Here is a 119084-nt window from a genome sequence, read left to right on the forward strand (position 1 = left end):
CTCTATGCCGAAGGAGATGTCACGCTGCATTAAGGCAAATGGCGGTCACACCAGCTACTGACTGGTTTTCTGATCCACACCCCTACTTTAGAAATGGTTTATATTTTTGTTTAGTATAGCTTCCTTCGTAGTATGCCCCTCAGGAGTTTTACCACATCTTCAGGATCACGAGATCTGGCTAACTATTTGACTTGGTAAACAATTACCTTCCGCTGCAGTACAATGTTAAAGGCGCAATCTGGGATTGGAGTGGTTCCATTTCACCAGCCCCATCCTTTTACAAACAATGAGGCGGTGAGCCACTGTTGCTGTTTGAATCCCGTATTGCCTCTGTAAGGATGCTGCTACAACCACGTAAAGGAACTTTACTAAACGCATGAGCAGTCATTATTTCCAAAACGTGGTAATTTTATTTACAGTTCAAGTCAGTCACATGCAAAAAAACATTATGAATAAAACAGAATTAGCAAAAGAAATGCATTCATTACTTTGTCTTTCCAAAATGGCAATTAAATATACAAAAATAGAGCTTACAAATACTGTACAGCAAATTTCTTCAAAAATATTCTGCTGCAGAATTCTTAATTTTATAAACAATGTTATATCACAGGGTAGGATGGGTAGACCCCCCCCCAATGAGGATGGGGTAGGGTTCACCCATCAAGGGAAGAAAGTGTGGGCTGGTGGATAAAGTGGGAGGTCGGGGTAAGATGGTGGGGTAGGTTGACCCATTGAGAGAAGGTGGTGGTGGCTATTGGACATAGTGGGAGGTTGGGATAAAGTGGGGTAGGGGCGAGACAGGGGATGTACTTAAAGGGAGAGAAGGGGGGTGCACTACAAGAACTATACACTGAATAAATGCACACCATACACAACATTGAGAGTTTTCAGTGAGGCAGTGACGTGTTAGAGGCCCAAGTGGCCAATTACACAGCTTTGACCTTGAGGCCTGGCCCACAAAATGGCTGCCAACAGCTAGGTATACAAAAGATGGTTGACTCAGGCCGATTACCATTGATTAGAATGTCTACTTAAGGGGATGGCTTTACTGAAGACACCAAGGCGATAGCAGCTTCGTCTGGTCTACTTAGATCATTTGGCTTCCATTGAAACAGAAAGAAATGAGGGAGCAGGATGTCCCACTTCCTCTTCGGTCTCTGGTTATACTTTCTGAGATAAAAGCACCTTATAGAAAGGACACACGATAAGGGGCCCGTTATTACGTAATTTGGTTGCTGTGGTGACAAAGAGCCTCACTCTCCTCTCAGTAATTCATGATATTGAAGCAAGTACATCATAGTCCGTTTAATATTACAGCCCAATGGCCTGGCGTTCTCTGGAACAGTGCTGACGTCCATGGAGATTACAGTAGGGTGACTCATCACTAAATTCATCAACCGTCCAAACTCCCAATGTTTTTCAAATAGATGTACCTTGTGCAGTAATAACTAGTAGACGACAGGTGATTCACTATGAATATGCACATTATTCCTTCCTCTTGCGTAAGGGCCTATAACTGCCTGCTGTTCTGGCACTTGACCGTGGCTACTTTCCAGGACTCGGAGAGAACCAAGAACCATGTTGTCTGGCCCGAGAAGCGTGGGGGAAGGATTAGGGAGTTACACAGGAAGAAATGATGGGGTATAATAGATATAGGTTTCTCTTCTGACCTTCAACTCTCATTTGAAAGAAAACATTACAAAATGGCTGGCATTGTTACAATTCTCGGATGGGCAAATGGCAGTTATAAGTGCGCAGATGCAGTGTTTTCAATGGAAGAATTATCGGTGCACAATCCCTCACAGTAAAAAGTGTTTATGCAGTATGCCTTCCTACCAACACTGCTACTACTCTATGTACAATTACAATGGTAAAATTGGTTGCAGGTGCCATTTCGTCGCATGCTTTCACATGATCGGTGTCTCCCAGTCCTATGTCATATCGCCCTCTAAACCGTCAACTCGGAGACAACCACACGTAGTGGAGGATGAAGCTTCAAGACTGGCTGTGTTTCCTGTTGGCTACGGGTTACAATATAGGAGTCTTAAGGGAATAAGAAAGTGGTGGGGCTTGTTGTCAAAAGATAACTTTGGACCAGTCAAACGTGGGAGTTTTGAGATGGATATCCGAGTTGAAGTCTCTTCGTACAAATTTGTGTGTGTAGCCACACAGCAGAACCAAGACGAGTCAAACGGGTACCGAAGCGGCCCGCACATGCTAGCAACGGGCGGGCTCCTTCAATAAAAAGGTTATGGTTTTTCTCATTCCACATTCAGCCAGACTAGTGTCTCTTCAAACAAATGGCCAAAATAAACACACATCGTAAGTAAAAGCACAAGTAAAAAAAAATATCATAATCGAAATTGTCATCCTCCTCAAATACAATAGATATTATTGGGTGGGGCGGGGGAGACATTGTTTCTGATATTGGCAACAAATGTTCTACTATTCATTTCACCAGCTAGCTACAGTAGGCTAACATTCCTCTCGGTTGTTGTTCGAAAGTGAAGCCAATGGACACAGTCAATTTCGTTGGGTGGTTGATGACTCGGTGGTCTTAACACTTCAAAAATGGAAGACAGTTCATAGAATGACTAGAATTCTAAGGATACCATTCCATTTGTAGGAGACACAAGCACAGTGGTTCTGGAGCTGGGCCTGATGCTCAGCACTGAAAAAGCCAGGTTCCTGAAAAGTTAAACACTTAAGGAGAGAAGAACCAAATCGAACCTGTTTGGACAGACCAGGCTGTCTTATAAATAAAGTTGTATTGAACGGCATTATTATGACCCATCACCTAGATCTAGTCTGTGACCTTTGACACAAGCTGACCCCTGACCTATGGGACACTATCCCCCTCTGTTCCAAACTATCACACAGCACTTTTACTACAGTGATCCCACAAAAGGTGGTGGAACAAAGCACAAGGGTAGAGGGGTTGGTGTGCGTGTGTGTGTGTGTGTGTGTGTGTAGAGGTGAACAAAACACCAGTGTGGAGAGAGCGATTGGGGAAAGCGCTAGAATGAGCCTGCTAAAACAATGCTATTCTCTACGACTGCTGACCAGGGCCTATACCAGCTCAATGACATCTACTGGGAACGTACTTATGTGTGTTGACCGATATGCTGAGTGCTGCCAGAATTTGAACTAGATGCTTAGCCTACATCCCTCATAGCTTAATTAGATCAATGCTAAGCTAAAGCTAAATAGCGTGTAGTAATTACTAAATCACAGAAGCAGCTTTGAATCGTTGACTGAATTGAGAATGAAGTGAATCCTTGGGTGCTCCTGTTACGAAATCAGTAAGGGCTCGCAAACAAGAGATCAGGTTTGTTGCTTAGTTTGCATAGTGTCACAGCTTGATACATTTCACCAAGCCTTTCACGTTCCAAGGCAGTGCTGTGAAGCCCTGTAGCATTCACTACCATCATTCTGTGTTAAACGTTGGAAATGCAATGAACTGAGCAAACTTGTCTGGTTTTATACGTTTATGTATAGCAGTCAAAATGCAACAATGCCTTAGTGCAGGGTTTCTTAAACTATGGGTCGGGACCCAAAGTGGGCTCTGGGCATGTGAGAATATAATCACGCCCTATTTCTTCTTCATTTGAGTTGTTGGAGGACCATTTGGGTCAGGGGAGGATGATCAATTTCTAATTTGGGGCTCAAACTGGAAAAGTTTAAGAACCCCCTGCCTCAGTGGACCAGTATTTGTTCCAGGTTTCATAAAGATTAGCCTATAGAATATATGATTCTAGACATGATCACGTCGGAGACCATATGGAATATAATTCATCTCGTCATTATATGAAGTACTCTTGTTCACTATTTAGTGTGTAGATTGGGATAGTTATTTTAGACTTACATCAGGCTAAACCTCATTCAAACTCAAACCAGAGGACAGCAAGAGAGGGATGTATTTTTAAACATAGAAAACCAACAGAGGAGTCTTCCAACTATGTGTTTTCATAGCGCTCCATTGCCACAAGCTGAATGAGTAATGCTTTGGGAGCGCTGCGGGCTGGGGGGGGGGGGTTCTTATGTAACAAGAACAGAGGCATATGATTGGATGTTAGCTCTAGGGGTGCCATGGGCTCGGGGTGTTGGGTTACTCTTACTTCCCTGGTCGCTCGTCCACAGGAAGTGACTGAGGCCAGGACCCCTCCACAGTTGGGAGTGTGTATCTGGGTAATTCTACTATTTTAATTTGAGTCGACCCTTATAAAAACCTCTTAGTGAAAAAAATCTTTCAATGAAAATACGACCTCTGCATTGTTGCGTTTTAACAATTAGTTCAAACAGAATAGTAACTTTTTTTTTCTGTAATGACAGATGCAGACCGTGAAAGTGGCCACAGAAAAGCCTTGTGGTAAAAAAAAAGTCTGTGTCCCAAATAGTGCACTTTTTAGAGAATAGGGTACCATTTGGGAACGCAGACACTGAGGTGTGCAGTGAGTAAGAAACTGTACAACCTTCATATGCAAGAGAGGACGCAGAGTCGGATGCACCGGTGAATCACATCCTAGTCACAACCTCACATTCGAACCCATTGCTCTCTTAATTCACATTAAGTTGTTTAAACACCAAGTACTGAGGTTGGGGTGACCCTCCCTTCATAAACACACCTCCGATATCTTTTTTTGCATGTGTGAATGAGAGGGAGGATCAGGCCACAGAATTCTGCGGTTCCTTTGAGTCAAATCATTTGGAGGCTACTGTCCCTTTAAGATAGTATTGCCCCCCCCCCCCCCCCAAAAAAATCTTCACTCAACTATAAAATTAACTCATGTGGCTCTGTATGTACACACAAAAAAAGTTAATCGTAATAATAAAATAACCTTGTTGCTACTACAACCTCTTCACAAGCAATTTAAGTTTGAGTAAAATATTTAAAGTGCTTGTAGAAAAAAAATAAAAATACAAGTTTAGTCGTTAAAAAGAAAACGAAACGATGAAGCCATTTTCACATCAACGTGTGGTAGTTGTTGGTTTTTATGTCTCTTATTCGTCACGCGCTGGTGTTCCCAGAAAAGTGCTTTGGTTGTGAAACGGTCAGAATAGTGACCACGGCTGTGTCCACAAGAGAAAAATGTAATTGTCAATAAAAAGAACCGTAATTATATATATATAAAAAAATCATTATGTGAATCCACCAGGCAGAGGCAGAGAGATGAGGAGGAGAGCAGATTCACTTCTTCGTCGCCGTGAGTCCCTGTCCGCATCGTAACACTGTTGTGTTCCTCCATTGTCTGTCCTGTCTTTTAATCATATATAACACCTCGATCGCACCTACAGAGTCATTGCGCAAAATGGTGCACAGCATCATCTGGATATGTGTGCAACAAATTTCAGCATTCCCCTTCTGCTACCATTTCTGTCAAGGCGCCTACGCATACAATTTGATGCAGCATCGAACATATGCAAGGTAAACACAGCGTTCCATTGGAAATTAATGTACTTCTGGTGTACCAAAAATACAATGATGCTGTTGGTGTGATCGAGGCATAAGTGTACCTGTACATGTGTGTGTAGTCGTGTGTGTGTGTGTGTGTGTGTGTGTGTGTGTGAGCACTGCGGATTGCGCTACACCAGATTTTCCACGCCTGGCAGGTGCTGCTGTATGGGCACGGTGACGTCGATGGTGACGCCCGCCTGTTGGGCGAGCTGCAGAACAGGCATGTTGCACAGCGGGCACACCTTCCTCACCTCCAGCCACTTAATGAGGCACCTGCCAGAGAGAGACAGGGGTGGGCGGAGGAAGTAAGGACAGGGAGAGAGAGAGAAACAAGATGGTTAATCTTTAGGGTCATAGAGCAGACGCTCTTATCCAGAGTGAATTTCAGGAGCAATTATGGCTAAGTGCCTTGCTCAAGGGGCACATCGTCAGATTTTTCACCTAGTCGGCTCAGGGAGTCAAACCAGCAACCTTTTAGTTACTAACCCAACTCCCTTAACCCCTAGGCTTAAATCATCACTTGCAAATGTGGGTGACACCAACATCGACTAGACGCGTGTGTTTCTAGTGTTGTCTATCTAAACACTAGCCCTCTCAGTTCAGGTCTGACTGCTGCATCCAGCTGATCTATTGCTGACTGCTCACAAAGAGCTAGCGCTAGAAGACCAGGGGGCTTATTCCACAGGGCAGACTGTTCCGCATAACAGCTCGAAATAGCTCAGTCATTCTCCAATGTGTGTGTTCAGCCCTACTGAATAAGGATGCTCTGTGCTATGCATTGTTAACTGAACAGAGAGTGAGACAGTACAGTAGGTTGATGGGGCCTAGACTAGGGGCGCGTCCCAAATGGCACAGTATACTGTGCACTAAATAGGGAACAGGGTGCAAAAACGTCTGCACTAAATAGGGAATAGAGTGCCATTTGGGACGCTAAACGAGAGCTTTTGCCCATCACTCAGTCAGAAGTGGGTGGGGGCGGCGTGGCGTGTTCGTCGCTACTGAATTATTTACAGTGGGGCTGGCAGTTCTATTTTGGTACACTCTGGTCCCACAGGGGTGGGAAGGGATTCACACATAGGAGTGAAGGGGGAGAGGGACTGTGCCACTGTGCTTCCTTCTCACGGTCACCTACTAGAGGGGTGCATATGACGGGGACCGAGGGAGGCGGGGGTATTTCATAATTCTTCTGCTCTCTAGCACCATCTAGTCCTCAGCACTGTCCCAGAGGGCCACACACAATCAGTGGTGTGTTGACATGCAAGTCAGTGTGTTGTGATTGAGTGGGCCCCGCCCCTGCTCCTGACATGTGGTAAAAACTCGGCCAAGACTCGACGTAAACAGCCCAATATAAATTGTCATGCTGCCGGGGGGGGGTAATCGCCCCCTCTCCTCATCGCATTCACCCCCTCCACTTTCACTGTTATCGTGTGTCGGGTTACTCTACTTGGAGGGGTGGGTACTGTAGATAACGGTGAAGAAATGGTAGTAAGGGGACCATCACTTTTGCAGCCGAATCATAACATGGTTTGACTTGGTGTGAGGAGGGGTCCGGTCCACATTGCCCCTCAACAGAAGTTACTGTTGTTGTGCAACTGGGGCTGAGTGGCCTGGAATCACTGGACTAACCGTGTTGATGATAAGCGCTTTGTGTGAAGAGGTCGTGCACCATTTTGGACCCACTTTGCCCCTCAAGCTCAACAACAGACCAATATTATTGTTATTGCGCGACTGGGCTGAGTACAGTGTGTGGGAATTACACTAGGATGAGTGAGTTGGAATTACAGTTTGGATGGGAAGGGCTCTGTGTACCATTTTGGGTCCAGTTTGACCAACATGCTCATCATCAACAGAACCTATTGTGCAACTGGGTGATCCTTTGGAATCGCAGTTTGGGTGGGAAAGGGGCTCCGTGTACAGGGTGTGGCTATTACACTGGGTCGATGGCGCTCAACAGCACTGTTTAATGTTATTGTGAGGCTGTGAGACTGGGGCTGAGTCTGGAAGACAGCCTAGAATTAGCTGGGCCAGGCCCCATCCACAGGCTCTGTGTACAGTGTGTGGGCATCAGCCAGTCCTCTGGCGCACTTACTTCCTGTGAAAGGCGTGTTTGCACGGGCAAATCCCCAGCTCGTCTTTCTGTTTGAACTCCTCCAAGCACACCGCACATATCTGTTGACACAGACAGAGAGAGAAAGGCAGGGGCGGGGGGGGGGGGGGGGTTAGCAAGGCAGCAAAACAACCACAGCTACTGTAGTTTATTGAGAGATTGAGAGAGAAAGAGAGACTAAGACGGAGAGGGAAAAGCAGGGCGGAAAAACAGAACGTAACCAGCCAACCACTGCTGCTGTCCTGTAGAAAAGGGATGCATCCAAAACGGCCCCTTATTCCCTATATAGTGTACTACCCATAGGGCTTTGGCCAAAAGCAGTGCACTATTTTGGGAATATGGTGCTATTTGGGAAGCAGGCAAGGCCTCGTTATCCTTGTCGAGGACATTTGTCGTTCAGCAGTACAAATATACAAACGGAAACACACAGAGGTTGTAACTTGTCTTTCAGCTTTACAAAAAGACTACATGAATAGAGACTGAGGAAGTGTGTATACTGTGCTTCAGCAACATTCCTTCGCATTCGTTTGAGTTGGGCATCTTATTTCATAGCGAGTTGGGCTGTTCTCCTCTCGCTCACTCAAACAGTACTGCAGACCCTCAAGTTGAGTTGGTTCGAACACAGAGGTCAACTGCTGTACTCCGGTCGTTGGTGCCACCACGGTCGGCTCAACTGAGCAACTAAAAACAAGCATGCTCTGTGGGTAAATAATCACTCATGCGTTGGACTCTAGATGGAAAATCAAAACATGGACTCAAAACTGACCTCCAAAAATGAGGTGACAGAATGACAGAATAGACTTGACCCACTGAAGGGAAGTGCTCATGGGCCTATTTTAAGACTTGTTTTATTTTTTTAGTTAAAACACTTGACAACGACACCATTTCTCAAAATCTACAAAGATATCACAGATGACAGATAGAGGAAGCACACCCAGTCTTTTCCTGGAATGTAACTTCGAGATAGCGGGTTTTGTATGTACCGTTATGGCAACGCATCAAGGATGACAGACCTCAGTATCTCAAACTAAAACATGTCTGGGCATAGCCAGAGGAGGGAGCGTCAACACGCCTTGATATATAATTTGTACACTGCTGGGCCTATACTCATTAATCGTCTCAGAGTGCTGATCTAGGATCAGTTAGTTTGGCCTTTTAAATCATAATGAATAAGACTACATGGACATAGGGACTCTGTACCTGGAGGGTTGTAGAAATTAAACTTACGTAACGTAACACACACACACACACGAGGGGGCATGATGGATTCATCATAGCCGTCTGACTAAATCCAGAAATTACACACTGTACACGCCACCGAGACGCACGCACATCTACTAATAGCCAGCATCATACACATACAGCACACATCCACCAACCAGACGAACGATGATGTTGATTGCGCCCTCAAAGTTATACAAGCCATTAAAAACCAGTTGAAACTAGATCCGGTAGGGGTCTCCTCAGCCCAAACCAGTCTGACCCAGCTGGGTGAGGGTGCCAGCCCAGGCAGCTTGGCAACTAAACTAGCTTTACTGGTCTTAGTTAGGCATATAGCCTAGTTTGGCCAAGCTGAAGCAAATACTAGCTGTGTAGTAAGACAAGAGAACACCACTCATGGAGCGAGAGGGACACTTGACTGGATATTTAAAGTCACTTTTTGTGGAGGGCTGGATTCAATAAATCCTGCTTTAGCAATATTGATGCAGGGATCGTTGTTTACAAAAACTACTGTATGTGCAGTGCACGTCCACAGGCCTTATTCGGAAAACCTGTAAGCATTCAGGAGAAATTAGGCTATGCATCAGTCTCATGGCACCCTATATAGTGCACTACATTTGACTAGAGCCTCATGGACCCTGGTCAAAAGTAGTGCACTGAGGAGGGAATAGGGTGCCATTTGGGACGCAGCCCGTTTGTACAGCAGTGCATGCTCGATTGAACAGCGTGCTGAGAGGCAGTGGTTGGTGTGTGTGTGTGTGTGTGTTGACAATGACTGGGAGCTCGAGAGGCTGAGGTAGTGCGTTTATGGCTGCCTGATGAAGCACCAGCCCTACTGTCACAATTGTTTTCTGTGTGGGCGGCGAGAAGAAGCGTGTGGCTTGTGTGTGTGTCGCGTTCTGTAATGAAGCATTTAACCCAGTATCACAATAGGACTGTGTGGACTGGGAGATCGGAGTGTGTGTGTGTCTGTCTGTGGACACAATGGAGAAGGTACAAGACAACGCTGCTGACAGAGGCAGGATGGAGACCGGCAGACTGGATAGAGCTCATCTACTCACTAGCTTGCCAGTGCTGTGGTACACACACCCCATTCACTGACCTATCGGCACTATTGTGTGTGTGTACATTACTGCCAGTGGTGGTTCCACAACGTTCATGGTGAATCATCCTTGTAACTCCAGCTCTAACCAGACAAAGCTAGTAATGTTGTAGCCCAGACATTGAAATCGGAACATTACCACTGCATCATTAAGTGCGTCACTATATCCAAGGGTACTTTCAATCCATATCAGTACAATGCATGACATCTTGTCTTGGGACAACGGCCCAGGAGGCTCACTACACAGTGACGCAAATTACTAGGTCAAATTCAAGGATGCGTGTAACATTCCCTCAATACAGAAGAACTGCTAGTGCTGTTAGAGTTGGATAGAGGGCACATCTTTGCAAATAGAGGTTTATAGAGGACACGCTTGCCACAAATCCTATGTGCCCATCTTTTTACCTGCGGCCATTTGGCTACAGTATTACGTTGTGGCAGGACCTACTTTGGAGTGCTACACTTCAAGGACAAAAGGCATACTTCTCCCCCCCTTTTAAAAACAGACTAGCTTGGGGCTGCGGATGAAAAGAGGTAACCCGCTAAGGTTTCTCTCTAGTCTGGGGTATAGTTCGAGACAAGACGCCATCCTCTCTGTTGAGCTCCATTGAACACTAAACCCTGGCTCCTTCTCATTCACTCGATCGATGGTGTCCGTTCTTTAATTACGTTGGTACATTTATGGGAGGAGAGGCGTGATGTTCCATACGACCCAAAACTACACGTCTCAGCACCACCACCTCCTCCTGTGTGTGTGTGTGTGTGTGTGTGTGTGTGTGTGTGTGTGTGTGTGTGTGTGTGTGTGTGTGTGTGTGTGTGTGTGTGTGTGTGTGTGTATCTATGCAAGTGAGCGTTAGATCATGTAGATGAGCAGTGCGATACATCTGACAGTTGTGTGCGCGATATGGACCAAAGAGCACATCTCAGCACCAGCTCCTCCTGGGCTCAGTACAGCACACACCCAGGTCACACAGCGTGTGTGAGTGTACGAGGGCATGTAGATGTATTACTATCACTAGAATAAATTGGTGTGCTGCTGTGCTCAACTCTGGAAAGCAGTCTCTTTGGGTGTAGCCAGGGTTACAAGAACAACCTGCACTGAAAATAGTGTAAGGAGCCTGCCTACATACAGTTAAAGTTAGCATAGTGTTATTCCCCCCCCCTCCCAGAGGATCTGAGCCCTAGGGCCATGCCTCAGGACTACCTGGCCTGATGACTCCTGGCTGTCCACAGTCCACCTGGTCCTGCTGCTGCTCCAGTTTCAACTGTTCTGCCTGCGGCTTTGGAACCCTGACTTGTTCACCGGATGTGACACCTTGTCCCAGGACCTGCTGTTTTTGACTCTCTCTCTCCCCTGCACCTGCTGTCTCGACCTCTGAATGACCCTGATGGTCATCTATGAACGTTTGAACAACCTGGCCTTAATGGCCATGTACCATCTCCACCCAGCAGAGGTCGACCGATTAGGATTTTTCAACGTCAATACAGATTATTGGAGGACCAAAAAAAGCCGACACCGATTAAATCGGTCGATTTAAATGTGTATTTATTTATTTGCAATAATGACAATTACAACAATACTGAATTAACACTTTTAGTTTAACTTAATATAATACATCAATTTAGCCTCAAATAAATAATCAAACATGTTCAATTTGGTTTAAATAATGCAAACAAAGTGTTGGAGAAGAAAGTAAAAATGCAATATGTGCCATGTAAGAAATCTAATGTTTAAGTTCCTTGCTCAGAACATGAGAACATATGAAAGCTGGTGGTTCCTTTTAACATGAGTCTTCAATATTCCCAGGTAAAACGTTTTAGGTTGTAGTTAATATAGTAATTATAGGACTCTCTCTATACCATTTGTATTTCATATCCATTTGACTATTGCATGTTCTTATAAGCACTTCAGTATTGCCAGTGTAACAGTATAATTTCCGTCCCTACTCCTCGCTCGTACCTGGGCTCGAAAAAGGGAACACATCGACAACAGCCACCTTCGAAGCATCGTTACCCATCGGTCCACAAAAGCCGTGGCCCTTGCAGAGCAAGGGTAACAACTACTTCAAGGTATCAGAGCGAGTGACGTCGCCGATTGAAACGCTATTAGCACGCACCCCGCTAACTAATCTCAGGAGTTGACAGGCTTGAAGTCATAAACAGCTCAATGCTTGAAGCACATCGAAGAGCTGCTGGCAAATGCACAAAAGTGTTGTTTGAATGAATGCTTACAAGCCTGCAGCTGCCTATCACTACTCAGTCAGACTGGAAATCAAATAGGAAATCATATACTTAATTATAACATAACACAGAAATACGAGCGTTAGATCATTAATATGGTCGAATCCGGGAATTATAATTTTGACAACAAAACAGTTTATTCTTCCAGTGAAATACGGAACCGTTCCATATTTTAATCGAACGGGTGGCATAAATATTCCTGTTACATTGGCAAATTAGTTCGCAACGAGCCAGGCGGCCCAAACTGTTGCATATACCCTGACTCTGCGTGCAATGAACGCAAGATAAGTGGCACAATTTCCCTAGTTTAATATTGCCTGCTAACCTGGATTTCGTTTAATAAAATATACTTCTCTGTATTGATTTTAAGAACGGCATTGATGTTTATGGTTAGGTACATTCGTGTAACGATTGTGCTTTTTCTCGCAAATGTGCTTTTTTTAAATCATCCCCCGTTTGGCGAAGTTGGCTGTCTGTGTTAGGAAGAAATAGTCTTCACACAGTTCGCAACGAGCCAGTCGGCCCAAACTGCTGCATATACCCTGACTCTGTTGCACAGAACGCAAGAGAAGTGACAATTCACCTAGTTAAAATAAATTCATGTTAGCAGGCAATTTTAAGTAAATATGCAGGTTTTAAAATATTTACTTGTGTATTGATTTTAAGAAAGGGGTTGATGTTTATGGTTAGGTACACATTGGTGCAACGACAGTGCTTTTTTTTGCGAATGCGCTTGTTAAATCACCCGTTTGGCGAAGTAGGCTATGATTCATTGATAAATTAACAGGCATCGCATCGATTATATGCAACGCAGGACAAGCTAGATAAACTAGTAATAGCATCAACCATGTGTAGTTAACTAGTGATTATGTTAAGATTGATTGTTTTTTATAAGATACGTTTCATGCTAGCTAGCACCTTACCTTGGCTCCTTGCTGCATTCGCATAACAGGTCGTCAGCCTGCCACGCAGTCTCCTCACAGAGTGCAGTGTAATCGGCCATGATCGGTGTCCCAAAATGCCGATGACTATGAAAACTGTAAATATCGGCCCTAATTAAATCGGCCATTCCGATTAATCGGTCGACCTCTATTCAGGACATAGGGACACTGGAGATAGCAGCAATCACATGACTATTTATGAGACTCCTGATCTCTCGCTCTCTTTATCTCTGTCGCCGAGGGGAAAAAATCCAGACCACTCCAACCACCGGAAAACATTTTTATGAGAAAAAAATGGTCACTCCACTCAAGGAGAGGGGGGCAAGATTGAAGGGGAAAGGGAGAAAGAGCACTTACGATAGACTCAGCATCCACGATGTCAAACTATCGTAAACAAGTTGTCGCTTTTGATACAAGATGTACGGCAGTTATACAGTAATAATAAGTACAAGGATATTTCGTGTCTCTTTTACTTCTGCTTCCAGCTCAGCCCATATCGATAAAGCGTCTCAGTAGGAGTGCTGATCTAGTATCAGGTTTGCCTTTTAGATCATAATGAATACAAATATATGGACAGAGGGAACCTGATCGGTTAACTGAACTGAAATATTGCTTAAATGGTCAGCTGCTCGATTAAGTTCTGGGTCCAAACATGTTAAGAGAAGGGATCAAGAAATGCTAGAACGAGGAGATCCACCTTCTCTCTTTGTAAGTTATGGGCGAAAGTCCCCTCCCATTCCGAAATTCAAAAGACCAACACCTGCAAAAACATGATTTTTTTTCTCCAAATAACCTTTTGCTCGTTATCCTACGCATCCCGTTCAGTCCCGACAGATTCTACAGTACCAGTTGTGTTTGCGTAGATCTGTCCAAGAGAGATTAGAGGGGACCTGATCCTAGCTCAGCACGCATTATGAATACTGACCCTGGCATCTGACCACCCATTGCTCACCTTGGTCCACATCCCAGCTTAAATAAGACTTGCCTTGTTGCTCTTGTAGAACTGAGGAACAACCTGCAGCACAGACTACTGTCCACAAAGCTAGCATTTAAAACAAAGCCAGACGGCCTGTGTCTGATTGAAAAGCAACCGCTCTGCTCAAAATGCCAACGGCCTCATGAAAATGAACGACAGCAAATTCATTTATTCAGTCTGGCTCTACTATTACCGTTCCACCTAAACGTTGCATGGCTTGTGTTCTGTCTGAAGTCTCCCCTAGGTACAGATCTAGTTTCCCCTCCCCAATCCTATACTTAACCATTAGTCGAGAAAATGACCCAAGATCAGAAAAAAACATCTCTCTTGCACTGGTTCAGGCTAGTTTGTGAGATACAATTCCTATTAAACCAAACAATCAAGTTCTCCTTGTACCGTTCTGCGTAGTTCTAATCCCACGTAGCCACTTAAGAAACCCTGTAAAAACCCTCTGGCTTAATGAGCAGTTTTTTAAGTGGATATTGTATGCGAGGTGCATGTGTGTATATCAGAATGTGTACTGGTCAGTGTGTGCGTCCCCAGGCAGGCTAACTATGGGTTAGGGTAAGCAGCTCTACCTTGGGCAGGAAATGGGGTCACCAGAGACCCAGGCTGAGGCGAGTGGGGGTTTTCCATTCTGAGTACAACTGCACTGAGCTAGAGGAGAGATGGGCTGCATCTCATTCCTGACAAGTTGCCCTCCTCCCCTCTACAACTGCACTGAACTAGAGGTGAGGGGCTGTGTTTCATTCCAGATGACCAGTTGACCTCTCTATCCTGAAGAGAGAGCAGCATGGCAAGGAAACTAGGCAAAAGTGAAGGGTCAAAAAAGGGTCGATTTGAACTGTTGAAGCGGAGATATTTCTGGAATGAAACAACCGGGGACAAAGAGCTTTTGAGTTGATGGAGACAATGTGGGGACAGTGAGGGGGCGTAATGAGGACCTGAATGGGGACAGTGGATCACCCCCAGGGGCCCATTCAAAACTACCGTTGAGGGCCACAGTCCCCTGGTCACCACAAATGTCCATTACGAAGCTCATAAAAAGCAGTGCGTGTGCGCGTGTTCAAACTGAAAAACAATCTATAGGCAATTATTGGCAAACAGGGAGCATTGCTGCTCCTACCAAACCATGCCCCTGTAATGGTATTTAATTCAAGCTCCTGATATTATCAGTAGTGCTGTGAACATAGACCTTGTCTGTGTCCCCATAGAGCTCTGAACAAAAGTAGTGCACTATGTAGGCAATAGGGTGCCATTTGTGACGCAAGGCCAGAGTTAGGCTTATCTTATCAAAACGATAGCGGCTGATTAATTCAAAAAGTAGGCCTCTGTTTGCTATGGGAAGGATCGCTGGTGAAAATACTGCAAGACAAACAGAGCTGAGAGCATATTGAAGCGAAAGTCAAAGCCAAAGCTGGCTAATGTCAACACTCATCAGCCACATACAATAGTCCTACATTTTGATTAGCCTTTGTCACAAGGTTTAGGCATAAAATGTTCCTTTAATGTTCTTTGAATGTTAAGAGATTGGCTTCAAATGCTCAATGTTCTTTGAATGGTACATTGCTGTGGCTGTACAGTGCAGCGTCACAGCAACACTATCTGACAGGGTGTTATGCCCATTGGCTGACTACTATCAAGGACACTGTAATACTGAATTGCCACAATATTGAGCTGCTGCGCTTCCTCACACAATATAACCCCCGTCCATCGCAAACAGCCAAGGACACGACGTGATGTACCGTTGTGTGTGTAGACCTGTGTGTATTTACAAGGGTTATGTTCAGCTGGATAAAATTAACGTTTTATTCACAGCTGTTGTAGCCATGCTCTGTGTCAAATGGAGGTGAGATGTATACAGCTGCAAGAGGCGCAATCTATATACTTTTTCCAAAACATTTTCATTTGGACAGGGCCCTTTCAATAAAATGGGTCATTCCCCCGGCCAGCGTTGGTGAGTGTTATTGTTTCTCAGCAATACATAACAATTTGGCTGTCCAAAAATCACACACACACACACTCCCACTTTTAATGACATTGAATGACTAAAAAAATGGCTACATAACTAGAGCTCTGCACGGTGGGAAATTCCTGCCCTGCCGGTGAGCCGGTTGGTTAGCGACGTAGCGTTTTCGCTCCTTACACGCGGGTGCCAGCGCTAGCCTTTTCATTAGCATGAGCGTGCTAAAGGGAGTAGCGGGGGCTAGCGAGAGGCTAGTAGGGCCATGGCTGAGGCTATGAAATGGGATCGGCGGAAAAGGGGCTAACACTGCTAGCTGTACAGCTGGGCTATGACTTCTAACCACATTGTCCGACGCAACAGATGGACTGTAACAAGCTCCAGAGACAGTACAGACATGCATAATGAGAGAGGACAGGATGCACGCACGCGCGCGCACACACACACCGTGCCTCTTCTGACATGGATAACCTAAACATGAGAGACACAACGACAGTCTACTGACTGTCTCGACAGGTCCATTTGGCATAACTGGGTTCCCTCGCTATTTAAACAAAATGTTATTTCATGTATTTTGGGGGATTTAATCAGGTTAGTCTAGCTGAGATATAAATCTATTTTTTCAAGAGAAACCTAAGGGAGGTTGTGGCTATTGAACAACCAGTTCGCTTCAGGCGACATTGATAAATCTGCTTCATCAATATCACACGTTTCTAAATAAATAAGTAGCCTAAATGTATGTCATGGGACCCATATTCAGTAACACTGCAGTTAACAACAAACCAATCAATGTGAATAACAGACCAACGGCGACTTTACAGTTTATCAAGCGCAGCCAGTTCAGACAGGAAACCAGAGTATATGCATCAGCTGACGTCGCACCAATCATATTCCACAAACACTTCCTACCTTAATATGGTGGTATATTTAAGCTGATCAGTTTTACTCACATTCTCTACTGCTGTTGGTTACTCAATCGTTTGCGGTTGCATTGTTGTTGTTCACTGCCTGTAAATATTAGGATCTTAAAAGGTGCACTATGCAAAAATCGCTCCGCCATATCCTGGTTGCAAAAATTCAAAGAGTTTGCCTAATTTCAGTTTGTGTGACAAAACAAGCAAGTATAGTGTAGAGAATCATTGTACCATCTGAATCACTGTGAAATAGATTTCCCATAACCAAAAACATTTATTTTCAGCTGTTTGAAGCTGGTGTACAAAACTGAAAGTGAAAGACGCAAAAACGATACTTAAGAACGGGAAGCATAGAAATAAGCTCACATAGAACATATCTACGGCTTCTTAGATTTGCTTTCAATGAGTGACAGATCTATAACTCCTATTTCCATGTGAATTTGGTCGGGGTCACCCAAAAAGTGACATATTACAGCTTTAACATGATGCACTCTCTGGCAGTGAGATAGGGTTGGTGTTCCCTCGAAGGAGCAGAGCCTAACATATTGCAATCTTTTTCTAAATAATGGTTACACAAATACATGGCATTTCCTGTCTGAAATGTTGCGTTTGAGAGAACTAAAGTTCAGTACAACAACCAAACACAGTTACTGATAGGTTACATTAGGGAAGTACATCAGCTAAGCTTGTCAGTTGTATTACAAAATGTCACTGTCCTGTCCAATAAAAGTTTCAACACTTGGTGCAACGCTAAACAACTCAAAGTGCGTGTAACCATGAGATACATTATCAAGACAATAGAACAAGAAAAAAATGTAAGCGCTTACCTCATGCAAATTTAGCTCTTTGACCTTTTCCTTCTGTATAACCTGAGGGGGGGAAAAAAAAGGCATACAATTAGAACTGGCAACATAAACACTTTTTCTCAAAGAAAACATCCAGAAGTGAATCCAATACAATTATTATTTTTTGTATTAGAAGAATGGTGACGAGAAGTTAAGGTCCTGTGTGGCTCAGGCCCAAGCCCTCAACACTCCAAGGGATTAAAGGCAAAATAATCACGACTTTTTCGTGGTAGGTTAGGAGAATTTACATGGCATGTTAGGAAAAGGGTACGGATTAGCTAGTCACAACAGCCCTGCTGACCAGGCCTGGCTGGCTAAAACCGGCCGTACATTTAAAAAGGGAGAGTCCCCCACTTCCACTGAAAGTAGCCCAAAATAAACCACCATCCGGCTTTGTTGCCTTCTACAGCATGTATATTATGGGTGTATATTATATAATGTGTATATTCAGCAACAGGGGATTTATAGACTACAGTGACATACTGTGAGAAAAATAAACCATGTTCATAGTATTTTGTGTGTGTGTGTAGACGACGGGCCTCTTACTTGTTTGTATGCATACAGCTCCTTGTGCGCCTGGTGCCTTAACCTGCAAGGACAACGCAGAGAAACACAGCATCTCTTCAATTAGTAAAGGAGCCTCTACAACTCGCCAGTTGCACTCACTGTACATTCAGATAGTGACAAGTCAATAGACCCTGAAACAGGAAGTGAGCAACTGCATAGATAGAGAGCATTCAGGGGAGAAAAGCATAGCTGACTTAACAATTTCCATTCAAATCTCCAGCACTGAAATAAAAGCAAGTCAAATTCAACTGTTTATATGCTGTAGAAACCAGTGGTGTAAAGTCCTTAAGTAAAAATACTTTAAAGTACTACTTAAGTAGGTTTTTTTGGAGGTATCTGTACCTTTACTATTTATATTTTTGACAACTTACTTTTACTCCACTACATTCCTCAAGAAAATAGTGTCCTTTTTGCTCCTTACATTTTCCCTGACACCCAAAAGTACTCGTTACAACTCGAATGCTTAGCAGAACAGGGAAATGGTCTAATTCACACACTTATCAAGAGAACATCCCTGGTCATCCTTACTGCCTCTGATCTATCAGACTCACTAAACACAAATACTTTGTAAATTATGTCTGACTTGAAGTGTGCCCCAGCTCTCCGTATATTTAAAAACAGAAAATCGTGCCGCCTGGTTTGCTTAATATAAGGAATTTGAAATGATTTATACGTTTACTTTTGATACTTAAGTAGATTTAAAAACAAATACTTTTACTCAAGTAAGGTGACTTTCACTTTTACTCAAGTATGACAATTGGGTACTTTTTCCACCCCTGGTAGAAACAGACACTGATGACAGTGCTGCAGTTTTGAACTAGTCTGGTCTACTTTGGATTAAAAATGATTTTAGTGCTACAGAACTTTCAGGAAACTGACCCCTGCACAATATCTTGACAATGGCAGACAATGGATTCAATCTTAACCTTCAGGTTTTTATTTTTATTTTAAATCTTTAGTTTTGAAGTCATAAATCAAATCCAGATGAGTTGATGGAAGATAAAAGCTATGGTCATTGTAATAACCACTGAATTGAATCCAGGCCTTTCCCCATTTAGTCTTTATACACACACACACACACAGTAAATTCTGTCTGTCATCATAAGTGGTTCCACTTGGCATTTCAAAATTGCTTTCGAAAAGGATTGGATCTGCTATCTTATGGTCAATAATGGAATGACCCGAGGTCGGGCAGGGCACCTGTTCTGCCCACAGACCCATTTTATTTCATAATATGTGTATCCCAAATGGCACCCTATTCCCCCATGTGCTCTTGTCCAAAGTAGTGCACTATATATTGGGAATAGGGTGTCATTTGGGACGCATCCTATGTGATATCACACCCATCTCACAGCTATGTACCTGTGACATTGAACCCCAATTGCTTTGGCTGCGTCTGACCCTGATGACACTGTTACACATCCCCCACTGACTCCCACCAAACCAAAACATAACTCACTTCCCACCCACAACCTTGTGACGACTGACGCAGCACTGGTCAGCAGCCACGCTGTGGTACAGCTCCTCTGTCACAACTAGGTGGGAATTCCACGCCTTGACACAACTCAATTTAATGTGGGCCTACCCCAGTACTGAATGACGAATGGTCTGGCCTGAACTGGACTGCTTAGACAAAATGTCCGCCAGATCAAGAGACTAATACTTTCTAAAGTGTAAAAAAAATAAAAAATAATAATACCACAACTGACAGCTTGAGGTGGTTATAGCCTAGGATACATCTTCTTTAAACCAATCATCCCTGTTACATTAGTAACTCTTCAGCACCCCCCACGGACGGTTTCTGCCAGCAGAATACGTGGTTTTATCACAGTCATTCGTTTGAACCAACCAGAGCTCCTGACTTTATCGTAGTGGCCTTCGTTACTGCTGACTCGGCTAGATAGGAGAGACTGATGGGTCATTTGTGGGGTAGAAATGGGAGCTTTACTTTACTACGGTACATACAGTGGGGAGAACAAGTATTTGATAACCTGCAAATTGGCAGTGTCTCCTACTTACAAAGCATGTAGAGGTCTATAATTAATTAATTTGCATTTTATTGCATGACATAAGTATTTGATCACCTACCAACCAGTAAGAATTCCGGCTCTCACAGACCTATTAGTTTTTCTTTAAGAAGACCTCCTGTTCCCTACTCATTACCTGTATTAACTGCACCTGTTTGAACTCGTTACCTGTATAAAAGACACCTGTCCACACACAATCAAACAGACTCCAACCTCTCCACAATGGCCAAGACCAGGGAGCTGTGTAAGGAAATCAGGGATAAAATTGTAGACCTGCACAAGGCTGGGATGGGCTACAGGACAATAGGCAAGCAGCTTGGTGAGAAGGCAACAACTGTTGGCGCAATTATTAGAAAATGGAAGAAGTTCAAGATGGTCAATCACCCTCGGTCTGGGGCTCCATGCAAGATCTCACCTCGTGGGGCATCAATGATCATGAGGAAGGTGAGGGACAGCCCAGAACTACACGGCAGGACCTGGTGAATGACCTGAAGAGAGCTGGGACCACAGTCTCAAAGAAAACCATTAGTAACACACTACGCCGTCATGGATTAAAATCCTGCAGCGCACGCAAGGTCCCCCTGCTCAAGCCAGCGCATGTCCAGGCCTGTCTGAGGTTTGCCAATGACCATCTGGATGATCCAGAGGAGGAATGGGAGAAGGTCATGTGGTCTGATGAGAAGAAAATAGAGCTTTTTGGTCTAAACTCCACTCCCCGTGTTTGGAGGAAGAAGAAGGATGAGTACAACCCCAAGAAAACCATCCCAACCGTGAAGCATGGAGGTGGAAACTCATTCTTTGGGGATGCTTTTCTGTAAAGGGGACAGGACGACTGCACCGTATTGAGGGGAGGATGGATGCGGCCATGTATCGCGAGATCTTGGCCAACAACCTCCTTCCCTCAGTAAGAGCATTGAAGATGGGTCGTGGCTGGGTTTTCCAGCATGACAACGACCCGAAACACAGCCAGGGCAACTAAGGAGTGGCTCTGTAAGAAGCATCTCAAGGTCCTGGAGTGGCCTCAGTCTCCAGACCTGAACCCAATAGAAAATCTTTGGAGGGAGCTTGAAGTCCGTATTGCCCAGCGACAGCCCCGAAACCTGAAGGATCTGGAGAAGGTCTGTATGGAGGAGTGGGCCAAAATCCCTGCTGCAGTGTGTGCAAACCTGGTCAAGAACTACAGGAAACGTATGATCTCTGTAATTGAAAACAAAGGTTTCTGTACCAAATATTAAGTTCTGCTTTTCTGATGTATCAAATACTTATGGCATGCAATAAAATGCAAATTAATCACTTAAAAATCATACAATGTGATTTTCTGGATTTTTGTTTTAGATTACAGACCTCTACATGCATTGTAAGTAGGAAAACCTGCAAAATCTGCAGTGTATCAAATACTTGTTCTCCCCACTGTATCTCAATAAAACTAAACAGCTTCCTTTCTTGATCTTCTTCCGTTGACCTTTTATTTTATTTTATTTAACTAGGCAAGTCCGTTAAGATCAAATTCTTATTTACAGTGATGACCTACCCCGGCCAAACCTGGATGCTGCTTGGCCAATTGTGCACCACCCTATGGGACTCCCAATCACGGCCAGATGTGATGCAGCCTGGACCTTCAACAAGCAACGATGGGTGATAGGACTGGATAGGGCTCGGACATTTTTGTTTTCACCTTTAAAGTCCTCTTAGATCAGTGATCAAGGGGATTGAAGACAAGCAAAGGAAACGACTGGGCACATTAACCTTTAGTGGGGCAGCTAAAATGTTAACAAAATGGGAGAGGAGTGTTTAGGTCAACTCAAGAGAGAGGCAGCCAAGCATAGGGAAGGAAGTTCAAGTCCACATTCTTAAGATAAATAACCCTTTGAAAAGTGTGTGTGTGAGAATGGAAAATGACGCCTAGCTGACAAGCACAAAGCAATCTAAATAGATCCACAAATATTATGAAAACAGTGAGTATATACACACACACACACACACACCACCCTGTGAACATTTTTACTATGAACAGTCAATATACGTAGTGCATGAACATCACACAAGCTTGGATATTAACAGACATTTATAAACAAATAACTACTTTGGTAACTCCCGTTCACACATTTTCCCATCACCTGAAGCAAAAAGGAATATCATAGATAACACCAGTGGTCAGTTTTGTATTATCATACACCAGTCAGTCAATTTAGCACAAATCAATGGACAAAAATAAAACATGTTCAATGTAAAACAGAATCGAAAGACAGGAGGAGGGATATACACAGAGCGTACAAAACATTAGGAACACCTGCTCTTTCCATGACAGACTGATCAGGTGAATCCAGGTAAAAGCCATTATCCCTTATGGATGTCACCTGTTAAATCCACTTCAAAACAAGTGTAGATGATGGGGAGGAGACAGGTTAAATAAGGAATTTTAACCCACGAGACAATTGAGACATGGATTGTGTGTGTGTGTGCCAATCAAAAGGTGAATGGGCAAGACAAAAGATGTAAGTGCCTTTGAACAAGTTTTGGTATTAGGTGCCAGGCGCACCGGTTTGAGTGTGTCAAGAACTGCTACACTGCTGGGTTTTTCACGCTCAACAGTTTTCCCGTGTCTATCAAGAATCATCCACTGCCCAAAGGACATCCAGCCAACTTGACACAACTTAAGGAAGCATTGGAGTCAACATGGGCCAGCATCCCTGTGGAACGCTTGACACCTTGTAGTCCATGCCCCAACGAATTGAGGCTGTTCTGAGGGCAAAAGGGGGGGTAACTCAATAGTAGGAAGGTGTTCCTAATGTTTTGTACACTCAGTGTATAAAAAAAGAGGGAGAAAAGAGATAGAGATTGAGATACATAGGTGTTGAAGATTTACCTCCGTTACTAGCAACCTTAACCTCTCGGAGCAGAGCGAGAGGCTGAGGGATCTGTAACACACAGCAGCACAGTTCTAGGAGAGAGACTGACACCTTCTGAAAGAGAGCAGCGGGTAAAGGTGCAGAGACTCCGATTGGGCAAGGGGCAGAGGTCAGAGGTGAGGGGTTGTCAGAGGTGAGGGGCAGGGGGTGATTTGATGAGTGGCCCTGTTAGCATGGTAGTGAGGGGGGGGCGAGATTAAAGTTTCGGTAACATTTAGTACAGGGGCCCACAGAAGGGCCACGTGTTTTTAAGAATATGATCTTTCCATGGACTCCTATATTAAAATAATGTAACTGACTTCTAAAACAGAAATGGGCAAGATAACCACTGCTCTGTGTGTGTGTGTGTGTATATATGTAGTATGCATTTATGTATGCATGTGTATATATGTAGTATGCATTTATGTATGCATGTATGTGTCGCCAGCCACAGGCTTATTTCACGTATGTGTGTGGACTTCGGGACTAACCAGGAAGAGGGAGTCGAGTCTAGCTGTGACGTTCAGCCTCACGTCAAGCTGTCCGAGGTGTGTTTGCTTGGGCCACACCGGGAGAGCGAGCGCTCGCACGTCCGCTCCAGAGCCCGACTGGCCTCATTCCCTTCTCCTTGTCCCGTATTTGTCCAGTTTTAGAGGGTCATCTGTGGACTGGGTGTGAGGAGTAGGGTGAAGTTGACGCAAGATGAGCGTCTATGGGTAGTTTAGCATTTCCCCCACTAATGGTTAAGGTTAGGATTGGGGGAAGCTGATCCTAGATCTGTATCTAGGGTAAACTTCACACTGGAGCCTCGGTGAAGGGGCCTAAAGTTAAGACCGGCTCAGTGTTTCATCCATCTGTCTCTAAAGGAAATGAAACTTGGTCAAGGCTAATCAAACTGTTTGTGTTGTTAAAAGATAAATGGGAAAAGTAGCCTATCCAGTGAGGCCATGTGGTGTGTGTGGTTGGTTGGTTGGTTGGTTGGGTATTGTGATTTAGGGAACTGTGGGGGCCACAGGTGTTAGAAAGGGAGACCGCATCTTTAGAAGCCTTTCAGAGTAAAAACTGCCAACGTCCCAAATGGCAATCCTATTCCCTACACAGTGCATTACTTTTGACCAGGACCCATAGGACTCTGCTCAAAAGTAGTGCACTATATAGGGAATAGGGTGCCATTTGGGACAAAGACACCATCTTACCAAATTAATTGGTAAAATCAGACCACCTTTTTCCCCCTTTTCTTTTTCCTCCCTGAATTTTAACGTGACACTGCATCAATTTCATAGTTTGTCTTGAAACATCTAAACAAAAGCAGAAACACACTTACCATCTCCCCCCCGCTGGGTTAGGTACAGGGCAGGGTGAATTTGGGTTGAGACACGCTGCTTCTCGCTGCTTTAGGTAAGAAATGCTACAGAGTTCCAACGTTATTGGCCAATGACCACCTTGATTAGACCAGAGTGGCTAGAGTGGAGGACCAATAAGATCTCCAGTAAAAAAAAATCTCCAAGCCAGGTCTGGGATCTCAAACGTGCTGAAGGGAAGGGGCCATTGTTTAAGAAGATAATACTAATTTAGTTTGTTCAAGGTTCAGCCATGTCGAGCGCTGGTTAACCACTCAGAGCCCTATAGGCCCTGGTCAAAAGTAATGCATGATATAGTGAATAAGATGACAATTGGAAGCATGCATAAACAGTGCTGGATTTATACCAACATCTATACAGATGCCCTTGGATTTCCATCTAAGAGAAGAGAGCGTGCCTAAGGACTTAACATGAGAGGCACAACACAAGCCTCTTCAAGGTTGGGAGTTGTGGTCGTGATTATACAGCGAAGCAGCTTTGAATAAATGTTTCAGCAGGGGAGAACAAGCCTGGATATCATTTTTCTGGTGGGAGTTTTTTTTCTCCAGTTCAGATGTTCAAGTCAGTGATACCATTCACCAAACTGTGCTGTTGAATCTTTTTTTTAATAAGCCTTTATGAAAAAGGGTTAATTTGAAAAGAACATGATAACACACACCAAAGGAATTGAATTTCGACCCAATATGCCATACAGTTTCATTAAATCCAGACCACCAAGAAAGTAGTTGTTTTGGCCTAATGACAGCAAATAAGATTGACCCATCTTGGATAACATGCATTTACTGAGCTTTTAACAAACTAAAGTGGATTTTGGTTTGTTAAAAGACCGTAGCAGACTGAAATAATTTGACCGCTTGGCTAATAATTGGACTAACACGAGCCTCGCTTCAGTTACTTAAGGCATTCATTAAGCGCAAGACAGACCTGCCGCTTCTCTGTCCATCTGTGCACTCAACTACTTTAAAAACACTGCTGCAGTTCATTAGTGCATTACATATCGCTGGTTGGTTGTAAAGCCTTGGAAGCTTTGCTCGGAGCCGCAAATGTTAGGCTAGGTCATAGTTTGAGTTCAAAACCCTGTTGCCTGAACACATTGGGTAACAGCGCTTACACTTCAGACACAAATCCAGCCGTATTTGCTGCGGACACGATACAAGTCATTTTTTTTATATGCAGCTGATGAACTACCGGATTGCCTGGTACCCCCGCTGAGTGTTGCATGCTCGGAGCCTGAAAATTCATACATTCTAGTCTCATCATAACATCTGATGATAGCAGGCTTGGCAACAGAGTTTGGCAAGTCCTACAACATGAGCGCCTTTGCTCGTTTTAAAGTAGCCTAAATGTTCTTTGTTTCGGCTAACTCTGTGTTTCTACCCGTGCTCAAAGCAGGTCTTCAAAGTAAACTAGTGTGAATGGTGAACAGCCTGTGGCTGCTTCCCAAATTACTCCCAATCTCCTATATAGTGCACTATTTTTGACCCGTGCCAATAGGGCTTAGGTCAAAAGTAGTGTCCTATATAGGGAATCGGGTGCCATTTGGGACATATTGTCACTGACATGGTGGAGAGAAGGATGAAAGATGTTTCCTTCTCTCCCGAGCTGTACCAGCTGTCTGTGTTCCTCTCCTCTCTCATGCTGTTTATCCTTCTGTTCTCATCACACTGGCTTAAAGCAGTATTAAAAGCATCACCCTCTTTGATAGGGGAAATATGTTGTCCCCCCTAGTTCCACAAACTACAGCAGAGAGAGAAATGTGCGCTGCTTGGACAGAAGGACACAAATAATCCCTCTAGTACACCGAGTTCTTGTAAAACAGCATGGCTAGGCTACTCGTGTTTGGGAGAAGGCCTGAACCATGTTCATAGGCAGCCCCTGTGGGGCTCTGGACAAAAGTATTGCACTATGTAGGGAATAGGGTAACATTTGGGACATTTGTTTCTGTAAATAGAGCAGACCATCACATGGTGGGACATACCATCCTGGGAGGCGAAACAGGGGGGGGGGGTCCTTGAGTACGACGCTCGAATGGAATCCAACATAAGACCGGTGCCAAAGTATTGTCAGAGTAATGACACCCGAGCAATGCCTTTTTAGTGTATGACTGTGAATTCACTCGCAGTCTGGACGTATTTAACATCCAACTCAGTGGTATGAAAAAGTGGAATCGAATGGAATCCAACATAAGACCGGTGCCAAAGTATTGTCAGAGTAATGACACCCGAGCAATGCCTTTTTAGTGTATGACTGTGAATTCACTCGCAGTCTGGACGTATTTAACATCCAACTCAGTGGTATGAAAATATCAATAACCAATGTGCTTACAGTGAAAATCTGCATCTCATATTGGATAAACAAAAGTAATTTACTTGACCACTGGGGTTGAGATTAAAAACACTGAGGTCTCATAATTGGATATGCGCCAAGTCATTCGAGGCAATGGATTTAGCCTATGTCAATCAGCTTTGAAGAATCGGCGGTTTATTGCATGAACACTTCAGTGTGCTAGCATTAAAAAAAATGGCTTCTGTAAACGTTGAAGTGAGGCTTTGTTGATGTCAACAACAAAAAAGTTGTGTTGATTTCAATCAAAAAAATAAAAAATAGAATGGGGTCACAAACAAATGTAATAACTCCACACTGTAAGAATCTACACTGTCTGGCACCGGTGGCAAGGAAACGTAAACACAAATCAAGATGTCCAAAGGAGACTATTGAAACTAGGAACTAGCCTACATCAACTAGGACGCAGCAGTGTCGATCATACCTTATCAAGTAGCAGCAGAAGAGAAGGCTGAGGATGAAGACAAAGATGGCGGTCCCAAACACCACAATGTAGATGTTGAGGGGAAGGTTCTGGAACCCAATATTAGGCATCCTGAAACTGTAGTGCTGGAAATCGGAGCTCATGGATATCCTGCAACGAGAGAGAGACGGATTAGGGGGTGTGATGAAGTGATAAGATTGACAGATTGACCGTAGGACTGTATGTGACTATAGGGCTGAGTGTGTGCTGGACAATTTCTCACAGCCAGCAGGAAGCTTTGATATGGCTTCCAGCCTGCCACACAATGACAATAGGTAGGGTGAATTGACAACAATAGGCCACCACGATCATATCAATTTGTTTGTTGCGTAATGTCACATGCAACACATTTGATTCAGTCTGACTCTTACTGGGTGACTGCATAACAGCCAATGGTAACATATTAGCCTAAATTGGGGTTAAGTCAGTGAGCAAATCTGTCCAATAATATAGTTTGAGCATTGTGAGCCTTGTAGTATTGCCAGCTACCCACACAGTGTCCTGGGGACATTGGTCCCCATGAAAACCTGTGACTACCTCTTGTGTCTGTTCCTATGGCTCTAGACTATGGAATATAGGCCTAGACTGTTATTGTAGCTTTAGGCTACCTATGGGATTCATCAACAGGTTTCCCTTTGTTTATGTACTTATTTGTTTACATAGATTTGACATATAGTGGGGCAAAAAAGTATTTAGTCAGCCACCCATTGTGCAAGTTCTCCCACTTAAAAAAGATGAGGCCTGTAATTTTTATCATAGGTACACTTCAACTATGACAGACAAAATGAGAAAAGTATGGTGGAAAATAAGTATTTGGTCACCTACAAACAAGCAAGATTTCTGGCTCGCACAGACCTGTGACAACTTCTTTAAGAGGCTCCTCTGTCCTCCACTCGTTACCTGTATTAATGACACCTGTTTGAACTTGTTATCAGTATAAAAGACACCTGTCCACAACCTCAAACAGTCACACTCCAAACTGCACTATGGCCAAGACCAAAGAGCTGTCAAAGGACACCAGAAACAAAATTGTAGACCAGGGACTCAAATCCTGCAGTGCCAGACGTGTCCCCCTGCTTAAGCTAGTACATGTCCAGGCCCGTCTGAAGTTTGCTAGAGAGCATTTGGATGATCCAGAAGAAGATTGGGAGAATGTCATATGGTCAGATGAAACCAAAATATAACCTTTTGGTAAAAACTCAACTCGTTGTGTTTGGAGGACAAAGAATGCTGAGTTGCATCCAAAGAACACCATACCTACTGTGAAGCATGGGGGTGGAAACATCATGCTTTGGGGCTATTTTTCTGCAAAGGGACCAGGACGACTGATCCGTGTAAAGGAAAGAATGAATGGGGCCATGTATCGTGAGATTGAGTGAAAACCTCCTTCCATCAGCAAGGACATTGAAGATGAAACGTGGCCGGGTCTTTCAGCATGACAATGATCCCAAACACACCGCCCGGGCAACGAAGGAGTGGCTTCGTAAGAAGCATTTCAAGGCCCTGGACTGGCCTAGCCAGTCTCCAGATCTCAACCCCACAGAAAATCTTTGGAGGGAGTTGAAAGTCTGTGTTGCCCAGCAACTGCCCCAAAAAACATCACTGCATGGAGGAATGGGCCAAAATACCAGCAACAGTGTGTGAAAACCTTGAAGACTTACAGAAAACGTTTGACCTCTGTCATTGCCAACAAAGGGTATATAACACAGTATTAAGATAACTTTTGTCATTGACCAAATACTTATTTTCCACCATAATTTGCAAATAAATTCATTGAAAATCCTACAATGTGATTTTCTGGATTTGTTTTCTCATTTTGTCTGTCATAGTTGAAGTGTACCTATGATGAAAATTACAAGCCTCTCATCTTTTTAAGTGGGAGAACTTGCACAATTGGTGGCTGACTAAATACTTTTTTGCCCCACTGAACATATAGCCTACTTTACCCATCTACATAACGTCCTTGACAGAACGCTCAGAAAACTAGACACAAAAAACATGCAGGCCTATAATGGATGTAACAATTACACATTGGTCCTTGGTTCAAATGATTAAGATACACGTGCATCGATCCATGAGAGTCCAGATCGATCCAATTGTGGCATGAATCGGTCAGAAAAATCGATTAAAATGTTACGAATTGCCAGTTCACATTTTTTGTTGTTGCTCATATTCATTTCTTTTTACCTTCCGAAAAAACCTACAGTAGCATATTTTGTGAGAACATGTGTCCGTTTCCTCTCCTTCAGTGTTGAACTAACATGTGACTCCATTGACGGTCATTGAGCTAAAAGTCCTTTTGCCGGCCAAACAACCCAGGCCTATTCCTGATCTTGTACATCTGTGCGGCATCTTCAGCATTCGAATACTTGCAAAATGGCTAGCGCAATATCAGGCTTTATTAGTAAAACAACAACCAATGTAATTTTCTAGGTTATTGTTAATTAACAAATGCACTGTTGAAAATTGTATTTTACCTGAATAAAATTAAGCTACCGGAGACAACTCGCATCTGGCTATACCTGCTGATCGGGGCTTACATTAGATTTTATTGTTCAAGATCATCATTAGCAATAGTTTTGGTAGTTTTGCTTTAAACAATCAGTATATATGGTGATTGTTATAAAGGGTAGGGTAAAGTTGTTAATTTCAGAACAGCACTGCATGTCGCAGCGGGACAAGGAAGATAAGCTCACGCTGTAAAATTGGTCAAAACCACCACTAATTGCACCCACCTAGTGTCCCAGGTCTAAATTAGGCCCTGATTAGAGGGGAACAAATGGAAAAATGCAGTGGGACTGGCTTTGAGGTCCAGAGTTTTTTCCCCCTTTTTTATTTAACTAGGCAAGTCAGTTAAAGAACAAATTCTTATCTACAATGAAGGCCTACACCGGCCAAACCCTCCCCTAATCCGGACAACGCTGGGCCAATAGTGCGCTGCCCTTGTCACGACTTCTACCGGTCACCGGTCTTCTAGCCATCATCGATCTATTTTTCATTTTCCATTGGTTTTGTCTCGTCTTCCCACACACCTGTTTTCAATCCCATCCATTACCTGTTGTGTATTTAACCCTCTGTTTCCCATCATGTCTTTGTCAGAGATTGTTTATTGTCAGTGTAGTGTTTATTTGTATAGGTGCGCGACGGGTCTTCGTTCCCATATTTGTTTATATTCATTTTTCTTAGTGTTATGGAGCATGTTACTTGGACATTTATTAAAAGACTCCATTTTACACTCCGTTTGATCACGATCGGTTGTGATACAGCCCGGGATCGAACCCGGGTCTGTAGTGACGCCTATAGTACTTCGATGCAGTGCCTTAGACCGCTGCGTCACTTGGTCCCTAAGAGTTTGAGTGGTGTAGAGAATCATTGTTCCATCTAAATCGCTAAGAACTATCTTTTCAGTAACCAAAAATATAGCATTTTCAGTTGTTTAAAGCTAGCGTACAAAATCAAAACACGCAAAAAATTACAGGAAGCATAGAAATAGCGCACATACCGATTTGCCGACATACCGACTTGCATTCCATGCGAATGACAGATCTGTAACTCACATTTCTACACTATATGTGGACACCCTTGTTGCTCTAATTTGATAGTGTAGCGGTAGAAGCCCAGTCTCAGCTCAGGTGCTTACATACACCATAGACATATTTTTACATAAACAAGCACACACTTTTTGGGGTCCAACAATTGATTCCCATTCAAAATCCTATTTTCCCTAACCCTAAACTTAACGACAAACCCTAAAATAGTGAGGCCCGGTAGAATGTCCTCCCAGTTTTACATAATTTACTATTCTTGTGTGGAATTTTAGTACTAACAAGTATGTTCAAATATGTCTACACACACACACTACTACTACTATTGAAGAAAATTAAGAGAATACAATTCCTGAGTGAGTATGTGTTTGTGTGGTTTACAACTGAAAATTCCCATTCTCCACAGAGGGAAATGACTGGACATGCCTAAGAATGAAAAGATGAAAAGAGACCAACAAAAGACACAAAAGTTGGGCGGTATACCATTTATACCGTATCCCGTGAATTGAGAAAAATCCTCGGTATGGATATTCCATATTTTTCCATATTTTTAAATACTTATACACATTAAATAAATATCTGCAGTCAAGTTGTGAACTAGAAAATAGACAAAGCAGATCGTGTTCATCAGTTCGCCTGTTAGATCATTTTTCATTGTGAAGCTTACCGATACTAGTTTCACAAAACAGCTGTTTGAGCCCGTCAAGTGTGTATGTTTAAAGACAATCAAAACGGGAGCTTCTTGGGGGGAGTCACTCCTACAGCGCAACTTAAGTGAGATGAACAAGTTACACCTGTATATTTGACAGAAATATATTTATTAACTATTAAGTTAAGTATCTAAGATGTGCCAAATCAACTCACTCCAGCTGGCTTTTACCAACTGGCTAATGTTAGCTAGCAAGATCAAGCTTCTTGGTGACAGCAGCAGAGACTATCCCCTCCTAGATTAAGAACCCTGAGGTCAAATGTTTGTTTTGTGCGTGCTGCAAACTGTGTCTTAGCAGAAAATGTTTGCACGCGCTCGTTAGCGTTTACCTAGCATCCACTATGGGGATTCCTTAGTACTTGTTAGCATTTTGTTAGCATTCTGGTAAACAACGTTTATGGGATTTTTTTATTTTTTTTACATGTCGAAAAGAAAACAGCGCCTCTTGTGCGCACTACTGGTAATACTGCATACCCTGGGATGGCACAGGCACGGTAAGAAGGTAGGAAATCTGGATACCGCCCAACCCTAACACACAGTTTAGAGTTACTCCTCCCTATACAGCCAAGTCAATAGACAAAATAAATCAATCATAAACCCTGCCTTCCACTCACACTGTCTACTTCCAGAAGACACACACTCATTAACCCACACACTCACCCGTGTGGTGCCTTCATAGTGTTGAGCGGAACCCAATCTTTAAATCTATAACTCTGATAACGGCAGCGCTGGGAAGATGAGAAAGCTCAGCCTTTTCCTTTTCCCCTTGCCACACACACCATGAACGGTAGTAATAACACCATCACAATTTAACACCCTCAGTCTCCCTAGCTTAGCCGCCAGGCTGGTACGTGGTCATAAACACTGCTGCCCTCTCAGTTGGGCTCGAATCTGCCCCCTGCTCTGCCAGTATGCAGTGGCTCCACGCCAACCTCTCTATCAAAACAAGGCCACGACTGGAAAGCCCGATTACCGCCACTTAGTGGGGCTCCCAAACACACTGGGTCCACATGGCCCTTTGACATACACATTCCAGAGGCAAAACACACAAAAACTCTGGGGGTAACATGAAACCCATATGTTCACACCAGGGCCTAAACTGTACTTTCTGGTCCACCATCCACTGTGACAGGTAGATAAAAAAAAAAAATACCTCTACCAGCCACTCAGATTTTTTACCAGCTAAAAAAAAAAAGATTCTCCCTAAAATTACACCAACAAAACACAAAAAAAAGATGAACATGCATGTTTCTAAAACAAATGTATTACTAGTAAGAAGTAACGTGGTATATTGTCTAATTTCATTTTTTACCAAAAGATCACAGATGAGACAAAAATGTTCACGAGCCGGGAGGTTAACGTGGAAATGCGACTCAAGAACATGATTGTGCCTAGAGATTGAGTCTGACTAGTAACCGCATTGTCTTCTCTTCCCTAACAGTTGAAACTCAAACATTGAAAAACAACCTAGTTTGTGAACAAACAATGTAAATAGCCAAGAAAAGAACAAAGTATCACTTCAGTAGACTTTAGTTTCAAATTAGACCCATTTAAAAAAAAAGTATATCATTCACTTAGCAGCGCAAGGTGGGATAGGATTCGTAGTTCTTGGACTTTGTGAAATTCATTTACCAGCTATGAAACACAAAAAAGCAGAAATACTTTGAAAACAGCTACTGCAGCTGCACTATTTATATTCACAAATGCAAGTGAAATGCTCGCACTGTGGAGCCCTGACCAGACGGGTGTTCGTTTTAGGCCCTGGTTAAGACACTCCATTCTGTGTATACAGTCCAATGTAAGTGTTAATGGGAGAATTACAGTTCAAGGGCATGTAGAAGACCTAGATTGTGTGTGTATATGTATGGTTAAGTGTGTGTGCGCAAATACAGTGCTTTATCCTGGACTTTTAATCCGCATCTTGTTATGTTACAACCTTATTCTAAAATGTATTAAATTAAAAATGTTCATCATAGATCTACACACAATAGCCCATAATGAAAAATGTGAAAACAGGTTTAGACATTTCCGCAAATGTATAAAAAAATACCTTATTTACATAAGTATTCAGACCCTTTGCTATGAGTCTCAAAATTGAGCTCAGGTGCATCCTGTTTCCATTGATCATCCTTGAAGTTTCTACAACTTGGACTCCATCTGTGGTAAATTCAAATGACTGGACGTGGTTTGGAAAGGCACACACCTGTCTATATAAGGTCCCACAGTTGACAGTGCATGTCAGAGCAAAAACCAAGCCATGAGGTCGAAGGAATTGTCCGTAGAGCTCCGAGACAGGATTGTGTTGAGGGACAGATCTAGGGAAGGGTACTAAAATATCTCTGCAGCATTGATGGTCCCCAAGAACACAGTGGCTTCTGCCATTATTAAAGGGAAGAAGTTCCCTTTAAGGGCCTTGGTCAGGCAGGTGGTCAGGCAGGTGACCAAGAACCTGATGGTCACTCTGACAGAGCTCCAGAGTTCCTCTGTGGAGATTGGAGAACCGTCCAGAAGGACAACCATCTCTGCAACACTCCACCAAGCAGGCCTTTATGGTAGAGTGGCGAGATGGAAGCAAATCTGGAAAAGCACATGATAGACAACTTGGAATTTGCCAAAAGGCAACTAAAGGACTATGAGAAACAAGATAATCTGGTCTGATGAGAACAGATTGAACTATTTGGCCTGAATGCCAAGCGTCATGCTGTGGGGATGTTTTTCAGTGGCAGGGACTGGGAGACTAGTCAGGATTGAGAGAAAGCTGAACAAAGCAAAATACAGAGAGAACCTTGATGAAAACCTTCTCCAGAGCGCTCAGGACCTCAGACTGGGAAGAAGGTTCACCTTCCAACAGGACAATGACCATAAGCACACAGCCAAAACAATGCAGGAGTGGCTTCAGGACTAGTCTCTGAATGTTCTTGAGTGGCCCAGCCAGAGCCTGGACTTGAACCCGACCGAACATCTCTGGAGAGACCTGAAAATAGCTATGCTCCCCATGCAACCTGACAGCTTGAGAGGATCTGCAGAGAAGAATGGGAGAAACTCCCCAAATACAGGTTTACCAAGCTTGTAGCGTCATACCCAAGAAGACTTGAGGCTGTAATCTCTGCCAAAAGCGCTTCAACAAAGTATTGAGTGAAGGGTCTGAATACCTACACAAATATGATATTTCCTTCTTTTCTTTCATAAATGCGCAAAAAAACAACTTTTTTTGCTTTGTAATTATGGGATATTTTGTATAGATTAAGGCTGTAACGTACCAAAAAGGTGGAAAAAGTCAAGGGGTCTGAATTCTTTCCGATTGCACTGTATGTTTGTACATACACTACACGACCAAAAGAATGCTCGTCAAACATCACGGGGATTAATATGGAGTTTGTCCACCCCTTTGCTACTATAACAGCCTCCACTCTTCTGGGAAGGCTTTCCACTATACGTTGGGGACTTGCTTCCATTCAGCCACAATAGCATCAGTGAGGTCAGCACTGATGCTGGGCGATTAGGCCCGCAGTCGGCGTTCAAATTTATGGGGTTGAGGTCAGGGCTCTGTGCAGGCCAGTCAAGTTCTTCCACACCGATCTTGACACACCATTTCTGTATGGACCTCGCTTTGTTACATGCTGAAACAGAAAAGGACCTTCCCCAGCAAAGTTGGAAGCACAGAATCATCTAGAATGCTGTAGCGTTGAAATATTCCTTCACTGGAACTAAGGGGCCTAGCCCAAACCATGAAAACAGCCCCAGACCATTATTCCTCAACTAAACTTTACAGTTGGACGATGTATTTGGGCAGGTGGCGTTCTCCTAGCATCCGCCAAACCAGATTCGTCTGTCGGACTGCCAGATGGACTGCTCCAATGGCAGCGAGCTTTGCGCCATTGGCATTGCGCATGGTGATATTAGGCTTGTGTGTGGCTGCACGGCCATGGAAAACAATTTCATGATGCTCCCGGCGAACAGTTATTGTGCTGACGTTGCTTCCAGTTTGAAACTCGGTGGTGTGTGTTGCAACCGATGACAGACGATTTTTATGCTCTAAGCACTTCAGCACTCGGCGGTCCCGTTCTGTGAGCGTATGTGGCCAGACACTTTGCAGCTGAGCCGTTGTTGCTCCTAGACGTTTCCATTTCACAATAACAGCACTTACAGTTGACTGGGGCAGGTCTAGCAGGGAAGAAATTTGAACTGACTTGTTGGAAAGGTGGTATCCTATTATGGTGCCACATTGAAAGTCACTGAGCTCTTCAGTAAGGCAATTCTACTGGCAATGTTTGTCTATGGAGATTGCATGGCTGTGTGCTCGATGTTGTACACCTGTTAACAGGTGTGGCTGAAATAGCCGAATCCACAAATTTGAAGGGATGTCCACATACTGTACACTATATATACAAAAGTATGCATGTATGTAGTGCATGAAGGGGGGTGTATAGGATTAACCCTTCCCTCACAGAAGGCTCTAAGGACCCACCAGCTGTCTGTGATATTCTGAAGTAGGCTAAGTGCAGTGTTTCACCTAACCTGCAGTCCTCTCACTCTGACAGTTTTCCATGCATCTGCCCTCAAGTGCGGATCCACAGTCTTTATTTTTTACATATAACCCTCAGAGTTTAGGTTAGTATAATTGGTAAGCTGATTATAGATCTACATCTACAGGCTAATTTTTACCTCAATATGACCTCATTCGACGACTCCCTATTCTGGTTTATCTAAACAGCTTCTTGATCGACAGCCGAGGGAGGCATTACTATTGTACTACTAATGAAGGATGCCTAAGGAGGCAGGTTGACAGTTCTGAGATCTGTGAGCAGGCCTACAACAGCAGTACTTCCACCGGGCAGCCTAGTAGACAGGTCTGAGACCTGTGCCTGTTGCTCCATAGTTAAGGGGGGTGTAACTCTTTCACGGCTTAATGTAGGATGCCTGGGGGGGGGGGTCAGGGAGCCTGGCTGGCAGGTCTAAGATCTCTGCCTTGCAGAAATTCTCAGAATTCCTCAGGAGGAGCTGGGAGGATCTACTCCACAAAGGGAGGAACCTAAACAACATGGTTTTTTTTTTCACAATCTTCTACCATCTCCTCCAACGCCCCAAACTGCTTTAGTAGTCTAGTTCTTGGTCTGAGTGCAATGAATGGCCCAAACAAAAAAAAAGATAAGGAACACCTCTTGGCACAGCGCCTCTCGACTTACATAGTGTAGATAGTGTATATTTATTGATATGTAGGCTGTGTGTGCCGCTTAAAAAAATGTTGTTCTGTCCTTGAGATGTTCTTGTCTATTAAATGGTTCTGTACTATGCCATGTTTTGTGTGGACCACAGGAAGAGTAGCTGCTGCTTTTGCAACAGTAACGGGGATCCTAATAAAATACCAAATACCAAATTCTTTGGACAAAGAAGACATTCTATTTCTGTAACAGAGCACATTTAATTTCAGTTTCATAGATACTAGCTTAACCTACAAAATATGCCACAGTCTGAGGACAAGTCACTCTGACTTGATCCAGAAACAAACAAAAAGCCTGACTGCCTTTTATTCTGCATTGGCTAGTTCTGTGGTGGCTCTAGCTGGATCCGGCAGTCTCTCCCTCCAAACAATGTTAAGACGGCCTGAAAAGGACGGTTGAAGTTTTACATGCTCATAACCAATTATGCTATTTTGTTCGTTCTTTTGCGTTGTTTGTAACGTTAACTTATTTTGTACATAATGTTACTGCTACAGTCTCTTAAAATAACTTCTAGACATCAGAACTGGGATTAATCACCACAAACTGGAAGAAGAATTTTCCTTTAACGAGTCCGACGAGAAAGATATACAGCTCTCCCAGGAACAGGCCCAGATCCCCGTCATTTGCGTAAAGACAGAGGAAAAGAGGACACAGATTAGGCTTCTAACATGCAATCATTGGAAAATAAAATTGATGACCTACGATTACGATTATCCTACCAACGGGATTTTCAATGCACCGGCAGAACAGAAAGGCTACGTCTGGAAGACGAGGGGTGGGGTGTGTGTCTTTGTCAATAACAGCTGGTGCTGGTCCAATATTAAAAGAAGTCTCAAGGTATTGCTCGCCTGAGGTAGAGTACCTTAGTACCTTCTATCCTCCTGATTTCTGCTTACAAGCAAAAACTAAAGCAGGAAGTACCAGTGACTCACTCAATGTGGAAGTGGTCAGATGACGCAGATGCTACGCTACAGGACTTTTGCTAGCACAGACTGGAATAATTTCCGGGATTCATTGAATGGCATTGAGGAGTATAGCACTTTGGTCATCGGCTTCATCAATAAGTGCATTGACGACGTCATCCCCAGTGACCGTACATACATATCCCAACCAGAAGCCATGGATTACAGGCAACATCCGCATCGAGCTAAGGTTAGAGCTGCCGCTTTCAAGGAGCGGGACACTAATCCGGACGCCTAGAAGAAATCCCGCTATGCCCTCAGACGAACCATCAAACAAGCAAAGCGTCAATACAGGATTAAGATCGAATCCTACTACACCGGCCCTGACGCTCGTTGGATATGACAGGGTTTGAAAACTATTACGGACTACAAAGGGAAACCCAGACGCGAGCTGCCCAGTGACGTGAGCATACCAGATGAGCTAAATGCCTTTCATGCTCGCTTCGAGGCAAGCAACACTGAAGCATGCACGAGAGCACCAGCAGGTCTGGATGACTGTGTGATCACGCTCTCGGTAGCCGATGTCAGCAAGACCTTTAAACTGGACGTGTACTCAAAGCATGCGAGGACTAACTGGCAAGTGTCTTCACTGACATTTTCAACCTCTCTCTGAGTCTAATACCTACATGTTTAAAGCAGACCACAATAGTCACTGTGCCCAAGGAATCAAAGTTAACCTGCCTAAATGATTACCACCCCTTAGCACTCACGTCAGTAGTCATGGGATCACATCAACAGCATCCTACCGGATACCCTAGACCCACTAATTCACATACTGCCCCAACAGATCCACAGATGACACAATCTCAATCGCACTCCACACTGCCCTTTCCCACCTGGACAAAAGGAACACCTATGTGAGAATGCTACTCATTGACTACAGCTCAGTGTTCAACACCATGACACCCACAAAGCTCATCACTAAGCTAAGGACCCTGGGACTGAACACCTCCCTCTGCAACTGGATTCTGGACTTCCTGACAGGCCACCCCCAGGTGGTAAGGGTAAGCAACAACACGTCTGCCACGCTGATCCTCAACACTGGGGCCCCTCAGCGATGTGTACTTAGTCCCCTCCTGTACTCCCTGTTCACTGTGTGGCCAAACATGACTCAAACACCATCATTAAGTTTGCCTGATCACTGACAATGATGACAGCCTATAGGGAGGAGGTCAGAGACCTGGCAGTATGGTGCCAGGACAACAACCTCTCCCTCAATGTGAGCAAGATAAAGGAGCTGATTGTGGAATACAGGAAAAGGCGGGCCGGACAGGCCCCCCATTTGCATCAACGGGGCTGTACTGGAGCGGGTCGAGAGTTTCAAGTTCCTTGGTGTCCACATCAACGATCTATCATGGTCCAAACACACCAAGACAGTCGTGAAGAGGGCACGACAAAACCCTCTCCCCCCCTCAGGAGACTGAAAAGATTTGGCATGGGTCCCCAGATTCTCAAAAATTTCTACAGCTCACCATCGAGAGCATCTTGACCGGTTGCATCACCGCCTGGTATGGCAACTGCTCAGCATCTGATCGTAAGGCGCTACAGAGGGTAGTGTGGATGGCCCAGTACATGACTGGAGCCAAGCTTCCTGAAATCCAGGACCTATATAAATAGGCGGTGTCAGAGGAAAGCCCATAAAATTGCCAGCGACTCCAGTCACCCAAGTCATAGATTGTATTCTCTCCTACCGCACGGCAAGCGGTACCGGAGCGCCAAGTCTAGGACCAAACGGCTCCTTAACAGCTTCCACACCCAAGCCATAAGACTGCTGAACAATTAATCAAATGGCCACCGGACTATTACATTGACCCACCCACCTCCCACATTTAACATTACATTTAAGTCATTTAGCAGACGCTCTTATCCAGAGCGACTTACAAATTGGTGAATTCACCTTCTGACATCCAGTGGAACAGCCACTTTAGTTTTGTACACTGCTGCTACTCGCTGTTCATTATCTATGCATAGTCACTTCACCCCTACCTACATGTACAAATGACCTCCGACCTGTACCGCCGCACACGGACTCGGTACCGGTACCCCCTGTATATAGCCTCGTTATTCTTTTGTTATTGTGTTATTGTTTACCAAATAAACTAAAGTAAAAGATTTCTTAACTCTTCTTGAACTGCACTGTTGGTTAAGGGCTTGTAAGTAAGCATTTCACGGTAAGGTCCACACTTGTTGTACTCGGCGCATGTGACAAATAAAGTTTGGTTTAATTAGATCATCATATGTACGCACACGCACACTGACACCCACAAACACACCAGAGCAGGCTTGCTGAGACAAACGCTGTGTCTGTCCTGGCTGGCAGAGCCACGTGTCGTTATGCAACACCCACCGGGTAAACATTGTTGGGTGGGTGCCAAGCCCACGGCAGGCAGATATGATCACTCACTTCTTTATGAAGGCACTGTTATAACTTATCATGACTGAAGTAGACTAGGAGGTGTGTGTGTGTTTGTGTGGAGGAGCAGTTTGTTTTTACGACTGGTTTTGATTTTGTTCAGAGTTTAATGACTGACCATTAGACGATTTGCGGTCATAAAAGCTTAGCCTATCTGTTTTTTTTACACTGATTAACAGGCTAGGCGGTGTCAGAGGAAGGCCCTAAAAATTGTCAGACTCCAGCCACTCTAGTCATAGACTGTTCTCTCTGCTACCACACGGCAAGCAGTACCGGAGCGCCAAGTCTAGGTCCAAGAGGCTTCTAAACAGCTTCTACCCCCAAGCCATGAGACTCCAGAACATCTAATCAAATGGCTACCCAGACTATTTGCGCCCCCCCCCCCCCTTCTACGCTGCTGCTACTACTCCGTTATTATCTATGCATAGTCACTTTAATAACTCTACCTACTTGTACATATTACCTCAATTAACTCGACTAACCAGAGCCCCTGCAATATAGCCTCGCTATTTTACCGCTTTCTTTAATTATTTGTTACTTTGATTTCTTTTTTTAAAGGTATTTTTCTTAAAACTGCATTGTTGGTTAAGGGCTTGTAAGTAAGCATTTCACTGTACACCTGCACCTGCTCTATTCGGTGCGTGACAAATAAAATTTGATTTGCTACTAGAGGACTTGAATCACATAGACCATTTCAGTCCCTGACAAACTGTCCTCTGCCCCTGACTGTCATCTCAAAATGGTGGACTTCTTACCACTACATTCCCCAACATCGAGTCTATTACAGTAAGGCTCGATTTATGTTTGATGTTAAGTTGATTAAATAGTTACGTTTTCACCGCACGTGTGTTGACACACAGAGGACGTACAACAGTACACGGCTTCGATCCAATTGATGTAAGATCTGGGAGTGCAGGTCTAGGCCTAAATGTCAACGTAGCAGCAGCCTAGCTGCTGTTGAAGTAGGGTGGGTTGGGGTAAGGAGGGGAGGGTTTTTAAAACGTCTCTCTTGGGGGGGGGATCTCGTCCAAGGCGATTTATAGAATCCCTCCCAGAACCCCTTCCTCCCCTCGTTGTGTCGCAGGCCCCTGTCGACCATCGACCCCCTGCTAATGGAAAGTATCAGGATACGCTTAGCTAGATGGTCCCGGGTACACTCCGTCGTCCCGGTAACCCTACCCCGTCGCGGTAAACAACATCGACATCGTCCACAAAGGCGTGCTTCAGGTGTCACTCATGGCTGTATGTTGTCCCGCTATTGAATGGAGCAAGAAAAATGAGAAGAAAATACACTATTGGGAGTCCTAATTCATCCCTTTTCAATTCTGACACTGACTATCTCTTCAATTCTGACACCGACTGCTTTCTGAAAGACTTTTTCTTCTTTCATCACTGGGGTTTCTATTTAGGTCTATACAGCAGGATGTCTCCATGTCTCTAAGCACATCCTTGCAGGAGGTCGAAGAAGCCGAGGAAGTTGAGTAATCGGTCCAGAGCCTGTGCCTCTCAGCACTGACAGGGAAGGTCATTCACTGGACAGACAGACATTAACTCTGAAATGGGCACTGACATGTAGGGAGTCTACGATCTACAGCCAGCTACTCTGTGGGGCTGGAAAACACAAATGCCTACAAATAAAACGCACACTCATAAAGTCACTCCAGAGTTCATGCGACCTCACGACGTGGACCTTTATTCACATTTCCCTTGTCTGTACTGAATCAGGCCACTTTGAGGGGGAAAAAATTCAATGTACACGTCTCTTGCCTCACACAGTGCCAGAACAAAGCCAATTGAACTGACAGTCAGAGTGACAGGACTATTGACCATATAAATTACAGAATCTACCGCTCGCACACCACTGCCCTCAAAGGAAAGCACCTAAAAGTATTCCGATCCAGTCACAGAAAAGTACCTCAAATATCCTACAAAAAGGGCCTGAAAATTCCCTAGCTCCTACTTCTTCTCATCTCTGAACTGCCTTGTTCAGGGGCAGAACAACACATCTGTAACTTGTCAGCTCAGGGATTCGATCTAGCAACCTTTTGGTTACTGGCCCAACTCTCTAACCACTAGGCTACCTGACACCCCAAAGTATGGGGAGCATCTAGTAAGTATGGGGTTACTGAACCGATTTGTTTCAACAATAGTCCAAACGAATGCCGAAACGATTCAAATGTATTTGGCTAAGCACCATAAAACCACAGAGGTGTTGCATAGGAAGTGAAACATGCCTTGTTTGCTCTCACAAGCACTCTGGAGTGCCTCTCAGCCATTGCCCAGCAGCCACCAACCAATCCACAGGACCCTCACAAATCATCTAAAGAGGAAACAGATGGGCCATAACATGTCTTAACCCAAACAATGCCTAGCCTAGCTAATGCCAACACATACTGTACAGTAGCCAAAGCCCAGTTAATGCCAAATTGTTTTTTAATAAAACCAGCCTGCTTTATTGATCACAGTTTAGTCTAGCCAGACAACACTGAGGGATATGACCATTCCCAAAGGCTTGACCTGAGCAATAGTTCCAATATTCACACAGTGGTTTGCCTACACAAATACACATGCAAAGACGGTACATTTCTTAAATCACAGACTGAACAGTGAACTCCCAGTTAGACATGTTTTGGTTGCGGGGAAACAAGAACCTTAATAATACCACCACTGAGGGAATGCAGTTTCTCTAGCTAAAGTAGTGTTTCTTAAACATGTCCTTGGGCGCTTTGACAGGTTCCCACATTTGATCGATTCCACCGCTTGCACACCTGATCCAACTAGTGAAGGGCTTGATGATGGCTTGTTGACCAGCTGAATTAGGTGTGTTCGTACTGGAATAGATTGCATATGTGGATCGCCTGAGGCTCCCAGGACGAGGACTTGTATGAGAAACACTTGACTAGAGTCTGCCCAGTGATAAGGGATCTGATTACCCTGGCTGGGACTGGGTGACTTCAGGGTGAGGCCTCAGTAGTTTTCCCCTCGTTTTCCCCTCACGTCTGTCACATGGATCTGCCCGCTGGTTCCTAGATTGCACCAGCGTAACTGCCCAAATGGTAGGATGTTAGGTGCCATGTGGGTAGTCTGGGGATTATTGTGCAAGCTAATGTCCTTATTTTTGGAGGGCAGTGGTGGTATACGTGGGGTTTACTGGCAAGCTGTACCATTTAAACTGTTGGTAATCTCCACATTACAGGTATTCAATTCATACAGCCATGAAGGAGCTATCTTTAGTGTGCATTCCTGGTTGCCTGCCCCCCCCCAGCAATAAATGTAAATGGCAAAATTTGACACAAGTGTTGAAAAATCATTGCTTTCATACCTCAATCTGTCCAAATACTCCACAACCCGAGATACCCTTTGAAAGGCTCTAACAAAATGACCCTCCTTTTCTCTCTTGCATAGCGCGTGGCTTTCTCAAATCACATTACAAGCCGGCATGGGGCCGTAATACCATATCCACTCTGAGCCGTGCTGTTCCGGCAAACTAAGGAACCCCAGAGCAGAGCACATTGCCTTACACTGGACCTAAAATTAGAGTTGCCTGGAAGTCCCTCCCACCAGATAGCAGCCAAGTAGATAGTCAGAAAGTGAAAGAAGAATCCTCTTTGCATCATTCCAGTAATTTTCCATTGCATTGGACAGGGTCTAATACTAAGAGACAGGAATGGTGCAAAGCGGGGTAAGTCTGTGGTTTATCTAGACATAACATCCATTTTCCAACCACCCATGGTCAATAACCTGAATGTGATATTCAGACAAAACACATTGAGCTGGGGTTTTCCCCTGAAGATCTCTTACAGAATGTTTGATCAATACTAGTGTTGCTAGCGGACTAATCACATGTCCTGATGATGACCAACTTACCCTTTGAACCTCCTCCCACAGATTCATTTTTGAGGAAGTGTTCTCCGTCGCAACACCGTTATCTGGTATTTAAGGGAAACTGACAGTCACTACTGCATGACCAGGAAGCACAAGATCACAAAATGTTTTCAGTTGAATTTGTTAAGGTATCCTATTGTAAAAGGTCTTCGTGGTGGTTAGATTATGCTCAATGGAGGAAGAGATTCACCAAACATGATAGGTTGATACATTATGAAGGAACATCAGAAATCAAAAAGTCACTACAGTAGTTCACTAACTTTCATAGACAGCAGTGTAACATATTCACAATAAATCAGGCTTTCACCCTTTGTTGAGGATTAAATCTTCATTGAGAAATCAAGTTAAAAAAGCAGTTATACAAACTCCAGTTTTATGGTTTTGGTTCAGAACACATGCTTTTGTATGACATTCCCCAACCCCCCCCTCTTTTGTATTAAAATAGCTGACTGTTTGCAGTGTTTCACAGAGGGCTTGTGGCAAGCCTCCTGCACCCGAAACAAAGGCCGCTATCTGATTCTGAAGTGGAAATTTCCACTGGCAGCTACAGCCAGCCATGATTTGCACATTTGAAACATAATATGCCAAAGGGCAACACCAAACCAGAGGCCTCGAGCAGAAGGCAGAGCTCCATACGAGGCAGCAGTCAGACTTGGGGCTGTTAAAAACATTGCCCGTCATGACTCACCACTACCACACACATCAGTCAGCTATTGTTTAATTGAGCTTGTAGCCCAAATTCCCAACATGGGGGCAGTAGCATTATCAGGGCTTTAGAAGTAATTGGAATCATCACAGCTTAGGCTAAAAGTATATGTAATTGTTCCTAGTCATTGTGACAACAGTGGTGAGCTAATCTGCGAACCGACCCAGTCAAGTCAGCCCTAACGCAGAAGACTCACAAAGCTTACCTGGGGATACATCCTATACATGTGTCATTTAGGCCCTTTCTAAAGTGGAAACCTTAGAAAAACTCCACTGTTTTCTTTTAGCCAGCGGGACAATATAAGTGGTTGGTTTTGTTCACCGAGGGGGAACGACACTGCAATAGAGATAAATAGCCATCCCAGCGACCCGGGGAGAAAACATAACAGTGCTGTTCCCTTAGGTGTGGAAATGTGTGTTGCGAAAAAACAAATGCTTGTTTTTCTGCACAGTTGATGCAAGTTCTGCAATAAACTAGATCAGACAGTAACTTTAACTTTAGTTCCTTAGATGTGGTGGTGGAGGGTAGAGAATGCGCTTCGATAGGAGCGAACAAGGTCAACCTCAGGGATTTTGCTGCCAATAATTTTTACGGGCCACTGTATTAAAAAATAAATAAAAAAATGTTTCAGTGTAAACTTAAATGACTAAACCTAGATAAAGTATGTAGAAACAATGATGGATCTCTCATAAATTGTATACATTATATATATATATATATATATATATATATATATATATATATATATATATATATATATATATATATATATATATATATATATATATATATATAAATAAAAATATATATAAATAAAATTGTATACATTATATATATATATATATATAAATAAATAAATAAATATATATATATAAATATTTTACACAGTATTATAATCTTTGAGAACTAACAAATCACCAAAATAAAAGCTATACAGTCAGGGAGATTGAAAACAATGAATTTAGCAGTATTGAATTTTGTTATTATATTTGAGCAAAATAACACACCATTAGCCATGGCAAAGTGCATAGAACATTTTCTGTCAATTCAATGGCAAAATGTGCAGATTTACTGAAAATGTGCTTTAAAACTGCAAAAAGTTCTCAGTTCCATGGAGAAAGTATTAGAATGACAGGAAATTGGCGGCGGGGAAAAGTCTCTACACCGCCAAGATGGGGGCCTCTAAAATGTTCTCTAAAATTCAGCCATGTCGACTGTGCCCATTGACATGCCCCAGTTCCAAGATGATTGACATGGAAAGTATCATCCAACCCATCGGGTATCTCACTGCACCCTCGTATGCCATGTCCTGAAATATACAGACACAGATTAATATTTTTTTAAAGTAGACCCAAATGTACATACTTCTGACTGCCAACTATAACTTTTGGACTCTATGATGACATGACTGTTGTTGTGCTGTAGAATTTGTGAATTGTCTAGTAATACATTCTAAACATTAGTTTATACTGGATTAAGCATTTTCGTTAACTCATTTCGTTAGTTATGTTCCAACATTCCCTCTATCTTGTGCCAACATCATTCTTTAAATCTTGTTCCAATAATCTCTTAGATTTTTTTTTTAGAAACTATCAGATGGATAGGCTCTCTGCAGTTTTGTGTATCTTCTATTTGAAAATATCGACATTGGTCAGTCCAATATTGCTTTTTAATTCTGTCATGGAAATAACTTTATTTCCTATTACCAAGTCCAAGTTTCTATGCCTTTTCGTTTTTCAGGTGGACCAATTTATCTGTGGATTCTGAAAAGCTATCCAAGGATTGTGTTTTTAATTGCACCGTATCCAAAGCCAGCATTCACAATAATATAAGCCTATGGTCTAAGATTATGCTACTGTTTCTATAGCCTATTTTTAACATATGACACTGAATCAATGGAACACAGACATTTTGTCATTGCCTCATTTGGTATCAGAATACGGAGGACAGATGCCTCAATTCCCAGAATTAAACCAGGGAATACGCCAAGTAGGTCACATCAACAGACCAATGCATTCTTAGAGATGGCAAAGGTCAGTTGGTTTTGGGAAAACATTGCTAGATTGACTTTTAGTAGAAACTTTGCAACAGAACCGAAGCTGTTGAAACCATAGACCACTGTACTGTGTTCTTCAGGGGCCTTCTTGAGCATCTCAGATTAGGAGTGCTGATCTAGGATCAGGACCCTTTGGGGCAGGGAATTGCCAGGGACCTAAAGATACAATATTATCATGATACTTCGGTGCCGATACGATATGCGTTCCAATTCTCACAATTCTATATGTATTGCGATTCAATACTGTGATCTTATTACGACTCGATGTCCCAAACATATTGCTCACCATATGTCTGCTGCAGAGGGACAAGAGAGAGCCATGAGAAAACTTTTGAGAAAGTTTTGATCAGCGCAGAAAAAATATATACTGATACGAAACTATCACTAGGACCCATGATCTACGATCAGGTCCTATTCATTAGAATGGAAGGGAAAATTGATCCTAGATCAGCACTCCTACTCAGATGCTTTATGAATACGAGACCAGAAATGCATGGCAGACAGTCCAAATTCCCTGCGTGTGAGCCGGGCAGCAGTATTAATCTTCTAACCCCTGACCCAGGGCAACAGTGTTGCTCCTGCGGCTAATTAATCCACTTTACCCAGAGGGCTGATCTGGGGCTGTGCTGTGGGATCAGCCTCACTGACACCGACTCAGATTCAATGGCTTTAGAGCCAGATGGGCAAGAGACTGTGGCCCGTCTTAAGGAGGGACACTGGCTGCATGTCTTGAGGTGGGACACTGACCTGGATGCATGACCGACATTGATAGTGACTTTATTAGAAGCAGGTGAGACGCAAAAAAATGGCATAGAACCCACCTTCATGACTGACATTGGCTTTCATATCTGTAGTTTTGTGAGACACCGATAATGACAAGGGATATAGAGCCATAAGACCCATATTTGTCTACTTCAAAAACGAAAATAAGGTGTTTCATACCTTTTCTGCATTTCTATTTCACACACTCTTCCCTCCTATGGCCAGCAGTCAAATACTTCTCAACTCTCCCTCTTCATTTTAAGCTTTGCTCATTATTCTTCGGTGGGCTCAGACAGTAACACAAGCTGGTACAAACAAGGGGGGGAACTGACACATGCAGCTGTCGCATGTAGCCCCCCCTCTTCCTCCTCCCTCCTGCAATCCAGCACTAGGCCTACATTTTCAGGGAGGAATTACTCTCTTCTTACACCTCTCTCTCTCTCTCATAAACATACTTAAAACAGCTCTACTTTTTGGTGGTGGCCCCTGGTTTCGCACCTTACCCCCAAACACAGGGTTTATACGTCCTGTTTGGGCATCTGCCCACCTGCTTACACACACACATAATAATTGACTGACTATTGGGTGACTTGTTCAAGGCCAGGGGATCAAACTCTCCTATGTTTCTAAATGGGAGTTTAAACGGTCACTCAGGCAACCCAGCCATCTTTCGACTATAATTGAACATTTTAGGCTAAACGTGGGCTACATTTCATCCCAATTAGCCTACTATGTTAGTTCTTAGACATAGGCTTTTCGTTTGAGGATATAATTGACCAAATCATGTGGGTCAGATTCAGGAAACGCAATACTAGGCTTATGTAGAGGTTCTGCAGATGGTCTACTTGCTTTTCGTTTCAAAGAGATGATAGAAACAAGAGCCCTGCTGAAAACAGAGTCCGTGTCGCTAAATAAATCCTGTGGTCATGTGACGAGTGAGTGGGCAGAACAAGGCCCAACAACAACTTGGCAATGGTTGGCAAAATCCAAAAGACAAACTAATCCAACACAACGACTCAATATCAATGCTTTTGTTGGCTGAACTTCTGAATATATAGTATAGCATTAACGTGATAGGACGAGTCAAGCACCTACTATACAAATACAAAGAGCGAGACAAGAATGGATATAAACATGGCATCAATATCAACATCTCTACACCTAAGAATAGTTGCACATTTGCACGCGCACACACTCTCCACCGAGCTTGTGGGATAAAGATGGCTTATTGATTACCCGTGGTGGACAGATGGGACTGAACATGACACATTATTCAAGGGCTAATGAAGCAAAGCACTGGGTCAGCAGCACTCTCAAAGGCACGACCACCTTGTCCTTGAGCATCGTCCAGATGTTGGCATACACAGCAAGCCACTGGCTGGCACAAATGGCAACGAAACCGAGCCCTAACAAAGCTAAAATGTTCACATTTTCAAACCAGGCTTAAATCAGGATTAGGCTACAAGTCAACACTGAGGAAATGAATGTCTTGATGTAGGTCTTTTGACCTAGGCCCTAATTGTGTTTGTGCTTGTCCACTACGGGACCTCCTCGCTACAATTCCATCACAAAGAGAACATTCCAACATGTCAAATAAGTTAAGGCTAGTACTTCCTGAAATACATTTGACATTTTGGTAATTTAGCACACGCTCTTATCCAGAGTGACTTTCAGGAGCACATAGGGTTAAGTGCCTGGCACAGGGGCACAGCAACACATTTTTCACCTAGTCGGCTTTCGGTTACTGGCCTAACGCTCTTAACCGCTCGGCTACCTGCCGCCCTGACAAGACAGACGAATGACAAGAGACCGACGACATTAGACAAAACTGTGTCTCAGAACAGTTTCTACCCAGCACTAAGCCAAGCCAGGGGATGTGTGTGTGTGTGTGTGTGTAAGAGAGGGACCATTCATTCCATGGGGCTGATTTCATCGTCCGACTGCTATAAAAAGGCCTATGAGATGACTGCCTCACATCTGTGGCAGCTTAACCGTTAAGCAAGCTTAGTTGCATCAAAAAAGGGATTCGTAAATTGGTGTGATGACAGCGTGTTCGTGTGTACGATAGGATGCCAAAAGCCCAACTTCCTTGTTTACGACTGGAGAATGGGGTTACCCAACTGAAGTCAAGGATGTTGTGTCTATTGTTTCTCCACTCCGTTGAATTGGTTAGAGTCAAGATTAGGGATGGGAATGAGTAATCGCGTACTAGAATTAACGTCAAAGCTACATTTTTAACGAGAGAGAGAGATATATATATACATACATACACACACTACCGTTCAAGTTTGGGGTAACTTAGAAAGGTCCATGTTTTTGAAAGAAAAGCAAATTTCTATATTGTAAAACAATTAGGTGGAATGTGCTTTATGGCTGCCCAGGGACAACGTTAATTTGCTTTGACTCTCGGGTTCTATTTGTACATGTGCATTTGCGGTGCACAACAAAAAAGAAACCAAGCCAAGCATCACACCTTTCTCCCTTGTGTCTCATTCACTCAATTGAATTCCGAGCACTTCCTACACACATGCGTGCTGAGTCCACACACAAGCTCCTGTTAGATGTGTTTTTATAGGCATTTCTGTAAGCCTAACTGATGGGATACACAAGCTACATTCCTTGCCAAATTTTTATTTATTTATTTAATTTTTATTTATATTATTTCACTTTTATTTAACCAGGTAGGCATGTTGAGAACAAGTTCTCATTTACAATTGCGACCTGGCCAGCAAAGCAGTTCGACACATACAACGACACAGAGTTACACATGGAGTAAAACAAACATACAGTATAAACAAGTCTATATACGATGTGAGCAAATGAGGTGAGATAAGGGAGGTAAAGGCAAAACAAGGCCATGGTGGCAAAGTAAATACAATATAGCAAGTAAAACACTGAAATGGTAGATTTGCAATGGAAGAATGTGCAAAGTAGAAATGAAAATAATGGGGTGCAAAGGAGCAAAATAAATAAATTAAATACAGTAGATGTAGTAGTAAATGACAACAGTTTTATCACAAATTCAAAATGGACTGGTTGATTTAAGTAGGAAAAGCGTGTTTTCATCAGAATCCTTAAGGCGGTAATTCATCACCATGCAATGTAGTGTTCAATGTGGAATTGTTAATCCATTTTGACAATGCCAAAGAACAGCCAGAATAAACTCAATTGAACATCTGTCTGTATATCGAAAATCAGAAAGATTTTGGTTTGTAACCCTTTTTTTTCTTTCTTTCAACTCGCCAAATTAAGCCCCGTTTCAAATGATCACTCTGACAATAACTATTCCAGACATCACTTCACACTGGAAAATGTTATATTGTATTCGGTTGTATTACATCATGGTTTGGGTGTGTCTTGACTGTCATAAGGGTTCATGAAATAAGAGCATCTTGTCTGCTAAATTAACAAAACAAGGCTATGCCATTGCACAACAATAGGCTTCTATGCAAGCGCAACTGCTGAGGTTACTGCCTTTTTGAAGATTGTGTTCCACGGTATAATATAACCAGCTTTTTTTAAATTTTAAATTGGCTTAATATTGGCCAGTTTATTAGGTACACCACCCCGTTCACAAAAATGGATCACTCCTACAGACCGTGAGTCACACGGCTGTGGCTTGCTATATAAAGCAGGCAGACAGGCAACCAGTTACTGACATTAGAATGGGCAAAACGAGTGACCTAAGTGACTTTGAGCGTGGTTTGACATCAGGGCCAGGTGCACCGGATCCAGTATCTCAGAAACGGCCACCCTCCTGGGATTTTCACGGATGAGTCTAGGATTTACAGAGAATGCAGTGACAAACAAAAAACAGCCAATCGGCGGTAGTCCTGTGGGAAAAAAAACAGCTTGTTGATGAGAGATGTCAAAGGAGAACGTCAAGAATTGGGTAAGCTAACAGCCGGGACAAAAACAGGCAAATAAGGGCACAGTACAACAGTGGTGAGCAGAGCGGCACCTCAGGAATGCACAACTCAATCCTTGTCACGGATGGGCAATTGCAGCAGACGACCACACCGGGTTCCACTCCTATCAAATCAAATTTTATTTGTCACATACACATGGTTAGCAGATGTTAATGCGAGTGTAGCGAAATGCTTGTGCTTCTAGATCCGACAATGCAGTAATAACCAACAAGTAATCTAACTAACAATTCCTAAACTACTGTCTTATATCAGCTAAAAACAAGAAGCGGTTCCAGTGGGCACGCGATCACTGGTCAATTGAGGAGTGGAAAGACATTGCCGGGAACATGACCGTGAGTTCAGTTTACTAGGCAGGGTAGCCTAGTGGTTAGAGCGTAGTGGTTAGAGCGTTGGACTAGTAACCGGAAGGCTGCAAGTTCAAACCCCCTAGCTGACAAGGTACAAATCTGTCGTTCTGCCCCTGAACAGGCAGTTAACCCGCTGTTCCTAGGCCGTCGTTGAAAATAAGAATTTGTTCTTAACTGACTTGCCTGGTTAAATAAAGGTAAAATAAATAAAAAAAATAAAAAAACTTGAGTGGCCTGCAGAGTCCCCAGACCTCAACCCAATAAAGCTTAATTGGGATGAGATGGAACGGGCTGTTGGCAGCATGAATGTACCGCCGTCTAATCCACAGCAACTGTGTGATGCCATCGCGTCAGCATGGACCAACATCCCTGTGGAATGTTTCAGACACCTTGTAGAATGGCCCGAAGAATTCAGGCTGTTCTGAAGTACGGTTGAGCGATATGGCCAAAATATCATATCATGGTATTTTTCAAATTTGACTGTATTTTAGTTTTTGATTAATAAAAGTTCTAAATTTACTTAATGAGTAGTGCGTGACACTAGGGTGGCAACACATATATTCTAAATTATTTCAAATGATTTCAATGGGTCTTTTGCCATTCGGATTGTTTTATGCTGTTCAATTCAACTTCAGTCTAAAATAATTTCCTGCATTTCCATCAATTTCTGCATTTCCTGCACTCATTTGAGATAATATCCACACTGCCAGAATATGAGCAAAAATACTAGGCCTTATTTTTAACCAAATGTTGCAATTGCGATTTAGATCAAAACACTTGGGTGAACTTTCGGAATCATGATAATATAAAGTTTAATATAATTCTAGATCAATAATAGTGAGCACTTTGAATACAGTGTTGACTGTACATTACAATGAATGAAAATGCCATGGACGACTTGTGACAGGGTAGGAACTAAAGTGATGCTGTGTTTCCTAGGGGACCCTATAATCTTTGGCTACATTAAAAATTATTCATATAGCCAACATATTCATGCTTCGCCTATTCCTCTTTGATTTAGAAGATACTGTTGCGCAAACAATATGCTGATTTAAGCCTCCACCAGTACTGGTATCAGGATTTATTAGCTAGCTACGTTCACTCTGACTCAGTACTTTTATTAGCTAGCTAGCCAGATAACTAGCGATTGGTATTAGTGGCTAACACGATTTAGCTTAACATGCTAAGAAAATACAAACTAGCTTTTTGCAGATGTAAGAAACACAAACTAATATTGTAATTATAGAACGCTTGAGGATTTATATTAAGCTCAAAGTGGAAACAACATTGTTGCATGTGCTGCATTGACCATGCAGACTGAATGAAAGTGTCTCATGGTAAAGCAACAACAAAATGCGCTCCTTGAGTGACAGGGGGTGGGACTAGGTCTGTGTGGAAAGCGGCATGGAGAGAGAGAGAGAGCGGAGAGGGATGACTCAGGTAGCAGAGTAAACTATAAAAATGGACGTTACACATGGAGTATCACATTTAACAAAACAAACACTAAAATAACGTTATAGAAGGTAAAAACCCAAACCGGCCCGTGCATAAATACCGGTATATAGTAAAATACGGTATACCGCCCAGCCCTATTCAGAAGGGGGTCCGATCCAGTACTTGATGGATGTACCAAATAAACTGGCTGGTAAGTGTATATGGAGCAATTTAGCAATTAGGATTTGTTATCTGTAATGGTTATTATAAACGAGACATTGTATACAGATAAATGCACAAATGTATTTCCAGTGCGGGCCTCCATTCGGTAGTCAAAGAAAATACATTTGAGTACTCGAACACTCAAAAAATGGAAAATGCCCATCCCTAGTCGAGATTTGACATGTTGGCACTGCTTAAAGTTGAAGACCAGTTTGTCAGCATACTGCACCAACTCTGATAAGCATCTCAAAAAAAGAATGGTTCAACAATAAATCTAATCTAAATCTATTACCTAACATTATTTCTCCCACGTTGGATATGGTCGCAGTCCTCGGTTCTGAAACAATCTTCAGTGCCCCGTAGAATTGCTGCCTTTCCCTATGTTGCTATGTGCATAATATCAAAGTTAACCAGCATATTGGGAGTGAGAACAATGTAGCAAAGTCGGCAGCAGCAGCAGAGACGAGGATACAGCCTTCGCCTAAGCTTAATTGTCTTAGATTGAGGAGAGAAGAAACCCCAATTTAAATTAGGTCTATAATCCAGTTCTCTGCTGCCGAATGACTGGACAGAATTGCAAAAATCTCTGAAGCTGGAGTCTTATATCTCCCTCTCTAATTTTAAGCATCAGCTGTCTGAGCAGCTTACCGATCACTGTACCTGTACACAGCCAATCTGTAAATAGCACACCCGACTACCTCATCCCCATATTATTACGTACCCACTTGCACCCCAGTATCTCTACTTGCACATCTATCACTCCAGTATTACTGCTGAATTGTAAATGTGTTTGCCTCTAGGGACTATTTATTGCCTTACCTCCCTACTTTTCTACATTTACACACACTGTACATAGATTTTTCTATTTTTCTTTTCTTTTGTGTTATTGACTGTACGTTTGCTTTTGTGTAACTCTGTGCTGTTGTTTTGGTCACACTGCTCTGCTTTATCTTGGCCGGGTCGCAGTTGTAAATAAGAACCTGTTCTCAACTGGCCTACCTGGTTAAATAAAAGGTGTAATAAATAAATAAATCAATAGCCTAACTTAAATGTGCCTGGCTTTATAAATCATCCATATACATCTACAGAAAATAGAAAGATCTTGCTTCTGTTGCCTGTTTGAGCGTGTTTAATAGCCTACTTATTCCGTGAGCGCCAAGGCTCATGCAATGGCAAATTTCACTGTTTTTAATATTTGCTATGCTGTAATAAAGGCTTTACAAAAAAACAGACTGGTATTGCTTAATGTATTTAGTGTGGTTTACACTTATTCCAAACAGGCAGAAAAATTATATTGTAATCTAACAGCACCTGTGTCGTCACACATAATATGCACACAGCTCTGGCTCCTATACACTCCTTTATCTGCATCTCCTTCTTATTGTTATTATTACAATTATTATTATCATCATTATAATAACAAGTCATGTTGTCATTATTAGTAGGCTTGTATAACCACCATAGATCTGTAAGCCTACGAGGGTGTCCTGTTTAGTCCTAATACATAACTTACTTAGGCCTGTACTTCAATATATAGACTACAGTATCAATCAATCATTCGTTCATACCATCACACAGCATATGAAACATTCACGCTTTGAAATGCAATGAAGCATTTTCATTTTTAAAATTGAATAATTAGCCTAACAAATAAATAAACCGCAAATCACTAATGCATGCAACTGTTTTTAGTCTGCTGTAATAAAATGCTTTATATATGTTTTTCCCTATTAGAACAGACTCTCTGGTACCCTTATTTACTTATTGGCTTCCCCTTTGCCCCCTGGGCAACCAGTAAACTTAAGCCCTTTAGACTTTATTTGTCACATCTTCCACATCCATTTTGCTGTCGACATTGTGTTCGGAGTTTGTTACAACCTATTTATTGGTGTCATTATGACAAGTCAGGCCCTATTGGTCACATGCATGTGATGCTTACATGTTTCACGTAAAGAGAGCAAGGGTTGGGGGAATAGGAGATGTTAATTGGTAAAGAAATGAAGGATTTCGGTAACAGAACTTTTCTATATATGATGTTGCAGCTTCAGCAGGGACAGCGATTGCTGTGCTGCTTTCGCTGCAGTAGGGAGGAGAGCGAGAAAACGTGTGCCAGTCACACAGGCACTCGTTGTCATTTTTGGTAACACGGTGTGACCGTCGGGCTCTTTGAGTCATTTGTGTGTCTTAATGATTTAAACAAACAGTGTGCTTAAAATATCAGACAAGCTCAGTACAAATGTAGTTGATATTATTCAAACACATAGGGTGTGTCTGTCTATATATGGAAAAATAAGTTTAAACATTTCGACCAATCGATTGGTCGAAAGAACAGAAGGACTCTCGGTCGACCAAGATGCTTTTTGGTCGGGTACAGCCCTTGTCCTACCGTTTCTGTACTATACTTTGGTATGCGGTATTACCGGAAGTGCACACAAGGGGCTCCATTTAAAAAAAAATAAAGGGCCTCCCGAGTGGCGCAGCAGTATAAGGCACTGTATCACACTGTATGTGGGGGGGGGGGGGCGACAGAGTTCCAAAAAATCGGATAATCGTTGTGTTTGGAAAATAGCTGTGAGGTTTATCGAATCAGTATCAATAACTCTGTTCCCCTCGAGCTCATTAATGATATAATGTTCATATCTGAAGATGGCAGAAAGGCCAGTCTCTTTGGCAACGACAAGGATAGGCAAGGAGTGGAACGTTGGTTAAGGAGACTGGTACTCAGGCTAGAATGTCTCTGCTGTAAGCAAGAAGCTTGATCATGACAGTTAGCCACTTAGCTAGCAAATTAGCAAACTAAATGCAAAGCTGGAGCCCTGAGCTGGATCTAATTTAGTTGACATATCTTAGATTTCTTATAGTTATACTTAATATATGGTTATAAGCAGTGGCGTAACACGCACCCCTGCAGCTCCCAGGTGCCCTCAACCCTGCAGCCCCCAGGTGCCCCCAACCCAAATGTTTTTGCTTATTTAAAAATCATACCGTCTGTATTTTATAATATACCATATACCAGGGTATCGCCCAAGCCTACTGCAATTACTTTTATTTAAAACAAACAGGCTTTGGCTATCTTGATTTTGAGAGCAATAGCTAAGTAGCATATTACGGCTAGAGTTTGACTAAATATCTTAATTCTTTTAGCATGTCAACAGCCTAATACGCCAATGGAAAATAATAACATGGTCCAACAGACCATCATTAGACTTTACTATATTGACACAGTTATGTAATAGGTTGCAGGAGCATTTACCCGAACAGTGACAGACCTCAGGAAAGTCTCATTTTATGTTCAATTATGGTCAAATGCAGTGTTGTTAAGCCTAACCAGGGGTGAAAGTAGATTTAATTTCTTACCGGCAAGAGCATTTTTGTAGTATTTTTTTTTTAATACTACAAAAATGACAGGGTGGCCTCCTCTGCTGACACTGACAAACAGATCAATAAAAACGATGTCTGATCCATATACATCAGCCTACGAAAAGGGGAAACAAATACAATATGACGTCCAGCTAACCTGGAGGAAACTATTGTCCAAAAATGGCACTGACCCAATGACAAAGATAGTGAATATGCACACTTACCGGGGATATGGCCGATGTTCTCCGTTGGTGCCAATAAGATAGGCTACTGTTCGCTCAATTAATTCATTGTCAGCTCTTTACAGCAATAGCCATTTGCGTTCCAAACATTTTTTTGGTGATTGTATGTTTAAACATTACAATATGCCTGGCTGTTTCGCTCTGCTTTTCACTGACAGTTGCAACTTAACAATCACCTATTTGGTATCGGCAGCGCTCGCTGCTAATTGCGGGCCCTTCCATACTGTAGGGCAATCCACAGGTTGTTTTTTAAGAGGCTAATGATCCTCTGTGGCCAAATCAAATCATACTTTCTGGTGTGGTAGCCTATGTTGAATGATTTGCATTTATTTCTGTATAGACAGGAGTAAGGTAATTAGACTATACATGTATACATTTTGGCAATTTAATTAAATTTACTTTAGGGAAAACTTAACTTTCCCTAGCCTTATGGACACGCCACCTATGCCTTTTAATGTGGCATAAACACAACCAGTCATGATGTTTTCATCCGGATTGTCAAACAATCAATCATTCGTTCACTCACAAAATAATTTCAGTATCCAAATCCCAATAGTGCACTGTGCACCTGCAATTTAATGAATGGAAAGAGACTGCCACAAAACACCTACGTGTAATGAAATTCTGCGATTGTCAATAGGCCAACACTTGTAGCCTGAATTGATGCATCGTCCATCCACTGTTGTCCATGCGCGCCTCGGTTAGCGTATACTCCCCAGTTTCAGATCAATTCTCGCATTCTTCACGCGGCTGACATGCAGTCATGTTAAATAATGGTGTAATAGCCTATAGTTTTTGTTGTATTCATTTTGATAGGCTCATTTTACCGGTATGGCACACCCCCACTATTTAGTTAAACAGCATTACTTTCACCTCTGCTGCTAACAGCAGAATTTCGTAATTTGGGATTAGCGAGCGCAGCATGAAGCCTGTCATCTACTGTACCGCTCCAGTGACTGACAGGTTTGATAAACGGGGTAAGCATTTGGGTGGCGTCACCTTCCTATGGCTTTAGAGTCCTTGGTCATGTTCAATAGGCAACAAACGGAAGGAAACAGAATGAATCAGGAGTTGTCCAATGAGAAACATTAGATTTTCGTTCCAAAACGTTTTCAAAACTTTTTCCGTTCTGTGCCCTAATGAACATGACACCTTTGATTTCATTTTTGAAGTGGAGAGGTCCTTGAGAGAAATGATGCAGTTGACCCTCCACTCTGACTCTCCGAGGGTGGGTGTTCTCTCTATTGTTCATTCATCCCTCAGCAGCCAAGATGTCTGTTAAGACTCTTCTACATCTTTGGACTGGACATTGCGCACAATAAAAAGTATCGGATTACTTCTTAATAGCCTTTCCCATAAGGGGAGGAGGGGCACTATGAAACTCGCGGTACACTTGGTTTATAGTGAAACTGTAAAAATAAAAAAACTACATTTTCACAAGGGACTGAATCGGAGGCAGAGAATACAGAATTAAGCCTTTAGCTATTCAACAATCTGTGTGCACATGGCATGACACATGCAGAGCATCTTGAGTCAGAAGCCAGTGAGGTCTATAGCAGGTTTATAGCCAGAACAGTTTTATGTGGACCCCAGGAAGAGTAGATGCTGCAAGTGCAGTCACTAAAGGCGATCCTCAAACTCCCGAGTGGCTCCTAAGTTACTGTATCTCAGTGCAAGAGGCGTCACTACAGTCCCTGGTTCGATTCCAGGCTGCATCACATCCGGCCGTGATTGGGAGTCCCATAGTGCGGCGCACAATTGGGCCAGCATCGTCCGGGTTTGGCCGGGGTAGGCCGTCATTGTAAATAAAAATGTGTTCTTAACTGACTTCCCTAGTTCAATAAAAGTCACATAAAAATAAAAAATAAACTAAACAGCAGTCTGTGCCGGGCAGGTAAGGGTTAAGGCGTATAAACCCTTTCTTCCCATCCACTGATGACACTAACCCTGTAATAATCTGCAATTCTATTTAACAATTTAGTCTACGTCAACAGGGAGGAAAATTATTTCGCTATTGGTTAGGGTGCAGTATTTTGTTTATATAACGTTAGCACCATAGTAAGCACATGCATGGTGGAGGAAAAAAAACAGCCAACAGCACTTGGAATAGGAGCAGGTCTAGAACATTCTATTGCGCGTGCAAAATTAGTAACTTCACTTTCAGGTTTGCTGAACCAAGAGCCAATGCGTTTTAAAAGTGAAACTGCATAGAAAATGCACAATTCGCAAATCAGCCTGTCTGATGTACAAAATAATTGAATAAGCAGTTTATCACGAGCGACTGATATCCACAGCACGAGCTAGTACTCGTTAGGCCTACACCTGCTTATCAACCACGTTGATTGTATCGATTTATACAATGTTGACTTGAGTTCCACATTCCACTGTTCTTATGAAAATATGATCACATTTTTGCCAACGAGACGTACGCCAACGCACAGCTGATAATAATGGGCCTAAATGTATTTTGCTCGTCTATCGTCAATGGAGGGGGGGCGTATCTTCAAAAATCGATGAAATGGACAATGTTTAATAATCCCTATATATATATATATACACACATCAGATAGACAAACGAGCTCGATTTTTACAACGATACCCCAACTGCAAACACGCCTATTAACATACAAACCTGTATGTACAGTCACGTTTGATACTGCAAAGCAACCCAAATAACAGGACACTTACCAATCAATACCGTCCTCAATATCTGCTCGTCTCTCCTTCACCAATACCAATGGGAGAACTAGCAGGCCAATGAAACAAACAAAAAAACTATGCAATTCAGATAACTAGCGACAGTAACGTTAGACAGCTGTCTTATCTACACCGGACAGGCTACAGCCCGTGCAAAACGTCTTCATTAAACTCGCGGTGTTGGTGGTTGACTCCGGTTTGCTCGATATTGGCTTGCTGGCTAGCGATGTGGCAATATTTATCAACACTGTAACAGACAACAACAAAAAAACTGCGAAGCGGACATCACGATAAATTTAAACCGATTTTTTTTTTTAAAGGCGACAACTGCTCCTCGGACGACTATATGTGTTGATTTCCAGGTGCCCAATATTCCTGTGGTCAATTTTGAACGGTTCTTCAAGCACGTAGTGCTCGTAGTCCCTCCTCCTAGTCCGTTTTAACGGAGACAAGATTCGTGTATAGTGTGTACGTGGGATTGCTGTGCTCTGGTTGGAAGGATGAATTGATGCATTGCTCACGGAGTGTGCTGTGTTTTTCCTGGCTGCCATCAGAGATGGGAGAACCCCCGCCCTTCATTTTTTTTAAAAACCTTTATTTTACTAGGCAGGTCATTTAAGAACACATTTTTATTTACAATGACGGCCTACCAAAAGGCTAAAGGCCTCGTGAGGGGACGGGGCCTGGGATTAAAAATAAATACAATATGAATAAAGGACAAAACACAATAAGAGAGACAACGCTACACAACGAGAGACCTAAGACAACAACATAGCAAGGCAGCAACACAAAACATGGTACAAACATTATTGGGCAAAGGAGGTAGAGACAACAATACATCACACAAAGCAGCCACAACTGTCAGTAAGCGTGTCCATGATTGAGTCATTGAATGAAGAGTGAGTAAACTGTCTAGTTTGAGTGTTTGTTGTAGCTCATTCCAGTCACGAGCTACAGCGAACTGAAGAGGAGCGACCCAGGGATGTGCTTCGGGGACCTTTAACAGCATGTGACTGGCAGAACGGGTGTTGTATGTGGAGGATGAGGGCTGCAGTAGGTATCTCAGATAGGGGGGAGTGAGGCCTAAGACGGTGTTTTAAATAATTAACCACTGGGTCTTGCTACGGGTATACAGAGATGACCAGTTTACAGATGAGTATAGAGTCTGCCTGGCTGGCGTGGGGATTTAACATTTTTGACATTATGATGATGATAATAAGGGTATTACCACCTGGGGGGAAATCAAATCAAATTGTATTTGTCACATGCGCCAAATACAACAGGTATTACAGTGACATGCAACCTTTACAGTGAAATGCTTACTTACAAGCCCTTAACAATGCAGTTTTAGGAAAATACCTCCCAAAAAGTAAGAGATAAGAATAACAAATAATTAAAGAGCAGTAGTAAATAACAATAGTGGGGCTATATACAGGGGGTTCCGGCATGCAACTAATCAAATAGTCTGGGTAGCCATTTGATTAGCTGTTCAGCAGTCTTATAGCTTGGGGGTAGAAGCTGTTTAGAAGCTTCTTGGACCTAAACTTGGCACTCTTGCCATACGGTAACAGAGAGAACAGTCAATGACTAGGGGTAGCAGCAACATTATGTACAAAACAAGTTACGAACAATGCAAAAAAAATAATAGCAGTTGTTTAGCGGTTGTTTCACAGCCAATAAAACGGCAGCCCTCCCCTCCGGCGCCATTTTCAAAATAAATAAAAATGCATGCATTCACATGAAAGACTATTTTATTATAGAGATGAATCGATCATAGTATGTTTGTTATTTACATTTATGTGCCTATAGAAGTTGATGCAACATACTTGGCTAGAAATAATTCTATTGAGATTCGATTGAGCATTAATTTATTTAGTCACCCACTTATTAACAATGTCATCATTGGGATCTCAGTCTCAGTGAATGAGCTGAGATAGTGTTTAAGATGTCACAACCTGATATTGCTCTACAGTCAAACACTGTCTGGTGCTGATGACTAGTCTAGATTCTAGAACAATAAAAAGCATCATGCATGGACTCAAACTGAATTAGCCCAGATCCCAGGTGTCAAGAGTCACCTATATAATCAATAGGATTAGTCCAGTAAAACTGGACCAAAAGGAAACAAAACTATTTTTAAAATCAAATCAAATGATATTGGTCTCGTACACATATTTTGCAGATGTTATCGCAGGTGCAGCAAACTCTTGCTTTTGTTTCTAGCTCCAACAGTGCAGTAATACCTAACAATAGAAAACAATACACACGAACCCAAAACAACGTAATAATGAAATTAAGAAATACCAGAATGAGCAATGTTAGAGTCCAGAATATATACATATATATGCAGTGCATTCGGAAAGTATTCAGACCCCTTGACTTTTCCCACTTTTTGTTACATTACAGCCATATTCCAAAATGGATTAAATTATACTTTGTCCTCATCCTTCTCTACACACTATCCCAAAATGACAAAGCGAAAACAAGTTTAGAGATTTTTGAAAATGTATTAAAAATAAAAAAACAGAAATACCTTATTTACATAAGAATTCAGACCCTTTGCTATGAGTCTCAAAATTGAGCTCATGTGCATCCTGTTTTCATTGATCATCGTTGAGATGTTTCTACAACTTGAATGGAATCCACCTGTGGCAAATTCAATGAATAGGACATTATTTGGAAAGGCACACATCTGTCTGTATAAGGTCCCACTGTTGACAGTGCATGTCAGAGCAAAAACGAAGCCATGAGGTCGAAGGAATTGTCCATTGAGCTCCGAGACAGGATTGTGTCGAGAAACAGATCTGGGGAAGGGTACCAAAAAATGTCTGCAGCATTGAAGGTTCCCAAGAACACAGTGGCTTCCATCATTCTTAAAGGGAAGAAGATTGAAACCACCAAGACTCTTCCTAGAGCTGGTCGCCTGGCTAAACTGAGCATTCAGGGGAGAAGAGCCTTGGTCAGGGAGGTGACCAAAAACCCGATTGTCACTCTGACAGAGCTCCAGAGTTCATCTGTGGAGATGGGAGAACCTTACAGAAGGACAACCATCTCTACAGCACTCCACCAATCAGGCCTTTATGGTAGAGTGGCCAGACGGAAGCCACTCCTCTGTAAAAGGCACATGACAACCCGCTTGGAGTTTTCCGAAAGCCATCGAAATGACTCTCAGACCATGAGAAACAAGATTCTCTGGTGTGATGAAACCAAGATTGAACTCTTTGGCCTGAATGCCTAGCGTCACGTCTAGAGTAAACCTTGCACCAACCCTATGGTGAAGCATGGTGGTGGCAGAATCATGCTGTGGGGATGTTTTTCAGTGGCAGGGACTGGTCAGGATCGAGGGAAAGATGAACGGAGCAAAGTACAGAGAGATCCTTGATGGAAACCTGCTCCATTTTGCCCTTTTTATCAAAAGTGTTGGAAAAAAATTGTCAATAATCAACTGACTGGCTTTCTTGATGTCTATAAGTATTCTCTCCGGTATGCAATCTGATTTCCGCTCAGGTTATGGATGTGTCACCGCAACCTTAAAGGTCCTCAGTGATGCCACCATTGCCCTTGATTCTAAGAAATGTTGTGCTGCAGTGTTTATTGACTTGGCCAAAGCTTTTGATACGTTAAACCATTCCGTTCTTTGTGGGACGGCTAAGGAGTATTCGTGTCTTTGAGGGATCTTTGGCCTGGTTTGCTAACTACCTCTCTCAAAGAGTGCAATGTATAAAGTCAGAACATCTGCTGTCTCAGCCACTGCCTGTTACCAAGGTAGTATCACAAGGTTCGATCCTAGGCCCCACGCTCTTCTCAATTTACATTAACAACATAGCTCAGGCGGTAAGAAGCTCTCTCATCTATTTATATGCAGACGTTACAGTCTTATAATCAGCTGGCCCCTCCCCGGATTTTGTGTTAAACGCTCTACAACAAAGCTTTCTTAGTGTCCAAATCAAATCAAATTTATTTATATAGCCCTTCGTACATCAGCTGATATCTCAAAGTGCTGTACAGAAACCCAGCCTAAAACCCCAAACAGCAAGCAATGCAGGTGTAGAAGCACGGTGGTTAGGAAAAACTCCCTAGAAAGGCCAAAACCTAGGAAGAAACCTAGAGAGGAACCAGGCTATGTGGGGTGGCCAGTCCTCTTCTGGCTGTGTCGGGTAGAGATTATAACAGAACATGGCCAAGATGTTCAAATGTTCATAAATGACCAGCATGGTCGAATAATAATAAGGCAGAACAGTTGAAACTGGAGCAGCAGCACGGCCAGGTGGACTGGGGACAGCAAGGAGTCATCATGTCAGGTAGTCCTGGGGCAAGGTCCTAGGGCTCAGGTCCTCCGAGAGAAAGAAAGAGAATTAGAGAACGCACACTTAGATTCACACAGGACACCGAATTGGACAGGAGAAGTACTCCAGATATAACAAACTGACCCCAACCCCCTGACACATAAACTACTGCAGCATAAATACTGGAGGCTGAGACAGGATGGGTCAGGAGACACTGTGGCCCCATCCGAGGACACCCCCGGACAGGGCCAAACAGGAAGGATATAACCCCACCCAACAAGATTTCTCTGCACTTAGCCCTTAACCGTGTTCTGAACAGCTCCAAAACAAAGGTCATGTGGTTTGGCAAGAATAATATCCCTCTCCCCACAGGTGTGATTACTACCTCTGAGGGTTTAGCGTTTGAAGTTGTTACCTCGTACGAGTACTTGGGTGTATGGCTAGACGGTACACTGTCCTTCTCTCAGCACACATCAAAGCTGCAGGCTAAGGTTAAATCTAGACTTGTTTTTACATTTATTTATGTTAACCAGGTAAGTCAGTTAAGAACAAATTCTTATTTACAATGACAGTCTAGGAACAGTGGGTTGACTGCCTTTTTCAGGGGCAAAACCTTGCTGCCTTGCCCCTAATTTTACCTGGTTAGCTTGGGGATTCGACCTAGCAACCTTTCGGTTACTGGCCCAATTCTCTAACTACTAGGCTACCTTCTGCATGTTTCCTTGTTTTTGAAATCCCTCCTCTTTCACCCCAGCTGCCAAACTAACCCGGATTCAGATGACCATCTTACCCATGCTAGATTACGGAGAAGTAATTTATACATCGGTAGGTAAGGGTGCTCTTGAGCCGGCTGGATGTTCTTTACCATTCGGCCATCAGATTTGCCATCAATGCTCCTTATAGGTCACATGTTGTTGATGTAAATTGAGAAGAGCATGGGGCCTAGGATCGAGCCTTTGGGAACACCCTTGGTGACAGGCAGTGGCTGAGACAGCAGATGTTGTTGCCTGTCTATACTCCTCTGTAAACTGGTCATCTCTGTATACCTGTCACGAGACCCACAGGATGATGCTTATTTATAAAACACTCTTAGGCCTCACACCCCCCTGTCTAAGATACCTGGTACAGGCAGCCCTCATCCTCCACATACAACACTCGTTCTGCCAGTCCCTTTATGTTAAAGGTCCCCAAAGCACACACATCCCTGGGTCGCTCCTCTTTTCAGTTCGCTGCAGCTAGCGACTGGAACGAGCTGCAACAAACACTCAAACTGGACAGTTTTATCTCTTCATTCAAAGACTCAGTCATGGACACTCTTACTGACAGTTGTGGCTGCTTCGTGTGATGTGTTGTTGTCTCTACCTTCTTGCCCTTTGTGCTGTTGTATGTGCCCTGTAATGTTTGTCCAATGTTTTGTGCTGCTACCATGTTGGGCTGATACCATGTTGTTGTCATGTTGTGTTGCTAACATGCTGTGTTGTCACCTGTTGCCGCCATGCTATGCTGTTGTCTTAGGTCTCTCTTTATGTAGTGTTGTGGTGTCTCTCTTGTCGTGATGTGTGTTTTGTCCCGTCCCCGCAGGAGGCCTTTTGCCTTTTGGTCGGCTGTCGTTGTAAATAAGAATTTGTTCTTAACTGACTTGCCTAGTTAAAAATAAAGGTTAAATTAAAAAAAATATACAAATAAAAGACTAAGTCTCAAGGCAGGGTACAGGGTGGAGTCCGGCATGTGGTGACTATTTAACAGACTGATGGCCTGGAGATAGAAGCCGTTTAATCATTCTCTCGGTCCCAGCTTTGATGCACCTGTACCGTCTCCGCCATCTAGATGGCAGCGGGGCGAACAGGACGTGGCTTGGGTGGCCTTCCTGTGACACCAGGTGATGTAGATGTCCTGGAGGGCAGGCAGTGTTCCCCTGGTCATGTACTGCGCTGACGGCACCGGCACCACCTTCTGGTGAGCCCTGCGGCTGGTTGGCGGACAGTGCAATTGCCATACCAGACGGTGATACAGCCCGACGGGATGCTCTCAATTGTGAATCTGTGGAATTTCTTGAGGGTCTTATTTTTGTTTACCATCTCATCTTACCTCATCGTTAAAGGGATGATGTCATTGAATGTCCCACTAGCTTCCGTAGTGAGGAATCTTCCCAGACTATAATAGGGGGATTTGAATGAGTTACCAACGGATTCAGGAAGCAGTCATCACCACCCTATCACATGCCTGTTTCCCTAGTTTCCCTTATCCTGTGACAGGCGTCAAGGAGCGCGCCCGTTCCAGGCGAATACCACGGCCTGTGCATGCCAACGAGGCACCCGTGACAGGGACACATTGTGAGACGGAGCACGGCAGGCACGGAGTGGGCGTGCGATGCGACCATCCTGAATGGACAGCGGGGGTTGGTCAGGAGGGAAGGATGGCAGTGTCCACAAAGGCCCATTGAGTGTGGCACACTGGGTGCTAGACTGGCACCGGCCCCCCTGACATAACCGGGCATGAGTGGGGCAGGCGAGGAGGAAGCCTGCTACCTGGTACAGGCTGAATAGAAGGATTCTTCCAGCTAGAATAGGAGAGCATTTTGCACTTCATCATTCCAGGCTAATGTTAGCTATTATGTCCCGTTTTGTACACAGAAGTGTACTGTTGACGTCTACTCAGTGTTTTTCCCATATGGCCTTTATGCGAGAAGATTGCTCATGCATGGCCCAAACATGATAAAATGTTAGTAAAACAATAGAACAGACTATATTGGTGTTTTACTCCCCAAAGTGTGCATCTTGTGCAGAGCGGTGAAAAAGACATTTGGCAAATTTTGAGGCATGACACACGCACACACGTACACGCGCACACAGAGGAGGGACACGTACACACACACATAGCCAAAGAATATGTTTGTTCTAGATAAACACACATATCTGGTAAGGGTGATGTTCACGTAATACACATCCCTAGGACTACTTGGCCATGAAGTACATTTAGTAAACAAACTCTTTTTTCCCCAACCCTTTGAACACAAAGACGAGTATAGGATGAGTCATACTACATTAACTGGGTATGAGTCAACAGAACATGACCTTTTAAAAATGAGATTTCCACTGTACAGTCACTTTAAGGAAGAATGTGTGACAACACTCACTGGGGTGATGGAAGTGTACTGGGAATGTATACTAGATTCAAAGTGAGTAAGGCATTCTATACAGGCCTGTTTAGGGTAAGAAGTGATCTGCATAGGGTTGGAAAAAATATGGTTTGTGTCCAAAGGATAAATTGGAGAAAAAAGCACTTCAAAAACCACACCTCAAAAATGCTTGCTATTACCTCCTGAGAAGGATGAGCTGGCCAATCAGCGGCCTACTCGCATTCATATTTTTTATGATTGGAACACGCCCACATCATTCTGATGATGTGGTACGGCCACACCAATTCAACCGCAGACAAGCTGCTTTTTAATACATTCAATTAGATGATTTGGAAGCAAAACTATTTCACTTATCAAACATTAGGAACACCGTAATATTGTGCTGCGCTTGCCCCACCCTTTGCCCTCAGAACAGCCTCAATTCATTGGGGCGTGGACTCTACAAGGCGTCGAAAGCGTTCCACAGGGATGCTGGCTCTTGTTTACTCCAATGCTTCCCCCGGTTGTGTCAAGTTGCCTGGATGTCCTTTAGGTGTTGGACCATTCTTGACACACAGGAAACTGTTGAGCGTGACAACCCAGCAATGTTGCAGTTCTTGACACAGACCGGTGCGCCTGGCACCTACTGCCATAACCCGTTCAATGGCACTTCAATCTTTTGTCTTGCCCATTCACCTTCTGAATCGCACACAAACACAATCTATGTCTCAATTATCTCAAGGCTTAAAAATCCTTCTTTCACCTGTCTCCTCCCCTTCATCTACACTGATTGAAGTGGATTCAACAAGTGACATCAATGAGGGATCATACCTTTTACCTGGATTCACCTGGTAAAGTCTATGTCATGGAGCAAGTTCTTCATGTTTTGTATACTTATTGTAACTCTCTCTTGTCTCGGACAATCAATTAGATAACAAAGTCCAGTCGACATTGCTCTGCATCACATTCACAGCCAGGCTACATAACACTACACAACACAGTCTAGAGAACAGAACACATAACTAACGTATTTCACAATGAACATCAAATAACTTGTACCCTATGAGCAAAAGATGTTGACAATCATTATTTTTGGTTGAAAAGATGCTGAAAATACGCGTTGTGCTCCCTGGGTAGGTTACTTGGTAGCTCCAAGACATTCTTTGTTATTCCTCAAGGGCCAGTGTGCAATTGGGGGGCAGTAATACATTAGGTAATGGATCAGGGTCAAGTCATAGGTTAGGTTTAAATGATATAAAGTCAAACTTAATGTGACTTGGAGTTAAAAGGAATGGCGCAGAGACTGGTGTAAAAAATACGGTGGAAGGAAACTCTCTCGCCCATGTTTACACCAATCTAAAGCGTTTTAACTTTAGTAGTGCATGTAAGAAGAATCAACTTAGCTACTTAGCCGTTGTTGCCCTGTTAGCTAGGGGTAGCAAGGGATAGTGATGCACAAGCTTATTATTATTATATATATTTTTTATTTTAGTTTCCTCAATTGCTTTTTCATGATTAGTTTCAGTTTTAGTTTTAATAACCTTGGTGTGTACATGTTTTGTTCCAGCTCAGCACAATCTCATCTGATCTAACTGAACATGCCCTCCAGAGAGTCAAAAGGTCACAGAAGAACCAACTTCTGCTATGGAGCTGATTACTGACAAGGATTCATAGCATTTTATTTAGAAATCACCAGTGAATGCCGCTAAGCCATAAAATGTATTTTTTTTTTTTTCTTTTTTTTTTCTTAAGGCCAGAGGCGACTCAAATATCAATCATTCTATATGTTATTTTTCTCTCATTTGACTTCCTTTGCTGTAACCTTGCTCTTTTGGAATGTGTGCTCAATCGTTGCCTTCTAGAGGAGCATTTATGAGTCTCGTTTAGGGAATTTACCGCCAACTTTTACAATGCATTCCATCAAATACGTGTGGATATTTAGTGTTGAGTTGTGTTTCCACTGTCTGTCCCTTGTCTCTAGAAAAATAATTGACTCGTGAGTGGTTTCCACCATATATGAATCTCTACTGCCCTCTACTGTTGAAAACCATACACCACAGGTCAGGTTGTAATGCAATTGGAATTGTGTCATAAGTTATAGTATACTCAGCATCTTCTAAAATAATTGGGAAAAACAAACCCACAACAACACACTCACAACAGAAAGATGATATAGCAAAGCACGGATTAGGATAAATAGTATTCACAGCTATAGTATTATACAGCTAGCTCCTTTATGTATGCACGATTCAAATATGAATGGATCTCTCGTTCTGCTTCCTGTAAACTGTAAAAGATGAAAGGGATGTGTTTTCTAAGAGACAGTAGTCAGCCTGTCGGCCTGTCATGTGCATACCAACTCCTCATTGTCCTTCGCTCTGAAAGGGACAGTGGCGCAGTGTTATGTAATTTGTGCCTCCCCTTATTTATTTCTGCAACAGCACACTCACTCATCATCGCAAATTGTAAGCAAGCTAATTACAGTGCCTCCTATTGACATCGTTGACATCAGGAACAGAGGGTGGGCTATTAGCTGATCATTGATATTGATGATTGATGTAAATCTGCTAGTTAGCTGGCACAATATTTTTTGGGGGACTGATTGTGATTTATCTTCAATGCTCTTAAATAGTAACTTCATAATATAATATTCATCATATGACACTGTATATGTCTGGCTGGCTAATGGCTTGTGAGGATATTTAGTATATGGTGGTTAGACAAGGCAGACCAGCATGCGCCACCAATGTGGGTGGGTGGTGAACTTGACGAAGTCACAATGACTTGCTAGCAGTGGGTTCAGAACAACAAGAAGAAAACAGTATAAAAAAATACACACATATATATATATATATATATATATATATATATATATATATATATATACCAGAGGAGGCTGGTGGGAATAGCTATAGGAGGACTGACTCGTTGTAATGGCTGGAATGGAATAAATGGATCAGAGTCAAACGTTATTTCCATATGTTTGATGTGTTTGACCACATTCCATGTATTACCCCTGCTGCACGCGCTCAGTGAACCAGGAGGAAAGCAGCAGTGCTTTCACCAGAGGCAAGACTTGAGAATAGTTTATTTTGCTCTCAAGAAAGGGCGCCGTTGAAAGGAGCGATTACTGGAGTGGCCATAAATGTGAAAGCTGACCAACTAAAGGGGAAGATTCCCGGTGTTTTGAGACGCTCGCTGTTTGGTGCGACGCAGACAGGGTGGCATGAGTGGAGAGACAGAAGAGTTATTGTCTGTTCTTCATCACAAGGTGATGTTAGGATATATAAGTTATCCTGTGCGAGATTCTGTGTCGAACACATTACGTTGTTACAGGTGTCACGCTTATGGGCATGTGGCAGCAGTGTGTAGGAGGGATGTTCCTAGGTGTGAAAAGTGTGCAGAAGGACATGAGACAATAGGAATGTGTAGCATTGGGGAAAGTAGTGGTATGTGTTAATTCTAGGGGTGACCATGTGCCGGGGGATCAGAAAAGTCCTGTGCGAGAGAGGCAGGTTGAGGTTTACAGAGTAGTGCAAAAGATAAGCAACCCAAATGGTTTGATCCCACTTGTACCCTATTCCCTATATAGTGCACTATTTTTGGTCCTGGTCAAAAGTAGTGCACTACATAGGGAATATGATGCAATTTTGGATTCATTTAGAGAGCAGGCCAGGACACTCACCTAATGTAGCAGGCGTAAATATAAATGCAACATGCAACAATTTAAAAGATTTTACTGGGTTACAGTTCATATAAGGAAATCATTCAACTGAAATACATTTATTAGGCCCTAATCTATGGATTTCACATGATACAGATAGACAGGCTGTTGATTGTGGCCCGTGGAATGTTGTACGACTCCTCTTCAACGGTTGTGCGAAGTTGCTGGATATTGGTGGGAACTGGAACAGGCTGTCGTACACGTCGATCCAGAGCCTCCCAAACATGCTCAATGGGTGACATGTCTGGTGAGTATGCAGGCCATGGAAGAACTGGGATATTTTCAGCTTCCAGGAATTGTGCACAGATTCTTGCGTAATGGGGCCATGCATTATCATGCTGAAACATGGGTGATGGCGGGGAATGAATGACATGACAATGGGCCTCAATTGTGTTCGTTGTCCATAGTTTATGCCTGCCTGCCCATACCATAACCCCACCACCACCACTCTGTTCACAATGTTGATATCAGTAAACCGCTCGCCCACACGACGCCAAACACGCTGTCTGCCATCTGCCTGGTACAGTTGAAACCGGGATTCATGCGTGAAGAGCTCACTTCTGGTGGACATTCCTGCAGACAGCACGCCAATTGCACGCTCCCTCAAAACTCGAGACATCTGTGGCATTGTATTGTGTGATAAAACTGCACATGTTAGAGTGTCCTTTTTTTGCCCCCAGCACAAGGTGCACCGGTGTAATGATCAGGTGGATGGTTTATCTTTTCAAAGGATAAATTCCCCAGGTCGTTGCTGTAAATTAGAATGTGTTCTCAGTCAACTTACCTGGTAAAAAAGAGAAAACTACTTGGTAAAGGCATGTAATATAATGTTTCTATTGTAATGTCTGTATTCTGCATTAAATGCATATGAACTTTGAAGTAGAATTGAATGCTGTTTCATGGCGTCAGCTCATGGGAATACCAATATAGTATAAAGAATTCATATTGATGGACCCATAAATAAATACTATTCTGGTACTGAAAAACAAGTACTGAATAACAAGTGTAAAACTAATTTGGACATTGCAGCTGGCCAAGCTAGCGGAAATTGCTCAGTTCTGCCTCCAGGGAGAGATTCATGACAATAAACGTCAACCTGTGTAACAGGGTTGACGAATTCATCTTCAATCATCCAGAAATCCACCTGTGACAAGCTTGTTGTGTGCAACACAGAATGACAATTCAAAACGAGCTTAACAAAAACATTTCATTGTTAAAACGTTTCTAGCCCGTCTATCTATGGGTAACAGCCACAAAACACCAGAAAATAGCTAAAAAGAGGGGAACCAACTCACCCAATTTTACACTATGATTTGACTATAAGACGTTCAATCTTTCCTTCGAAAAAAAATATTTAAAAAGGAATAGTTTCACCATATTAAAACGAGAGTTCAGTTCACGTGACAGGGTTGACGTTAAAGTGAATCACTAATCACATTAAATAAATAATCATCTTCAGAAATGACATTGTCAAGGCAACAACTTAACCAGGGCTTTACAATGATGATGAAAACTTGAAGAAATGTTGGGGTGAAGTGTGTTAAAATCTTCATAGAAGTCACAGAGGGGACATGTCAAAATGCTGAATTCCGGCACTTCAGCAAGTCTTTATTCATAATAAAAATCTGATTTGTTGAATTTTCCATGTGGTCTATATTAAAGGGCATTTCATTTATGATATCAGGCTTTGAAAATTCCATATTGCAAAATTTCTACTTAAAATATCAAAGGGACACAAAAAAAACAATCATTTCGTGGAACAACCAAGGGGAGTTTAACATTTTTTGGTGGGTATGATCTTTGTTCCTTTCTTACTCATCATTATTCATGGTTCAGTCATGATTATCCAGCATCATGGTAGCATCACATTAATGTGGAAGTGTTCTGAATTTCTCCCTTTTCTTATTCACAATAAAAGTGACTCCAAAATGACATAATACACTATTAATCATTCAGTTCCTGTTGGGCATAAACATAATCCAAAATACAACCAAAACAAACTGCAAATGCATCCAACAAGTTTGTAGAGCCACAAGCTTGATGTAGCCATCGCGTGCTAGAAATATGGGACCAAATATCAAACTTTTGACTATTTTAATACACTAAAAGTGAAATTGTCCAAATTATTATGGAGAAAAAAAAACAGATTCAAAAGGGAGGACTAGATACATAAAGTGCTTTCATTTCTAAAAGTGAAACATATATGCATGTAAATATCCTCAAATTAAAGTTGACACTGTACTGTCGCCTCATATGAAACATTTGGTCTCAAATCCAAAAAGAATCCAGTTATCCATTTTGCCAAGCTGTGAATTGTAACGTCATATAACAACTGTAATGTCCACATACCACCTCAAGCTGGCAGCAATCACAACCATACATCAAAAAAATCCCCCCACAAAGCTGCAAGTAAATTCCAAGTTATCCCTTACAATTCAGTTTATAATTCACGATAAAGAATGTAATTTATGGGGGAAAAGTACGAGTTCTTGAAGTAGCCTTGTTTTTCAGGAAGTAAACTTGTAGTTTTTGAACTTCTCCAGTCTTTCTTTAATGGTATTCAATGGGCAAAAACGTAGTGCAATGGGGTTCAATGCAAACACTTCGTAAAAGGCATCTGGTAGAAGTAAATTCATCCACGGACACAAATATACAGTGGCAAGAAAAAGTATGTGAACCCTTTGGAATTTCCTGGATTTCTGCATAAATTGGTAATCAAATTTGATCTGATCTTCATCTAAGTCACGACAATAGACAGACATAGAGTGCTTAAACTAATAACACTCAAGTTATTGTATTTTTCTTGTCTATATTTGAATTCATCATTTAAACATTCACAGTGTAGGTTGGAAAAAGTATGTGAACCCCTGACTGCTCCAAAAGCTAATTAGAGTCAGGAGTCAGCTAACCTGGAGTCCAGTCAATGAGACGAGATTGGAGATGTTGGTTAGAGCTGCCCTGCCCTATAAAAAACACTCACAAAATTTGGAGTTTGCTATTCTCAAGAAGCACTGCCTGATGTGAACCATGCCTTGAACAAACAATATCTCAGAAGCCCTAAGAATTGTTGAAGTGCATAAAGCTGGAAAGGGTTACAAAAGACAAACTGTCTATGACTGGAGAAAGTTCAGCGCTGTTGCTACTCTCCCTAGGCCTGGCTGTCCTGCAAAGATGACTGCAAGAGCAGAGCGCAGAATGCTCAATGAGGTTAAGAATAATCCTAGAGTGTGAGCTAAAGACTTACAGACATCTCTGGAACATGCTAACATCTCTGTTGACGAGTCTACGATACGAAAAACACTAAACAAGAATGGTGTTTGTGGGAGGACACCACGGAAGAAGCCCCCCTGCTATCCCCCAAAAAACATTGCTGCACGTCTGAAGTTTGCAAAAGTGCACCTGGATGTTACACAGCGCTACTGGCAAAATATTCTGTGAACAGATGAAACTACAGTTGAGTTGTTTGGAAGGAGCACACAACACTATGTGTGGAGAAAAAAGACACAGCACGTCAACTTCATCCCAACTGTAAAGTATGGTGGAGGGAGCATCATGGTTTGGGGCTGCTTTGCTGCCTCAGGGCCTGGACAGCTTTCTATCATCGACAGAAAAATGAATTCCAAAGTTTATCAAGACATTTTGCAGGAGAATGTTAGGCTATCTCTCCGCCAATTGAAGCTCAACAGAAGTTGGGCGATGGAACAGGACAACGACCCAGAAGTAAACACAGAAGTAAACCAACAACAGAAGAAAATAGGTTTTCTGGAGTAGCCCAGTCAGAGTCCTGACCTCAACCCGATTTGAGATGCTGTGGCATGACCTCAAGAGCAGATTCACACCAGACATCCCAAGAATTTTGCTGAACTGAAACAGTTTTGCAAAGAGGAATGGTCCAAAATTCCTCCTGACCGTTGCACAGGTCTGATCCGCAACTACAGAACACGTTTGGTTGAGGTTACTGCTGTCAAAGGAGGGTCAACCAGTTATTAAACCCAAGAGTTCACATACTTTTCCCACCCTGCACTGTGAATGTTTACACAGTGTGTTCAATAAAGACATGAAAATGTATAATTGTTGTGTTATTAGTTGAAGCAGACTGAGTTTTTCTATTGTTGTCACCTAGATGAAGATCAGATCAATTTCTTTATGAAATCCAGGTATTTCCGAAGGGTTCACATACTTTTTCTTGCCACTGTAATTTTATATATATCTTAAATGACCATGTTTTCACGAATTTGATATTATCGTCAAGCCCAGTCAAAAGAAAGCTTAGGTAGGGGACATAGGTGGGCATGTGACATGATCATCTAGCATCTCAAAGGTTGCGTGTTCAAAGCATCTCATGGACTACTTTATTATTTTAGCTGATTTGCAACTACTTAAGAATGTTAGTTGACCCTTCCCATAATGCAAACCATAATCTTAACCCTAAACATAACCCCAACCACTAGCCTAGCTAACGTTACCTTTTGGAATTGGAATTCGTAACATGTCAAAACAATTTGAGAACGTAACATATCATATAAAATGGATGATGGGCATACAAATCAAATGGATTTTTTTTATTTATATAGCCCTTCGTACACCAGCTGCAATATCAAAGTGCTGTACAGAAACCCAGCCTAAAACCCCAAACAGCAAGCAATGCAGGTGTAGAAGCACGGTGACTAGGAAAAACTCCCTAGAAAGGCCAAAACCTAGGAATAAACCTAGAGAGGAACCTGGCTATGTGGGGTGGCCAGTCCTCTTCTGGCTGTGCCGGGTGGAGATTATAACAGAACATGGCCAAAATGTTCAAATGTTCATAAATGACCAGCATGGTCAATAATAATAAGGCAGAACAGTTGAAACTTGAGCAGCAGCACGGCCAGGTGGACTGGGGACAGCAAGGAGTCATCATGTCAGGTAGTCCTGGGGCATGGTCCTAGTGCTCAGGTCCTCCGAGAGAGAGAAAGAAAGAATGAATGAATACAAATGAATACATACCATAAAGAAACATAACATATCTTACTAAATGGAGGTAGACAAATGTCGATGTCTATCTGCACCCTCTGACTGTCTGCACTGCCGCTATGCACATTCACATGACTTTCTCACACACTCAAACACATACGCGTTTTACTGTTACGTTGACCCCCGAGTCCAGGTTGATCGATTTCCACAGCATTGTTACACTTGTTGTGAGTGTACCAATTGCAGCAAGTGTATTACGTGTGTCATGTTGTATTGCTTTGGCACACATTCATCCTCAGTCATGTTTTTACACGAGTTGCCAGTGACACCAGATGTGACTGGTGTACAGTGCATTCGGGAAAGCATTTCAGACCCCTTGACATATTTCAAAGAGGTTTACGTTACACCCTTAATCTAAAATGTATTAAATCGTTTTTCCCCCCTCAATCTACACACAATACCCCAAAATGACAAAGCAAAAACATGTTTTTAGAAATGTTTGCAAATGTATTAAAAATGCAAAATGTAAAATATCTAATTTACTGACCTCACTAATTATCTTGGGGCGGAATGGAAGAAAGTCCCTGCGGCGATGTTCCAACATCTAGTGGTTAGCCTTCCCAGAAGAGTGGAGGCTGTTATAGTAGCGATGTTCCAACATCTAGTGGGAAGCCTTCCCAGAAGAGTGGAGGCTGTTATAGTAGCGATGTTCCAACATCTAGTGGGAAGCCTTCCCAGAAGAGTGGAGGCTGTTATAGTAGCAATGTTCCAACATCTAGTGGTTAGCCTTCCCAGAAGAGTGGAGGCTGTTATAGTAGCAATGTTCCAACATCTAGTGGTTAGCCTTCCTAGAAGAGTGGAGGCTGTTATAGTAGCAATGTTCCAACATCTAGTGGGAAGCCTTCCCAGAAGAGTGGAGGCTGTTATAGTAGCGATGTTCCAACATCTAGTGGGAAGCCTTCCCAGAAGAGTGGAGGCTGTTATAGTAGCGATGTTCCAACATCTAGTGGGAAGCCTTCCCAGAAGAGTGGAGGCTGTTATAGTAGCAATGTTCCAACATCTAGTGGGAATCCTTCCCAGAAGAGTGGAGGCTGTTATAGTAGCAATGTTCCAACATCTAGTGGGAAGCCTTCCCAGAATAGTGGAGGCTGTTATAGTAGCAATGTTCCAACATCTAGTGGGAAGCCTTCCCAGAAGAGTGGAGGTTGTTATAGTAGCAATGTTCCAACATCTAGTGGTTAGCCTTCCCAGAAGAGTGGAGGCTGTTATAGTAGCAATGTTCCAACATCTAGTGGGAAGCCTTCCCAGAAGAGTGGAGGCTGTTATAGTAGCGATGTTCCAACTTCTAGTGGGAAGCCTTCACAGAAGAGTGGAGGCTGTTATAGTAGCACTGTTCCAACATCTAGTGGTTAGCCTTCCCAGAAGAGTGGAGGCTGTTATAGTAGCAATGTTCCAACATCTAGTGGTTAGCCTTCCCAGAAGAGTGGAGGCTGTTATAGTAGCGATGTTCCAACATCTAGTGGGAAGCCTTCGCAGAAGAGTGGAGGCTGTTATAGTAGCACTGTTCCAACATCTAGTGGTTAGCCTTCCCAGAAGAGTGGAGGCTGTTATAGTAGCACAGTTCCAACATCTAGTGGTTAGCCTTCCCAGAAGAGTGGAGGCTGTTATAATAGCACTGTTCCAACATCTAGTGGGAAGCCTTCCCAGAAGAGTGGAGGCTGTTATAGTAGCGATGTTCCAACATCTAGTGGGAAGCCTTCCCAGAAGAGTGGAGGCTGTTATAGTAGCAATGTTCCAACATCTAGTGGTTAGCCTTCCCAGAAGAGTGGAGGCTGTTATAGTAGCAATGTTCCAACATCTACTGGGAAGCCTTCCCAGAAGAGTGGAGGCTGTTATAGTAGCAATGTTCCAACTTCTAGTGGGAAGCCTTCCCAGAAGAGTGGAGGCTGTTATAGTAGCACTGTTCCAACATCTAGTGGTTAGCCTTTCCAGAAGAGTGGAGGCTGTTATAGTAGCAATGTTCCAACATCTAGTGGTTAGCCTTCCCAGAAGAGTGGAGGCTGTTATAGTAGCGATGTTCCAACATCTAGTGGGAAGCCTTCCCAGAAGAGTGGAGGCTGTTATAGTAGCACTGTTCCAACATCTAGTGGTTAGCCTTCCCAGAAGAGTGGAGGCTGTTATAGTAGCACTGTTCCAACATCTAGTGGTTAGCCCTCCCAGAAGAGTGGAGGCTGTTATAATAGCACTGTTCCAACATCTAGTGGGAAGCCTTCCCAGAAGAGTGGAGGCTGTTATAGTAGCAATGTTACAACATCTAGTGGGAAGCCTTCCCAGAAGAGTGGAGGCTGTTATAGTAGCATTGTTCCAACATCTAGTGGAAAGCCTTCCCAGAAGAGTGGAGGCTGTTATAGTAGCAATGTTCCAACATCTAGTGGGAAGCCTTCCCAGAAGAGTGGAGGCTGTTATAGTAGCAATGTTCCAACATCTAGTGGGAAGCCTTCCCAGAAGAGTGGAGGCTGTTATAGTAGCAATGTTCCAACATCTAGTGGGAATCCTTCCCAGAAGAGTGGAGGCTGTTATAGTAGCAACGTTCCAACATCTAGTGGGAAGCCTTCCCAGAAGAGTGGAGGCTGTTATAGTAGCGATGTTCCAACATCTAGTGGGAAGCCTTTCCAGAATAGTGGAGGCTGTTATAGTAGCACTGTTCCAACATCTAGTGGTTAGCCTTCCCAGAAGAGTGGAGGCTGTTATAGTAGCGATGTTCCAACATCTAGTGGTTAGCCTTCCTAGAAGAGTGGAGGCTGTTATAGTAGCGATGTTCCAACATCTAGTGGGAAGCCTTCCCAGAAGAGTGGAGGCTGTTATAGTAGCACTGTTCCAACATCTAGTGGGAAGCCTTCCCAGAAGAGTGGAGGGTGTTATAGTAGCGATGTTCCAACATCTAGTGGTTAGCCTTCCCAGAAGAGTGGAGGCTGTTATAGTAGCAATGTTCTAACATCTAGTGGGAAGCCTTCCCAGAAGAGTGGAGGCTGTTATAGTAGTGATGTTCCAACATCTAGTGGGAAGCCTTCCCAGAAGAGTGGAGGCTGTTATAGTAGCGATGTTCCAACATCTAGTGGTTAGCCTTCCCAGAAGAGTGGAGACTGTTATAGTAGCAATGTTCCAACATCTAGTGGAAAGCCTTCCCAGTAGAGTGGAGGCTGTTATAGTAGAGATGTTCCAAAATCTAGTGGGAAGCCTTCCCAGAAGAGTGAAGGCTGTTATAGTAGCGATGTTCCAACATCTAGTGGGAAGCCTTCACAGAATAGTGGAGGCTGTTATAGTAGCACTGTTCCAACATCTAGTGGGAAGCCTTCCCAGACTGGTGGAGGCTGTTATAGTAGCGATGTTCCAACATCTAGTGGTTAGCCTTCCCAGAAGAGTGGAGGCTGTTATAGTAGCGATGTTCCAACATCTAGTGGTTAGCCTTCCCAGAAGAGTGGAGGCTGTTATAGTAGCAATGTTCCAACATCTAGTGGGAAGCCTTCCCAGAAGAGTGGAGGCTGTTATAGTAGTGATGTTCCAACATCTAGTGGGAAGCCTTCCCAGAAGAGTGGAGGCTGTTATAGTAACAATGTTCCATCATCTAGTGGGAAGCCTTCCCAGAAGAGTGAAGGCTGTTATAGTAGCGATGTTCCAACATCTAGTGGGAAGCCTTCACAGAATAGTGGAGGCTGTTATAGTAGCACTGTTCCAACATCTAGTGGGAAGCCTTCCCAGACTAGTGGAGGCTGTTATAGTAGCGATGTTCCAACATCTAGTGGTTAGCCTTCCCAGAAGAGTGGAGGCTGTTATAGTAGCGATGTTCCAACATCTAGTGGTTAGCCTTCCCAGAAGAGTGGAGGGTGTTATAGTAGCGATGTTCCAACATCTAGTGGTTAGCCTTCCCAGAAGAGTGGAGGCTGTTATAGTAGCAATGTTCTAACATCTAGTGGGAAGCCTTCCCAGAAGAGTGGAGGCTGTTATAGTAGTGATGTTCCAACATCTAGTGGGAAGCCTTCCCAGAAGAGTGGAGGCTGTTATAGTAGCGATGTTCCAACATCTAGTGGTTAGCCTTCCCAGAAGAGTGGAGACTGTTATAGTAGCAATGTTCCAACATCTAGTGGAAAGCCTTCCCAGTAGAGTGGAGGCTGTTATAGTAGAGATGTTCCAAAATCTAGTGGGAAGCCTTCCCAGAAGAGTGAAGGCTGTTATAGTAGCGATGTTCCAACATCTAGTGGGAATCCTTCACAGAATAGTGGAGGCTGTTATAGTAGCACTGTTCCAACATCTAGTGGGAAGCCTTCCCAGACTAGTGGAGGCTGTTATAGTAGCGATGTTCCAACATCTAGTGGTTAGCCTTCCCAGAAGAGTGGAGGCTGTTATAGTAGCGATGTTCCAACATCTAGTGGTTAGCCTTCCCAGAAGAGTGGAGGCTGTTATAGTAGCAATGTTCCAACATCTAGTGGGAAGCCTTCCCAGAAGAGTGGAGGCTGTTATAGTAGTGATGTTCCAACATCTAGTGGGAAGCCTTCCCAGAAGAGTGGAGGCTGTTATAGTAGCGATGTTCCAACATCTAGTGGGAAGCCTTCCCAGAAGAGTGGAGGCTGTTATAGTAACAATGTTCCATCATCTAGTGGGAAGCTTTCCCAGAAGAGTGGAGGCTGTTATAGTAGCAATGTTCCAACATCTAGTGGTTAGCCTTCCCAGAAGAGTGGATGCTGTTATAGTAGCAATGTTCCAACATCTAGTGGGAAGCCTTCCCAGAAGAGTGGAGAATGTCATAGTAGCAATGTTCCAACATCTAGTGGAAAGCCTTCCCAGTAGAGTGGAGGCTGTTATAGTAGCAATGTTCCAACATCTAGTGGTTAGCCTTCCCAGAAGAGTGGAGGCTGTTATAGTAGCACTGTTCCAACATCTAGTGGGAAGCCTTCCCAGAAGAGTGGAGGCTGTTATAGTAGCAATGTTCCAACATCTAGTGGTTAGCCTTCCCAGAAGAGTGGAGGCTGTTATAGTAGCAATGTTCCAACATCTAGTGGGAAGCCTTCCCAGAAGATTGGAGGCTGTTATAGTAGCAATGTTCCAACATCTAGTGGGAAGCCTTCCCAGAAGAGTGGAGGCTGTTATAGTAGCGATGTTCCAACATCTAGTGGGAAGCCTTCCCAGAAGAGTGGAGGCTGTTATAGTAGCGATGTTCCAACATCTAGTGGGAAGCCTTCCCAGAAGAGTGGAGGCTGTTATAGTAGCAATGTTCCAACATCTAGTGGGAATCCTTCCCAGAAGAGTGGAGGCTGTTATAGTAGCAATGTTCCAACATCTAGTGGGAAGCCTTCCCAGAAGAGTGGAGGCTGTTATAGTAGCAATGTTCCAACATCTAGTGGGAAGCCTTCCCAGAAGAGTGGAGGTTGTTATAGTAGCAATGTTCCAACATCTAGTGGTTAGCCTTCCCAGAAGAGTGGAGGCTGTTATAGTAGCAATGTTCCAACATCTAGTGGGAAGCCTTCCCAGAAGAGTGGAGGCTGTTATAGTAGCGATGTTCCAACTTCTAGTGGGAAGCCTTCACAGAAGAGTGGAGGCTGTTATAGTAGCACTGTTCCAACATCTAGTGGTTAGCCTTCCCAGAAGAGTGGAGGCTGTTATAGTAGCAATGTTCCAACATCTAGTGGTTAGCCTTCCCAGAAGAGTGGAGGCTGTTATAGTAGCGATGTTCCAACATCTAGTGGGAAGCCTTCGCAGAAGAGTGGAGGCTGTTATAGTAGCACTGTTCCAACATCTAGTGGTTAGCCTTCCCAGAAGAGTGGAGGCTGTTATAGTAGCACAGTTCCAACATCTAGTGGTTAGCCTTCCCAGAAGAGTGGAGGCTGTTATAATAGCACTGTTCCAACATCTAGTGGGAAGCCTTCCCAGAAGAGTGGAGGCTGTTATAGTAGCGATGTTCCAACATCTAGTGGGAAGCCTTCCCAGAAGAGTGGAGGCTGTTATAGTAGCAATGTTCCAACATCTAGTGGTTAGCCTTCCCAGAAGAGTGGAGGCTGTTATAGTAGCAATGTTCCAACATCTACTGGGAAGCCTTCCCAGAAGAGTGGAGGCTGTTATAGTAGCGATGTTCCAACTTCTAGTGGGAAGCCTTCCCAGAAGAGTGGAGGCTGTTATAGTAGCACTGTTCCAACATCTAGTGGTTAGCCTTTCCAGAAGAGTGGAGGCTGTTATAGTAGCAATGTTCCAACATCTAGTGGTTAGCCTTCCCAGAAGAGTGGAGGCTGTTATAGTAGCGATGTTCCAACATCTAGTGGGAAGCCTTCCCAGAAGAGTGGAGGCTGTTATAGTAGCACTGTTCCAACATCTAGTGGTTAGCCTTCCCAGAAGAGTGGAGGCTGTTATAGTAGCACTGTTCCAACATCTAGTGGTTAGCCCTCCCAGAAGAGTGGAGGCTGTTATAATAGCACTGTTCCAACATCTAGTGGGAAGCCTTCCCAGAAGAGTGGAGGCTGTTATAGTAGCAATGTTACAACATCTAGTGGGAAGCCTTCCCAGAAGAGTGGAGGCTGTTATAGTAGCATTGTTCCAACATCTAGTGGAAAGCCTTCCCAGAAGAGTGGAGGCTGTTATAGTAGCAATGTTCCAACATCTAGTGGTTAGCCTTCCTAGAAGAGTGGAGGCTGTTATAGTAGCGATGTTCCAACATCTAGTGGGAAGCCTTCCCAGAAGAGTGGAGGCTGTTATAGTAGCACTGTTCCAACATCTAGTGGGAAGCCTTCCCAGAAGAGTGGAGGGTGTTATAGTAGCGATGTTCCAACATCTAGTGGTTAGCCTTCCCAGAAGAGTGGAGGCTGTTATAGTAGCAATGTTCTAACATCTAGTGGGAAGCCTTCCCAGAAGAGTGGAGGCTGTTATAGTAGTGATGTTCCAACATCTAGTGGGAAGCCTTCCCAGAAGAGTGGAGGCTGTTATAGTAGCGATGTTCCAACATCTAGTGGTTAGCCTTCCCAGAAGAGTGGAGACTGTTATAGTAGCAATGTTCCAACATCTAGTGGAAAGCCTTCCCAGTAGAGTGGAGGCTGTTATAGTAGAGATGTTCCAAAATCTAGTGGGAAGCCTTCCCAGAAGAGTGAAGGCTGTTATAGTAGCGATGTTCCAACATCTAGTGGGAAGCCTTCACAGAATAGTGGAGGCTGTTATAGTAGCACTGTTCCAACATCTAGTGGGAAGCCTTCCCAGACTAGTGGAGGCTGTTATAGTAGCGATGTTCCAACATCTAGTGGTTAGCCTTCCCAGAAGAGTGGAGGCTGTTATAGTAGCGATGTTCCAACATCTAGTGGTTAGCCTTCCCAGAAGAGTGGAGGCTGTTATAGTAGCAATGTTCCAACATCTAGTGGGAAGCCTTCCCAGAAGAGTGGAGGCTGTTATAGTAGTGATGTTCCAACATCTAGTGGGAAGCCTTCCCAGAAGAGTGGAGGCTGTTATAGTAGCGATGTTCCAACATCTAGTGGGAAGCCTTCCCAGAAGAGTGGAGGCTGTTATAGTAACAATGTTCCATCATCTAGTGGGAAGCCTTCCCAGAAGAGTGGAGGCTGTTATAGTAGCAATGTTCCAACATCTAGTGGTTAGCCTTCCCAGAAGAGTGGATGCTGTTATAGTAGCACTGTTCCAACATCTAGTGGGAAGCCTTCCCAGACTAGTGGAGGCTGTTATAGTAGCGATGTTCCAACATCTAGTGGGAAGCCTTCCCAGAAGAGTGGAGGCTGTTATAGTAACAATGTTCCATCATCTAGTGGGAAGCCTTCCCAGAAGAGTGAAGGCTGTTATAGTAGCGATGTTCCAACATCTAGTGGGAAGCCTTCACAGAATAGTGGAGGCTGTTATAGTAGCACTGTTCCAACATCTAGTGGGAAGCCTTCCCAGACTAGTGGAGGCTGTTATAGTAGCGATGTTCCAACATCTAGTGGTTAGCCTTCCCAGAAGAGTGGAGGGTGTTATAGTAGCGATGTTCCAACATCTAGTTGTTAGCCTTCCCAGAAGAGTGGAGGCTGTTATAGTAGCAATGTTCTAACATCTAGTGGGAAGCCTTCCCAGAAGAGTGGAGGCTGTTATAGTAGTGATGTTCCAACATCTAGTGGGAAGCCTTCCCAGAAGAGTGGAGGCTGTTATAGTAGCGATGTTCCAACATCTAGTGGTTAGCCTTCCCAGAAGAGTGGAGACTGTTATAGTAGCAATGTTCCAACATCTAGTGGAAAGCCTTCCCAGTAGAGTGGAGGCTGTTATAGTAGAGATGTTCCAAAATCTAGTGGGAAGCCTTCCCAGAAGAGTGAAGGCTGTTATAGTAGCGATGTTCCAACATCTAGTGGGAAGCCTTCACAGAATAGTGGAGGCTGTTATAGTAGCACTGTTCCAACATCTAGTGGGAAGCCTTCCCAGACTAGTGGAGGCTGTTATAGTAGCGATGTTCCAACATCTAGTGGTTAGCCTTCCCAGAAGAGTGGAGGCTGTTATAGTAGCGATGTTCCAACATCTAGTGGTTAGCCTTCCCAGAAGAGTGGAGGATGTTATAGTAGCAATGTTCCAACATCTAGTGGGAAGCCTTCCCAGAAGAGTGGAGGCTGTTATAGTAGTGATGTTCCAACATCTAGTGGGAAGCCTTCCCAGAAGAGTGGAGGCTGTTATAGTAGCGATGTTCCAACATCTAGTGGGAAGCCTTCCCAGAAGAGTGGAGGCTGTTATAGTAACAATGTTCCATCATCTAGTGGGAAGCCTTCCCAGAAGAGTGGAGGCTGTTATAGTAGCAATGTTCCAACATCTAGTGGTTAGCCTTCCCAGAAGAGTGGATGCTGTTATAGTAGCAATGTTCCAACATCTAGTGGGAAGCCTTCCCAGAAGAGTGGAGAATGTCATAGTAGCAATGTTCCAACATCTAGTGGAAAGCCTTCCCAGTAGAGTGGAGGCTGTTATAGTAGCACTGTTCCAACATCTAGTGGGAAGCCTTCCCAGAAGAGTGGAGGCTGTTATAGTAGCAATGTTCCAACATCTAGTGGTTAGCCTTCCCAGAAGAGTGGAGGCTGTTATAGTAGCAATGTTCCAACATCTAGTGGGAAGCCTTCCCAGAAGATTGGAGGCTGTTATAGTAGCAATGTTCCAACATCTAGTGGTTAGCCTTCCCAGAAGAGTGGAGGCTGTTATAGTAGCAATGTTCCAACATCTAGTGGGAAGCCTTCCCAGAAGAGTGGAGGCTGTTATAGTAGCAATGTTCCAACATCTAGTGGGAAGCCTTCCCAGAAGAGTGGAGGCTGTTATAGTAGCAATGTTCCAACATCTAGTGGGAAGCCTTTCCAGAAGAGTGGAGGCTGTTATAGTAGCAATGTTTCAACATCTAGTGGGAAGCCTTCCCAGACGAGTGGAGGCTATTATAGTAGCAATGTTCCAACATCTAGTGGGAAGCCTTCCCAGAAGAGTGGATGGAGGCTGTTATAGTAGCAATGTTCCAACATCTAGTGGAAAGCCTTCCCAGAAGTGTCAAGGCTGTTATCGTAGCAAAGGAGGTACCAACTCCATATTAATCCCCATGATTTTGGAATGAGATGTTCAACGAACATTCTTTTGGTCATGTAGTTTACAAACATACAGTGCAATTGCAAAGAATTCAGACCCCTTGACTTTTTTGACTTTTTCGTTAAGTTACAGCCTTATTCTAAAATGTATAAAATATTTTTTTTCTCTCTCATCAACATACACACAATACCCCATATTTACAAAGCAAAAAAACATTTTAAATACTTTTGTAAATGTATGAAAAATAAAAACGAAAATATCATATTTACATATGTAAGTATTCAGACCCTTCACTCAATACTTTGTTGGAGCACCTGTGGGAGTGATTACAGCTTTGAGTCTTCTTGGGTATGACGCTACAAGCTTGGCACACATTGGGGAGTTTCTTCCATTCTTCTTTGCAGACCCTCTCAAGCTCTTTCAGGTTGGATGGGGAGCATCGCTGCACAGCTATTTTCAGGTGCCTCCAGGATGTACGGGCTCTGGCTGCTGCCACCACCATGCTTCACCGTAGGGATGGTGCCAGATTTCCTCCGGACGTGACTCTTGGCATTCCAGCCAAAGAGTTCAAACTTGGTTTCATCAGACCAGATAATCTTGTTTCTCATGGTCTGAGAGTCTTCAGGTGCCTTTTGGCAAACTCCAAGAGGGCTGTCATGTGCCTTTTACTGAGGAGTGGCTTCCGTCTGGCCACTCTACCGTAAAGGCCTGATTGGTGGAGTGCTGTAGAGATGGTTGTCCTTCTGGAAGGAGAGGAACTCTAGAGGAACTCTGGTTGTCCTTCTCCACAGAGGAACTCTAGAGCTCTGTCAGAGTGACCATCAGGTTCTTGGTCAACTCCCTGACCAGTTCTAGGAGGACTCTTGTTGGTTCCAAACTTCTTCCATTTAAGAATGATGGAGGCCACTGTGTTCTTGGGGACCGTCAATGCTGCAGACATTTTTTGGTACCCTTCCCCAGACACAATCCTGTCTCGGAGCTCAATGAACAATTCCTTCGACCTCATGGCTTGGTTTTTGCTCTGACATGCACTGTTAACTGTGGAACCTTATACAGACAGGTGTGTGCCTTCAAATCACTTCCAATCAATTGAATTTACCACAGGTGGACTCCAATCAAGTTGTAGAAACATCTCATGGATGATCAATAGAAACAGGATGCACCTGACTCAATTTCGAGTCTCATAGCAAAGGGTCTGAATGTAAATAAGGGTTTTCTGTTTTTAATTTATAATACATTTGCAAAAAATGTGTTTTCGACTTTGTCATTATGTGGTATTGTATGCAGATTGATGCGGAAAATGTTTTATTTCATCCATTTTAGAATAAGGCTGGAATGTAACAAAATGTGGAAAAAGGGAAGGGGCCTGAATACTTTCCAAATGCACTGTACTTAAAGAGGGATTTTCTGTACCCATCCAGTCCCTCTCACTCCCTCCCTCCCTTACTCCCTCCCTCCCTTCCTCCCTCTCTGCACTACCTATTCAAGCTGTGCTCCAAATGGCACCCTACTCCCTGTATAGAACACTACATTTGACTTGAAAAAAGTATTGCGCTGCATAAGTAACAGGGTACCACTTGGGACTCAGACACACTAAGAAGAGGACTATCAGCATCCCAGCTGGGTACAAGGGGCTGGGGACAAACACACAGAGGCAACACATTTAAATATAAAGGGGTCAAATGATATCATCAGAAGGAAATATTCTCACCCGTAAGACACTGAGACAGTAGTACATCAATGTCTTCGTTCTTTGCTTTACTATCAGCAAAATATCAACGGAACCATATCACCATTGAATATGCCTCAGTCCGTCTCATAGTGGCAGTGTTGTATGATAGATATCTCTGCAAGCTTGCATTGTGTGCCATTGAAAACGATGGTAAACAGAATGCTTTCTATGTAACCTATTAGATTGACCACATACACTGCTTTAGAAACACAGAATACATTGATTTACTTTCCATATTCATAGACCATTAACAGAAGAACTACAAGATCCAAGCTATATATCTATATATATTTTTTAAAATGTGATGTCTTCATATGGTGGACATGCAAATAGGAAAGTAATAAAATACCAAATTATATGCTTTGATTATAGATGTGGAACCAGTAGTGGTTTGACCAATATGCTACCCTTTTCCATAGAATTACTTTAACTACTGCAGTGTTTTATAATCATAATGCATTAACTCAATGTGCAGCCAATCCCCTTCTTTAGTAATAGGAGAAGATGTCTCTAACCTCAAGTTGATGACATGAAGGCAAAAAAACCCATCATTTTCACTCTGTCCATTCAAAGCCTCCTCAAAAAGTAATCTCTCCTCCCCCCGCTCTATCTGCCTTCATTCTCACTCACTCACTCACTCACTCACTCACTCACTCACTCACTCACTCACTCACTCACTCACTCACTCACTCACTCACTCACTCACTCACTCACTCACTCTCACTCACACTCACACTCACAGAAACAGATCTTGGTCACAGCCTTTCCCCCCAAGTGAACTATATTAAGCTCTGTTCCCCAATCCTCATGCCTAGCTATCGGGGCCTTACATAAGCTGCTTACTCTGCTTCCTCGCCACAACTCCAGCTGCAGACCTTTGCTCATGTGTGTGTGGCTGCTTGTGCCTGAGTCTCTGTGCTGTGGTGATGGTATGTCTGTATGAGTGTGTGTGTGTGTGTGTGTGTGTGTGTGTGTGTGTGTGTGTGTGTGTGTGTGTGTGTGTGTGTGTGTGTGTGTGTGTGTGGGGGGTTCTCCCTTGCTCTGTGTGTGGATGTGGTGCTGGCATGCCTGTATGAGTGTGTGTGTGTGTGTGGGGGGGGTCTCTCTCACTCTGTGTGTGGTTGTGTTGATGGTATGTCTGTATGAGTATGTGTGTGTGGGAGGGGGGCGTTTCTCTATCACTCTGTGTGTGGTTGTGGTGATGGCATGTCTGTATGAGTGTGTGGGGAGGGGGGGTCTCTCTCACTCTGTGTGTGGATGTGGTGATGGCAGGTCTATGTGTGTATGTGTGTGGGAGGGGGGGGGGTCATCAGAACTATGTATTACTCCCATGTGATGACACTTTCCTCCTTTTGAATAGATTCTCCCATTTCAATAGGGTTGGCTGTAATCTAAGCGTCAAATTTAACAAACCACATTCTGTCACATGTAGATATCACACCTTTCTCTGACGGCTATGGTGGTAACCTTAGCTTAGAAGACAGAGACGCTGTCTATATGTCATAAATACTGACCTGTGCCATCTACTGTAACAGAGCCATGGCATGTATGCACATGGCACCGATAAGATTATGAAACTAGCTTATGTGTCTAACCACTCAAAACATGCCTTTGTTAAGTGACGGGTGAATATTTTGATGCCAGTGTACCGGAAATGTATTTTAAGGACACATACTCACCCAACAATGTTTGGTGGAACATTCTCCTTCGATAACACTGTAAGAACAAGGACAAGAGGCAAGATCTGAATAGGATATAAGAAAGAAATCTGTAATGCTAGTTATGGTCACCCAGCACAGACAGACACACACACACACACATATGACATACAGTACCAGTCAAACGTTTGGACACACCTACTCATTCAAGTGGTTTTCTTTAGTTATTACTATTTTCTACTATGTAGAATAATAGTGAAGACATCAGAACTATGAAATAACACATATGGAATCATGCAGTAACCAAAACAACTGTTAAACAAATCAAAATATAATTTATATTTGAGATTCTTCAAAGTAGCCACCCTTTGCTTTGATGACAGCTTTGCACACTCTTGGGATTCTCTCAACCAGCTTCATGAGATCACATGGAATGCATTTCAATTAGCTTCATGAGGAATTATTTTCCAACAGTCTTGAAGGAGTTCCCACATATGCTGGAAACTTATTGGCTGCTTTTCCTTCACTCTGAGGTCCAACTCATCCCAAACCATCTCAATTGGGGTGAGGTCGGGTGATTGTGGAGGCCAGGTCATCTGATGCAGCACTCCATCCCTCTCCTTGGTCAATTAGCCCTTACATAGCTTGGAGGTGTGTTTTGGGTCATTGTCATGTTGAAAAACAAATGATAGTCCCACTAAGCGCAAACCAGATGGATGGCATATCGCTGCAGTATGCTGTGATAGCCATGCTGGTTAAGTGTGCATTGAATTCTAAATAAATTACAGACAGTGTCACCAGCAAAGCACCCCCACACCATCACACCTCCTCTATGCTTCACGGTGGGAACCACACATGCAGAGATCATCCATTCACCTACTCTACATCTCACAAAGACACGGTGGTTGGAACCAAAATTGTCAACTCATCAGTCCAAAGGACAGATTTCCACTGGTCTAATGTCCATTGCTCGTGTTTCTTGGTTCAAGCAAGTCTCTTCTTCTTATTGGTGTCCTTTAGTAGTGTTTTCTTTGCAAAAATTCGACCATGAAGGCCTGATTCACACAGTCTCCTCCTCCTCTAAGATGTGTCTTTTACTTGAACTCTGTGAAGCATTTATTTGGGCTGCAATTTCTGAGGCCGCTAACTCTACTGAACTTATCCTCTGCAGCAGAGGTAACTCTGGGTATTCCTTTCCTGTGGCGGTCCTCATGGGAGCCAGTTTCATCCAAGCACTTGACGGTTATGCGACTGCACTTGAAGAAACTTTCAAAGTTCTTGACATTTTCCACATTGACTGACCTTCATGTGTTAAAGTAATGACGGACTGCCATTTCTCTTTGCTTTTTTGAGCTGTTCTTGACATAATATGGATTTGGTCCTTTACCAAATACGGCTTCTATATACCACCCCTACCTTGTCACAACACAACTGATTGGCTCAAACACATTAAGAAGGAAAGAAATTCCATAACTTAACTTTTGACATGGCACACCTGTTAATTGAAATGCATTCCATGTGACTACATCATGAAGCTGGTTGAGAGAATGCCAAGTGTGTGCAAAGCTGTCATCAAAGCAAAGGGTGGCTACTTTGAAGAATCTCAAATATAAAATATATTTTGATTTGTTTAACAGTTTTTTTGGTTACAGCATGATTCCATATGTGTTATTTCATAGTGTTGATGTCTTCACTATTATTCTACAATGTAGAAAATAGTAAAAAATAAAGAAAAACCCTTGAATGAGTAGGTGTGTCCAAACGTTTGACTGGTACTGTATGTGAGAAATAATTTGAGTGTGTGTGTGTGCATGCGTGTGTTTCCCGGTAACCTGATCAGTATTTTCATATTTTAATGGTGTTGTGCCGGCTGGTGGTCTGGCTGGCTGTATACTCCACTGACTGACCTAGATGACCGGCTGTCTGTTTACTTTATGGTATCAGTTTCCAACCAGACCTGGGTTCAAATACCATTTCAAATAATTTCAAATACTATATCTGTCGTTGATTGAGCCTCCCTGTTGCAATGGAACTAACAGAAAAGATCCAATAATGTAAACCCTGCACACCTGGCACTCCAGGAAGCTTCACGCAAACATAAATATTTCAAATAGTATTTGAACCCAGGTATTTTTACAACATGCCTCTCTTTGATTGGTGTGAAGTTGAATACTTTAGTGTTTTTTAGTGATTTCCAGTCAACAGAAAAACTGTTTTCATGTTGATTCATTATCGATAACATTGTTGTCTTCAGTATCTGTATTAGATTTAGTTCCGATCACAATCTGATTGAGGAAAGGATGCCACAGCTACGGTGTCCATGTTAGGAGAGCCTCAGTCTCAGCAGGACTTGAGTCAGTCCAGTCATATGAGACTGAGACTGTTCTAATATGGACACCGCATGAGTGGTTCTCTCCAGGTTATGATTAGTCAAATTATACAGTCATTATCATGCTAGGTACAGTATAACTTGTCAAAGCGCAGTAATGGCAGAATGTGGACTTCAACTCCCACCTATCAATAATCTGGTCAGGCCTTTACTCCGTGGCGGGATTGTGATACTGACCTTTCCATTTAACACATTTACAACCTGGAGTGTGTGTGTGTGTGTGTTTGCGTGTGTTTGTGCGTGTGTGAACAGCCGCCCTCAAAGGTGACATTTGTTCTCAAATGTGAAGGCTTTGGGAAGGTCATATGAAAATCATTTGTACACCGAGTCGACTTCATATGTAGCAACAACAGAGCACAGTACACTGTACCCTACTGAAACAGTACAGTGTGTGCGGAGGAATCTATTTATGTGTTTACCAGGGAGCATGTGAAATTTCGCACCAGTTTTTGCACATGTGCAGTCCCTGATTTCACTTTATCACATTAGTCGGACATCATCAGGCTTGTTTTTGCATCAAACCAGCTCTTGAGGCAACAATTAATCTGATTGTGTTCTGTCTACCATAGTCCTGCGGGATGTTCTGTTGACTTGTGCTCCATGACACACACTGAGACCCAGAGGTGAGGTCGCAGCAAGCTCTATATGTTCAATTCTCAGTTATACTGTAGTCAGTGACCTACCAACCACAACCAATCGGTCAAACACTGCTTCTAGGTCCTACTATGCCTATAGGTCAAATGTTAGACTGTAATTAGGTGAAAGGTCTCGCAAATCTCCATATACGTCCTTTTCGGTGGCAGTGCCTGAGTCTGCACAGCTGAGTAAGTTGGCGCACCCTCTCGTCCCTTCCGTGACATTTTGAATCAGCTGCGCTGCGCTAGTCTACACCTTATTTTGTCACGAGATAGGTCCACAGCCACAAGACCCCCTAGTCCGACTGCATATAGTATTACGTGGCCCCGTGGCAAGGCTGAGTCTCAGATGACAAACACAGAAGCAGACATTGTATATGGAGCAGACCTGGGTTTGAACACTATTTGAAATATTTCAAAGACTTGCGAGGGTTTGCTCTAGCCTGCCTAGAGTGCCAGTAGACAGTTCTGGCATTATCATCACTGTATGATGAGAACGTCTTACCGGTATCTCCAAATCAGAAACGTTTTATGAAATTGGAACAATTTGCAGATTTTCCCATGAATGAACATGCAATTATGACATTTCAAGAGCTATTTTGAATACATCTGCCTGGTCCTAGAGTCATGAAACACACTGAGTACATTCAGGGGAGTTACTGCTTTGAATAAATGTAAACAAATAAACATTTGCAAAAATGCTACAAGACTTTCATCAAACAGCAACGCCATTCTATTGGTCTATTAAGTCGGGCAAGCTTAATCGAGCACAGATTAAGTAAATGACTTCAAATAGTATTTGAACGCTGGTCTGGTGGCAAGGGTGGGTCTCAGATGACAAACACATAGATGCTGGTACTGTAGGCTATGTGGAGCCAGACAGCCAGACAGGAGAGAGCCTAGGCTATACACAAACCAGATGGAGTCTTGGGATGTACTGTACATGCAATGTAAAGCGGAATGGTTGTTTTTCTCCAACTGCTCTCAGTTGAAATTCAAAACCATCCTCGATCATTTAGGATGTCATTAAAGAATGCCCTATTTTATGATTCACACTCCAAGAATCCCTTCTTGGCTCCTGGAAACTTGAGGAAGAATCCTTCCTCTCTTCTTCTTGGAATATTGGTTTGCGTTGCTTTATTGTGCGTGTACAAACGGTTTCTAGCAGACTTTCATGTTCTCAGTGATACATATTCTGACTGATGATCAGGTCTGCTAATTTGCAGTGGAACGGAGTTTCCTCACCTTCCCATTGAAAATCGAATTTACAACATCCGATTCGAAACCCTCTGGATCAAAGCCATGCGGCAGCTCATTATTTCACTCACCTTAGAGACCTAGATACCAGCTTTGATTGAATATGGAGCTTTATAAGAAAGTGACTTGAAAATGAACGTGGCAAGCCAACCGACTGAGAGCATGTTCAGTAGGCAGATGTTGTGAAAATGTTACAGATAGGAATGCGTGAATAGAGCTGACATGTTTCCTTGAATCTACATGTCAGAAAGAGATGTTTGGTCTGCAATAATATTTATATCGGCTAAACACCAATCCCCAGAAACCCCAAATAGATCCCTGCTGGTTGAGATAATGGAATAATGTGGTAATAAAATGGTGTGTGTGAACGTGCTCAGGGACAGGGAAGCAGGGATCCTGGACAGCTGGGGAGTGGACCACCATGCTATCAGGGCGTCGCTCGCGCATCCATTTCCTGGATGACAAACAAAAATGAACCCCTGCGACAGGTCAGCGGGTCATCTCCACCTCCTCCCATCCCCCCTTCACCCTCAGTCACTTCTTCACCATCGGATCACCGGACGAACGACAGGAGGGATTGTTTGGAATGGGAAGGTCCTCCTGACGTTTTAAGTTTTTCTTCCTCTTCCAGGGCCACTGACAGGACACGAACCCGGGTTTGTTATTACAGTCCCTGCCTCTCTCCCCCTCCCCAACTCCCTCGCATTGGGGTCCAGCTGGGCAGAGGCCTTTCGTTTCATTGTCCATTGGACAGAGGCTAAGAATAGCGGGCAGGGGTAAGGGAACAGGGAGAGGGACGGTGGGCCATCTGTGCTGCATAACTCACTGACCCGGGGCGGGGACAGAGAGACACACCCAGGGTAGCAGCCAGACGCAGATGATAGACACCCCAGAGACACAACAGGGACTGAGACTGCTGTAATTTATAGGGCTCTGACAGTGGCAGATAACCTTTACTCCTGTGGGAAATCAAGATCAGGAACTACAAGAACTCACTTTTGGATAGAGAACAACATGAGAATAGGGAGAATCCCACTAGATCCAGTGTCTTTATTTTTACATGACTAATATGGCCTAAATTATCATTGTACAATTTTCATGCCTTACTGGCATTAGTGACATTGAACCTGTTTGCCGGATTTGTTCAATTTCCTGTCCAAACTAATAGATGGGCTAACCTTTCCAAGTAAAGGTTTCTCTCCTCTTCGTCTGAAGAGGAGAGGCGGGAAGGATCGGAGGACCAATATGCGGCATGGTAAGTGTCCATATCGTTTTTTAATAACAAAAACACTGAACACTATGAATTACAAAAACAATAAACAAATACGTGAAATGACAAAACTGAAACAGTACCGTGTGGTGAAAAACACAGACACGAAAACAAACACCCACAAAGAAACAGTGAAACCCAGGCTACCTAAGTATGATTCTCAATCAGAGACAACTAATGACACCTGCCTCTGATTGAGAACCATACTAGGCCGAAACATAGAAATCACAAAATCATAGAAAAACAAACATAGACTGCCCACCCCAACTCACGCCCTGACCATACTAAATACTGACAAAACAAAGGAAATGAACGTGACATTCCAATGGAGCTAAAAAGCTACCTCGCATTTCTGTAGAAGGCAATGTCCAGTCTCAATGTATTAATCGAAACATGATCAATTAGTGTGTTCTCTCCATTGACATGACCAAAACAAAACCTTGACATAATGATATAAACAGATGATTCAGAGCATGAGAGGGTCATGTAGGGCCCTATAAAATCTGTCATATGGAGAACGCCATGCAGAACCACGGGATTCAGACAATAAAACGAAATTCTACAATATTCAAGATTGTATTGAACTTAATAGGGAATCAACTCAATGTGATTTAAAGTTTATCATAAGACACGAACAGAATGCATCAGTGAATGATATTCCCTGCAACTTTCTGAAGAGGTAATGAGAATTACCGCTCTGTGTACGTTCGGTGCGCACAGCTACGACTCTGTGTAGCCGTTAGCCATGATGCTAATGACAAATCTTCTGGTAGATGGAAAGGCTTTACCAAAAACCTTCTCAATTAAATGTTAATTACAAAGTAGCCTATGCTTACCTGGTAGAATGACATCATGATTATATTCATCAATCCAGTGGGTATTTGTCTTGCAAACTCTTTCCATCACATGTGCGCTACAAAAACATTGCTAATCAGCAGCGTCATGCAAGGTGGAGATTGGAGTTGAAGGGTAACTACACCCCAAAAATAAAAATGTCTCAGATTTATTCCAAGACCTCAAAAGTGGTCTCCTGATGTGGTTTAAGCAACGTTGTGGAATAAGAACATCCAGTTGAGTTGTTTTTCTATTTAAAAAAAAGTGTGATTTAGAGGGCAGGGGAAAACGGGAAAAAAATAATTTAGGAAGAAAATAAACAAAATTAGGATAAAAATACAACTGATTTCATTGAAGGATATTGAAAAGAGAAGTGTAGTCTAGTAGGGCAAAGCTGACTAAAACTGCTGAGTGGATAAAGAGTCAAACGCAGCGAGACATACATGTGATTTCACACTCAGATCAAGTTGAATTTTGTATATACCTCAGGGTGAAAGGTGAGAGAGTTTCATTGCTTCATGGAGTACTGTATCATCAGCTGGATACTGAGCAAACAAAACACATTCTCCTCACACTTGTGTTGCATAAGATCACGTGTCTCAGAGGCCGAGAGCCCCAGCGTTACCTAAAAAGCCTTTTGGTCTCAATGTAATCAGTATGTTTCTAAATATTACTTTTTCAATATGGCTGCTACATGTAATTGAAGTCTTACGGAACTTAATAAGGAACATCCAAATTGAACAATTAATATGCTTGTAAAGCACTTAAGATTAAATACTCTTTTATGACCTCAGTTATAGCCTGCCACTAGATAATTATCTAACGATAAGTGCCTCCCAGGGCGATGTGTCCCAAATTGCACCCTATTCCCTATATAGTGCACTGCTTTTGACCGGATCCCTATGGGCCCTGGTCAAATTTAATCCACTATATAGGGAATAGGGGGCCATTTGAGGCACACAAAGCCTCCCACAGCTATCTTTCCTCTGTACAATCCATCCCAGAGACAGCCATTTACTATCCATTGGTTGAGATGCATAATGCATGTCGTTTGGATGCTTTATTACAGTCGGTTACAGCATCAGTGGAACTAGGCCATCATATACTCTAGTACTATTTTCTCTAATATTGTATACTGTGTGTGTGTGTGTGTGTGTGTGTGCGTGTGCATTTGTGCGAGCTGAATTTTTTGTTCAGTGTATTTGAGATTGAGAATGTACTTTAGGACTAGAGTTTGGGAAACTTGATCTGTGTGTAGATGGAGAGAAAGGTTAAGTCCAAATTGGCACCCTAGCCCAGGGCTTTGGTGAAATGTAGTGTATTATATAAGGAAAAGGGAAGTATACAAAGTCTGGTAATTGTCTGGTAATTGGCCCTGCTGATATGATGGAGAAGGCAACCATCTTTCATTGAGGAAGCCACAGCTATTAAAATTCAAACCCTATTACTGGGATCTCTTGTTCAAGTGCTTCTCTTTCTCTCTCTCTCTCTCTCTCTCTCTCTCCCTCTCTCTCTCTCTCTCTCTCTCCCTCTCTCTCTCATTATTTTATATAGTCTTGCTCTGAATATATGGATTTCTTTATCACACTTGAAGCCATGCACACAACCTAATTTTCTCTCACTCTCTCTCTCTCTCATGCATTCACAATTGACCCCTCAAGATTCACACAGCCAACTTCCTGTGAGACAAGCACCTTAATGACAGCATACTTTGATGTAAATCCGTTGTAATCCACCAAACAATTTTTCAATGTAGACCAGATCGAAATTAATCCCTTTAAACATGGTGAAACACTGCGGTATAATACAGTGTTGTGGGATTTTAGTGTACTGGTGTCACGTGTGCTCCCTCTCCGGCCTCTAGGTCACCAGGCTGCTAGTTATGGCGCACACCTGTCACCAGCGTTACACGCATAATGACACTCACCTGAATTCCATCACCTCCATGATTACCTGCCCTATATATTTCACCTTCTTTGGTTTTGTCCCCAGTCATCATTGTTTCTGTTCCTGTAATGTCGGTACGCTGTTTGCGTTTCTTGTTTTGTATGTATTCACTCCCTGAACTTGCTTCCCGACTCTCAGCGTGCATCGTCATAGAATGACGACTCAACAAATGGAAGCATCAGCGATTGTTTTTTTTTTGTTTGCTTTGGTGTTGGATGTGATATCGGGTCCGGGTGTCCGAACCGGAGCTACCTGGGAGGCGACGGGTTTCCATGCCTCAGCTGGCTCGACGGGTTTCAGTGCCTCAGCGGGCTCAACAGGCTCCCGTGCCTCAGCGGGCTCGACAGGCTCCCGTGCCTCAGCGGAGGCGACCGGTCTGCTCCAGATCCCCTGGATCTTCCCTTTGGTTGGCGGCTGGAGCCGACCACACCGGGGAGGGGGTACTGTCACGTATGCTCTCTCTCCGGCGCTCTAGGTCGTCATGCTCCCGTGCCTCAGCCGGCTCAACAGGTTCCCTCGCTTTAGCAGATATGACTGGTCTGCTCCTGATCCCTGGGATCGTCATCTTGGTTGGCGTCCTGCGGCTAGAGCCATGCATCGGGGAGGGGGGTGTAACGGCGTTCTTCGTTTGTTGAAAGAGAGTCGGACCGAAATGCAGCGTGTTGGTTACTCATGTTTTTTAATGAAACAAATGAATCGCGGTACATGAAATAACTGAAATAAATAAATAACAACAAAACGGAACGTGAAACCTAATTACAGCCTATCTGGTGAAACTACACAGAGACAGGAACATTCACCCACGAAATACAAAGTGAAACCCAGGCTACCTAAATACGGTTCACAATCAGAGACAACGAGAATCACCTGACTCTGATTGAGAACCGCTTCAGGCAGCCAAACCCATGCAACACCCCTACTCAGCCACAATCCCAATAACTAAAAAAACCCACTAAGAAATACAACAAACATAAACCCATGTCACACCCTGGCCTGAACAACTAATTAACTAAAACACAAAATACTAAGACCAAGGCGTGACAGGGGGTACTGTCTTGTGCGCGCCCCCTCTGGCCTCTAGGTCACCAGGCTGATCGTTATGCCGCACATCTGTCACCAGCATTACGCGCATAATGACACACCTGGACTCCATCACCTCCTTGATTACCTGCCCTTTATGTCCCTCCTTTCGGTTTCTTCCCCAGTCGTCATTGTTCCTGTTTCACGTCGTGCGCTGTTTGTTTATTTTGTTCATTTATTAAATGTGTTCACTCCCCGAACTTCCCGGCTCTCAGCGTACATTGTTACAGCTGGCATTACCATAATACAGGGATCATCAACTAGATTCAGTCACGGTATGATATTTTTTTTCTTGAGCAGCTTGTTTGGTGGCCGGAACATAATTACAAATTGACCGCAAGAAGCCCAAACAGATCATTTTTGACTAAAACATAATCATTTCAAACCTTGCTTATGCGATCACATATTATGCGTGGGAACACTTTGGAACAGATTTCCAAAATGAAAATCCTTTGGAGCTGATTTGCTGGTGTTTTTACAGTGTTATGTTAAACAACACCAAAAGATATATAGATTTTTGCATTTGTTTGCTCAGAAGACTTTGGGACGGCAGTTGGAGCCCTACCATAATACATTCAGTGACTGTAGGATGCGTTCCAAATGGCCCCCTATTCCTTAAATAGTGCATGACTTTCAACCAGGACCCATAGGTCTCTGATCACAAGTACTTGACCTCGATGCGCTCTTAATAAATAACATTCAAATGTATGTAGGCCTATACATGCAGTAATTCAATTAAACTGGAAAAACTCCCAAATGTGAAGTATTTTGGAGTACATGAGAAATTGTTGATATACAATAGGGAGAGGAGAGGGGGGATATATACAAAGTACCCTTCATTTTTTCTCCCCCAGCCTCAACTACATATGTTCATGCCGTTAAGTTCTCATCTGCAAGCAAGGCAGTTTACTAGTCTGCACCTTATGCTCTTTTAAGGGCGGTTGGGAGACGTCACATTGTGTTTTAAGCTCCAAATATTCCCTACATAGTGCACTACATTTGATCTGGGGCATATGGGCCCTATTCCCTATAGCGCAACATTAGTACACTTAGAGTTGCAAAATTCAATTGCAAAAAACCTGGTTGGAAGAATTGGTGCAATAAGGAGGGAATCAGTCGGAAATCCGGGACACCTCTAACCTTTCTGAAAAACATGGCAAATTTGGGAAAGTTACTGGAATTTTGCAACCCTAAGTGCACTGTATAGGGAATAGAGTGCGAATTGGGGCGCAACCTGTATTGTGGGAACAGGGTTAGGCGTTTTACAGGCATCATGCCATTCTGTGCACCCCACCACGACAACAGAGAGAGTGACTTCTGACCAAGAGAATTGCGCAACTGGTGGCGTGAGTGTAGACAAGGAGTGGGGGAAGGGGAGGCGCAGACCATGAAAACAATATTCTAGGGTTAGGTTACCGACTGTACTTCAGACAACTTAATAGCTATGACAAATCTATGCCCGTTTGTACGGGCTGAAGTGTCCTCACATCAAGCCTGTCCCATCTAACCTGTCATGAGAGTTTATGGCAGCACTTTAAGGGCAATCTGGTTGGCACCACTTCGTGAGCGGTCAAAATGTACACAATTGTTACCCAAGAGGGAATGGGGGTGGGTCATGCTTTTTCATTTAAATTATGGGGAGTATTTTTCAATATAGTCCAGGGGAGGGTCATGTCATTTATATGAAATGTCATATTGTTCTGGGTTACAGATGTAGTTACTTATTATAGTATCTTGACTGTGTGCCCGATGATGCCCTGATTCTCTGCAGGGTGTGCAATATCAAGTGCGCCTAGTGTGGTTTCAATAAAATTATTCATTTCCTATACTATAGGTTTATAGGCCTAAGCCATACGAAGAGCATGCTCAGAGAAGCACAGTGCAAATTTCTAAGAAAATGTACTTCCTTCCATAAGTTTTGCAGCTGCTGGGATGGTGTATGTAAAACTAAGCTACACTGTACTACACATCGCAATGGATAGGAGTTGAATGGACTTGATTATTTAATGCAATCTATAACAACGCTTTAGTCTGCAATGCTTTATGCTAGAAACAAGCCGGATAAAGACATGACTCCGATGCATATGTGATATCTTTGGTTTGTCTCTATTACATTCAGAGGCTGCACTACAACTTTCTATAGCCATGGAAACAAAAAATGTTAGACATTTCAACAGGCTATGAAACAACATGCTAACTCTAAATCAGTCAAGAGCAAGCCAGATGGCCTAAGAAGGATCACATTTTAATTATTTTAAAAGTCTGGCAGGAGTGCTCAGCATTTCAACAATTCATCAACAACGGCACTTCAACAACATGCCTATAAATTTCACACAACAGAGAAAATAAAGAAAATAGAAAATAATAATTAATAATAATTAAACCAAAAAATGCCTTATTAGGCTATACAGTGCCTTTGAATTCACTGTTAGAAAACACAGGTTTGGCCAGTCTTTGGTTATAGGCCTAACTGATGATATGCGGCTGATCAGATGGTGAACCAGCTATAACTGGTTCTGTCGCGCTTAATTTTTTACAGTTGATAGACAACTTTAGCACTGTTCCAAACTTAGACAATCCCCTTTTTTTTTAAACATTTAGCCTGTATAGAAATCAAAATGTCCCCAGTGCTGCGGCATGTGCTCATTCGTTGTCATGCTCTGTTGTGGTATTAAAATATATTCTGCTTGTTTCCACTCATGTAAAATGACGTAGAATGGCATGAAATTAATGTTGCTAATTTGTTAGCTTCTCCCTTTTCAGGAATAACTTTCAGCAGGAAGTTAAGTTTCAAATGATCATCATCTGGTGAGTGGAACTGTGTTTTTTTTATTGCAGTGCACTTGCTGTTGTTAGCCATCTCTTTGAAAATAACTTGTGTATGAAACATTGTTGTATTTAAAGTGGAACTGACAGCATTTTAGCAACATGAAATCTTATTAAAAATCTGTTTATATACACCCCCAGGAAGAATATGATGCTTAAAAAAGAAAATTCTGACAGCGACCACTGTCACACCCTGATCTGTTTCACCTGTCTTTGTGCTGGTCTTCAGCCCCCTCCAGGTGTCGTCTATTTTTCCCCACTATCCCCAATGTATTTATACCTGTGTTCTCTGTTTGTCTGTTGCCAGTTTGTTTTGTTCATTCATACCTTGCAGCGTTTTCCCCTGCTCCTCCCTGTTTTCCTGCTCCTGTTTTCTAGTCCTTCCCGGTTTTGACCGTTCTGCCTGCCCTGAGCCTGAGACTGCCTGCCGTTCTGGGCCCTTTATACCATCTCCGGATTATTCACCCCTGCATGCCTTGACCTGTTGTTTGCGTGCCCCTGTTGTTAGGAATGCACTCTTGTTTCATCAACGCTGTCTACATCTGGGTCTTACCTTAAACGTGTTAACCACATAGACATGGTTATTTTCACATTTTCGTAAGTTCTTAGAATGTTTGGGAAATACCTATACTAAGGCATTTGTGAAAATTCTACAGCGATATAGAGTTGGAAAGTGGACGTGCACTTGGACAATTAATAGACACTGCAGTAAATAAAACCAAATAATAACACCTGTCTTGTCCAGGACCAGAGTCTACACAGACCGGTGCACTATAGCCAATCAGAGCTACAGTAGACCTTTATACCTTTTATACAAACATGCCATTTTACACACAGGCCTGCCATCATTCACCCCTACCATTGTCTGCGGTGGTCAGCGAATCCACATCTTTCTGGCTACCTTCATTACAAAATGCTTACAAAATGAAGAACAGTTTCATCCGGGTTAAGCGAGCGGAGGACGCATGACACGACCTTCACCTCTCCTGAGGCCGTTGGGGACTTGTAGCGATGAGACAAGATCATAATCACAAAAAGGGGGTGAAAATTCAATATATATAATATATACAGAACCAGTCAAAAGTTTGTACACACCTACTCATTCAAGGGTTTTTCTTTCTTTTAACTATTTTCTACATTGTAGAATAATAGTGAAGACATCAACACTATAAAATAACACACTTGGAATAATGTAGTAACCAAAAAAGTGTTAAATAAAGGTTCTTTAGAGTAGCCACCCTTTACCTTGATGACAGCTTTGCATTCTTCCACCCAGTTTCATAAGGAATGCATTTCAACAGTCTTGAAGGAGTTCCCACATATGCTGAGCACTTGTTGGCTGCTTTTCCTTCACACTGCGGTCCAACTCATCCCAAACCATCTCAATTAGGGGGTTGTGGAGGCCAGGTCATCTGATGTAGCACTCCATTATTCTCCATGGTCCAATAGCCCTTACACGGCCAGAAGGTTTGTTTGGGTCATTGTCATTTTGAAAAACAAATGATAGTCTCACTAAACATAAACCAGATGGGATGGCATATTGCTGCAGAATGCTGTGGTAGCCATGCTGGTTAAGTGTGCCTTGAATTCTACATATATCACTGAAAGTGTCACCAGGAAAGCACCCCCACATCATTCCACCTCCACCTCCATGCTTCACTGTGGGAACCACATATGTAGAGGTCATCCGTTCACCTACTCTGCATCTCACAAAGACACTGCGGTTGGAACCAAAAATCTCAAACTTGGACACATCAGACCAAAGTATAGATTTCCACCAGTCTATTTCCATTGCTCATGTTTCTTGGACCAAGCAAGTCTCTTCTTACTATTGGTGTCCTTTAGTAGTGGTTTCTTAGCAGCAATTTGACCATGAAGGCCTGATTCACGCAGTCTCATCTGAACCATTGATGTTGAGATGTGTCTTTTACTTGAACTCAGTGAAGCATTTATTTGGGCTGCAATCTGAGGTGCAGTTAACTCTAATGAACTTATCCTCTGCAGCAGAGGTAACTCTGGGTCTTCCTTTCCTGTAGCGGTCCTCATGAGAGCCAGTCTCATCCTAGAACTTGATGGTTTTTGCTACTACACTTGAAGAAACTTTCAAAGTTCTTGAAATGTTTCGGAATGACTGACCATCATGTCTGAAGGTAATAACGGACTGCCATTTCTCTTTGCTCATTTGAGCTGTTCTTGACATAATATGGACTTGGTCCTTTAACAAATAGAGCTATCTTCTATATACCACCCCTAACTTGTCACACACAATTAATTTGCTCAAACGAATTAAGAAGGAAGTAAATTCCATAAATGAACTTTTAACAAGGAAATCCATTTTAGGTGACTACCGCATTCTCTCATTCTGGTTGAGAGAATGCCAAGAATGTGCAAAGCTGTCATCAAGGTAAAAGATGGCTACTTTGAAGAATCTCAAATATAGAGTATATTTGATTTGTTTAACACTTTTGTGGTTGCCGCATGATTCCATATGTGTTATTTCATAGTTTTGATGTCTTCACTATTATTCTACAACGTAGAAAATAGTAAAATAAAGAAAACCCCTTGAATCAGTAGGTGTGTCCACACCTTTGACTGGTACTGTGTGTTTTACTGAAGGGAGGCCCATGCATTTTCATTTCAGAGAGGTCTGATTTTCTTCAGGTATCCCTCATTATCAATAATGTACAGTCCCTTACTGCTGAGCTACTGTTGGGCTGTTTGAAGTGATTGTCTCTTGCCTCGCCAATCTGTAGCAGCTTGGCACAGCTGTGTGTGTGTTACAGCTGTGCCTGAATTGGCTGGGCTTCCTTTATTTGTTCTCGTTTTAATCCAAGTTAAAGCCATCCGCACACAAGCCCGTCCGCCCACACACACACACACACACACACACACACACACACACACACACACACACACACACACACACACACACACACACACACACACACACACACAGTGGATGTTTAGGGCTCTACAGTGGATGGTCAACAATGTTATGGTTTGTTCATAACCCAGTGGGAGGTGGGAATTTACCATGTCTTACCACAGTAGAAATGTAAACTTGGCTGTGTTTTTTATGTTTTGTCCTCTGTTATGTGATGACATTTTAGTAATTAATGTAACATCTGAAAAGTTCATAATAATAAAACAATAATTATAAAAAATATACAAAATAATTTGAAAACAATATTTATTAAGACCTGCCATTTTATTGTGAGGAACACATTTTTTCAGGTTTGTCCTATGTTATGTGAGTCACACACACACACATATACACACACTTTACAATTTGATTACCAGGAAGTGAACTTTGCCTCCGGTCTGTCTTATGTTGGCAATGAGCTGACCGTCAACATCAAAGGTCTGTATCCCAAATGGCACTATTCCCAATGTAGTGCATTACATTTGACCAGGGTGTAACGGCTTTCTTCTACCTCCTTCGATGACGAAGAGGTGGAATAAGGATCGGACCAAAATGCAACGTGGTTCGTTCGATACATCTTTAATTATGACGAAACACGAACAATACAAAATAACAAACGTCGAAAACCGAAACAGCCCTGACTGGTGCAACAAACACAGAGACAGGAACAATCACCCACAAACACACAGTGAAACCCAGGCTACCTAAATAGGGTTCCCAATCAGAGACAACGATAATCACCTGACTCTGATTGAGGCAGCCATGGACTAATCTATACACCCCACACAACCCCAAGATGAAACACACTACAAATAAACCCATGTCACACCCTGGCCTGACTCAATAAATGAAGATAACATAATAAATATTGACCAGGGCGTGACACAGGGTTAATAGGGTCCTAGTCAAAAGAAGTGCACTATTGGTAAATAGGGTGCCATTTGGAATGCAGGCAGTGTCAATTTGTGGCCATTGCATTTCGGAACTCAGCCAACTTCAGCAAATGATGGCTTGGAATTCTAGTGAATAAAATCGTATATCCAAGTTGTTGTAATAGAGATTGGAGAATACTAACTGTATCCTCTTCCTCATAACATAACGTAACACAAACTTAATAAGACATTATTCTTCATAAAAGGGAAATATTAGAATGTTTAAACCTCCTCATGTCTGTTAGAACAATTCCAGTGGGCAGAACAGGTTGAAATGACATTATAATAACCAGATTACAACTGGTTATACAACTGGTTGTAAATGTCATTTCAACCAGCTTTGCTCACTGCATTTAAGAGACAATTATTATTTTTTTGACTGAAATAGAATAGATTTGGTTTGTGCTTTTCTACTCCAGTTGGAATTTTGAGATATGCCAGCCTGATCATCGTCCATGGGGGATTTGCGCAACAAATTCTATTACGCAAGTAGATCTAAATTAAGTCTTTGTTCCTCATATCTGTCATTATTTTTGACCTACTTTTGTTCTTACTGTATCGTACTGCCTTTTGACAGCTTGTCATCAAAGTCTACAGAAAAGTTGACGATAACTCTGCCCTCACAAGTGTCTGAATCATTTTTGAACTGCGATGACTCTTGTGTCCCTCAACTTTGCAACAATGAGAAACACTTTATAATGACAAATAGTTACACATCAAACATGGTTTTGTTGATATTGATCTGTTCATCAATGATCATGCAAGTCCTTTATACTGCAAAACATTATTCTGCAGTATGAAGGACCTGATATGGGCATTGGTCAAAGGTAGTGCACCACAGAGTGAATAGAGTGCCATTTGGGACGTACACTGAGGTTCCATGGTACAGGGATCACACTCTAAAAAGTCCCTTCCTGCCTGTCAACCAATGCTGATTACACAATAACAAACAGCCATCAAACACTGGCTCTCTGTCTGGTCCATTTCCATCCTTCCATGCGCCCATGCCCTGATGGAGTTGGAAAAACGCCCAGGATTCACATCGGTTGGTGCTGGAGAATCGCTAGATGGGCGTGGAAAAACCAGTTGGAGCCGGCTGACTAACTCGTCTTCCACCAAGTTCCTGTGCATAAATGAGACTAGGATTCCCAGGCTCCATCTCATGTCAAACTGCTGATTACATTAATAGTGATTCTCTACTACTCTATTACTGTGTATTACATCCTGCCCTTTTGATTAACTCAAAGGTTGTGTCAGTCACGCAAAGGATTGTCCAAACAGTTACAAGACAGGCTTCAAGATTACATATCTGACAAAGATCATCCACGCACCATGTCATTAGATGATGGATCACGTGTAGGACAGTCAGTCCGCCTCAGCAATCAAATAGTTGCAACACTCATGACTGGACATTACGACAGTGTACTACAGAGCACGGTTGTCATGTCTTGTTATGTCTGTTCCTGTCCTTTCTCTTCACTCTGTCTCTCTCTGCTGGTCTTTTTAGGTTACCTTCTCTGTCTCTCATTCTTCAGCTGTTCTACATCTCCCCTAACTAGCTCATTCACTCTTTCCCACCTGTTCTCTCTTCCCCCTCTGATTAGGTCTCTATTTCTCTCTCTGTTCCTGCTACTTTCAGTGTCTGATTCTTGTTTGTGTTTTTGATGCCAGAAGCAAGCTGTCATCTCGTTTGCTTCCACCTTGTCCTATCCTGTCGGAGTCTGCCTGGCAGGTGCATCCTGCATTATACTAACGTTCTTTTTGTTCCATTGACTACGTTGGAAGAGGATTTATGCCATTCCTGTTTTTCATTAAAGAACTCTGTTTTCTGTTAAAACCGCTTTTGGGTCTTCACTCAAGTACATAACAACGGTATTATAACGTGGTAGAGCCTTCATAAAAATAAAGGAGATGATTGTGGACTACAGGAAAAGGATGGCCGAAACACGCCCCCATTCGCATCGACGGGGCTGTAGTGGAGTTTCAAGTTCCTTGGTGTCCACATCACCAACAAACTATCATGGTCCAAACACATCAAGAAAGTCATGAAAGGGCCTCCCGGGTGGCGCAGTGGTCTAAGGCACTGCATCAGATTCTCAAAAGGTTCTACAGCTGCACCATCGAGAGCATCCTGACCTGTTGCATCACCGCCTGGTATGGCAACTGCTCAGCATCCATAAGTTGCTACAGATGATAATGCGTATGGCCAGTACATCACTGGAGCCATCGAGAAAGGCCCAAAAAATGGTCAAAGACTCCAGTCACCCAAGTCATAGACTGTTCTCTCTGCTACCACAGGGCAAGTGGTACTAGAGCGTCAAGTCTAGTACCAAAAGGCTCCTTAACTTAGGGCGCATGAACCGCTAGCAGGACACCTACGACAACATCCGTTGAAATTGCAGAGCGTGAAATTCAAAATACAAAAATCGTAATATTAAACAATCATGAAAATACAAGTGTCTTACATCATTTTAAAGCTTAACTTCTTGTTAATCCAACCGCGTTGTCAGATTTCAAAAAGGCTTTACGCCGAAGCATACCATGCAATTATTGCAATTATCTGAGGACAGCGCACCACATCAAAATACTTTTCAACCAGCACAGGCGTCACAAAATCACAAATAGCGATGAAAGAAATCACTTACCTTTGAAGATCTTCCTCTGTTTGCAATCCCAGGGGTCTCAGATACACCATGAATGGTCGGTTTTTTCTATAAAGTCCTTCCTTATATAAAAAAAAATCAGTTTAGTTGGCGCCAATGATCTCAGTAATCCACTCATTCAACATGCATACAAACGAATCCAAAAAGTTACCGGTAAGATTTGTCCAAAGAAGTCAAACGATGTTTCTAATTAATCCTCAGGTACTCTGATATCTAAATAAATGATAATATTTAGGGAAAATAAATAACAAAGAGCGCGCACATCATTCACGCACACAGCAAGACGACTTTCCTAATGAGAGACACCTTGGAAAAACTACAACTACTTTTCATTTTCATTTTCAAGAAACAAGCCTGAAACCGTGTCTAAAGACTGTTGACATCTAGTGGAAGCCATGGGAACTGCAGTCTGGGTCCTATCTATTTGTATATCCCATTGGCTAGCATTGAAATGGTCTGTGACCTCAAAATTTAAAAAATTCCGGATGGATTTTCCATATCAGTTCTGTTATACTCACAGACATCATTTTAACAGTTTTAGAAACTTCTGAGTGTTTTCTATCCAATAGTAGCAATTATATGCTTATCCTAGCTTCTGGGTCTGAGGAACAGGCAGTTTACTTTGGGCACGTCAGTCATCCGAACTTCCGAACACTGCCCTGGATGACGAAGAAACAGCTTCTACTCCCAAGCCGTAAGACTGCTGAACAATTAATCAAATAGCCACACAGACTATTTGCATTAAACCCCCCTCACCTCTTAACTCTATTTTCTTAAAACTGCATTGATGGTTAATGGCTTGTAAGTAACATTTCATGGTAAGGTTGCGCATGTGACAAATAACATTTTATTTAATTTGATCTGCCTTGGGTTCTTTGTGTACCTCCGACCAAATCTTCGGGATACCCAAGAGGAAAAGCTACCAAATTAAAATCTGGATATCAACCTGGCCAGATTGTACAATTTGCTTCAGTTCTGCCAACACATTCTGTGATTGGCTTGCAAGGCTACATCAGCCGACGTAGCCTATGCCAACTGCAGCAGTGTGTTTGATCTTTGCATGAACATGCACCAGCAGTGCAAGCCTCCCAAGTGACTTGGGAAAAACTGACATTTTGCATTAGAAATAGTTTTCACATACATATAAAGTTTGTGTCACACCCTGATCTGTTTCACCTGTCTTTATGCTTGTCTCCACCCCCCCCCCCCTCCAGGTGTTGCCCATCTTTCTCATTATCCCCAGTACATTTATAGGTGTCCTCTGTTTGTCTGTTGCAAGTTTGTCTCATCAAGGCCACCACTGTTTCTTGTTGGTTTTGTTTTCTAGTTCTCCCGGTTTTGACCATTTTGCCTGCCTGCCATTCTGTACCTCTAGACTCTGCTCTGGATTACTGACCTCTGCCTACCCATGACCTGTCGTTTTGCATGCCCCTGTTTCATAAATAAACATTTGTTATTTCGAACTGTCTGCATCTGGGTCTTATCCTGAGGTCTGATATAATATGTCTGAACCCAGAAATCAAATCAGTCGTTGTGGGAGAACGTTTATTTTGATTGCCCATTTTGATTGCATTTATGAAAATCACATCAGGTATCCGGATTTCAGATGTCAGGTAAACAAGATTGTTAGGGAAATCAAAGTTCTTGCAAAGCATGTAAATGTTTAAATCAAACTATTATATTAATCTGACTTTATTTTGTGCATGTTCATATTAGTCACTCACCAGAATCGTCTTGTAACACCAGCCACACCACACGATAAATGCTCAAACTTTCTGAAACTGACAGACCTTTGTTGGATTCTACGACTGCACATGGTGGTACTTAATCAGCAGACCTTCTCACGCTGAACGAACCAAGACGACCAACAATCTTTTACGAGCTAATAATTTGCCCACGACGTGGACATTTTTAGATTGTGAAAATGTCTATCATACATGTCAGATGTCAATACTAGTTTTCTTCTCTCGAATGAGCCATTGATCATATTTTTGCAATATTCCTACCTCTTGAAATGCGTAATTTAACAGAGGGTCCACCACATTTCTTTTATTGTCTGCCTCTTCAGTCCAGGGTGCATTGCATGGTGTCGTTGCATGGCCGTTACGAATGTCAGACTCCACATCAATCTACAGGTTGAACATGGTGATATTGTAGACTCCTAAATTGATAGTGCAGTTTGTTTTGGTGATTTTACAGCCTACACACATGCTGATATTCGCTTTGGTATTATTGTGTGGATCTACGTTAGCCAGCCAGCCTGTAAGAGCTTTCATGGGTTGAAGAAGGTGAAGAGGACCAAAGTGCAGTGTGGTACGTGTTCAAGATGTATATTTATTTTAACTCAGAACACTACGACCAAAATAACAAAAATAGACCAACACGAAACAGTTCTGTCTGGTGCAGAAACAGTGACAGAAAACAAAGTATGGTTCTCAATCATGGACAACGATTGACAGCTGCCTCTGATTGGGAACCATACCAGGCCAAACACATAGAAATACAAACATAGAACAAAACATAGAATACCCACCCACATCACACCCTGACCAAACTAAAAATAGAAACATACAAAGCAATCTACGGTCAGGGCGAGACAGTACCCCACCCCCCCAAAGGTGCGGACTCCGGCCGCAAAACCTAAACCCATAGGGGAGGGTCTGGGTGGGCATCTGTCTGCGGTGGCGGCTCTGGCACGGGACGTGGACCCCACTCCACCATAGTCTTGGCCCACTTAAGTGGCGCCTTTGGAGCGGCGACTCTCGCCGCCGACCTCGGACTGGGGACCCTTGCAGCGGGCCCCGAATAGACTGGAGACTCTTGCAGCGCCGGAGTGAAGGGCGACTCTGGCAGCGCCGGAGTGACAGGCGGCTCTGGCAGCTCCTGACTGACGGGTGGCTCTGGCAGCTCCTGACTGACGGGCGGCTCTGGCAGCTCCTGACTGATGGGCGGCTCTGGCAGCTCCTGACTGACGGGCGGCTCTGGCAGCTCCTGACTGACAGGCGGCTCTGGAAGCGATGGACAGGAGGGAGACTCTGGAAGCGCTGAACAGGAGGGAGGCTCTGGAAGCGCTGGACAGGCGGGAGCACCTGGAGGGAGGAGACTGAGAGACAGCCTGGTGCGTGGGGCTGCCACAGGAGGCCTGGTGCGTGGAGGAGGCACCGGATTGACCGGACCGTGGAGGCGCACTGGATGTCTCGAGCACCGAGCCTGCACAACCTGTCCTGGCTGGATACCCCCTGTAGCCCGGCAAGTGCGGCGGGGTGGAACAGACCGCACTGGGCTGTGCTGGCGAACCGGGGACACCGTGCGTAGGGCTGGTACCATATAACCCGGGCCGAGGAGACGCATTGGTAACCAGATGCGCTGAGCCGGCTTCATTCCTCCTGGTTCGATGCACACTCTAGCCCGGCCAATACGAGGAGCTGCGATTTAGCGCACCGGGCTATGCGTGTGCACTGGGGACACCGTGCGCCTCACAGCATAACACAGTGCCTGCCCGGTCAACCTCTCTCCACGGTAAGCACAGGGAGTTGGCTCAGGTCTCCTGCTTGACTTAGCCACACTCCCCATGTGCCCCCTCTAATACATTTTTGGGGCTGCCTCTCGTGCCTGTTGCGCTGCCGTGTTAACTCCTCATATCGCCGTTGCTCGACTTTAGCTGCCTCCAGCTCTTCCCTGGGGAGGCGATATTCCCCAGCCTGTGCCCAGCGTCCTTTACCATCCAAAATATACTCCAATGTCCAGGAGTCCAGAACCCTCTACTCCTGGTTACCACACTGCTTGGTCCGGTTGTGGTGGGTAGTTCTGTAACTAATCTCTTCATCGTCTGAGGAGGAGTAGGAAGGATCGGACCAATATGCAGCGTGGTAAGTGTCCATGTTAATTATTTATTAGACTCAACACACAAAACAAAATAACAAAGTGAATGGAAGAAACAAAACAGTAAGGTGACATACACAAAACAGAAAACAACTACCCACACCCATAGTGGGAAAACAGGCTGCCTAAGTATGGTTCTCAGTCAGAGACAAAGAGACAACCAGCTGCCTCTGATTGGGAACCATACCAGGCCTAAACATAGAAACACAACACCTAGACAAACAACATAGAATACCCACCCACATCACACCCTGACCAAACTAAAAATAGAAACATACGAAGCAATCTACGGTCAGGGCGTGACACAGCCCATAGAGAGAACATTGCATTGTGAGTTTTGTAGTCTACTTGAGCTGCAACAGATTTCTACAACGATGTTCACGTGTTGCTAGTAAACTTATTATAATTACAAAATGAAACATTTGTTCACCAAAAATATCGTTCTCATATATTAGTGTTATTTAACACAGTTAATTATAGGAATGAGTGTTTTTGGGTGAAGAACCGGCTACCAGGGTGGTGAGGACGGCCCACTGCATGGGTGTGATCTCCCAGCCATCCAGGACGTACATGTCTGAGAAAGGCCCCAAACATTGCCAAAGATTCCAGCCACCGAGACATGGACTGTTCTCCATGCTCCCTACTGGCAGGTGGTACCGGTGCATCAAGGCTCAGATCAACAGACTCCTAAACCGCTTCTATCCCCTGGCCATATGACTGTTGAATGGCTAACAACTACTGCTTCCCCACACATCTACGCTGCTGCTAAAATTATTATTGATTCGACTTATTACTGCCACTATGCTGCTGTTCATTGATTATTGATTGTGATTACCATTAGTATCTATCTATTTATCCTACTACTGGTCACTGTTACTCCTGTTAATACCATTAGTATATTACCATAAGTATATATATATTCCTGCTACCAGTCACATTTCAGGCCTGTTTACATGCATTTCTGCCTATCACACCTACACTGACATTATTGCACACACTCACACTCACACTGGCTTCTATCTCAAGGCCCATCAGACTGTTAAAATAGCCATCACTAGCACATTAGAGGCTTCTGCCCCTATATACATAGACTCAAAATCACTGTCCACTTTAATAATGGAACGCAAGTCGCTTCATTAATGTTTACATATTTTGCATTTACTCATCTCATATGCATATACTGTTTTATATCCTATTCTACTGTATCTTAGTCTATACCGCTCTGACATTGCTCATCCAAATATTTATATTTTCTTAATGCCATTCCTTTACTTTAGATTTGTGTGTATTTTTGTGAAATTGTTAGATATTACTGCACTGTTGGAGCTAGAAGCATAAAGCATTTCGCTACACCCGCAATGACATCTGTATGTCATTGTGTATGTGACAAATAACTTTTGATTTGATTTAACACACACATACACACACACACACATGGCATGTATAATAGTTTTATGTAGATGCTGTGAGAATTTTGTGGGGGTGGCAGAGTAGCCTAGTGGTTAGAGCGTTGGACTAGTAATCAAAAGGTTGCAAGTTCAAATCCCCAAGGTACAAAGCTGTTGTTCTGCCCCTGAACAGGCAGTTAACCCACTGTTCCTAGGCCATCATTGAAAATAAGAATTTGTTCTTAACTGATTTGCCTATTAAAATAAAGGTAAAATATATATTTTTAATTAAAACACATACATTTACATACACTGACCTGCCCACCCACCACTTATGCTGCTGCCATACTATTTACTATTATTATTATTATTGTTGTTATTATTATTTATCCTGCTACCAGTCACTTTCTCCTAATCTATGCCTACATGAAACATATATACATTCTCCAGTATCCCTGTACATTTGGTACTGGCACTGACCCTGTACATACTGTAGCTTCCTTTCTTATTTATTTTTTTCTAATGTTTTTGTATTTATTTAAGATGATTAATTATACTTTTTTGATGTTAAATACCGCACTGTTGGGTAGGACTTGCAAGTGAAGCTTTTCACTGTCTTTGCGCCCGTGTCACATAAAAGTTGAACGATAGACTCTATATGAATAGGTAGGCACTGGTTTGGTGCTGGAGGCAAGGAGGTTAAAAAGTGATGAAGTGTCCCTTTAAACAGACCATGGAAAAAATGTAGATATGACAATGTGCTTCCCTGCTGATGTGGCGCGATGGAACCGCTACATTTTCCTTCACTGTAGCTTCACTATTTGAATGCAAGAACATGATGTCCTAGTTACTCGCATGTCGTTATCCTCCTATCTTCCTATTCTGCCAGTATCTACAAGTACTGTATATTCAAGAGATAAGCAACAGTTTATGTTTTTTTTCCTGGACTTGGTGTCACTGGTTATATACTATAACATGAATATAAAAAGTCAAAAATGTACTTGCAATCACACATTGACTCTTTGACAGAACGTTTTGCCACAGAAAATTGAAGAGTTTCAACAGTCCTTTGTAGCTCAGTTGGTAGAGCATGGCGCTTGTAACACCAGGGTAGTGTTTTACTCATACGTAAAATGTATGCACACATGACTGTAATTTGCTTTGGACAAAAGTGTCTGATAAATGGTATGTATAATAGTGTTATGTAGATGCTGTGAGAATGTTGATCATTTCAGTACAATGGGGGAAACACTTATTTCTTTGGCTCTAAAAATGGCATTTAAGTCAATTATACTGGTTAAAGGAATGACAACGTAAGTGTGGTTAAGTTCCTAAATACACATTTTAGCAGCGTCATAGCACAAGGGTGGGTAATGATATAGAAATCATTCAAGTTTTGCTGATGTGAACCAAGGGTATTTTAAAACTGGCATGGTTTATGGCTATAAATAGGACACAATGAGCTATGATTATACTCAGCTATGTTTGGGGCATAAGTACAGGCATGAAAATGAAAATTGTGTGAAAGTCTGAATGTCTGGAATGTACAAGTAAATCTTCTTGTTTCCCTCTAAAGCCTGACCAGAAAGTCTACTTTCATCACATGACCCTGAATAAACCAAAGGATTCATTTAGAGTTCAGATTTAGCTGGCGTGTGTGTGTGTGTGTGTGTGTGTGTGTGTGTGTGTGTGTGTGTGTGTGTGTGTGTGTGTGTGTGTGTGTGTGTGTGTGTGTGTGTGTGTGTGTGTGTGTGTGTGTGTGTGTGTGTGTGTGTGTTAAAAACCACAGCTTTTGGACTCTCCTCTGTCAGCCTTGTTTGACAATCTGTGCCCCCTGTCACCACTGCCCACTACCCCTTTCTTCTTCCAGAGCTACAGGGGACTTGTCATGTGGTCGTCATGTTGTTCCCTTTCCTCCCAAACTACCCCATGAAACACACTTGACCTTTACAAAACCCAGTGCATGTACACACACTTTTTAGAAAACTCAGTGGCCAACCACTCAAATGGAGCCATACAAGGGGATAAGTGTTCCGACACAGTGCTTTTGTGCAGATTTTGTTCAAGAAACGGCATCTGTCATTTCTGACCACATTGTGTGATTGTTATTTGTGGTTCGTTTCTTTTGGTCTATTGGTACACAGACAAGGGGATAGTATAGTCCACCTTCAGCCCCTTGTGAAAAAACCCATAGAAATAAAAATGGCATCTGCCAACTTGTACCGAGACAATTTTCAATAATAAGATTTTTTATTGAAGCCTTTGTTAAACAATGGCGTAAATTATTTTCTTCAGAAACGAATCGTCTCGTTTGATAATAGCACACTTGGCTGTCACATTACATTTGAAGAAGTATTCAATTCTCACAGATTGTACCTTATTGAAATGAAATTGTCCCTCTGAACGCATCCAGTGTTCTGACGAATGTCATCCGAGAAGAACAAAACAGGTTCATATCATTCATTTTCATCCCAGACATTTCAATTTTCTTGTCTAATAGTGATCGTTGTTTGTTACAAGCTGCACAAATTCACTTTATCGAACACAATTGCACATGCAGCTCCTAGATCTGCTTTTTTGGCTCCTATGAGCTATTTCTGTGGGTGATGGTGGACTGTTTCAACGCCTGCGTTCTGATCTCTGCAGTTTGCGCAGACACGTGAACAGAGGAACACAGAATGACAATAGATTACAAGTAACAAGACAAAAAGCTGTAGGAGAAGTGTGGTAAACTTTTGCTCGGAGGCTGAAACATCTCCATAATCAGAGGCCATGATGAGAGAGAAATCAACAGAGAGGGAAAAAGATTGAAGAAGAGGACGAAAGAGGAAAAGGAAAGGAAGAAAGAGGAAAAGAGAGTGATATAGCACGTGAATGACTGACACTCCCCAAATCCCGTTATAGTTTTCAATGTTCAAAATTTGCTTTTCAAAATAAAAAATGAAAAAAACATTCTCTGCTCACAGTCAGCCTGTCTGCGCGTGCTTTTTTTCCGATAAGAACACAAAGGAACTCAACTGTCATACCTGTGATGAATACTACCCCTTTAAATAAAAATGTCTTCATTCTATGATAAACTCTGAACAAAGGGACAAAACCAGGGCAGGATGGGAGTCGACCTGAAGGTCCTGTTGGATGAAGCCCACTGATTATTGGCTAATTCTCAGACAGATGCTGATGACGTCTCCATGGAAGTTCACCCTCTGATTTGTGTTTCCCCCCAAGTCTCCCTGTTGATTTATGCGCTAAGACCTGCAGACAAAACAATTGGAAGAAGGGGCCTTTAGACATGTTAAAGGATCTATTAGCACAAGGCATGTCCCCTACTGTCTGAAAGCCCCAAAGGGGAGTTTTCTTCTCATTCTCAGACACACACACACACACACACACACACACACACACACACACACACACACACACACACACACACACACACACACACACACACACACACACACACACACACACACACACACACACACAAAACCCTAGCTCTAAACATAAACATAACCCTAACCTTAACCCCAAACCTAACCCTAATTCGCCCTTAACCCTAAACAACCTAGCAATAGCATTTGACCTTGTTGCGACTAACAACAAGGTAAAATGTTGTAAAAGTATAGCTAGCCCCCCCACACACACACACCTGTTAACCACAAAGCAACTCTTTTTTTGGCCATGATGAATGCTGAACAAAATGAGAACACGTACAGTATTTCAACAGTACACCAGGCGCTACAATGTTGTTATTTTAGGAAATCTTCAAAAGCATTGGGTTATTATTATCAGGATTGAGGACAATTCCTTTTTAATTAAGTAAATTCAAGAAGTAATCAGAAAATCGAATCCCTCATTTTCTGCAATGCTTCTCTATAGGAAAACAGTGGAATAGGAATGTCAGGTTTCCGCCTGAATTGACTATATTGAAATCAAAATATGTAATTAATTGGTTTAATATGTTGGTTATCAATTTTATATAGCAATAAGGCACCTCGAGGGTTTGTGGTATATGACCAATATACCACAGCTAAGGGCTGTTTCCAGGAACCTGCAGAGGAAACCAGTTGTTAAAGGGTCAGTATGCACAGGGCACACCAAAACAAACAACACCCCTACTGCCTGAGGGGTGTCCGTGGAAAGTTGTGAACACTGAAGGACTGGTTTCCAGTGATGCTCATGTAGAAGACCCTGTAACACAAAGGCCCCTCATTGTAAACAGGTGTTGGAGAGCTAAACGACAGAGATGTACACTCACCCTGTGTACTGTATTGTACTGTACTGTATTTATTTGGAACGTGATGCTGAAATGTCATTTGTCCTTAGCCTACACTCAAGCATTTTGGATTTGAGAGAAACTGTTTTATATGAGGCGACAGTACAGAATGTCACCTCTATTTGAGGGTATTTGAGGGTACCCTTTGTTTGAGAGTATTTTCATACATATCTGCTTTACCGTTTCGAAATGAAAGCACTGTATGTATTGTATCTAGTCCTCCCAATTGAAGGTGTCATAAGTATTTCTGGAGTCACGTTTATTGTAAATAGGAATAGAATCTGTCTCTGAACACTTTTACGTTAATGTGGATGCTACCATGATTCCATACAGTATAATCATGAAGGAATCGTGAATAATGATGAGTGAGAAAGTTAAAGAGGAACAAAGATCATACCCACAAGACATGCTAACCTCTCAACATTACCAATAACGGGGGAGTTTCGGATTTTTTTTGGGGGGGGGGGTTTGACCTTTGTTCCTCTGTAGCTTTCTCACTCATCCTTATTCAGGATTAATTCGTGATTATCCATAGTCATGGTAGCATCCACATCAATGTAGAAGTGTTCAGAAACATAATCAGTTCTTATTTACAATAAATGTGACTCCAAAATGACACAATACATCATTCACCGTTCAGTTACTACTGGGCAAAACATAATCTGAACCATAATCACAACCAAAACAAACTGCAAATGCATCATATAGTCATAAACTTGATGGAATCATTGCGTACCAGGAGTATGGGACCCCAAAACATTTATTTACTACTTTAATAAAAGTGAATTTGTCCAAATACTTCTGGAAAAAATAATTTATTCAAATGGGGGGACTAGATACATGAGGTGCTTTCATTTCTTTAAACGGTAAAGCAGATATGTCTGAAAATACCCTCAAATGAGAGGTGACATTCTGTACTGTCACCTCATTTGAAACAATCCAAAATGCTGGAGTATAGAGCCAAAAAAAAAAAGAAGCTTCACCAAATAGATACGTAAGGGAGTGTAGCTGTCCTCACATCCCTTCTAACTTCTAGTCTAGTGCTCTCTGATGGGAGGGTTGACGATACTCTTTAATCAACTAATACTAAAAAGTTTAACTGATTGCAGGACTATTAATGTCCCTCTGGAAACAAAAGGCAGATTAGTTCCCGGCCCCCTGGAACACCCAATGATGGATGGATATGCAATGAAAGGGCTTTGCTTTTGACAACTGCCCACTCTTATTCTCAGACAAACTCTGACAAAGACCTATTTGTAGGAACAGATTGTTTATAGTTTGGCCATGATGGTTGCTGAACACACTGAGAATACATATTTCAACAGTACACCGTACTACAATGGTTGTCGTTTTAAGATGTCCACAAAAGCATTTGGTTATTATCAAGGTTGGGGACAATTCCTTTTCAATGCAGTTCAAGAAGTCAACAGAGAATCCAATTATTATTTCCCACAATGCTTCTCTATAAGTAAAACATGGAATAGGAATTTCAGTTTCCTCCTGAATTGACTGAATTGAAAATGGAATTCACTCCAACTCGGGTTGAAAAATTCCAGTAACATTCCCAAAAATTCCCAGGTTTCCTGAAATTCTTGTTGGATGCTGGATTTCCTGCTTACACACACAGGATGGCGTCAGCAGACATGGCGACCCTGTTTCTAGCTCAAGCCAACTTTGCATGATTTATTAAAAATGTTTTTGTGGTTTTTTGTTGTTGTGTTATTTCTTACATTATTTGCTCAGAACGTTGCTTGCATCATTACCCACAGCCAAAAATAACCTTTGCATATTAGATTGGCATTTCAACCAGAAATGCGGTAACCCTGAATTCGATCCTTTGTTTGAACA

General features: G+C 42.9%; 1 protein-coding gene across 3 annotated transcripts; it reads right to left on the bottom strand.

Annotated features, from left to right (window-relative positions):
- Window positions 1-384: 384 nt before the first annotated feature.
- LOC135507804 (RING finger protein 24-like) lies at window positions 385-60404 on the bottom strand. Of its 3 annotated transcripts, none has more exons than XM_064927467.1 (6): window positions 59897-60404; window positions 27376-27525; window positions 18312-18354; window positions 17748-17789; window positions 7545-7624; window positions 385-5728 (listed from the first exon to the last, which is right to left on the bottom strand). In XM_064927467.1, exons 2-6 carry the CDS (start codon window positions 27516-27518, stop codon window positions 5584-5586), a joined length of 453 nt encoding a protein of 150 aa, XP_064783539.1. In that variant the 5' UTR covers window positions 27519-27525; window positions 59897-60404; the 3' UTR covers window positions 385-5583. The 3 variants fall into 3 exon arrangements, with proteins under 3 accessions (XP_064783539.1, XP_064783540.1, XP_064783541.1); XM_064927468.1 differs by lacking the exon at window positions 59897-60404 and adding an exon at window positions 43588-43764; XM_064927469.1 differs by lacking the exon at window positions 59897-60404 and adding an exon at window positions 29443-29462.
- Window positions 60405-119084: the final 58680 nt, after the last annotated feature.

This window comes from Oncorhynchus masou, chromosome 21 (assembly GCF_036934945.1).
Source record: "Oncorhynchus masou masou isolate Uvic2021 chromosome 21, UVic_Omas_1.1, whole genome shotgun sequence".
NCBI classification, from domain to species: domain Eukaryota; kingdom Metazoa; phylum Chordata; class Actinopteri; order Salmoniformes; family Salmonidae; genus Oncorhynchus; species Oncorhynchus masou.

Coding starts and splice junctions, on each gene's coding strand:
- LOC135507804 (XM_064927467.1), bottom strand. CDS start 27,518: ATGAGCTCCGATTTCCAGCACTACAGTTTCAGGATGCCTAATATTGGG. Junction 18,355..27,375: donor TTCTGCTGCTACTTGATAAG/GTATGATCGACA, acceptor TTGTCCTTGCAG/GTTAAGGCACCAGGCGCACA. Junction 17,790..18,311: donor AGCTGTATGCATACAAACAA/GTAAGAGGCCCG, acceptor TCCCCCCCTCAG/GTTATACAGAAGGAAAAGGT.